At 37.1% G+C, this 144,179-nt stretch overlaps 3 protein-coding genes across 4 annotated transcripts; 1 reads left to right on the forward strand and 2 right to left on the reverse strand.

Annotated features, from left to right (window-relative positions):
- The first annotated feature begins 1,127 nt into the window (after nucleotides 1-1,127).
- Nucleotides 1,128-44,687, forward strand: glt1d1 (glycosyltransferase 1 domain containing 1). Of its 2 annotated transcripts, none has more exons than XM_048210509.1 (12): nucleotides 1,128-1,236; nucleotides 3,159-3,310; nucleotides 5,368-5,473; nucleotides 8,990-9,041; nucleotides 13,054-13,087; nucleotides 13,177-13,233; nucleotides 26,261-26,359; nucleotides 26,481-26,530; nucleotides 36,043-36,086; nucleotides 36,388-36,508; nucleotides 37,765-37,863; nucleotides 43,439-44,687. In XM_048210509.1, the coding sequence occupies exons 2-12, from the start codon at nucleotides 3,169-3,171 to the stop codon at nucleotides 43,583-43,585; spliced, it is 951 nt and encodes a 316-aa protein (XP_048066466.1). In that variant the 5' UTR covers nucleotides 1,128-1,236; nucleotides 3,159-3,168; the 3' UTR covers nucleotides 43,586-44,687. The 2 variants fall into 2 exon arrangements, with proteins under 2 accessions (XP_048066466.1, XP_048066465.1); XM_048210508.1 differs by having other exon boundaries at nucleotides 1,140-1,394.
- A 1,012-nt stretch (nucleotides 44,688-45,699) lies between these two features.
- LOC125280523 (transmembrane protein 132C) lies at nucleotides 45,700-109,085 on the reverse strand. The gene is given in 13 exon segments (XM_048211097.1): nucleotides 45,700-47,215; nucleotides 47,217-48,044; nucleotides 49,971-50,162; nucleotides 50,285-50,549; nucleotides 53,064-53,092; nucleotides 53,094-53,270; nucleotides 66,307-66,450; nucleotides 74,100-74,289; nucleotides 78,796-78,933; nucleotides 91,899-91,924; nucleotides 91,926-92,012; nucleotides 92,014-92,813; nucleotides 108,454-109,085. Coding segments are annotated over 13 exon segments (3,504 nt in total). The 5' UTR covers nucleotides 108,527-109,085; the 3' UTR covers nucleotides 45,700-46,660.
- Nucleotides 109,086-134,646: 25,561 nt separating this feature from the next.
- Nucleotides 134,647-137,324, reverse strand: LOC125280180 (rano class II histocompatibility antigen, A beta chain-like). Its single transcript, XM_048210524.1, has 5 exons — nucleotides 137,216-137,324; nucleotides 136,729-136,995; nucleotides 136,164-136,445; nucleotides 135,963-136,076; nucleotides 134,647-135,864 (listed from the first exon to the last, which is right to left on the reverse strand). Exons 1-5 carry the CDS (start codon nucleotides 137,283-137,285, stop codon nucleotides 135,842-135,844), a joined length of 756 nt encoding a protein of 251 aa, XP_048066481.1. The 5' UTR covers nucleotides 137,286-137,324; the 3' UTR covers nucleotides 134,647-135,841.
- Between the last annotated feature and the right edge of the window lie 6,855 nt (nucleotides 137,325-144,179).

Below are 144,179 nucleotides of genomic sequence, written 5' to 3' on the forward strand. Positions count from 1 at the left end.
AAACAGGGAACTGGTGAGGACTAATCATAAACCAACTAATAACACAGACAAAACAGTGACAAAGAAAACCATGACTAGAAACTAAATGCAATAAAATGAAACTAAACACAGATTGACTGAGAAAATTCTTCTCTTTTTACTGTATTTTTGATCAAATTTGATATTATTGATGCAGCCTTTTTAGGCATATAGACTTTTTTTTTTTTTTTTAATTATTCCTATCTTTTGACCGGTATAATGTGTTTGTGTTTATGTGTGTGTATGCCATTTATTACTCACCCTCATGTCGTTCTACACTTGTAAGACCTTCGTTCGCGACGAGAATACTTTTCAACAATCTCTATCTAATCTTTTGGTTTGAATCAGTGATTCGGATCGTGTGCCAAACTGCCAAACTGATGAAATATCGTGACTTTAGCACGCCGAACCAATGATTCGAAACAAAAGATTCGAAGCAGTGTTTTGAAATCGCCCCTCAGATATTGTTGAAATTTCTTTATTTTGTTTTTCTTTGCTCACAAAAAGTATTCTCGTTGCTTTATAATATCAAGGTAGAACCACTGAACTCACAGGAACTGTTTTAAATATGTTTAATAGCTTTCTGGGTGTTTGAAAGTGTAACTTGCTGTCTATGGAGGCCTCACTGAGCCATTGGATTTCATCAAAAATATCTTAATTTGTGTTCCAAAGATGAATGAAGGTCTTGCGGGTGTGGAATGCCATGAGGGTGAGTAATTAATGACATTATTTTCATTTTTGGGTGAACTTACCCTTTAAGTAATGTTATACTGTTTCAGGGAAAGGAAGTTTTTACAGAAAAGAATGTATCAGAAGGTGATATTGTTGTGATAAATAACATGACATTTTATTTTTACCATTGCACTTATTTACTTATTTTACATTACATTACATTAATTTATTAATATTTTTTATTTTTTATTATTTAAAAAAAATTAAGGGACATGATACAGCATTTTAGACTATATTTTTATAACTAACATTTCCAAGGCTTGGTCCACAATCCACACGGATCATGTACACTCGAAATTATTAGTACATATATTAATATATATTTTTAGATATGATTTGGTGCCTCATTTTATCTTTTTACCGTTGCACCCACTATAGTTCCGTGTTTCCGGAGGGTCTTCATTTCAAACGGACCCGTGCTAAAATAAACTCCACGCGTGTCGGTCAGGAAGGCTGGTCTCTGACGTGACAGCATGAGATTAACAGGTCAGGTCAAGAGAGGAGCACATTGTCCGTCTGCTGGCAGGCGCTCTCGCTTTATTTATTAGCGTCAGCATTTTCTCACCACACGCTGAAATGCGCGTGCTCTTCCTAGCCTGCTTAAGTCCTAAAACAGGGAACTGTACCACTGCCGAAAGAATAAGGTACAGTAACATCGCTGTTTGATTAGCGAAACCAGGAAGTATCACAGTCCTCCATTGATCCTCAGCTCTCACAACACAGCTTATCCTGGTACTATTAATCCTGTAAGGCGATCATTTTTCAAGTGAAGCGAAATTTTACGTCTTAAATCAACCTGTAGTACATTATATATCATTATGTCACGTATTGCCCTGCATAATACGTGTTCAACGCCATTGTGAAGCTATTTTCCGTTTACGCTGTTGTACAAATAAGTACATGTAACCTACTGTACAATGGTAATATCATGGTATTCTTTGAAATAGGCTACTATGCAAATGCCATGGTTTATATGAAAGTACCATGGTATGTTGTTTTGACTTTTAATCATTCCCAGGATATGAATTGTTGATATCAGGAATGGAATTTCCACTAGTAAAAGAAGTATGGCAGGCTGTTTTGACCTTTATTCATTTATTGGATATGAATTATTGATATCAACAATTCAATTTTAACTAGTTAGGAATTACATTTCCTCTAGTAAAAAGAATTCTTGATATCTTTAATTGTATTTTCACTAGTGAAATGTCACCATAGACTGCCATTCATATTCATTTGTTGATATCGAGAATTGATTTCTTAATAGTTGAAATTCCAATTTCACACATCAGAAATACAATGCTTACTAGTAAAAATAATAATTGTTGATATCATTATCACTTGTTACTAGTGCAAATATCTATTCTTGATATCAACAATTGAATTGCTACTAGTAACAATGTTAATTTTTGATATCAATAATTTGATTGTCACTAGTGACAATGCTAGTTTCTCATATCATGAATGTGATTGTTGCTATGAAAGCCATTTTAGATATCTCAAATTATATTGATATCAGAAATACATTTTCAGATATCAATATATTTTCACTAGTAGCAATTCAATTGTTGATATCAAGAATTGATGTTTCAACTGATATCAATATTCTTGATATCAAAAATTCACTTTTTACTAGTAACAAGGTAATTATTGATATCAAAAATTATGATTTTTACTAGTAAGAATTGTATTTCTGATATGTGAAATTGGAATTTCAACTAGTAAGAAATCAATTCTTGATATCAACAATTGAATTTGAATGGCAGTCTATGGTGACATTTCAATAGTAAAATACAATTACAGATATCAAGAATTATAGTTTTTGCCAGTCTAAATAGTCTTATAGTTCTTACTAGTCTTTTTGATATCAAAAATGAGCATTTTAACTAGTGAAAATTGAATTGTTGATATCAGGAATTAACATTGTTACTAGTGTAAATGTAATTCCTGATATTAATTGAATTGTTGATATTAAGAATTCTTATCCTGAGAATGAATAAAAGTCAAAACGGCTTGCCATAAAAAATGTGAATTCTTGATATCAATAATGACGCAGTCGCTTGCAGAAATATGACATCTTGATATAAAAAATACAATTTTAACTTGTAAAAACTTTTTTTTTTTGCTAGTGGAAATGTAATTCCTGATATCAAAAATCCTGATATAAAAATTCACTCCCAATCAAGAATTATCATTTTAACTAGTAAAACTTGAATTCTTGATATCAGCAATTCATATCTTGGGAATGACTAAAAGTCAAAACAGCTTGCCATTGTACCATGGTATTACCATCATTGTATCATGATACTGCCATAGTAAGTTTTGTAGAGAGTGTTATTAAAGAACAGAACCACATTATTACAGAGAATGAAATGCTGATATATACTGTGTGTGTGTTTGGATTGCAGAAATCACATCATGGCTGCAGGACATACTTGTGTACTGTATGATACAAGAGAGTTCAATTCTGCCTCTGATGTATCATCCCTGATGACGCAAGAGCCACGGTTCGAGGCTGCGCTGGCCATTCATCTTTTCAAAGGAGGCAGGCTTCTTTTAGGTGACAAGTCCCCCGGCCTCTCTCTTTGGTTTCACTATTAGTGAGAACAACTTGCACATACAATTGATTTTATGCAGAGGTTGTGCACCACAGCCTAACCTACACACACTGTACACACATCTTTCTTGTCTCATTAGTGTTACTATCCACATCTATCACACAATTTTTGGTTTTACTGGTGACTTACATTGGAAATACCTTCTTTCACATGATTATGGTTTAGAATAGTATTTTGTTTAGGGGCATTATTAGATTTTTTTATGTGAGTGACTATTGATTGATATTTAATTGTTCATGCTCATTTCTGCTGATATTAACAATCAGATTACCTTTGTAGTCATCTAGCGCACAACAAATGTAATATTTAATAACACTAATAACTTAATAACTTTATATGTAATATGTAGCAAATCTTAAAATTTCCTTCTTTCAATTATAAGCACGCAGTGCCTAAATGTGTGTGTGTGTATATATATATATATATATATATATATATATATATATATATATATATATATATATATATATATATATATATATATATATATATATATATTATAGTACAGTTCAAAAGTTTGGAACCACTAAGATTTTTAATGTTTTTAAAAGAAGTTTCGTCTGCTCACCAAGGCTACATTTATTTAATTAAAAATACAGTAAAAAACAGTAATATTGTGAAATATTATTACAATTAAAATAACTGTGTACTATTTAAATATATTTGACAAAGTAATTTGTTCCTGTGATGCAAAGCTGAATTTTCAGCATCGTTACTCCAGTCTTCAGTGTCACATGATCCTTCAGAAGTCATTCTAATATGCTGATTTGCAGCTCAATAAACATTTATGATTATTTTCAATGTTGAAAATGGTTGTGAACTTTTTTTTTCAGGATTCCTTGATGAATAGAAAGTTCAAAAGAACAGCATTTATCTGAAATACAAAGCTTCTGTAGCATTATACACTACCGTTCAAAAGTTTGGGGTCAGTAAGAATTTTTATTTTTATTTTTTTGAAAAGAAATTAAAGAAATGAATACTTGTATTCAGCAAGGATGCATTAAATCAATCAAAAGTGGCAGTAAAGACATTTATAATGTTACAAAAGATTAGATTTCAGATAAACACTGTTCTTTTGAACTTTCTATTCATCAAATAATCCTGAAAAAAAATATTGTACACAAATATTTTGTACAATTGTACACATTAAATGTTTCTTGAGCAGCAGATCAGCATATTCGAATGATTTCTGAAGGATCATGTGACACTGAAGACTGGAGTAATGATGCTAAAAATTCAGCTTTGCCATCACAGGGATAAATTACTTTGTGAAATATATTCAAATAGAAAACAGTTATTTTAAATTTTAATAATATTTCACAATATTACTGTTTTTACTGTATTTTTAATTAAATAAATGTAGCCTTGGTGAGCAGACGAAACTTCTTTTAAAAACATTAAAAATCTTAGTGGTTCCAAACTTTTGAACTGTACTGTATATATATATATATATATATATATATATATATATATATATATATATATATATATATATATATATATATATATAGCTATAATGTAAAAAAAACATTGGTTTATCACTAATATATGGTATATATCTCATACGAAGAAGATAATCATTTTATTACCATAGTATATATCAGAGTACTGTGGTATTACCATCTGATATCATCACTGTACCATAGTAGCCATTCATATAATTCATGTTATCCACTTCTGTTATCAATTTATGGCATTAATTAAAAAAACAAAACTGTAGTATGTTGACTGTTATATTGTGCAAGCTTACTCACAGAATGTCTTATTCAGACTGAAGGCTACTTTTCCCTCACCTCCCTAAGATATGGCCAGTTTTTTGAGTCATTGCTTAAGTGTCCACTCTATGGATGACTACTCTCCCCTCTGGCAAGATAAACACACTGTTTCATGCCTCAAAGACTTTCCGCACTCTAAGGATTTAAAAAGTTGAACTTCAGAGGAGGTGAATAAATAAACTAAGGGATTTACGTCTTTGTTGTGAATTTTCATTTCTCTGCAGATCTTGGAGTGCCGTTTGGAGTGGTGTTTGGAGGGACGGATGTCAACGAGGATGTAAAGGATGAGCACAAGCGAGCTGTGATGGAGGAAGTTTTGCACAAGGCCAGGTCAAAATTTACTCTGTCCCTGATGAAAGCTGCCATTTTATCCTGCTTCCCTGCTCTAGTCAGCTATAATTAATAATTGAAATTCTGTCATAATTTATGATCCATTTCAAACCTCTATAGCTTCCTTTATGTGGAACATAAAGAAGAGTTTTTAAAGAATGTACTGGTTGTTCTTCACATAAATACAATGTATTATATAGTATGTGACTATAGTCCACAAGTCAAATGGTGCATTTGCATCTTGTTTGATACTTGAAATCTCTAGTACATTCTTCAAAAGTTTTTTTTTTTTTTTATAAATGCAACAAGATAAAGAAGGTCATACAGGTTTGGAGCGAGGGGTGAGTAAATTATTTTTAACTGGTGGTGAACTATATAAAAAGGATTATGTAAGATTACAAGTGTATTATTAATCTCTGCATCTGAAATTAGTCTTTAATTAGTAGTCTAATGGTCTTTTAAATATTGGAGACAAACATCCATGATGTACTTAAGAGGGTTTTGATCTAAACTAGGTTGTAGTCCTGATTGATCTATATTGTGTGTGTGTATACACTGATCAGGTATAACATTATGACAACTGGCAGGTGAAGTGAATAACACTGATTATCTCTTTATCACGGCACCTGTTAGTGGGTGGGATATATTAGGCAGCAAGTGAACATTTTGTCCTCAAAGTTGATGTGTTAGAAGTAGGAAAATGGGCAAGTGTAAGGATTTGAGCGAGTTTAACCAGGCCCAAATTGTGATGGCTAGATGACTGGATCTGAGCATCTCCAAATCTGGAGCTCTTGTGGGGTGTTCCCAGTCTGGAGTGGTAAGGATCTATCAAAGGTGGTCCAAGGAAGGAACAGTGGTGAACCAGCAACAGGGTAATGGGCGGCCAAGGCTCATTGATGCACATGGGGAGCGAAGGCTGGCCTGTGTGTTCCGATCCAACAGATACTGTAGCTCAAATTGCTCAAGAAGTTATTGCTGGTTCTGATAGAAAGGTGTCAGAATACACAGTGCATCACAGTTTGTTGCGTATGGGGCTGCATAGCCGCAGACCAGTCAGGGTGCCCATGCTGACCCCTGTCCACCGCCGAAAGTGCCAACAGTGGGCACGTGAGCATCAGAACTGGACCACGGAGCAATGGAAGAAGGTGGCCTGTTCTCATGAATCATGTTTTCTTTTACATCACGTGGATGGCCGGGTGCGTGTGCATTCCTTACCTGGGGAATACATGGCACCAGGATGCACTATGGGAAGAAGGCAAGCGGGTGGAGGCAGTGTGATGCTTTGGGCAATGTTCTGCTGGGAAACCTTGGGTCCTGCCATCCATGTGGATGTTACTTTGACACATACCACCTACCTAAGCATTGTTTCAGACCATGTACAGCCATGGAAACAGTATTCCCTGGTGGCTTTGGCCTCTTTCAGCAGGATAATGCACCCTGCCACAAAGCAAAAATGGTTCTGGAATAGTTTGAGGGGCACAACAACGAGTTTGAAGTGTTGTCTTGGCCTCAATCCCCCAGATCTCAATCCAATTGAGCATCTGTGGGATGTACTGAGCAAACAAGTCTGATCCATGAGGCTCCACCTCGCAACTTACAGGACTTAAGTGATCTGCTGCTAACATCTGTGTGTCAGATACCACAGCACACCTTCAGGGGTCTAGTGGAGTCCATGCCTCGATGGGTCAGGGCTGTTTTGGCAGCAAAATGGGGACACAATATTAGGAAGGTGGTCATAATGTTATGCCTGATCGGTGTATATGTATGTCTGAATGTCTGGACTCCTCCATGAGCTTTGTGTTTTTGTCAGAATAGATCAAGGCTCTTTAAGAGGAGGTTGCTGATTAGTATTTAATCTCAAATAATTATTTTTGTCCAAAACTACACTGCTGTTCAAAAGTTTGGGGTCTGTATGATTTTTAAAATGTTTCTTATACTCACCAAGACTTATTTATTTATGTATTTATTTTTATCAAAAATACAGTAAAAACATAAATATTTTGTAATATTTTTACAATTTAAATGAACTGCTCTGTTTCAATATATTTTCAAATTTAATATAATTCTGTGTTGGTAAAGCTGGATTTTCAGCATCATTACTCCAGTCTTCAGTGTCACATGATCCTTCAGAAATCATTCTAATATGCTGTTTTGCTGCTCAAGAAACATTTCTTCTTATTATCGATGTTCAAAACAGTTGTGCTGCTTAATTGATATTTTTTCAGGATTCTTTGATTAATAGAAAGCTTAAAAGAACATTATTTATTTATTATATGTATTATAATATTATACAGGTAATTGGTTTTTATTCTCAGAAAAAAAAGAAAGAAAGAGAAAACTTTTTTACCAAACTTTTGAACGGTAGTATTTTTATGCTCTCTTTATGCTCTCTCTATTTAATGCTCTCTTTTCATCCTCTAGTGGGCCTTTGGCCTAAAAGTTTGATAGGATCAGGTATCATTATGTGGCATTCTCCTCCTTTTTATCAATAATACATCTGTACCCAAAACCTGCCAGCTATAGTTTCAATTCATTAGCCAGGTGTTATAGATTCTTGTGGTCTGTTTGATTAGTACAGACGGATTCACACCCTTTTGACTTGAGGGAATAATTGTCACTAGGGAGCATAAGAGCCCTGCCACTTCAAACACATCTCTCAGAGAAGACCCCCTGCTGCTGCCGCCGTTACTGACTAACCTTCACATCTCCTGAAAGGGAGAGATGAGGGACAAGAGATGATGAAGAGGAGATGTAGGGAAACCCATGGGGTTTAGTTGCAGTCATTTGGCAAAAAAAAACAACAACACAACGCTCTGTCTGCTTTTTCTTTATTCAACCCATGAAAAATAAAAAAGGGACCTTATGTCTTATGTATGTGTGTGTGTATTTGTTTGTTGTGAGTTTGAATAAAGGAAGCTTTAGGATGAGGCTTGACAGCAAGACGGAGGCATAAGACCAAACCTTATGAATTTTTGTTTCTCGAATATATACTAATACAGGGAGCTTCAAAAGACCTCATTGAAAATCGGGGATATAAAATGCTATTTAAAATGGAAATAAACAATGTTTTGAGAAATGTAAAACAAAAATGGAATACATTGTCATTTTCTAGGTCACTTTTAAAATAAAAAGTATTTTCTGAAATTCAGATTTTTTTTTGCAAAAATGTCTTATAGTATAATTTTTATACTGACAACATAATTGGTTATGAAAATAGGTTTTTGATTTAAAAAAAAATCTTCCTCCTCCTCATCATCCTGACTTTAAGCAATTCTCAGGGATTGCGTTGCGGTGCTTTTATTTGCGTGGCTTGACTTGTTTGATTTCCAGATTTTTGGCGAGCGCTGACAGCTTTGATGTCTGGGAAAGTGTGGAATTGCGGCGAAATGAAAGCGGTTGAACACAGTCACTGGGGTGTACATCACTATCACAACCCTGTGAAGAAATCTGACTTTTCATGTTTCTTTACATGTTAAACGTGTCAACTCACTTGCTTCATCTCTGTCTCGCATACAGGTTTGCTGTAGCGTTCACTGATGCACTGAAAGAACAGGCTGAGGCGCTCCTGGTAAGAAATGTTGGGTTTACAGCTCCAGGTTCATAAGAATGCTGTTGTTAACATGCCAGAAAAAACTCTCTGCTAGTGTCAGGAACCCTATCATTTCACTTAATGTATATGAACTGCAGTTCTGAGTGCAGTGAAAAGTGCTTGAACACTTGGAAGTCAATATGAAATCATAATTGATAGTATTTTACCTTTTAATGTACAAGGTAGACTGTCCTGGTCTTACAACAAGGAATGGTGTGGTACTTTTTAGTACTTTTTTGTAAATGTTGTTATAAGAAAGATGTACACTACTGTTCAAAAGTTTTAGAAATTGATACTTTCAGCAAGGATGAATTAGATTGATCAAAAGTGACAAACATTTAAAAATAAATTAATTTTTCAAATAGATCCTGAAAAATGTATTGACATTAGTGCCAAATAGGGGTGTAATGGTTCTCTTTAAAAAAAACTGTTCTCCATAATGTTCGGCACGCACTTGCACCGCAGTTCATGTCATATCTGACGAAGCATACGCATCTATAATATGATTTGTTGAAAATAAGTAAAACAGACAGACAGAGTTAGGCAAATGTATGTTTCTGTCGATGGACATGCATTATGGCTTACTAAACTTCAATGCGAGTGCCGTATTCTCTGTATGAGCAGTCATTTAAAGGTGCTACAGAGGATGTTTTGTTTTATACGTTTTTGCAATATTACTTGAATCTGTCTTTACTAACTGATAAAAGACTATTTATTAGATGCACTGAAAGGAATAATATTAATATACATCATCTGTGCACGAGGTAGGGCCTTAAAAACATCAGCCAATCGATTACGCGATCATCGCGTAAACGATTGGCCCTCTGGCTTGTCAATCACTGCCATTACGTTCCTTTTGAGAGAAGTGCGCGCTCCAGTAACTTTCCACAGGCGCCGCATGCAATGTTTTTGTCAGGAGTAACAACTGCAGATTATGAGTTACCTGCGGTGAGTCCGACATAATGAATCCACTAACACGACACAGCGAATGCCGGTGGTAAACACTCGTGTTCCAATACTCGTGCACGAGTTTTGGGAGGCGTTCCCTCGAAATGAGCTGTGAAGGAGGGGGGTTGTTCTTACGCATGCGCTCATTTCAAAAACTCACTAACAGTCTTTGGTTTCTCAGTCGTTGAAAACATCCTCTGTAGCACCTTTAAGCTGTCATAACCCTGGTGTTGATAGCGAGCGTGCGCAGGTGAGACCTGAACAGCACGTTGCTATCTGTTTAAACTAAACTCATTTAAGCTTTGCCAGTTTAGACATCCGAGCACAAGACGCGAAAGAGAACTCGTGCTCATGCTGTGAGAAGATTTGTGCGCTCATCTGAAGCGCACGTGGAAGCGCGTGTACAGCATGCAAATACTGAGTTCTCTTTCAAGTCTTGCACTTGAACAAATTCACAAAAAAAAAAAAAAACTGTCAAAATGCCCGTTTTTGCAAGTGTCCTAGCAAACATAATGGGTTATGAGGTGAACTTAAACACTTGTTCAGTTCATTGTACTGATCTGTTCATTGTCTTAAAGGTCCCGTTCTCCGTGATCCCATGTTTCAAACTTTAGTTAGTGTGTAATGTTGTTGTTAGAGTATAAATAAAATCTGTAAAATTTTAAAGCTCAAAGTTCAATGCCAAGCGAGATATTTTATTTTTTATATAGATATTTTATTATTATATATAACAGAAATAGCCTACATCGAACGGCCAGTTTGGACTACATCCCTCTACTTCCTTCTTTAATGACGTCACTAAAACAGTTTTTTGACTAACCTTCGCCCACAGGAATACACAATAGTTGCGTTTGTAGAGTGTGTTTGTCGCCATGTCGTCGAAACGCTGTTATTTTCATCCCGCAGTCCAATCACCGGGTCTGATTCCGGCTCAAATTGATAGGGTAAAATTAAAGACATATTTACATTAACACTGAGCGCATGCATCTCCACGTTATGGTAAGAGGCGTGACCTTTCCGGGCAAGAGCGCTAAACTGCTGTCGAATCACAACACAGGAACCGCTGGCACAATCAGAACTCGTTACGTATTTCTGAAGGAGGGACTTCATAGAACAAGGAAGTCATCAGCCCGTTTTTATGACAGTGGAAACAGCGGTATACAGATAAGTAAATTATGTGAAAAATACTGTTTTTTTTACACGCGAAACATGAACACATGTTATATTGCACACTATAAACACAATCAAAGCTTCAAAAAAACACGAAAAACGGGACCTTTAAAGTGACAGCAGCCTAATATTCCTTCTGTCTGCATGTTTTTATTGTTAATCAAACAACAAAAGACAAGGAAATCACTCACTGCTCTTGACTTGATAGCTTTTGTAACTTAATTAATAATGATTAATCTTTATTTAATTTATACAGTGAAGATTATATGCAATGTTGTTTTACATTTGATTGCTTGACCTGAAAACTACCGTTAGATACCTGAAAAACCTAAAAGGTTTGCATTGTTGCTTGTACAGTAGTTTGATTATTTGTTCTAATTTTCTTTATTTTTATTTAACAGTAGTCCTTTTCCCTGAACATAGCAAATACAGAACCATACCGAAACCATGACCCTAAAACCGTGATTAAAAACCGAACCATGAGTAATTTGAACCGTTACACCCCTAGTGCCAAATCAACATATTAAAATGATTTCTGAAGGATCACGTGACAATAAAGACTGGCGTAATTGCTGAAAATTCAGCTTTGACATCACAGGAATAAATTAAATTTTGAAATGAAATAAAGTTATTTTAAATTGTAATAATTATAATACTGTTTTTACTGTTTTCCAAGACCCCAATCTTTTGAACAGTAGTAGTAGGGAAATGCCCTAATTAAGTTTGCCCATTGAAAGGATATTGAGTAAATGTAGAAACAAATATGTTAAATATGTGCTAGTGTTCATTTCTAATGGGATTCTAGAGGAGGGAAAAAATAAGAGAGACAACTACTGCGCTAGCTGATGCTATAAATACAACAGAAGGATTTAACGGCTACAAATGCAATATCCTGCTTTGCATCCTATAATAGCACAGCATTAAAATCACTATTTTCATCATGTTTTATCCTCAAATGAAACCCCAGACACACATGTGAAATGTCAAGGCAGACAGGATGTCTCTGTCTCTGTCACACACACACACACCAGGGGTCTCCCTCTCCCAGGAATGATAACATCCAGCCAATTTCCCCTCTGTCTGTGAAATTATCCAGCCATTTACATATTATTATTTTATTACCTTCCTTCTGCTATATTGTTTTTTTTTTTTTTTTTTTCCTCCATTTGTTTTGATTTGGGCGAATCATGGAGATGGATATTTTCTGCTATTACATTAGCCAAGGACATGTTTCGGGCATGAACTTTGAACACGAATAACTCTATTAGCATAAAAAGAGAAATTCGAATGGTTGACATTTAGTTTTATTGTCATCTGCAAGGCTTCCAGGGTCACAAAACCCTATAAAATATCAGGACATGTAAAAATTGTGTAGAAAAAAATGCTAATCTAATATAGTGAAAATAGAAAAAAAAAAATATTGTAATTGTTTACATTACTATTAACAATGAGCAATACATTCTTACTGCATTTATTAACTTTTTTTATTGATAGTTAAAATGTTCATGTCAGTTCACACTGCATTAACTAATGTTAACAGATACAACTTGCAAAATGTATTAGTACATTTTGAAATTAACATTTATTAAGATTAATAAATGCTGTAGAAGTATCATTCATCATTAGTTCATGTTAACTAATGTTAATAAATGAAACCTTATTGTAAAGTGTAATCATTTTTCTCTAAAATTTTTACACTTTATTTTGGTTTTATAGAAAATAATGTTATTATTATTATTATTATTATTATTATTATTTTTAGAAATCAGTAGTTAATGGAAATTAATTTGTCAGAAGGTTGGGAACCCTTATCGTACACTAATAATAATCTCCAGTAGGGGGCTAACATTTCTTTCTTGACCATTTTTTCCAGGTATGTGAGAGCAAGATCTATGTTCAGCCTCAAGGTAGAGTTTATTAATACTGCATGTTTTCTGATGGCATTACATTAAAGGTGTATGATATAATTTTTTTAAATGTCTGCATATGTTTTCAGGGATTGAGACCAAAGTGGCATTAAATTTCAGCTGGAGCGACTTCTTACACTGCACAGGTGCAACACCTTCACCAGTACTCCTCTCCCCTCCACTTAATAGCCTACATCATTAAATATACAATATACATATAGATAGAACAGTATTTAGATACATTTTCAGACACTGTTTGATTAATACCTTGACATGTGCATTCATCATCATCCCTCTCAAACGATCTGTGATAATTTTGAGAAGCAACAGACGTCACCCTATTACATATACATGTGGTGTTCAGGCCTCAACACACTTGAACTCAAATAGGCTCAAGAGCACTCAAACTTGTTTAGAGGCAACCTGAGTGCCTGCCAGGAGTGAAGAGGTTGTGCATTTGAGTGAGTCTATACATGCATAACATGCATAATTATTTGGAGATGTGACAACATGGTAAAGAAAGACAACTTTAGAAAGAACAAAGATGTATTTGTATTTATATTTTTGATATCTCTTACATTGTTTGCCTGTTTTGTGATTTAAACGATAGGTTCACCTTCAAATTAAAATAACCACAAGCCATCCTAGGTGCAATAATAACTAAATTCATGATATTTTTTAGTGATATTTGTGAATTGTCTTTTATGTTTCGTTACATGTTTAGCTGTTAAATGTGCTAAATCTGTTTATTACTTATCACAGAGACAAGAGAGGGCTATTTTCATTTTTAAACACTTGACTGTATAAGCATAAACACAACTTCATTCTTTATAAATCTCTCCAGTGTGTAATTATTTAGCCACGGAGCAAGCGTCAAACTTTAGAATCAAATGTAAACATCTAAATAAATACATATTCAAATGCAGCATGCAGAACATCTTTAGCATTTTGAGGGTTATAACTGTGTAAACTGTGTTTATCAAGGCAAGCGTTCGAGAATTAAAGGGGCGCATGCAAGTTACAGTTAAAAAAAGAATTAAAAAAAAAAAAAGTGTAAATCAGACACATTCAGGGGACACCTTATTTTTCACTTTTAAAAAAATTAGGGCACCTTTAACTTTTTTTTTTTTTTTTTTGTCCTCTTTTGACATTTTTATCCTTATTTCAAAATTATTGTCCTTATTTTTGTCCATTTTTTTCTTATTTCTTCCAGAGGTGGGGTAGGTTAGGCGGTTAAATGTATGGGCTTTTTCAGATCTTTCAATCTAGTGAAATAAGCTTGTGCTATTTACATACAGTATGAACGTGACCGGAGACAACAGAAATACGGAGAGCAGCAGCTTTCTGCTCTGATAGTCGTAAGACCACGATGAAGGCGGTGAGTGTGTGTGTGTGTGTGTGTTAGAAATCAGGAATGGTGAGAGAAAATTGTGCTTGGTACATTTTTCGTCTTCAGCCAGCAAACTACGTTTACACTATGAAAGCAATCCAATCAAATGCGTTTTCGACTACCTCTGGAAGTGGCCAAAAGTGGACAAGCTCAAATCGATTTAGGAAAATCAATTTAGGATTGATGAAAACGGTTCTCAATGTCCGGCTTGAACAAGGCCATAGATAGGATATACCTTTTAAAAATTTGTGTCTCTCCAAATTTTTTTGAAAAAAGTCTCTTATGCTTACCAAGGCAGCGTAATACAATAAAACAGTAATGTTGTGAAATATTATTACAATTTGAAGTAACTGTTTTCTATTTTAATATATTTAAAATGTGTTATGGCAAAACTCAATATTCAGCACCATCACTCCAGTCTTAAGTGTCACATGATCCTTCAGAAATCATTCTAATATGCTGATTTGCTGCTCAAGAAACATTTATTTTTTTTCAGGATTCTTTGATGAATAAAAAAGAACAGCATTTATTTTAAATAGAAATCTTTTGTAACATTATAAATATCTTTAGTGTCGCCTTTGATCAATTTATTGCATCCATGCTGAATAATTTAATTTCTTAAAAAACAAAAACAAAAAAAAAAACACTCCACTTACTGACTCCAAACTTTTGAACAGTAGTGCGTTCAATCAAATCAAACCAAATGGCTTTTTGTTTATTTATTAGACTGTGCAACCAAACAACCATGATATTCCACAAAAATATTTCACAAAAAAAGTGAAAAAGAAAAAAGTTGTTGTCAAAGTGGGTAGTTCTCAGAAAAACTGCTGTCTCATTTGTCTCAAATGCAACTTGATTTAATATTTTGTATGTAATGCAGTGACATTCAAGTGTGACTTAAAGTGTCCAAAAGTGTCCAAATACCTTTGGGGCTGCTGTATATCGGCCCATCACTAATGAAAAGACCCAATTCCTAGGAACATGCTGCTTTACGCTATAAAAAGCTAAATGTGCAAAGACTGGTTCTAGGCCCAGAATATCTAATCCATTCTCCTGAGCTCATTTGCTGGCATGTCGGAGTAATCTGCTCCAGTGCGCCTGCTGCTCCGCATTGAAGATTGATCTCTACATAAGCCCATGCTTGTTTGTGGAGACCCCTGGGGCTGGTGCCACCACTCTGAGATCAGTCGACACAAGCCTCAGCAGCTCTATCAAAGCAGGTGCTCTGACCTCCTACCACGTTGAGTGCATGCTGAAGTGGATGATGGGATAGCTGAGATGTCATCCCTGCATCACAACCAGGTTGGAGGTCTAGTTGTGTAGGAGTTTTTTTAGGTGGAGCGAGTTTTCACATGACAGAGAAGATCTGGGTGGTCCTCTGGGATTGTGCAGTATAGACCCCCTCATTGCACTGGTGATGATGAGAGTCACGCCTGCAGGGGCTCATGGGAAATGAGGTCCTGATGCAGAGATGATTTAGTGTTCTCAGGGATGTGAGTGGCAAGAGTGAAGTTTTGTTTCTTTTATTCTTCTGAGGCTTTGAGCTGTCTGGAGGTGTAAGTATTGCTGGAGGGATTGACGGTAGTGGGAAAACAGAATTCAGAGGAACTTCTCACTAGGTCATTGAGCTCCTCATGAGTCTCTGTGTTTTCTGCTACAAATCACATTTTCGCTGTGACATTTAATTTGAAATAGGTTAAAGTGCCTCTATTATGCTATTTTAAAGTTTCCTAATTTTGTGGAGATCTTCTACAGTAGATTTACCTGTATCCAAGGTAAAACAAAAAATAATAATAGGCTCCTTTCCCAGAGCCTACTTTGCTCTGATTGGACAGATGGCCCAGTCAGTTGTGATTGGTCGACCACTTACATTGCGTGTCAGAAATGAAACGCTGATCACCAGATCTGAATTTCAGCTCAGCAGGCTTCCTCAGTTCTTGTATACACAGTGATATTAACCGTAAGGATGGCATCAGTTTTACTGTATCAATTTGAGCCCTTGTCCTCATCCTTTGGAAGTGCATGCAAAGTGGATTTGCTTTTGCAGCACTGAAAACAGCGTCTTCTCGACATGTCGACAACATAAACCAAACTCTTTCAGACCTCAGCTACAGCTACAGTGTTTCAAGGTGGGTCAGAGTAGTTGTTTGTGAGCAGCCAGTGAAGACCATAGGATGGCATTATGCAGATTTGTTACAAACGTACATAGATTCGTGAAGGAAGTAAGCATTACTCACGACTCGTTTCAGGCTCTTCAGAATCATTATTTCTTTTGAAGAGATAACTCCATTTATCGGGCACTTTGATCTTTGAAATTTACATTCACAAACAGCTATATTATACACTACATGAAAAATAATATCCTACAAAGCATAATAGGGACACTGTAGTTGTTATTGGAAGCACTTTTTGAAGATGTTATGAAAGTATTAAGTTGCAGCCTTTGACTAATTATATACGTAGTTCACATTAAGGCTGTGCGATTAATTGAAATAAAATGAAATCTAAAATTGGTTGTTTAAATATATCCGCTGTGTGTTTCGGTGTGAAACATGGCACTGTGTTCTTTTACACGTGTACAGCTCATGAGCTGGTGTTTTCAGTGTTTTGGAGCAGTTCTCAGTAAATGCTGCTCCACATGAACTCTTTATATCTGCTCTGAGTTTGAGTTGTTTATAACGTGCATTTGGGAACGCAATGTGCCTTTCCATACTTGTAATGAGAAGAGCTTATAAAACTGATGTTACAAACAAAAAAGAGGCTTTAAGGCATCCCTGATGTTTTCCTTCAAAATAAAAGTTTGATTGTTTAAGATTTGAAGAAAAGATAAATTTTAGTACTGTAATTTTAGAGATGTACTATAAAATTAAATAATTATATAGGCCTATAGGCCTTGATCTTATTAAAACTGTAAGAGAAGTTTGTTAAAGTACGACACCTGGAAATGGCAAAAACTGCACAAAAATTGTAAAGGAAATTAAAAATGGCTGACTTTCTGTCGGGTTTAGGGTTTGGCTGTAGGGTATGAACTTATGTAGGTATTGGGATGTTACATGTGCCTACCAAGATTCATAGATGTACATGAAACTTAGTGCAAGGAGCACTTCTTTGAAACTTTGTAGGTGGCACTATCGAGCCATTTTGGCACTTAATTCTGAAATCCATATCAGAAAGGTAAGACTGTAAAAATGCTATGGTCAAAAACAGTTAATTTGTTTACAGAGTTTCCGTACTATATATGGTGAATGACTAATAGATCAAGCGGTACATTTAATGTAATTTTACGATAAAATAACATTAAATTTACAGTTTTTGTCATTGTATAAATTACAGTGAAAAACTGTAAATTGACATTCCCACAATTCCTTGCGTGACACTTCACATTTTATCTATTTTCGTTGAAATAACATTTCTTTTTAGTTTTTTTTTTTTCTAATCAGTTATGTATATTAGGGTTTTATGTTGCATCTAATGTTGTTAAATTGATGTTTACATGTACGTTTTTAAAATTTCATGTGTGTTACCATGATGGTGTTTAGTGTTTGTGTGAATGACACGGTGTGCACCTTTTATACATTAGTATTGTCCTTCTCAGCTTGTGGAAAAGCTGCTTGTGATGAGCTTTAATTCATCATGTGACTCTCATCACCACTGTGTTTGGTAGTTGTCAGTGCATTAAAAAGGTACAGTACAAAACAGATATTAGTACTTCAATAGGTTGGTAAATTAACATATCAGTTAATGGAATACAGGTTTATTTATTTTATTTTAGTTTAGTTATTATAGTTTATTTTACAGGTTTACTGTAAATATAATGTAATTGTTTTTACAGTGTGTAAGTTCAACAGAACTGTAATTATTAAAATATAACCCTTTAAATTATAGTTTTGTACTGTAAAATAGGCAGTAAACCAAGTGCTGTCTTGTAAGACCTAAAACGGCGCTACCATATATGTATGTATATATATATATATATATATATATATATATATATATATATATATATATATATATATATATATATATATATATATATATATATATATATTTATTTATTTATTTTTTTTTTTTTTTTTTACAAAGTTTCAAAAGTTTCATTTTGTAGTTGTTTTTAAGCCTTCAAAAATGTGATTTCATTTCAAAGAAGAAATGGAGCAATTTCAATAGAGTCCTCGCACCATCTGTGCTCAGGCCCTAAACATTATTGTTTTATAATCATATTGATATATAATAACAAATTCTTTGGCCACATTGTGTAACCCTGCAAACAAGCACAGCAAACCTTATTCTGGCCACTTAAAAAAGAATAATCATTTGCATTTCATTTCATTTGGCTTAATGTTTTCCATATACATATTTCCATAAACAAAATAAACTGATTAGTCAGATTACATTTTTGTAAGACTGTCTCTTTCTTTTTAAGTGGACTGATTAAGTGAACTACACTTTAACTATTAGTCTTATGCCATTATTCAAAAGTTGCTGCATACAGCTTTAAAAATGTTTCTGATTCCATTCTTGGATCAGTTTAGAATCTCTCCTCTTCAACTAGAGGCAGTGCATCTCACAAAAATCTTGAAATGCCATTAGCACTGCTTTTAACTCTAGGTTATGAAGCTGTTCTCCAGCACTGCTTTTAGGAGATGAACTCCAAATTGTGATGCCAAAGGTTTATGTCAAGTCAGTTTGAAACAGTCTGAAACAATGTGGTGCTAAAATGTTTAGCAATAATCAGCCAATTGTAACTGCCTTGATGCTTGCCTCATTAAATATACATGTGCTAGACATTCATGTTGTGTTTTGTCTCTATATCTGAGTGAAACTTGATGACATTTCTACAGATTTACAATCATTGTTATTAACCTCACAATTAGACTGTTAACCCAGGGTTCCCAAATGCTTAAATTTTATTTGATCATTTTAAGGCAGATAATTTTAAATGATGGCTTTTTTTAGAGGAAGAAAAAAACTCATTCAAACTCAACTTTTTTTTTTTTTTTTTTTTTTTAAGTGGTATGAATCACCCACTAAAAACATACACACCAACATTCATGTTAAAGTTGCTCTTTCTGATCAAAGGCAGGCTAGAAAAAAGAAAAAAAAAGACCTTTCTAAGACATGTACTGGGAAAAACATGTTGAGCACAACTATTGGTTTGTCCAAATCTGTTTCGGTGCAATGTGAAGATGAATATTCTCCTCCCTCTGGAGAGATGTGCTGCTTTTGCCTTTATTTGCCTTTAGTTTCCCCCCCCCCAACTTCAGTGACAGGCCTGTTTGTTTATATCCTCCTCTTTTTCTTTCATGTGAATGCTTAGATCTAAAACTGTAGAAAAGACACTTGTCTACCACTGCACTCACAGATATGGGCAAACCCACTAGGTTGTCTTTATTTTTTTAAGCCTTTGAGGTGTAATTCATCCTATACAGTAATTATATTTCCTTCTCAAGTTGTCAAAGCATTCTTAACTGATCCTACAGAGACACGGCAAAAAAATTGGCAATCTTGTCTATGGCTCAGCCTCTGCTTGAAGGCAGAAGAATGATAAAAGAATAGATAGACAGACCTTCCATATATCAGTCCATCCATCCATCAAGAGTCTACAAAATTGGACAGGAGTGATATGGATGGTGGCTCTTTAAAGTGAAGTGGAGGACATATTTCCCCTGCTTTCTTGTTTAAGGATGGCTGTAATCCGCCGTAAACCACTCCCGTGCACAAATCCTCTAACACTAGATTAGAGTACACGACCAAAGGCATTCGTGGACGCACTTCAAAGTTACTGTGGGAAAGAGTTTGCAAATTCACAGCTTGTTTGGAAATCTTTTAGACATCAGACATGTTGTTATATACAAAGAATCAATAAAAAGGACAGATTTAATACAATTATAGCTGTCATATGCAGTGTCCAAATTGGTATATGGGTAGTTAACATTAAACACAGAGACACTGATTTATAATAATGTTTTTATGACCACATATTAAGGGACAAATTAAATATTTATACAAATTAAATATTTAGGCAAAAACCTTTTAAAAATATAAATAATAATGATGATAAAATAATACATTTTTATATTTATTTTGAGATTCGTAGATATTAAGATATGTAGGTATTAAATATTAAGTCAAAGGAATTAATAAACCTGACAGCTTTATATTTAGGTCTTAATCAGTGTATCATTACTAGTTCATTTGAATTTGTCATCGCCAATGTAAGCCCTTTAAATATTTCATTTTCTTGTGTATTTAGAGTTTCTGGAATGTAGTGAAGCCTATTTTCCCTGCAGCCACATGGTGGAGTGAAGTATTTGCAGTCTCTGGCAGTGAAGGCTAATCTCACTGCTGAACTACTTTTAGAGTGGTTTTTAGTCATGCCGTTACTTTCTTTAGGTAAACATTTAAACTGTAGCAGAGCCTTTGAAATCAGACATCACACTTTATCTTCAGCTGTATGTGTTTGATCATCTGTTCACATTCAAATACTGTTGCAGTGACAGTGCCCTGTTTCAGGCTGACATGCATGCTCTTTTAGATCCATAATAAAGCATGTCGGTGCCTCTTGCGGATAAATGAATACACTTCAAAGCAGAAAAGATTAATTGATTCCAGGATTTCAGGATTCCAGTTTATTCTTCTCACTCATCTGCCCCTCATATGTCTGATCAGAATAGCAGTAATGGTGAGCTGTGCCGTACCTCGGCAGCCACTTACATGATGTTGGATGTGCCTCCGAACTCTCAGATGACACAAGATTATATGTTGTAATCAAGAACTAACCAACTTGAGAATAACTGCAGATTTACTTCAGATAAACTTCATTTATTATGTTGCATTTATGATTTATGCTGTTTATTTTGGCTTGCGTTTGTGTGTTTGTTTTGATGAACCTTTGATGAACCCTCTTTTTTTGAATGATTTATATCCGTTAGTTTAGATTTGGATTTGGATATTTGGAAATGTTTTACCCATGACGCATTATGAACTGACCCAAATCTTTAGTAGAGGTTCTCTGTTCATGATATACCCATCAACAGGATGAGATATCAAGTGCACTTTCATTTTTGAAAACCTTAAAACTACTTTAAGTCTGTTTTTGTCTTAAGTAACTTCTCCAAGAGTGAGATTAAACCCACAGCGAAGAGCTAAAACAGACATTGTGAAGTTTTTTGTGTCTTGTGAATAAGGAGATGTTTAAATGGAACAGCTCTACGGTGTTACATAGTGCTGCATTGCAGAGAACCACTTTGCAAAATATGAATGTTTGTTCTAAACTGTTGCCTCGTATTCAAAACTGAATAAACGTACTAACTTTTATACTATGTAATCAGTTATAAGCAGTGTTGGAGGTAATGCATTACTAGTAACACAAGGTATATAGCTAGATTACTTTTTCCAAGTAATGCATTACTTTTAAATTTACAAAGTTACTTTTTCAAATAAGTAATGCAAGTTACTTTGTTGTCCCATTTATTGACTGACAGCTGTCCCCATAATGAGAAACAAATTCCTTAAAGGGTTAGTTCCCCCAAAAATGAACCACAGACTGACGTACAGTGGTTCAGAGCATGTATCAAACTGCTAAAGTCACATGATTTTAATAAACAAGGCTTCATTACGTCATAAGTGTTTCGTAATGTTTGGAAATTTCAATGGTCCACGTGACTTTGGCAGTTTGATACACGCTCCGAACCACTTAACGTGTTAATTTTGTCATCATTTGCTATATACAGCAAACCATCAGATTGAATGCCGATACTCTCAACTGTATTTGGTATAAGGTAAATTTAGGTGTCTTTCCAAAAAAATGAAACCAAATACCAAATGATATAAGTATATATAATTCATAAATTATGCACACCACAGTACCCATGGAAAGAAAAATACAGAGAAAAAAAATAAAAATAAAACACAGTGTATAGTATGTGTACAGTGCAACAGCAAAGAGCTTTTTTACATTTTAGACAAGTTGCGAAACCGAACAGGACCACATGGAAATGCCAATAAACCCCTAAACCACCAACCTTCTTGACCTGACTGCATATAACTACTACAGTTCACTGATCAATTAAGAATTACTAAACACAGCAACATACATGACAAATCAAAACAATATCCTGAATGTGTGTGGAAATTACGTAAATGTACTGAAATGTGTCTTTGCATAAATACAGTGTGCGATCAGGGCACAGAGAGTGCACATACACGGTTTGTTTGCGCATCAATATAATAGACTCAAGTGTGCTTACTGTACAACTTCTGTATGTCACTGCAAACGTCTTTGCCTTGGTTGCAATCATCATCCATCAAAACTTTACTAGCGAGACGCTGGTTTGCTTTATCTGCCTGAGAGTTATAGTTTGCATATCATCTGGCCATACAGTGGTGGGATGTTTTGATGTTCTGTTCAGTCTGTATTTCACACAGTGTGGTTGAGAGCTTGCGTGTTACTGAAACAATCATAGATTATGACAGAGTTTGTGTCTTAAAGGGAAACACACTGCAATGATTAATGTGAGTAATATATTCTCTCTGCCATCTCTGATTAACCTGGTCTTTACAGTAACGCTGTTTTGGAGTGATTGTTTGAAAAAATTTGCTTATTGGATCATTGGACTGAAATCTTTTAGCGGCTTAAAATGAATTGGTCGCAAACAGTGAACTGTTGTATTCTGGTGCAGCTAATTTATTACAAAATAAGTAAAAATACAAAGTAACTTCTTGGAATCTTGGGAAACGGGGAAAAAAAAAAAAAAAAAAAAAACACTGATACATCCAACAAACTGAAAACACAAAAGTCCAAATAAAACAAGGACACAAAATACACAGAATCAGTATTCATATGAATTTCTTTGAATTTCAATTTAATTCTACTTCCTTGCATTTAAATTTGAAATGCAATTCTGCTTCCTGATTTCAAATTAAATTCAAATTTTCAAAATTCAATTCAGAAACAGGAAATAATCAGGCCCTAATAAAACATCTACTATAATATAATGAAATATTAACATTTTTATTTGGTGCTTGCCAAAAATGTATTACTATATTTAGTATACATGCTAAAATGAAGAGGGTCTGAAAGCTGAATTTTTCAAAATAAAAAAACAAATTAGAGAAACCATAGGTGTGAATGTTGACTACCCTTTTTTGAAAAAGCTTTATATACAGTAGGGTTATTGTGAGTCCACGTATAGCAGCTTATCCAGCTATGGGGTATATGAGGTGAAACCATCAATGTCTTTCACTTTCCAGGTAAAAATTCACTCAAAGCCCCTGTCCATGAGTTAAACCATTGTAAGCATGTACCCTTAGATCAGTCATCTAATCCCAGAGCTTTACCTCACATCACGTACCTTAATGACCTTCCCTTACTATGTTTAAGAGTAGAAACTGTCCTCGTACTGACCTCTGACCAGCTTTAGCCTTGCCGTAACTAACACCATTGATGAAAACTAAAGCTAAACTGATTCCAGATCAGAAATAGGGAGCAATTTCTGCTAAAAGCAACAATGCTCAACTTTAAGCTGCTTGTGTGTGGATTGTTTGTAGCCAAAAGCATAACACAGTTCATTTCATTTATCACTCTTGTCCTCAGGCAAACTGTGCTCTAGTGCTCAAAACAGACTACATAAAGCACTGTATGTATAAAGATATGGTTTCCAAAAGTTAGGTAGTGCTATAACCTAGAGGTTACAGCTAAAGAGCCTCAAATATGATGATCCCATTTTTTGAGGGAGAGACTGCTTAAAATTTCAGTATACAGTATTTTCATGTATAGAAACCTATTTATACTGTGTATGAAAAATAGTATGTGTAACTTTTGTTTGGTGACAGAAATTACAATTTGTTTTTTCTAAATTAAAGTATTTCTGCACTGTTAGTATTTGAAGAATTAGAAGAAAGTTTATAAGAAATGTTATTGTTCAAGCCTGCACTGAGTAAACGTCACACGTATGCACTCATGCATACACTAGCGCTCATATTTTTGTGGATAATCTGGAATTGTTGGGATTTAAACAAGGGATGATCTGGGGTAAAGCACAGATTTAGACTGAACATTCCCACAGATACCAGCTACTGACAAAACAGAGAGGACTGTGTCACATGTACATGGAGCATCATCATGAACATATAGGTGCCTTTGTGTTTTTTCAAGACTGTTAATCAATTTAAAAAAAAATAATAATTTAAATTAAATGAATAATTAATCAAATCATTCTGTTGCACTCCATGTATTTGAATTCAAAAACATTTCTTGTGTGAATGGTAGTTTTGCGAGGATAATTTGCTCCAATAGTAGGGAACTTCTGTAGCACATTTACATAATAATCAGGGGAATATATATATATAATTAAAAGAAGTTAATGTGTCAAATTGACGGCCTTAGTTTTTCCTAATCCTTCTCAAGAATTCTCAAGAATCAAGTGATTGTTCTATGGTCCAGATTTTCTGCATTCAACTAAATAATATACATAAAGATGGTTGTTATTCTTTGTGTATGCTGTGATCCATGCCATATATACATGACATACTTACTATTTATGTATGCCATATTGATAAAGTGCTCACATACTCTACTTTGAGCATGCAATCAGTTTTGCACTCATTGCTTCTCTGACATGTCTGTGACCTTGTTTGATGGATTAGCCTCATTATGGAGGTACAGCATGTATGCATTGATTTATGTCACATTACATTTCAGTGCTCAAAAATGCTTAAACATCTGATTCAGGATCAGCAGTTTCTCTCCACATGTAGTTAGGTGTTTCTCAAACTACGAGCACTTTTAACACTGTGGACTAGCATTCAGAGGTGGAAATGACATTTTAGGAATAAATTGCCAGACTCATTTATTCAGCCAAGGCTAGTTTCGTAGCATATGATTTTATGCATCTTAAACACACACAACTAAATAATAATTTCTGCATAATTTGACCAAATATAACTTAATTGGAAATGTATTTTTTGTTTATAAATCACTATTATAACTTTACACTTGGCGTAAGGCTTGGATGCAGCTGCTCGGCCATGGAAACCCGTTCCATGAACCTCTCTATGGACTGTTCTTGAGCTAATCTGAAGGCCACACGAAGTTTGGAGGTCTGTAGCTATTGACTCTGCAGAAAGTTGGCGACTTCTGCGCACTGTGCGCCTCAGCATGCGCTGACCCCGCTCTGTGATTTTACATAGCCTACCACTTCATGGCTGAGTTGCTGTTGTTCCCAATTGCTTATGATACCACTAACAGTTGACCGTGGAATATTTAGTAGTGAGGAAATTTCACGAATGGACTTATTGCACAGGTGGCAACCTATCACGGTACCACGCTTGAATTCACTGAGCTCCTGAGAGCGACCCATCCTTTCACAAATGTTTGTAGAAGCAGTCTGCACTCCTAGGTGCTTGATTTTATACACCTGTGGCCATGGAAGTGATTGGAACACCTGAATTCATTGATTTGTAGGGGTGACCCAATACTTTTGGCAATATAGTGTATATTTGCTCTTGTTACAACACAGATCCTGCAATATTAAAACAAGCCATTTTTGGAGCTTGATTTAAATAAATGCTGTTTATAATGAGGAGGACATTTCAAGCTGTGAAACTTGCAGGATGTTTTAATGGTACAAAGACCTCTAATATGTCAAAAGACCAATTTCATTTCTCATGGCATGACCCCTTTAATATTGAAAGTCATGTAACTCATGGGTAAAACAGTAAAATCTATACATAAGGCATTTGAAAAGTACCAAAAAAGTACCATTCTTTTTCTTGTGTTTTAGGTGTGCGTACCAAGCAAGTGGAAAATCTACATGTGTTTCTGCTGGTATGTGGACTCAGACGAGTTAAGGATCCTCTGTATCTTTTAGAAGCTTTTGAAGGTATTGCTTTTCTATAAAATCAGTACTCATTCTTCATGAAATATAAACTGTATCATTAGGATTCTTGTATTGTTTATAGACATGTGTGTTCAATCAAATTTGTTGATCTTCTCTCTTACAGAATGGCACAGTCAGAACCCTCTAGTGGTCCTCATCATCATTGGTCCAGTGGTAAGAAAGAAAGTGACTTTATTAAAACAAGTGTTTAGTTCAGGGTGATAACTAGTGGTCCACAGGCCAGATCCAGCTTGACAATTTGTTTTATATTATTTATTTTTTTTAACAACCCTTTGATTTTCATAAAATCCCTGCTCTTCAGCCACACATATTTGATGGCATCTTATGAAATCAAATGCACACTAATGTTCAAAAGTTTGGGGTCCGTAAGATTTTGTTTGTTTGTTTGTTTGTTTTTTGAAAACATGAATACTTAAAAAAAGAAAACTTCTATACCACAAGGATGCATTAAATTGATCAAAAGTGACATTTATAATGTTTCCAATGATTTCTATTTTTATTTTTTTTTTAAATGTCTTATTTTGAACTTTTGAAAATATTAAAGGGTTAGTTCACCCAAAAATTCTGTCATTTATTACTTACCCCCGCCGTTCCACACCCGTAATACCTTCGTTAATCTTCGGAAGACAAATTAAGACATTTTAGTTGAAATCCGATGGCTCCGTGAGGCCTACTTAGGGAGCAATGACACTTCCTCTCTCAAGATCCATTAATGTACTACAACACATCTAAATCAGTTCATGTGAGTACAGTGGTTCAATATTAATATTATAAAGCGACGAGAATATTTTTGGTGCGCCAAAAAACTAACGAATAAATGAATCACGTGACTTTGGCGTTCTGAACAGCAGATTCGACACACTGATTCATTTATGCACCGAAGCTTCCTGAAGCATTGGTTTGAAATTTGCCATCACTAAATAAGTTGTTATTTTGTTTTTTTGGCGCACCAAAAATATTCTTGTCACTTTATAATATTAATATTGAGCCACTGTACTCACATGAAACGATTTAAATATGTTTTTAGTACCTTTATGGATCTTGAGAGAGGAAATGTCATTGCTCCCTATGCAGGCCTCACGGAGCAATCGGATTTCAACTAAAATATCTTAATTTGTGTTCCAAAGATTAACGAAGGTCTTACGGGTGTGGAACGGCATGAGGGTAAGTAATAAATGACAGGATTTTCATTTTTGGGTGAACTAACCCTTTAAGCAGCACAACTGTTTTCATCATTGATTATAATAGGAAATGTTAATTAAGCACCAAATCAACATATTAGAATGATTTCTGAAATATCATGTGACACTGAAGACTGGAGTAATGGCTGCTGAAAATTCAGCTTTACCATCACTGGAAAAAATTACATTTTAAAATATATTAAAATAGAAAACGGTTATTTTAAAGCTGCTGTCCGCGTTTTTTGGCCCTCTAGCGGTTAATAAACAGAACTGCACGCGTCTTGCGGAGGAACATTCTAGCCGGAGCTACTTTTCTCTGTCTATGTCTATGGCGAGTCACGCAGTTACTGTGATACTCTGCGGCGAGACCTACCAGTCCGGTCTGAAATATTCAGAATATAAACACTTATTATAAGTGTACCATAATGATTCAGGATAAGACAAAAACACGGTTTGGAAAATGTATTCATGTTGTATATTCTCATTATATAATTTTTGTAAATTTTTAACACAAAAAAAGTTGCGGACTTGTAAAAATATTTCACAATATTCACAAGTTCACACTTACAAATAATTAGATAGGGTAAAAAGGTATGCATATTCGGCATGCTGTCCGGGGGAGAGCTCTGAGCTGTGAATTTGGCCCGAACCCAGAGTACTACCCCCATATCCCTGGCTGGGATAGGAACTAAGCAAAAATTAGGAGTCGGGTGGCAGATGTATGCAGAAAACTGATGAGGAACTGAGTTGGCAATGTGTATATAAAGGCCTCCCCTCCATGCTGATTGCATAGATCATTTGAACGTACTCCTCCTGAACTTTATTAATAAAACATAATTTACTGTTTAATTGCATTTTTTTATTAAATACATACAGCCTTCTTTTAAAAACCTTACCATTAAACATACCTTATATCCTTATATACCATTAACAACATATCTTACCGACCCAAAACTTTCGAACGGAAGTTTAGTTATGTCTTGTAGTACAAATGACCTATTACAAAAACGTTTTATTATGTAGCCTATGTTTGTTTGTTTTATTATTTTAGTATGTTTGATTATCGTGTTTACTCACCTGTTCAGTGACGTGTAGAGCTACTCTTCTTTGAAAACCTGTGGTTACTGAAAAATGTGTTTTAGTAACATTGCTACCTTTTTGTTTGCCCTTCACTAAATACATTGTGTACATTGTAGTAAATTCCCTAGATAATCTATTCCTCGAAAGAAACTAGCTGACAAGCCCTGGTCTAATTATTCCAGTTAACACCCATTCCTGCTGCCATCACCACAGGTAAAACTGTGAAACGGATCCACACGTGTTGTATATCCTCTCGTGACTACTTAACATCATCTTATACATCCTAACATCCTTTTCACAGAAGCTGTATCAGTTTTTGCGCATGTGAGCAACATGTTTCGGTAGATTCCAAGGTAGTGCTAATTGGATGTAGCAAAGATAACAACATTAGCGTGCATTAAGCTGGAATTATCAGAGGCATTTAGAGGCTCACTCGAGCTAGAGCAGTGGAATCATGGAAAGGATTGGGACTGTGGGGGACTAGCATAAGCTGTGGACTATTAGTAGGCCTGCAGTGCTATATGGTGCTAGGGGAGGCTTGTTAGCTGCTAGCAGCTAATGGCTAGCCTGTGGCAGGCCATCTGCCACTCCAGATTATGTGCCAAGCCTAGGTGCTGCCATTCCGCCAACCCCGTAGAGAGGTCACCCTCCCCCTCTGGGCAGAATCAAACTAGTCACAAACATGGTCAAATATTTTTAGAAATAAAGAGATTTTAAAAGATTGAAAAAAGGGAGGAGGAAACAAACAAGCCCAAGGCAAAAAAAAAAAAAAAATGTTTGCTTCCCTAAGTATGTCTGGGGAAAAGGTTAGAAGAGAAACAGGAACAGAGCAAGTCAACACAAGACCTTAAGCCCAAATTACTTCCTGTCTCAACCATGAAAGTTTTAATATAGAAATCTGACTGCATATGTTCTGCTTCATTTGGGATCAAGCACCAACAGTGTTTTCGCTCCACCATATTTGTATTCTTTTCTGGCTGTGTCTATGATGGCCCATGGAACCATATGGTAAAAAGTTGTGAAATTTGGCACACTGATTGGGCGGGGTCTAATGGTGTGTTCAAGGTGTTCTGTGAAGTTTGTATTTAAAAGTTGGGAAGTCATAATTACGATGTCAGGTGCATTCAGATAATTTTGGCCAGAGCAAGATGGCCATGTTCCAGCAAAAAATATAGCAGGCATGAAATGAAAAACTTCTCTAACAGTGAGTACAATTGAGTTCTCATGTTTTCTTGTGCTTGAATATTTAAATTTGCAAGGCTTAAATACACGTGTAAAGGATAAACTTTTGTGAAGATGCAACACTGGCTTCATCAGGACAGTTCCATCAATTGTCGTTCGAGCGCCATTTGTGCTGACAGTTCGTATTTGAGCCTTGCTGTATTTTGTAGAGATTTCAATTTGTGTTAGCAAGTATTTAATTATTTTACCCAGAGAAAAAGATTTACATTATGCAACTCCATGCCTTAGTTAATTAAAAAAACATTGGTTTGTTATATCTGCCTTTTTCTTGCTATAGCCGTTGGTTTTAAATTTATTAAAAAATCGGACGATAAATATTGGTATCTCTGCATCTCTATTTTTTATGTCAAAATGTCAATTGGACCTTCCACTGAAAATGTCAGCCTTCTTTCTGGTGATGTATAAAGGACTCCGATCCTTTAGTCTGCCCTATCTTTGCATGCTCACATTCATCAGCCTCCATTTTTTAATGGAACGCCACATCTCAAAGCCCAATAAATAACCGATATATAGAACCAATTTCCCGTCCTACATTTCTTCTCATTTTATTATTGGTTTCACTCAGATGTACTTCACACAATACAAAATAAAAAATCTATCACTACTTCCATTTCATCACGACTTTAACTCTACTTCGTCAAAACAAGAAAAAGAATGTGCATCATGTGTTTTTGCTTTTTGATGTGTTGTAAACTGAGTTGTTCATACTACACACATTCATACTATATTGAACATACTTTTCAATGGTCACAAAGTTCGTTCTTCTTCAAATGTATTGTCTTCTCAGACACTATGTGATTTCAAATGCAAACTCTGAAGTGTAGCTTGAAGTGTATTTTTATCAGAGTTATTGAAGTGACTTTTCTAGGGCTGACCCCTAATAGTCCACTAAATCGTAGTCGACATGAAGAGACTTAATTGACCAAATTTTAATTAGCTGGGTAGTCATAGAAAAAAAAACCAAAGGAAGTGGCAAAGTCCGGGTGTGCCTCATACGTCCTAAAAAGTGAAGCTGCGGGCTCTTTGATCGCCCCCCTGGAGGCTGGATGCAGTACAGGTCATAAACCCCGCCCGCTCAATGCAGACGAATGAGACTTAAGTCAAAACATAAAAATAAATTATGCTTCAAATAAAATTTTCCGAATGATGGTTTTGGTCATTTAAGGTAGTTGTTATCACGCTGATTTATATTCAATTGTTCGTTTTTGTGATAAGTTTGATTTTAGCTAGCAATTTGGTGCTATAGAAACGGGGCGTGTCGTTGTGACTCACAGTTGATTGACAGCTTCTCTGAGGACTGTCGGAGCTTCGAGGGGAGATTGAAGATAAATAAATAACTATTAATTTTCAATTCCTGTGTTATTTCACACCGACAAAATGAGCTGTTCAGCAGTAAACTGTCCTAAATGACCTACAGGAGCTGACGGATATCTGAGCTTTTCTCGGTAACGTTAAATGTGGGCTTCATAAGCTAATTAATAAACGTTATTAGTTAAGATAACACGCCTAACGTTAGCCATGACGGGAAAAAAAGCAGGTGATCGTTATCTGGCATTTATAATTATTTTTATGGGTATAAAATAATAATTAGCAGGATAAAACTAATGATAGCCTACTCTAATTAATTATAGAGCACTATACAATCAATCTCCTGTAACATTAGTTTAAACATTTTATTTAAAATGGCAGGACCATTTCTGACATTTTAGAGTTTCTAGAGGCATATTATATTGAGTTCATCTACTGAATTTGCTGTTTCAAAAATATCATTGCTCTAGAAACAGAATAGCCTATTATTTTATAGGTAGAATTTTAAATTACGTATAATTTATATAGCCTATTTAAAATACAGTACATCAATGATGACGCAGCTGTCTGGGCAGAAGTTTGATACCGCGACTCCGTCTCCGGGCTCCACTGATGAGTCTTTCTGCGCATGTCCTGGTTCCAAACTTTTTTATTTATTTTTTTTGACGTTTTTGCGTAACGTGTCAGCGCCCATAGGCGTCCGTTTTGGCTTCAGTTCAATACAATGGAAGGAAGCGGCGTCGCGTCGTCCATTTTTTTTTACAGTCTATGGCAAAGTCACGCAGTCCGCGATAGACAGAACATTAACATGGCTGGTCCATGTGGTAATTACAGTATGTCGAGTAGGAAATCCAAACCTTTGCCTACATTCACTTCAAATATGGCTTATCATTTGTAACATGTAAGTAGTAGTCTGCGTTATCCAATTTACATGCCCGCTTGCTCTAATGTTAACCTGGAAACCTGGATAAATGTGCCCTATTACTTGCCGCATATCCAAGTGTTCATGCAGAGATCACTTAAATTTTTTCCTGATAACAGCAAAAATAACATAAAATAGTCCAGCATTTTTGGTCAAACAAATAAGAGTAATTATATCATTCGTAACTGTAAAGGGTCTACTTTTTTATTTGGGTGCACTCACAATAACAACAAAACTCATTCTTTTATAAAATAAAGGAAACAATCAGGATACGCTTTCTGTGTCTCCGTGAACTACTGTCTGGAGCGTGTCACAAAAGTGAATTGAAACTCATACTCATTCAAGCATATATTTGCCTCACAGCCATATTCTATATGTCTATAGTCAGCTTGAAATGTCTATAATTAAATGAACCAATTTAATTATTCTCTGAATATGTTCTCCGTATGAAACATGCATGTCTCTCTATAGGCTAGATGGCGAGTCAGCATCATCAACTTCATCTTTGCAGTTGACACTGACTGAGAAAGCACTAGTTTAACAATAAATTATTAAAATGTTCAGTAAATCTCCTTGCTGTTTTTGCAGACACATTTATAATCATTGCTTTTGCCTGCGCGCAAGCTTTATGCACTTTAGTATCTCATTATTATGGTTTAGTATTTCTTTGTAAAGTAGAAGTTAGCAATGTTACATACCCTCTAGTCTTTAAGTAATTAAATTAATAAACGTGTGACTAGTCGACTATTCTCTTAAATGTGCGACTACTAGTCGACTAGAAAAATCTTAAGTCAAGAGCAACTCTTTTTTTTTTTCTATATCAAATGCCCTAGTTTTTTTATATATAAAATCATAAACTATAAAAGGAAATAAATGTTGTCAGAGGATCATACAATGACAATATTTGTCACTGCAGCTTTGTTCTTCCCATCTATAAATATTTTCTCTTTCCATCCATTGGAAAGACTTCACATAAAATTCTTGTCTGAAATTCTCTAAACAGCCAAACTTTTTGCACAATATGATCACCAAAATAAGTAAATAAATAAAACATTAACCAATTCCCACACGATTTGCTTGCATTCATATCCAGCGCCTGCCAACAGATCCTGTCTACTAAATCACGGTGGCTTCACTGCTCCTTCATTTCTTCCTGAACTTCAGTACCTTGAGTGTTTGAATGTGGCCTATTTCTGCAGCCACCCATCCTCGAGCCCCAGCGATTTCACCACAACAACGCGTTGCTTCCTTCTGCCACAAAGTGACTTTTGTTTTTGTGCTGTGATGTTTCTTTGAGATTCGCACATCAGGTGGAGACACATTTTCCTTTTTCTTGTCTATTTGCGTCTCCAGTGATGTTCAAAGGCTTTCTTGTTTGAGTGTGGTTGGCTCCGGGCAAACCGATGACACTGCCAGTTCTTTACATGTTCTTGTAAGCTGTGGTGTGTTTTTGTTTGATAAGAATATCTGGAGAGTGGTAAGACTCATTGTTTCTTTGGGGAGGCGGGGTTCATGTTGATGACATCAAATGGATCCCAGATGTCTTGTGTCTTTTCCACCTTCTTTTCGTTTGATGTGAAAATAATATTTAAAGCTGCATTCCTAAAACATGCTGAAACATGCCTCTTTAATTACTGTACCTGTTTGTAGCTGCTTCTCATTAACCACAACTAATACGTTTCATTCAAATTAGGTTTTATTGGTGCTATTTTATTGGTGGTTTCTCATTTCCAGTGAGTTTATTATTTTAAATGCGTGATTCAAAATGTTAACAAATATGCTAACTTTTTAATATATTATAGGCTCCCAATACTGATTTTCAGAGTCAGTGTTAGTGTAAGATAACCAATATTGAGAATATTTTTTATTTGTGATTTTTAAATCTTTTTAAACAAGTACAACAATGAAAAAATAATATGCATTAAGAGTATACAGTTCTGCCCTTAAGACTTTTGTTCATCATTGAAACAAATAAGCATAATTTTAATTTAAATTAGAGATTTCTGTTCCTCCATTGACAGTCACTGCAACTACAATTTTGTCGCTTCAAAAAGTGATCGTAAAACTAATCCATATGAAATAGAAACATTGCAAACATATTTTTCATATATCTTTAAGGATCTTTGATAGGGATTTGTTCTTGTGTCATCTAAAATCTAATATAAAGATCATTTAATAGCTTGATTCTTTGCTTGACCTTATATACTGTGCTCCTTTGGGGAACGATTAAACAGCATCTCCTGTGGGAAGGACTGATCACACGGTTTGCTCTTAGCGAGGAGCTTTAGTTGAAGCAATAATCTCTAATTTTGCTATCACTATTGGATTCAAATGTGCATCAAATATCACATTTCACTTAGAAATAATGAATAGGCAGATAGTGGAATCAAAACAAACAGGATTTGTAGAGAGGCTGTGCCACGCTCACACGCACATTTCATCTTTGACCCAAATTGCATGTGCTTCGGCTGCTGCAGCCTCCCTGGCCAGCTAATACACGCAAAGCCTTCATCATAATGAATCAGATTGAACAACAACCCCGCCCTGACCCTAATCTCTGGAAATCTTTGGGATTTTCAAATGCGTTTTTTTTTTTTTTTCTCCCCAGGACAACTGGCCATGTAGGAAATTATGATCAGTATGAAGCGTTGTCTTGTCCACAGGCCATGATTTGGTATTATTGACAGGATTTTACAGACAGGAAAAGAGAGCAAGAGGGAAAAAACAGCAACATGGGATTTGTGCTCTTTATTGCTTATAAGCAAAGATAAGCCATAGGAACTTCTGCATAATAACGAAAAGACATTCATCCCATTTCTCATCACAATGTGACCTTAAGTCACTTTTTATGTTGCTTCTACGCACATGTATCTTGTGTGAAAAAAATGTGAACTAAAACTTAGTCACAATGTTGCTACAATTTTAGGACCGCTTTCGGTTTTATGACCAATAGGCTACCGATACATATTGGGTTTTTTTGGTTGTTTTTTGTTGTGTTTTTAGGTATTTTAATTTTTAACAGTAATAAAAACGAATAATAAAATAATATTATTCTAGATCTTGAGCAAAAATTGATGCACCTCATAATATTTATTTCCATCGAGAGATGCATCATTTTTTGCTCAAGATCTTGTATTGACAATGCAAGAGGTGAACACTCTGTAAAGTCTCCTCCAGCACGTCCCAAAGACTTACACTGAGGTTAAGGTCAGTGCCAATTTATGTGTAAAAATGATTCTTCATGCTCCCTCCCAACAATTCTTCCACAGTTTGAGCCTGATGAATCTTGACATTGTCATCCTGGAATATGGCCATGATACATCTTAATAAAACATATAACATATAACATGCTAGAAAAATAATAATCCCTGTAATAATGATCCATCCATATATTTTATTTTATTTTATTTTATTTTATTTTATTTTATTTTATTTTATTTTATTTTATTTTATTTTATTTTATTGTTTTCTGATGTATCATGTGACAGTGACACCAAAGACTGGAGTAATGGCTGCTGAAAATTTAGCTTTGACATCACAAAAATCAATATTACCATTTTTACTGTATTTCACATTTTTTATGTTTTTACTGTATTTTTTACCAAATAAATGCAGCTTTGGTGAGCATAAGATACTTCTTAAAAAAAAAAAAAAAAAAAAAAAAAAAAATCCAAACTTTTTACTTAACTTTTGATTATTTCTAGTCTATTTTTATTCAAAACCAAATATTCATGAAGAACTATTCTTTTGTGTGATATTGCTTGGAGACCTTTTTGTTTTCTATTTTGTTTTATTTAAAGTTGAATGACATTTCAAATAATTTCTTTGTAAATATTCCGTAAACCTTGCCAAATAAACTAGTATTTAGTGCATTAGGGTGAATATTTTTCTGTGTAAATGTATTTTATTAAATATGTGATATTTCATTTTAGATAGATCCAGTGTTTACCGCAGAGGTTGAGGAGAGTGTCAAGAGGTAAATATCATCTCACATCTTCATCCTCTTTCCTTGATCTGCTCTTTTTTTTTACTTTCGTCTCCCTCCTTCAGTCTTTGGTACTTGATCTTTAAAGTCTCAGTTTCTTATTATTGGCACTAAAGACCCACACATATGCACATTCATCTGCTTTTTTCAATGTATCATTAATCTTTCCAGTATGTTTGTGTTTAAATTCCCTTTTTTTATAAGGAATAATTTTTCAAAAATAATGAAATGCCCTCATTGTAAACTGTTCCTGGATGTTTTGAAATATATTCATGATGTTGTGTGTGTGTAGATCTGTTGGAGTGTTTCTGGCGGCTGACTTGAGTCAGGAGGAGCTGCATGCTGCCATGCAGAAATCATTTGCCCTGGTCAACTCGTCTCTTTCAGAGGGAATGTCTGCTGCCATCTTAGAGGTTTGTCAGGGAGAGCTAATTTAATAAAATTTGTTATATAACAAATTATGGAAATCTGAGTGAAATGTCAATATTAACTATAATAACTTTAATATGAATGTTGATATTAATATTAATAGTAATCTGAAGATTGTACAAAGTAACATGTATCTTGAGCAACACTGTGACAGTGAATTGTACATAGCAGTACATACTACACACCGGTATAAACATAAGCCGAGTGGTTTTAAGAGCGAATGGTTTCTACTGGAGCTTGGTTCAACACAACACAATTACAAACCGTTCTTGGCCTGAAATTCTCAGCACCATTAGCTAACCGCGCTGAACCGTGCTGGTAGAATGAGTGTAGTGCCGGCAGCACTTAGGATTGGTCATATGTCTATTACCTGGCTACCTCTCCACAGTGGAAAATGAAACCATTTCTGTAAAGGCTGGGCCGGATCGACATGGAATAGAATGGTTAAGCAACAAGAATGGTTTAGCTTTGTAATGATTTGGCTATAGGTATCCATGGATACAGTATGCATCAATATATGTCACATAACGCACAATGTGTCATCGTTTTCGCAGGACCGCTTTTTGTAGTCTCAGTGTGGACAGAAGGCCAAAATGTATAGAAAAATGTATCCAGATTAGTGTAGATGTATCCTTTGTTCAAGTGAAACATGTCTGAAACAATCATTATTTTTGCTATTCATTTTATCTGATTGCTAGTGCAGGAATCATTTCTAGCGGCTTTGAAACTGTGTTTGTTTTGCCCGTTATTAGATAGGATATTATGACCACAATATCATTATGGGGATCTAGTTAATCTGTGTTCAAACTGACAGATTAGTTCAGCCCACAGTGGGATTAATGTGTTAAGTAGCTGTTATCATATTTTCCTCAATAGTTCCATATCTTTTCAGTATCCCATATGTGAACAAGCCTAGTTTGAAATGGCCAATGTGTCTACAGAGAATTGAAGTGAAAAAGGTTGTTGCCATTTACAAAAATGCATTCACAATGCTTTTCCTTTTAAATTGTTACAATCAGCTAGCCCATAATGCTTGATTGCTATCTTACAGTGAATGTTCCTGGAGCTGAAATGACACTCACAATGTCACAGTAATATTTTCAGTGAGCACATATACTGATGGACTACCTTGAATGCTCTTAAGTCACTTCGGATAAAAGCACCTGGAAAATGAATAAATGTAAATGCATTGTGCACAAGGCCAAACAGAGTTAATGTATTGCAATCTGTTGTATTTTAGGCAATGGATTTAGGTTTGCCTGTTTTAGCGAGGGATATTCCTGGAAATGCTGCCATAGTTGAGCATAAGGTCACAGGACTGCTGTACTCAAGCCCTCAGGTAAGATTTACAAAGGTTTGGATTATTATGCAGAGTTTATTTTTAATCAAATGAAATCATATCACAGTGTTTTTCATCCACATGTCTTTACTCCATGTTAGGAGTTAATCGCAAATAGCAAAAAATAATGAAAAAAGAATGCGATTGTGCAAGATCACAGTGAAATCCGATGCATTTAAGGTTTCTCTTTTGGGTTAGTTCATGATAAAAAGAACATTCTGTTATCATTTACTCACCCTCTTGTTGTTACAAATACTTTCTGTCGTAGACCATAAAAGGAGTTATCAAAATGTTCACACTACTCTTTTCCATAGAATGAAAGTGATTGTGATAAAAGTATTCATAAGTAATCTATATGACATATTCCAAGTCTTCTGAAGACATATGATAGGTTAAAGGGATAGTTCACCCTAAAATAAGAATGGTTACTTTGGTGTTGTTCTAATGCCATATGTCCTCCTTTCTTTTATGGTTCACAAAAGATGTTCCAGACATTTAAATACACATAAGTACTAGCAGAAAATACATTTAAAGTTTGTTTAATACACATTGTTGTCTATGGAAACGGCAATAATAGTCCTTTTTTAATTATAATTTGACTACGTGTTTTATTCATATCAGATACAATATTGTATAGGTAACTATATAATTTACTCTATTGTTCTCCATCTTCATCCGTCACTTACTTACATGTATTTCAGAGAAGTGGGTGAATTTACTTGATGTAAATCTGACTGATCCGATTCTCTGAATTGCGGCACAAACTAACATGGCGGTGCCCTGTTGTGTATATTGATCAAATAACATGATCATTTTAAAGGTTTTTAAACAATAAAACACATTCACTTACACATATTTGAGAATAGAAATGTCAGATAGTTCATGAGATAGTTTGCGAATATTTTAAATAAAAAAAGGAAAAGCGAATTCAAAGCGATACATCTGTCATACAGCACCATTGTGGCTATAGTGTGTCACGTGAGAAGCTTGACGCATTGCCATGTAAATAATAAGGCTATACATTCTAAAATAATAGTCACCTGAAAAACTCACACAGCTAGAATATTTTAAACTTGCGTGTGAAAGGGTTAAATAAAACATTACGTTTCGGTTTGTTTTCACTAAACCCTATGGTATGGTATGGTACGGTGAAAAACAAACTAAATTTCAGTCTGTTAGTCACATACAGCTTTTATATGACTTGGAATATATGAAAAGAAAGTTGTATAGGTTTGGAATGATATGAGGGCGAGTGAATGTTTGTAATTATTAATGAATTTTCATCTTGTAATGCTATGACTTTATAGTCTTTATTCATGTTTTTCAAAATATTAATACTTTAATCTTGTAATGTTACTTTATTCTTGGAATCTTTTTTGTCACTAAAACGCTGCTGTAAAAGAGTCATATTGACTTCCTCTTGTTAGCGCCGTGTCTATCTGCTGGTGACTAAGCTTAAACCTGTTTTGGGTCTTTAGGGGGAACAGACAGACTTAGCGTTCATTGTACCGCCGTGCTAAACGGCTGAGAGGAGCCCAAGGCAGCTTAAAAGTTCAAAGGGCAAAACTTCTATCCCTAAACCAATCTGCTCCTCTGAGCAATTTCCAACCATCCATTTATCATGCTTATCTCAAATGTATTAAAAGCAATAGCGGATCTGAAAATCTCATGCCTCTGGAGAAGCACACTAAATTGTATATACACAAAGCATTGATGTTTGTTTGCAAGTCAGCTTGATTGTGACCATGTGCCCCTCTTTACATTTGTGACCTATGCTAAGCTTTATCGCCTAGATCAAAGAGCTGTTCCATGACAAAGTGCAAGCTTCTCTTCTTCTCATTAGACTCTTAATGACTAGGTCAGTGTGCTACAGTTCAAACCACCTGCTTTGTGATTTGCATGATGCCATTTGGAGGATTAAATGCATTACTATAGTGGTGAAATGCACTTACTGTTGTCCCACAGTGATAGAAACCAGAGAACGCCTGGCTCGCAGTCTCCACTGGACTCTAGAGCAGTGGCGTGTTCTCTGTAGTGACGAATCACGCTTCTCTGTCTGGCAGTCCAATGGACGAGTCTTGGTTTGGCGGTTGTCAGGAGAACGGTACTTGCCTGACTGCATTGTGCCAAGTGTAAAGTTAGGTGGAGGGGGATTATAGTGTGGGGTTGTTTTTCAGGGGTTGGGCTTGGCCCCTTAGTTCCAGTGAAAGGAACTCTTAATGCTTCAGTATACCAAGACATTTTGAACAATTTAATGCTCCCAACGTGGGAACTGTTCCAACATGACTGCACACCAGTGCACAAAGCAAGGTCCATAAAGACATGGATGAGTGAGTTTGGTGTGGAGGAATTTGACTGGCCTGCACAGAGTCCTGACTTCAACACATTAGATCACCTTTGGGATGAATTAGAGCGGAGACTGTGAGCCAGGCCTTCTCGCCAACATCACTGCCTGACCTCACAAATGCACTTCTAAGAATGGTCAAAAATTGCCAGAAACACACTCCTAAACCTTGTGGAAAGCCTTCCCAGAAGAGTTGAAGCCGTTATAGCTGCAAAGGGTGGGCCAACTCCATATTAAACCCTACGGATTAGGAATGGGATGTCATTAAAGTTCAGGCAGGCATCCCAAAACTTTTGGCAATATAGTGTATTTAAAAAATAATAATAATTTATTCCTGTGATGGCAAAGCGGAATTTTCAGCACGATTACTCCAGTCTTCAGTGTCTCATGATCCTTCAGAAATCATTCTAATATGCTGATTTGCTTTTTATGAAATATTTCTTTTTATTATCAGTGTTGAAAACTCTGAGTTGTGATGCTTAATATTTTTGTCCATTTTTTTGTCCATGCCCATTTTTTCAGGATACTTTGAATATAAAGTTCTAAAGAACAGCATTTATTTGAAATAGACATTTTTGGTGATATTGTTGGTAATATGTCTTTACTGTAACTTTTGATCAGTTTAACACAACCCTTGCTGAATAAAAGTTTTAATTTCTTTAAACAAAAAATACTTACTCTGATAATGCATATTTAAACTGTTATATACTCTCTTAGGGCTTGTTTGGATTTTATTTTTTATTTTTTTTTAAACCTGTCTGACTTTTTGTCCAAAGAGGGGAAAAAAACACATATGCAGAACACACATTTTCCAACAAAGATATAATGTATTTGGAGTTATATGATGTCTCCTCCCACTCTACAAGTCAATGCACTAACTGCAAAAATTAAAGTAATAATTAAATTTTTGGTGACTAGAAAAATGCAGCACCAGTGATGACTTGGGCCCTTCAGTCCACAGTAAGCAGGGTCATGCTGCTGTGACTTCACCCTTGCAGGCTCACTATTGGCTGATTCGGAGGTTGAAGGTGGCTATTTTGGGTTGACATCATTGTAGTCCTTAGTTCACAAAACTAAAGTGACAATTCAGTTAGTCGGTCTTAGATTTTGCTGAAAGTTACTTTTAGATTTTTTATAAAAGTCTCCTGCTCTTTGACAAGTGCTGCTTTTTACTTTTTTTTTTTTTTTTTTTTTTTTGACACTTAAGTCAAAGATTAATACTAAGATTATTCTTAAGAGCATTAGAGAAGTTTAATACATATGGGCCCAGGTTACAAAATCTGCCAAAATTTCTTGTCACTTTAAATAAGCCTAGAAGCATTCTTCCGCTGTGATTTCTTAGTGCCAAAGATTTGTTTAACCATGTGCAGCAAGAGTCACATCTGTCCGCTGTGCTAAGCCTTGACCTCTGCCTTAGTAAGTAGATAAATGAGAGGTTCAACACTGGACTATATATTGTGGAAGTCTCGTTGAGTCTTAAAAGATTTCTGATGATTAGTTAGGTGCTTCCCTACACCAACAATGTCAGAAAAGATCTAGTTCTCTGCATGCATTAAATTAATCAAAAGTGACCGTAAAGACATTTAGAATGTTACAAATGATTTCAATTTGAAATAAATGCTGTTTTTTAACTTTCTATTCATCAAAGAATCCAAAAAAACAAACGAACCAAAAAAGTATAACAAATCTACAAAAATATTGAGCAGCACAACTGTTATCAACATAATAATGTTACTTGAAATCAGTATATTGGAATGTTTTCTGAAGGATCATGTGACACTGAAGACTGGAGTAATGATGCTGAAAATTTGCCTGCTTTACCATTATAGCAATATATTAAAAAATTTAATTTAAACTATTTTTTAAGTATTTTTGATCAAATACATGCAGCCTTGGTGAGCATAAAAGACTTCTTTCAAAAAAGAAAGGTAACAATGATCAACTGACTCCAATATCCTATATAGTACATGTTTATACGAAATAACTTGACTCGATATACACCCAAACTTAAGTTGCCCTTCTAAAGAGCCCAGGCACTTCCCACCAGGCCATATCTCTGTCAAATGCACTGATTTACACTCTGGTTTCATCATGGTGTTGTGTCAAAGGCAGAGGCCTCATGTTGTGGCCGACTCTTTTATATGACACAAAAAAAATGTTTCCCTTTTCCTCGTGGCTTCTGTTACCCAGCTGAGCTGAAAGAGAGGTTTATAAGCTGCCTATCCTTTCAGAGTAAAGCCAACATGAGTCTCCCATGATACCCATGGATAAGAGTAAATAGCAGGGGTCACTGGAAGCTGAAGGTGTTTTAAGTCAGGTTGAAAGGCAAAGTTGCAACATGGGCAGTTGACAATGAGTAATTTCAATGTTCTCAAAGAATAAGACTTATATTTTTATAATTTGGACAGACAACAGTTTTGTCCATAAATATATATAAATATGTTCCTCATTTATTGCTTTTTTTGCTAAGCAAGGCTGCATTTATTTTATTAAAAATACATTAAAATCTGTAATATTATGAAATATTATTTCAACTTAAAAGGTTTCTGTTTTACCTATAATGCCAGAGTTGAATTTTCAGCATCATTACTCCAGTCTTCAGTGTCACATGATTCATCAGAAATCACTCTAATATGCTGATTTGGTGCACAAAAACAATATTTTCTTATAATAACTTATTATTAATTTGTGATTTTTGTTGTTGTTGTTGTTGTTGTCAGAATTCTTTAATGACTAAACATAAGAACAGCATTCATTTGAAATATTTTCAAAACACTTTACTGTCACTTTTGATCAATTTAATGCATCCATGCTGAATAAAAGTATTGATGTCAAAAAAAAAAAAAAATCTTGCTGAACCCAAACGTCCTCATAATACAAATCACTATAAACATACTAAACATTTTTATTATTTTTTTATTTTATTTTATTTATTTATTTTTTACTAAAAATGTAAAAATATAGAAAGTTTTCTGTGATGGGTAGGTTTAGGGGTTGGGGCTAGAAAATGACATTAGCTCAGTATAAAACAATTATGCCTATGGAATGTCATCATAATGATAGCTGTAGCAATGTGTGTGTGTGTATGTATCATCAAATAAACTTAATTTTATGGATTTTCATGGATGACAAAAGTTTTAAATTCTTTGTTTAAGTCCAGTGTAAATCCCCAAAAAAACAGCCATGGCATCTGAACCCTTCACAAGAATTTTAATGTTCTTGTTTTCGCAGGAATTTGTAAGCATGTCCAGAAAACTTCTGAATGACCGTGAGCTCCAGGAAAGACTGGTGAGAAATGGAAAGAATTACATTACAACATGCCACAACTCAATGAAGGAGAGAATAACCTATCAGAAGCTAGTGGAGACTCTTCATTGACAGTATGATGGGATTGTCTCAGGTCTTTAAGAACTTTTAAAAAGGTGAGGGCTTTGTGCCATATCTAGAGCTTTGGAGTCTGTATTTTTATATTTCAGTTGAAATGGAAGCCTCTCCCATGACTGTAGGATATTTTTTTCTGGAATAGGATAAACCAGAAAATATTGTATGTATATTTATAGGAAATGTCGACTTCTTATGTTTCATTAAGTATTAAAAGGACACACATTTTAATATACTTGGGGCATAAATTGAAATTTATGAGGTCTTGGAACAAGGACTGGTGATGGATCTGGCAGTTTTTTTATTTTTAAATCATGCACTCTTGCTGTGCGCACAGACAGCTATGTTTGCAGGGTGTTTGCGTTCTTCTTTTGTTGTATCGTGATGCAGTGCCAGTGTTTCTACAGTTTCTACAGTTTTCAGTGCTTGTTACTACAGTTTTCTGGGCTAAAAGATCTGCTGACATTATTTTGCTAGCAAGAAAGAGTCCTTCTCTTAAGAGGATCTCAGCTTAAATTAAACAGACAGCTTGCATTCATGTGCGCATATGTGATAGGAAGGGACAGACTAGACATATGACAAACTAAACATGGCTAAAATTTACTATACTTGATTTCTCTAAACAAAAGTAAAGGGAATATAATTTTCCAGAGGCTTGTGGGAGATCCACTAAAATAGATCCATCCAGCTTGTTCTGGCACAAATTATGCACTGCTTTTAACTGTAGTAAACATTGAAACTTTTAAATTGTCAAGGCCTAAGATTTGCAGGCTAAAGAAACTCCAGAGACAGTTTTCTGTCAGTCATAAACTGCCAAACTGATACATCTCTAAAGCTCGAATGAATAACAGTGATGTTTTATTTACAATAAATAAAACAATTGTTCTGATGGGCACATTTTACTCTTGGTAGGATTTTTAATTTATTCATGAAAGTATCTTACGGTTTGTGTTTGAAGGGTTTGCTAAACATAAAATATTTATTGTGTAACTAAGACTGTATGTTTCATATCTTAATCCATGACATTGTATGATTGTATCTACATTTACAAATTTCATATATAGCACAATAAAATGAAATAAAAAAAATTTTATACAAATATCTGTTGATTTTCTGTTCAGCTATAGGAATAACTTACAGAACTGGTCAAATGTTTGGACACATTACTATTTTTTTTTTATGTTTTTGAAAGAAGTCTCTTTTGCTCATCGAGGCTGCATTTATTTGATCAAAAATACAGAAATAAAACAGTAAAAGTGTGAAATATTATTACTATTTAAAATAATGTTTTCCTGTTTTAATGTACTTTAAAATAAAATTTATTTTTTGTGATGCAAAGATGAATTTTCATCAGCCATTACTCCAGTCTTCAGTGTCACATGATCCTTCAGAAATCATTCTAATATGCTGATTTAATATCAATGTTGGAGTTGTGCTGCTTAATATAATATATATATATATATATATATATATATATATATATATATATATTATATTCTAACCTGTGATATCTTTTAGGAGAAGTTAAAAAAGAACAGCCTTTATAGAAATCCTTTAATATAAATATTAAATAATGTTTATATTTTAATATTGTTAAAATCTAACAATATAGTAGGCTACACTACCATTCAAAAGTTTGGGGTCAGGTTTTTTTTTTTTTTTTTTCGTTGAAAGAAATTAATACTTTTATTCACCAAGGATTTGATGATTAAGTGACAGTAAAGACTTTGAAGACTATTGTTAGTAAAGATTTCTATTTTGAATAAATGCTGTTCTTTTTAACTATTTATTCATCAACGGATCCTGAAAAAAAGTAACACAAGTTCCAAAAAAATATTAAGGACCACAACTGTTTCCAATATTGATAATAACCGAGTATCAAATCAGCATATTAGAATGATTTCTGAAGAATGAAGACTGGAGTAATGGCTGATGAAAATTCAGCAAATAAATTATATTTTAAAGTATATTAAAATAGAAAACCATTATTTTAAATTGTAATATTTCACAATATTTCTGTTTTTTATTACTGCAGGCTTGATGAGCATAAGAGACTTCTTTCAAAAACATTAAAAATAGTAATGTGTCCAAACTATTGACAAGTATTGTACATTAGTGGTGCTCTGGACATGTTTGGCCTGTGTGGGGTCAAATCAAACTTTGTGGTGGTGTGGAGTTTTTATTATGACCACAATTTTCATTTAGCTTCACATCTGGATTTATCACAAATGTTTTTACCAGTATTAAAGCCTACAAACGCTACCATATATTTAAGTATCAAAAGATCATGGATTACAAAAGATAAAAACTACCATTCATTTATAATGAAATGAAATTGTTTCTATTTCTTATCATAGCAGCAAGCACTGAACACGTGGCTTTATCATGTGGCTTTTTAATGGAAAATGAAACAATTGACTGTACATACAAATGCAGGGTGGTAAAATATCTTCAAACAAAGTGAACTTTTATCTATACAATAATCACATGCAATTTTGTATAAAAAATGGATGCAGAGTAACAAACAAAGAGAAAATAGTGACTCAGTGTTTGGCTCTAGACAAAGATCAACAACTTATCTTAAATCTTTAAATTTTCCAGTGAAAACCCATTAAAGAATTAAAAAAAAAACTAATAAATAAATAATAATGAATAATAATAGCAAGAGTGTGTTTTCTCCCTTTTACAATGATCAGTCACTGAGGCAGAAGTCTTTTAAGTCACACCTTGGCCATATGAAAGCCGTGAAACTGTACTGGTTATCTTGACCATAATCCAGTGTAGCCAGACCAACAGAACAACTTTCCCAAAGAAAGAAGGCATTTGGGTGATTGTATAGAGCAGGGATGGGCAACTTTGGACCATGAGGTCCATTATCCTGCAGAGTTTAGCTCCAACCCTAATCAAACACACTTGAAAAGTCTAACCGAAAGCTTTAGAAAAACTTTAAAATTACAGGCAGGTGGGTTTTATTAGAGTTAGGACAGTGGACCTTGAGGGCCAGAGTTGCCAACCCCTGTAATAGAGATATGCACTGTGGGTGCATAAATCAGGCTGCATGTGAGCCCACGATCATATTTGTTGCAAAGACTCAGCAGCTGACACCTCAGGTGTCATACAATTGTCCTCCTTTCCCACCCAGTTAATGCCATGTCCATTCTCTTGTGGTAGAGTTTGGGGAGAAGTTTGTCGATCCAAGGATGTGAAGGTGGTGAACTGTACCCTTTTCCTCTTACTAGTGGGTGAGTGTAGGGACTCACTTCGGACTGGTTTAAGGGATCCTACACACCCAACATTGGAGTCATTTGACACAGAAGACACCTGGCAAGAGGTCCTTCGAGTGAGAGTGCCACAGGGCTCTGTATTGGGTCCTATGTCGATTACAGACGTGTTGTGAGCATCTTGCTGTAACGGATTTCCAGTGACGTTCATAACCAGCTCAGCATCTGTTCCCAGCCATACCCAGTCATGCCGGTGACCAGTCTGCTCAGAAACTTGAGCAGGTGTCTGCTTGTGGCGAAATTTAACCAAGTATGATACACAGTTTACCAAAAATACTATAATAGCCAAGCAGAAGACTCCCAGCAATGCATACATCCCGATCTCCAGGTCTGTAAGTGGACGGCTTTGATAGTGGACCCTCAATGTCGTCATCATCATCATCATCATCTCCATAGTCATTTTTTGGCTCCTGATTGGGGGTTTCAACTTGGGGAGGGTAGTTATTGTAGTTCACCAAGTTCCCAGAAGCCTTCCCAGTGCTTAACATTGAACCCTCAGGAACTTCATTACTACTCCAGGAAATTCCTGGGCGATCATCGCTGCCTGCTTTTCCCGTACTAAAGAAATTTCCACTGTTCAAAATATTCCCAGGTTTACTGACTCCAGCCGAGGCATCATTAGCCCGTCCCATTCCCAAATCATTTGCGATGCTCCCAATGGTCGAGTCTTGTGCTGTCGACTTGGCTGTGGTGGTGATTTTCATCAAGGCACTTTCCTCTCGCTCTGACTCTGAATTTCTGCTCGAAACCTGTTCTGGCTGCTGCAGCTTATTCTCAGTGCCTGCTTCTTCTCCTTCATCACCTCGCTCACTGCTATTATCTTTCTCTGTGACACCAGCAAATAGTCCTGTGCTGTTTCCCGTGTCATTATTATTGATGCTGCTGTTATCAGGACGTCTGCTGTTTGTCAGGAACTTTACAGTTAAGCTCCCACTGCCTACAGCTAAAGTGCTTTTACGCTTTGATTTCTGACAGACCTCGCAAATGGTCATCTCGGCTCTCACCAGCGTTCCTTGGCCTTCACCTTCTGCCAGAATAGTCATAGACGACTCCTGCACAGAGATCACACTCACATCCAACGATGTCAAAGCCAGGCGATAGTGAGTAGGGTCATAGATGTCCAGAGGAGTTAGGGAGCCATCGCTAAATTGTAGCCAGGAGCTCAACACTGCCTCCTGCAATCAGAATAAAATTGAATTTTGCATACTAAGTAGTAGGTCAGTGTGATTCCTGATGATAGGTGCTGCTTTCAAACCTTTTTTTTTTTACAAATTGATTTAAAGTGTTATTTTCCGTGCTGTTAAAGGATTAGTTCACTTTCAAATGAAAATTAGCACAAGCTTTACTCACCCTCAAGCCATTCTAGGTGTATATGACTTTCTTCTTTCTGATGAACACAATTGGAGAAAGATTAATAAATATCCTGACACATCCATGCTTTATAATTGCAGTAAGCATTACCAAATGAGTATGAGCTGAAGAAAGTGTCTCCATCCACATCCATCCATCATAAACATATTCCACACTGCTCCGTAGGGTTAATGAAGGCCTTCTGAAGCGAAGCGATGCGTTTGTTTTAAAAAAAACACACATTTAACAAGTTATGAAGTCAAATATCTAACTTCCGCCAGACCACCTTCCGTATTCTACTGATGAAGAAAGTGTAAATTTCTAGCAGTTCAGAAAGCTTACGCTACATCCTACACCTTCTACTATTCTGCTTATGGAACTGACCTTTTTTTGTTTTTGTTTTTGTTTTTTCCCTAATTTGAATACGGAAGGCGGTCTGGCAGAAGCCAGATATTTTACTTAATAACTTGTTAAATATGTATATATTTTTTTCACAAATGCATCGCTTCACTTCAGAAGGCCTTTATTAACCCCCCTTAGCTGTGTGGAATATATTTACGATGTATGGATGTGGATGGAGACACTTTCTTCAGCTCATACTCGTTTGGTAACACTTACTGCCATTATAAATCTTGGATGTGTCAGGATATTTATTAATATTCCTCCGATTGTGTTCATCAGAAAAAAGAAAGTTATATACACTTAGGCCGTGTGTTCACCAAAGCGTTTTTTCCAGCTCCGAGCGTACTTTTTCAATTGTTTTCAATGGGAACGCCGCGTTTTTTAAACGGCAGGAGCGTAACGAGGCGCTGAGCGTCTTTTTCACGCTCAAGCGCTGAGAGCTCGGCGTTTTTTACTGGTCACCTCGAGTTGAAGAAAGTTCAACTTTGAGTAAAACGCTGCGATCATCACTGTCACTTTTTAGCCAGCCGTCCAATCAGAGTGGAGGAGGGGCGGGACAAATACTACACCGGCCAACCGTCACAACATTCTTGCTGTACAACAACATCAACAAACAGTGAACGGAACATAACGGAACAAATGGATGAGAATTTAATATTACTGCTCTCCGAAAATACATAGCAAAGTAATTTCACATTGTGTGAACATTTTAAGTCTGAAACAAATTACCTGCAAAATCAGTTATAAGTAACAGTGCCGCGGATATTCCGTATCATAGCAACAAAGCGTCTCAACGGAAAAAAACGCTGCGATAGGCTCACAGATAGGCGTTTTAAGCAGAGCGCCTAGCGTTTTCAGCTGGCTAAAAACGCTTTGGTGGACACACGGCCTTAGCATGGCTTGAGGGTGAGTAAAGCTTGGGCTAATTTTCATTTGAAAGTGAACTAATCCTATAAGTACACACTGCAAAGTTTCAGGATTGGCAAACGTATTTAAATGCAGGATTGAATTGGAAATGGTGATGATTACTGGTATTTGTACCGACTACTGAAATTATGGTATTGTGACAACAATAATGTATATGCAAAATATAAATGTATTATTTACAAAATTGCTAGCCCCAAAAGTAAAGTATCATTTTGGATAAAACTGCAATCCTTTTACTTCAAACTGGTTACTAATTCTAATTCTAGTGTAGTTTTTAAATGTAAATAAAACAAATTTATCAATTTAAATTTTATTAAATGTTTATTGCTTGAAAGTTATAAAATCAGACAAATCAGCATTTTTTAACTGCATTTCCACCCAAATTTTGGTTAAGGTTGCAAACGAAAGTGATGTTGAATGACCTGTTTAGGATTGCTGAGCACTTCCTGTGTGGTTGCTGTGGCGCTGATGACTCGGTTACTTCCTGTGCTGAGCTGCAGGCTGAGTGTGAGACCACTGACCAACTGCAGCCCCAGTTCAGTGATGGTCACTCGATCATCCACAACCCTCACCGTCTTCTCTGCCAGGATAGAGTCTGACAGCGGGGAAAGGACCTGAACAAAGGGAGACACCTGGATAATAAGGCCTGCATGAGATCAATACCAATTTCTGTGTAGCTTGGTCCATTACTCTTGTCACATGTAGACCAAACTCAACAGATCCAGTTGAATTTTACCTTTATAGATGTGGTGCCCACATCTTGTCCTGACAGCACCCTGCCTGCCTGCAGATGGGCAATATTAGGATCCTCGACCTTCAGAAAGTACCGCACCAGCCTGGTCACATCCACCTGCCAGTCAGAGCCCAGGAAGAAGGCTTGTGGCTCCCGGGGGTCTGATTGCTCTGCCACAAAGTAGGTGAATACTCGAACCAAAGCATGCTGGTACTGCAGCATACAGCCCCGGCCCTTACGCTCTTCCTCACTGTTCCAGCCTGGTTTGCTGTCATGGACATACAGAAGTTACTGATAACACACTTATTCATAGTCATGTAACTCCATCTGTCACCTTTCATTGTTTTCATAACAGCTTAGATAAGGCCTCATTTGGAAAAGAAACCACATGCACACATTTATGTAATTCAAATAATGTTCAAAATGCCTTCAGAAAAACAGTGGTGAGCATGTATCAGACAATCACTTGATTGGATCAAACTGTGAATTAATGAGGGGATGTTTCTGCCCAAATGTAATCCATTATGCAATAGTATTTAACCTACTCATAACCTTACACAATATTATTCACAATTTTTCCACAACTCATAATCCACTTGACCCGGTCTGAAAATGGATTTACAGTTTGAAAGCATTTTCTGACTATAATGTTCTAACTCTCACAATTAGATTGTATTAATGCTATTTTCACTCTTCAGAGGTCTTTACAATCATTACAACCACTTTTATATTACATAATCATTGCGAGAAAGGCTGACATGGAGCATGTTAAAACGCTAATCTCAAGGGAATCATCTGTAAAAAAAAAAAAAAAAAAGCCAAACGGGAGAGTCTGCTAGCAAAAAGAGAACGGACAGGGCTCGTAATAAAACATGAATCAACATTGGCTTGTCTTGTCTGTGGTGATTACAGGTGAGTAATGTATTTTATTGAATAGATAAATTGCCATATGTAGCTTTCTATGTGGCACATTGTAAAGCATTATCTATTGTGAAGGGTCATTTTATTGTAGCATTGAAAAATCCCATTGTCTTTCATTGACGGAATGTTCAACCGCATAGCTATTAACATAGCGATTTTTTTTTTTTTTTTAGCAACTGCATAGCAACACCCTAGCGATCACCCCGAGTACCTTCTGCAACCGCGTAGCAACACCCTAGCAACCACCCATGATCGCAATCAATACACCTTAGTGACCACCCTGAGTACCCTAGCAACCGCATAGTAAAACCATAGCGACCACCCCGATGTATCTTCTAGCAACCGCATAGCAACACCATAGTTTAGCAACCACATAGCAACACCATAGCGACCATTCCTACAGGGTGTCCTACCTGCCTGTCAACATATTTATCCTCTACATTTCCTCCTAGTAACCACCCAGAATACCTTAGCAACCATCCCGAGTACCCTAGCATTCACGCCATAGTCTTACACCCTAGCAACCACCCAGAGTACCCTAGTCAACCACATAGCAACATCTTAGCAAACCACACAGAGCACCCTAGTTCACATCTATCAAAATTACTAAACTATAACTTAACACTTATCAACACTGAAAACTTTTAAAACTGCTTCAAACCTTCTGGACCGGCTTTTTCAAGCCAACTTAAAGTTTGTCTCAACAAACTTTTTTACGTTCTAGTTATTATTGTAATGTTATATGCTTTGAGACATGAGGTAAATTAACTTCATCTCTTGTGACGTTTTGCAGACTCTGCTATGGCTGTGCGTGTTCATGTGTTTTGAAGGAGGTGTGGCTTTGGAGAGAGTGTAATGCTTTCAAAGCTAGCTTGCTATTGCTACAATGTTCTCATAAAATGCATGTAGTTTAGTTTTTTACTGCTAGAGGGCCAAAGGTTACATAGTAGGGGTGTAACGATACATGTATTCATCCCAAACCCTCACGGTACGGACATCACGATTAAGTGCATAGTCAGTCACAGACGAACCACACTCCAATCCAGAATGGGATGTGTGCGGTAATACAACGCTGTTTGCTAACTGCAGGGCAGGGAGAGCCATGAGAGAATACTCACAGAGTATTTTAAGTTGTTTCCGATGTTATAATGAGACAAAATCATTTGGCATCGTGCAGATTTGTGTTGAAGTCTCACCACTACAGTCCTGTGATTAAATATGCGTGTCTATGAAGCCTCAGGTGCTGTTTCACTCGCTGTCTCCTTGTGGAAAGGTGAAGTAGGCTTACTAGATGGCACTTTTCTTCTTTTTGCTAATCTTTCTGTAATTTCTCGATAAAGCATAATATTGAACTTAATATTGTCACCGCATGTTAATGAACTCTCACACGCAAAGAAAATGAATAACCAATAAGTTTGAAACAGCCGTTGCATTTTACCACACAGCATTGGTCAATCTATCCTTTAGAGTAGCAAATCAAAAATTCCTTGTTCTATGTTTTATTTTAAGGAATCTGGGGGGCCGGACATGTAAATGTACCAAACTCGTATCGGACCATGACCACTAAACTGAGGTACATACATACTGTATTTTACATACTGTATCCTTAATTATGACATTTTATATTATTATTTATATGAACAGATTCTGGAAGTGTAGAAATTGTATTAACCATGACTTATTTTCTGTTTCCAGAATATTCAAGGATGTACTTCCAGAAAAAAAAAAAAAAAAAAAAACATTGGAAGTTTACTGAGAACAATTGTTCTAAAATATTGCCATAATGCACAAAAAGTTGTTTCATTTTTAAAGATGTTAATTAGAAAATATGCATGCTATTGATATCATTGTGTGTTTGTACCTCTTGGTGGACATGATAGGGATCCTCCAAGTTCTTGATCTGACTCAGCTCTGTATCAGACACCTCTATATCCAGCGGCAGACGAGGGAACCAAACCTTCATCTCCAGCTGGGCGCTCAGGTAACTGTAGGTGAAGTTCACCAGCATCCGCAGTCGCCCCTGGGTTTCTTTTCCATTCACATACACAAAGTCGCATCTGTCAGACACCTGAGGGCATCCAAAAATGTTTTATGTTATTTATAACTCATAGTGCGCAGGCTGTTCACACTGTAGTTTTCATGTTTTGCTGGATTTGAATGAACTTTTGACTATGTAAGAGGAGTTGTTGGTGCTTAGCCCAAGTACAAATAAGCATTTTTGGGACCAAATATAACTTATTTCAGATCAGCATTTATAGTTTTTTAACTACTTGAGATTGAATTGCTATAGTAGTTATTTATTTCCTCTATTAATGAACTTGAAAGTTAGAAATTTATAGCAAAATAAAGAATTAGTGGCTTGGCTAACTCCATGGCCCTTGCGCTGCATTTTTGATGTCACATTTAGATGTTTACTGTCATTTTTTGAAATATAACGCATGGCATTTGGAGTCTCAAAGACACTTAACCCTTCAACATGGGATTACCAAATGCATGCCGCCACATGATTAAATCAAATGTATAATTTATGATGCAATTAAATTTTAACAAGGTTCAGGAAGGCATACAGGGGTGACTTTGACCAACATCCTGGTGTGGAAAAGCAAGTTAGCCTATCATAAACAGGTTAGAGTATGTACTGTATTTATGAGTTAATGTGTATAATATTTGTGTCACTATGGCTTGTGTTGATTGGCAGTTTTACACATGCACAGCTATAAACACCATGATTACTTACATATACAGGGTTTACATGGATATCAAATGACATGTTTATGGATACATAAGAGGTCATAATCCATAATACTGTATTTATGGTTTTTATCCTATTAGTCGGGTCACATGGAATCTAATGCCTCAGATTTCAGAATATGAATGTCCGTTATTTAAGTCCTTCAATGTGTAGCATGTTCATTTTGGGTTTTTTCCCTAATTTGATTGTACGATCATTTACAAATAATGTACTAGTTTCAGCTCTGTATAAACAAGATGTTTAGATCCATCCAACAGAATATATTTTCCCTCAAAATAAATGTAGAAAATTCTAAAAATATAAGTAGATTCCATCTGGGCATTTGTAGTTGCAATGAAAGGGAACAACATGATTTACACCTATTAAGTCATGTTTCGCTCAATCGGTTTCGCTCAATACGCGTTTCCACCTGGTGTTTTAATCCGTCTCTTGTCCAGTTTCAACCACTTTTGTCCTGATTTCTTTGAGGGGAGGGGTCTTTGTGTGGGTAAATGTATGCTTTTTCAGGTCTTTTGATCTAATGGATGAAATAAGCTTGTGCAAGTTGCATATAAATGTGAAAGGAGATGATGAAACACAGAGAGCAGCAGCTTTTGTTTCTGCTCAAGACCACACTATACGTGGTGAGTACATGTTAGAAATCAGTTCTCACCTATACAGTGGGGATCGAAAGTTTGGGAACCCCTTTCAGAATTTGTGAAAATGTGAAAATTTTTAACAAAACAAGAGAGATCATACAAAATGCATGTTATTTTTGGTTTAGATATTTTACATAAAAGATGTTTACATATAGTCCACAAGACAAAAAAAGTAGCTGAATTTATTAAAATAACCCAGTTCAAAAGTTTGGGAACCCTTGGATCTTAATACTTTGTGTGGATTACCTGATGATCCATGACTTTTTTTGATGTTTTGTGATGGTTGTTCATGAGTCTCTTGTTTGTTCTGAACAGTTAAACTGAGCTCTGTTCTTCAGAAAAATCCTCCAGGTCCTGCAAATTCTTCAGTTTTCCAGCATCTTTTGCATATTTGAACCCTTTCCAGCAGTGACTGTATGATTTTGAGATCCGCCTTTTCACACTGAGGACAACTGAGGGACTCAAACACAACTGTTAAAAAAGCTGCAAACATTCACTGATGCTCCAGAAGGAAACACGATGCATTAAGAGCCGAGGGGTAAAAACTTTTTGAAGATCTTGAATTTGAAGATCAAGGTAAATTGTACTTAATTTTTCTTCTGGGAAACATGCATGTATCTTCTGTTGCTTCCGATGGGTAGTACTAAATGAAAAAAATATATATTTCAACAAAATAAGAAAAATGTGGACATCTTCATCCTGTTCAAAAGTTTTCACCCCCCAGATCTTATTGCATCGTGTTTCCTTCTGGAGCATCAGTGAATGTTTAAACCTTTTTTAACAGTTGTGTTTGAGTCCCTCAATTGTCCTCAGCATGAAAAGATGAATCTCAAAATCATACAGTCACTGTTGGAAAGCGTTCAAATATGCAAAAGATGCTGGGAAACTGAAGAATTTGCAGGACCTGGAGGATTTTTCTGAAGAACAGAGTTCAGTTTAACTGTTCAGAACAAACAAGCGACTCATGAACAACCATCACAAAACATAAAAACAGTCATGGATCATCCAGGTAACCACACACAGTATTAAGATCCAAGGGTTCCCAAACTTTTGAACAGGGTTATTTTAATAAATTCAGCTATTTTTTTGTCTTGTGGACTATATGTATACATCTTTTATGTAAAATATCTTACTCAGGACAGTACTTAAACAAAAAATAACATGCATTTTGTATGATCTCTCTTGTTTTGTTAAAAATTTTCACATTTTCACAGATTCTGAAAGGGGTTCCTGATTCCCACTGTATTTAGCGTCGTCCACTTATTATCGGTTTGACACAAATGTAAACAGGGCCTAAGTTAGTAAACAAATGAATAATTGGCAGTATTTCTAGCAATCATATTTATGCTGAATTGTAATATAAATATTGAATGTAATATACTTTAAGAATTGTTTGTGTCATTTTTTTTTTTATGAGAGTATTTTGCTTTAAAAATAAAATGAACAGTTGGATGCTGTCTAGAACGTAAGTGTGTGCTAGACAGCAAGTGAAGCCTTTGTTTATGCCTGATACATTCACTCTGGTGTGAAGCACAGTATAGCTCATACACCTCAGAAGCTCTCTATAAACTAGTATTTCAAAATGACAGGCAGCAGCATGAAACAGCAGGGAGAGGAAGTAGTTTGCAGAAAAACCACAGTATGTGGTTTTGCATTGTCCTGCTGAAATACACAAGGACCTTCCCTGAAATAGGCATCATCTGGAGGGGAGCATATGTTGCTCTAAAACCTTTATATACCATTCATCATTCATAGTGCCTTCCTAAACATGCAAGCTGTCCATACTGTATACACTTACGCACTCCCATACCATCAAGCCATGCTGGCTTTTGAACTGAAAGTTGATAACAAGCTGGAAGGTCTCCCTCCTCTTTAGCCCAAAGGACACGGTGTCCTGTGATTTCCAACAAGAATGTCAAATTTTGACTCGTCTGAGCGTAGAACATTTTTCCACTTTGAAAGAGTTTATTTTAAATGAGCCTTGGTCCACAGGACATGACGGCGCTTCTGGATCATGTTCACATATGGCTTCCTTTATCCATGATAGAAGCTTTAGTTGGCATCTGCAGATGGCACGGTGGATTGTGTTTACCGACAGTGGTTTTTGGAAGTGTTCCTGGGCCCATTAAGTAATGCACTGTAGATGATGAGATTTGCAAAGTCTTTGCAATTTGACATTGAGGAACATTGTTTTTAAAGTATTCCAAGATCTTTATTTCATCTTTATTTCTGAAAGACTCTGCCTCTCTAAGGCTACGTCCACACGAAGCCGGAGCTTACCCTATCCAATCTTTTTTTTCCCCCTCGTCTCAAGAAATATCTGCGTCCACACGAAACCACTGAAACGATGTAGTATACTTGCCAGTCCATTATGTGGCGCTTTAATTCTGCCACAGAGATGCACTTAAAGCAGCAAATAAGACTTGGAGCATGAGCATAAACCTTGCGCGCTGTATACAAACTATAGTAAAGCTTAGAAATAATGCTTTATTTTGGCTCAGTAGCTTCTGCAACACTAACACAAGCATCTAGAGTCTGTTATTGTTGTTGTTGTTGCTGTTTTGTGCTGTTTTGTGCGTATTCACAAAAACGCATCTCCGTGTGGACGGGGCCTAAGACATCCCTTTTATAGCTAATCTTGTTACAGACCTGATATCAATTAACTTGAATTAGTTGCTGGATGTTCTCCCAGCTGAATATTTTCGAAATATCTTGCATTTCAGCCATTTTTTCCCCTCTGTGCCAAATTTTTTAAGACCTGTAGCAGGCATCAAACTTGAAATGAGCTCATTTAGTAGATAAAGGTATAAAATTTGTTATGTTATCTATGTTCTATTGTGGATAAAATATTGGCTCATGTGATCTGGAAGTCTTTTAGTTTTCATTTTATTCAAATTTAAAAAACGTCCCAACATTTCTGGAATTCGGATTGTAGCTCCTGAGCAATGCGATAAAGCTGCTGATAATGCTGAATGGACCATATATACATATTCCTGTAGGTCAGTGTGAAACAGCTGAGTGTCAGCTGATGCGAGCTTGACTAACGTGACCTGCCAGAACTAACGCTATACGCTTGATTTCTGTTGTTGATGATTCAAAAGAAGGATGTCATTCAAAGTTACTAGGATTTTGTGAAACAGTTGTGACTAGCTAGTTAATTTCTCCAACAATGCATCATACTATGGTAGGAGTGAGTTATGTCGCTGTAGAGAAAAACACCTGCCAGAGTAGGTTTCTCTTGTCATCAGTGAGGTAAAGCAAAACCCACAGTGGATCTGGAGTGGAGTGATTATAGAACACATTGCGTAGAAGTGGTCAGCCTGCTCCACTTGTATATGCTTTTCCAGAAAGGTTTTTGGTTTGTGTGCTGCTTGGTAACACGCAGAGCTTGATGGTTTTTTTATGTTTGTTTATTTTTTGGAACTATTTGCATTGTTGGAGAAGAAATATATTTACTGGGACTTCCGGTTATGTCAGGTTGCTGAGCAGTCAGGCTTCTGAACGCTCTCTGATTATCCATTTTTAAAATATTTTATTTAGACCTGATAACCCAAAGCTACGCTTTCCTTTCTGTTCTTCGCTCTGCAAAGCATTCAACATGTCTTCGTGACCACAGAGAAAAAGCGATTAAAAAGATAATATGGATACTGCTGTTGACGAAGGTTCCACTTCTGAAGATGTCCCACAGTTTGGCGCCAATGCTAACTCTGAGGCGTAAACTCAACCAGATAACAGTGTAATACTTTCAGCTATAAACTGTCTGAAAAGTTAGTTTTTGTCGCAATACAAGGTGGTTTTGGCAGTGGTGAAAGAAGTTAGAGAGGGTTTCTCAACCTTTACTGAGAGACTTACCGAAGCTGAGAGCCGAATCAGCCAAGCCGAAGATGACATTAACTACATTAGCTATTTTTTTTGTCTTGTGGATTTTATATATATATATATATATATATATATATATATATATGACTTTATGACTTTAATTGTACTTTAGAGCCTAACTTGGACCACTCCACAGGAATTGATACCTCACAGTCTCAAAGCAGGAACATAATTAATCAATACATCAAAGACCTTAATTTAAGTGATATCTGGAGGTTTCAAAATCCAACAAAAAAAAAAGAATTTTCTTGCTATTCCGCATCCTTTCATACTTATTCCAGAATAGACTATTTTCTTATTTCAAATAGCATGACTGACTGTATATCTGATTGTAAATATAGTAGTATTTTTTTTTTTTTTTTATCTGATCATGCATCATTATCGCTGAATCATACTCTTAAAACGATAATTAAAAACCCACCTAGATGGCGTCTGAACACAAAATGGTTACATAACCCTGAGTTTCTTGATTTTGTAGGTAAACATATTGACATTTTTTGAATGTAACACAAACCAGATGTCTGCCTCAATAAGATGGGAGGCATTCAAGGCCTACATCAGGGGACAAATGATCAGCTTCACTAGTTCTAAAACGAACAGATCTACCCTTAAAATGATTAGAACAGAATATTAAGGACTTAGAAGAAGAAATTTTCAAACAAGATACTCCTGATCTGAGACATAAAATTTTACTACTTAAAGGTCCCGTTCTTCGTGATCCCATGTTTCAAACTTTAGTTAGTGTGTAATGTTGTTGTTAGAGTATAAATAAAATCTGTAAAATTTTAAAGCTCAAAGTTCAATGCCAAGCGAGATATTTTATTTAACAGAAGTCGCCTACATCGAACGGCCAGTTTGGACTACATCCCTCTACTTCCTTCTTTAATGACGTCACTAAAACAGTTTTTTGACTAACCTCCGCCCACAGGAATACACAAGAGTTGCGTTTGTAGAGTGTGTTTGTCGCCATGTCGTCGAAACGCTGTTATTTTCATCCCGCAGTCCAATCACCGGGTCTGATTCCGGCTCAAATTGATAGGGTAAAATTAAAGACATGTTTACAATAACACTGAGCGCGTGCATCTCCACATTATGGTAAGAGGCGTGACCTTTCCGGGCAAGATGAGATAAACGAATCACAACACAGGAACCGCTGGCACAATCAGAACTCGTTACGTATTTCTGAAGGAGGGACTTCATAGAACAAGGAAGTCATCAGCCCGTTTTTATGACAGTGGAAACAGCAGTATACAGATAAGTAAATTATGTGAAAAATACTGTTTTTTTTTACACGCGAAACATGAACACATGTTATATTGCACACTATAAACACAATCAAAGCTTCAAAAAAACACGAAAAACGGGACCTTTAAAGCAGAATTGAATGAGCTCTCTACCAATACAGCTGTGGCTAATATAACTAGGCTTAAACAAATCGTATTATGACCTAGGAAAAAAGGCTGGTAGGCTATTGGCATGGAGAATTAAGGCTCAACAAAATGAAAAAGTGATTAATGAAATAGAAACTATAGATGGACAAAAGACCATGATTCCAACTGAAATGAATAATGCTTTTAGAAACTATTATCAAGATCTTTATAAATTCGACACCTCCTGTGAATACCTATCTCTATCTATATAAAACATTATATGGATGAAATTCAGTTATTTCTGCTATCTGAGGAAGATTCCAAAACACTGGATCAACCAATTGAAGAGGCAGACTTGAGTGCAGCCATTAATTGTATGAATAGTGGGAAAGCTCCAGGCCCCGATGGCCTGCCTATAGACATCTACAAGATTTTTCATAACAAATTAATAATCCCAATTATTGATATGATTAATTAATCTTTCAACAATGAAGAACTTCCCTTTTCCTTGCGTTCAGCCCTTATAACTTTAATTCTTAAGCTAGGGAAAGATCCTACAAAATGTGCCTCCTACAGATCTATTAGCCAAAAGTTTTAACCAGCAGACTTTATACGTTTTTACCATTATTGATTGATCCTGATCAAAATGGCTTTGTAAAAGGTAGACAAGCCTTTCATAATATATGTTGTGTGTTATAAAAGGAGCCTCGGATACAGCCTTACTTTCCCTAGATGCCGAGAAGGCTTTTGATAGGGTGGAGTGGGCCTATCTTTTTGACACCCTTTGGTATTGGTCCTTACTTTAGAAAATGGATTAAAATTCTATATTCAAATCCCACAGCAGAGGTATTGACTAATAATACAATCTCTAAAGCATTTCTGCTTTATCGAGGTACACGTCAAGGTTGCCTCTCTTTCGACGCTCCTTTTTACATTGGCTATTGAACCTTTAGCTATTGCAAGTACGAAGAAATAATGATATATCAGGGATTACAATTGGCAGTCTTGAAAATAAACCTGGCATTATATGCTGACGATATTATATTATTTTTATCTAACTTAAGGCACTTCTGTCCCTTCTTTACTGAGCCTAATTAAAACTTTTGGAATTTTTTTCAGGTTATAAAGTGAAGGAGTTCCAAAATCCATGATCTTATTTCTTAAAGAATCAGAGCGTCTTTACACCTCCTCATCCAGTCCCCCTTTAAAAATGCTCAGGAAAGTTTTAGATATCTTGGTATTAATATTACCCCAGACCTAAACAATTTGGTTTCCTGTAATTATAATTATATAACTAAATTAATCATTGAATCAATCAATAAATGGTCATCTTTACCAATTTCTCAGATTGGACATATCAGTATATTAAAAATGAATGTTCTCCCGAAATTTTTATACTTATTTCAAATCAATTCCCCTACCCCCTTCACATAATTTTTTCAGTAATATGAGGAAGATTTTCATCAAATTTCATCTGGGCGAATCAGCATCCTAGGCTGAGGCTCTCTATTTTGTATTTACCATATGAAAGGGAAGGGTTGCAGTTGCCTAATCTTAAGTGGTATTACTGGGCAGCTCAACTTAGAGCAGCAATGTTTTGATTTACAAATGAAAATACTACCCCTTGGTTGCGGATTGAGGCGAATACAACTGCTCCTTTACCACTAATATTTGTATTTGTACTCCGCTCCCCTGCCCAAATTGAAAAAAGCCACTTCTAATCCTTTTGTTAAAAATACTATTCGCGGTATGGTATGAAGTGTTTAAGCATCTTGGAGAGATTCCACAATTATTACAGTTTACCCCTATTTGGGGAAACACTTCTTTTACACTTAGAGCGCATGATGCTGGTTTTAAAATTATGGGCATTAAAAGGATTGCATAAAGGTGGTAGATTTATTCAACAATAAAGCTATGCTTAGTTTTCAGGATTTAAGACAAAAGTATGATTTACCTAAAACTTGTTTTTTTAAATATCTTCAAATTAGGAATTTTATTTAAAAAAAAAAAAAAAAAAAAAAGCACAGAATCACTCTTCCTGCCTTACCAGATCTGTCCCCTTTAGAAAAAAATACTTTAAACCACCTTAAGTGTGGTAAACAAATTTCCATGTTTTATAGACTAATGTCCATTAACTGCAGACAACAAGCATTTGGCTTGGTGCCAAGACAAATGAGAATATAACTGAGGATGAATGGCAGAGTATCTGTCTAAAGGCCCAGACCCAGACAGTTAATACAAGGTTTAAACCTATACAATACAAATGGATTGAGAGTGTATGAGAGTGTACATAACTCCAGAATTACTACATAAATTTAATCTAAATATTCCAAATCAATGTATAAAATGCAACCTAGAGATAGGAACATTATACCATTGCTTATGGAAGTGTCCTCAAGTTCAAAATATTTGGGAAAAGGGTTTTAGACTTTTTATCACTGGTTTTGAAACAAAAATGTTCCTAAATGTCCTAAAATTTGTATACTAAATATTGTCCCAGTAACTTGCATTTTATCCAGTTCTGGTAAGAAAATGTTGATTTTCTGTTTATTACAAGCAAAACTCACAGTAGCACGTCACTGGAAAAATATAGAAAGCCTTAGTTTTAAGCAATGGTTACAGGAATTGTCTAACTGTTTGGCTTTGGAAAAACTTACATATATTGTCAAAGTATAGAATCCTTTTATGGAATTTTTGAAGGAAATCGATCCTAATAGTCTGTTTCCTGTGTAACCTGGCTTAACATGCATTATGTGTTATGATATTAATGTACCATTATATTGAATTTTTTTGTTATTTATTTATTTATTTTTTATTTTTTTTGTGTGTGTGTGTCAATAAAGACAGTGTTGAAAAGAAAGAAATATATTTACTAACCTGTCTTGATATAAATTAAATAAAAATGTAAAGCAATATTAAATGTTATTAAAAAAAATTCCCCATTGAAATTCACAAAAGTAGAAAAATACAGTTTTAAAGATTCTGCACACAAATCTTTTTTCATACAATTCCTACTGTCATTGCTTTGTGAAGAAAAGAAAATGATAAAATAAAAGCGATCCATACAATCTGTGTGACAAAATCTTCTGAAGCCATATGTTAGCTTTCAGCGGGTGTTTCTCTGGACAAATAACAGCACATTGGTTTGGAACAACATGAATATGAGTATATTATGGCAGAATTTTCATTTTTGGGGAACTATTCCAAACATGAGTGGCATCATGTTTGTTGCTCATGTATAATCTATTAATCTTGTTTTAAGTTTGAATATATATATTTTTTTATTGAGGACATCAAAGTAAATGCATTTCTGTGTAATTCTAAGAAATGAGGCCAGAAAGTGGTGTTGTCCTTGAATGAGACAGCTGAAGTTCTTTTAAGTCTCTCATCTTGGCTGTAGTCACATTATGGTGCTGAGCTGTCCTTTCAGATTAAATCCTCAACAAAGAGGATACAGCCCTCCTGAGTGAGGTCACAGCGCGGCTTAATGACTTTGAGAGGACTGTCACAAGAACACTCTGAAAGTGGCAGAAGTTGCATACACAAGAGAAGACTTTGAGATGTTCTTTTGAGACCTATCACTGCATGTCTGACAGAAACCCCTTTCACACATACAGTCTTTACTGTTAAATCACTAGTTGTGTGGTTGTGTTCAAAAATACCTGTAAATCAGTTGTGGCAATTTTCTGGTATGAGATGTTGTAATTTACCATTAACTTACCACTTTGATGCTATGTGTGATCAAAGCATAAGATTATGAGTATGAGCATGTATTAGTTCAGAACAAGCTGCCATGAGAAATTATAAAGCTCTGTCGGAGGTGTTTACAGTAAGCTCCGGTGCGTTTAATTGTTTTTCTGTAAACATGCACTAGACAAACTCAGACCGTTGTGACGTCTGACCACACTCAAGACTGTGCCTTCTATTCATCAACACTGTGGCTCTGTGGTTACTACTACTGCATATTATGATAACTGCATATTATTGCAGCATTATAGCAACTATTAACTCTTCCTTTCCTTGCTACCATTTACCAGTGGCAGCATTTTTAATTATATTCACAAAACTTTCATGGACCCCAGAATATTTTGTTGAATTAATATGTAAACAGTCAATTTATCAAAAGAAAGAACAGAATGTCTGATTTTAAAAAAAAAAAAAAATGTGGGTAAGTTTCATAGAAAACAAAAAAAAAACAATTTTGAACAAAAAGCTGAGCTATTTGTATATTTGTCAGACTTTATCTGGATCAGATTCAGAATGATGATCAAAAATTCTGTAACATTAGGAAGGTTTTATTTATATGCTGTTTCATGCCTGATGGTCGTGTTAGCATACATGTGTGCCATAGATATATACACTAGATGTCGCCTTGGGGTTCTAAGCATGCGTCAAAACCGCCGCCATCTTGGAACAGGGGTCTTGTCATAGGAAGTAGCTAGGTAACGCTGCTATCTCCGCCTATACTTTGAATTCATGGACGATGCTGGACTTTTGTGCTGCGTATGGATGTTCAAACGAAAGAAATCTAAAAAAACAGACAGCAAAGGATTACATTTCACAAGTGAGAATGTGTTTTATGATATTGAATGTTACGAAATTATATTTCTGGTTACAATGGTTTGTTTCAGTCCTTGGCTAACGACCGCAACTAATCCATGCTAGTTACCCATTCGTTCTTGACAGTTAAGAGAACCGCAGTAGGGGTAAGATCTTTGCGTGGCAGGGGCAGCTGCCACGGAGACCTGCCACTCGATATACGCGCCTGTCCTGACTTGCCACGGATAAACGCACCTATACCTGCCCGCCTGCCGCCGCCCCATGACCTGTATGCGGTCACGCCATCTATGCTTAAAATGTATTGCGCGTCTACATGAGGTTGCGTGGTAGGTGTTAAGTGTCGGTAGAAATATTTTTAAAATTCATAAAAAATAAATAAAATGAAACTGTTTACTGCAAACTTCACCTGATTCTTGTTATACATGTTCCCAATTAAGTACAACTGTGGTGACTATCATGTTGTTTTACTGTTTTATTCTTTAATAATTATATGTCAAAGTCATAGACTACCTCGCTATACAGACATATTTTAAAAATTCATAAAAATATTAAATCGAATTGTTTTCTACAAACTCCACCTGATTCTTGTTCTAGATCTCCCCAAGTACCACTGTGGTGATTTTCATGTTGTTTATCTGTTTTATTCTTTAATAATTATATGTAAGTAGCAATTCGAAGTTTACTCAAGTGGAAGAATGTGACTAATAAACTTAGGCCTACTAGCACTATGCATTATATTTTTAAAAAGTAGATTATCTTAATATCAAAACCTTACATTTTCTCTGGACTCAATGATAAATACATGTCTGACCGTTGGAACGAACCAAAAAAAACAACAACTAGAAAATCGTATTCATGACGATTTATGGTGATTTTATTTCCGTTAGACCTTTGTCTACATTGACGCTGATGCATTAAAGAGGAGGGGCTCCCCTGTTCCAAGATGGCGGCTCTGTTGACGCATTCGTTCCAATGAACTGCCGTAGCCAAGGCGACATCTAGTGTATATATCTATGCATGTTTGCAAGCAAAGATTCTATTGATTGTTTCTGCTTCTTCTTTGCTTGTTTTTGAATCCAGCGTTTCTGTACTATTTCAGAAGATGCATAATAATGCCCCCTACAGTATAATTTTGAAAACATGGCTTGCCAGAAAAATTCTATCAAAGGGTGGAAAAAGTTAAGATCAAAAATACGTTTTATGTGATCATCCCCTTATGCCTGTTACTTTATATATATATATATATATATATATATATATACATATACATATATAGGACAAATTGTTTCAGTGAACAGCAAATTTGTGTATATACCAAAACCAATATGGCAATTTTAAAATAATTTACCGGGTTTAATGTGTGAAAGGGGTTCATTACATGCATACACTTCTTTTTTTGGTAATAATACTAATGTGTCTAAGACTTTGTCACAGTACTGTAGGTTCCATGTGATTTTGGAAAAAAAAACAACTCAAGATATAGCATTCAAGAAAATTGCAAATTTATTGCCAAAAATATCATGAGGTGTAGCCTTCAAGTAACAGATAAAAACATACTTTGAATACATTTTAATGTACAGATCTTAATCATTATTTTCACTATTAAATATACTTTCCAAGGTAAATTCATTATTATTTATTCATAAACCATTAAAAATTTAGAAAGTTGCACCACATGATGTTTTCAGTCTGAACTAAACTTGCCTTGTCATAAAAACATGGAAACCCAACATGTGTGTGTGTGTGTGTGTGTGTGTGTGTGGAGCCCGATCACACGAAAATGCGTATCAATAATACGTGTGCAATTCGTGGAATGTATATGCCAAAATGAATTTTGGCATGCATATGGTACGCAGTTTTTCGCATGCATATGATACGCACTTTGTGACTGTATAGTGACTGTACCTTAAGAACATCTTCATCTGTGGAGCTGCAGTCAGCTAAGTCAGAGACATCCGTTACAGAACCATCCTGTTCCACAGCAATGGTTCGTACAGCCACCGTAACCCTCTTACCAGTCAGCACGGCAGTGTTCAACAGCTCGGTGTCCTACACGGGACAGAGATCAAAGTTAAATTTTGGATCTTGATACTGAGCTAAGCTTCAACTTTAGCAGTGGAGGTCAGAGATTTAAAAGGTTTGTCAGAGATTTAACAACTACAAATGAAGGTCAGAGATTTAACAAGATACAATAACACCGCAATCTAGTGATGAATTTAATGCCATAATATCAGCGCCTTTTTAAACACATTTTATACATAAAAATAGTATGTTCAGGGACACAAAAGCGGATTTTAGGTTGGAATGGACTGTGTCAATCTATTTAGATAATCTAGGCCAGAGATGCACTACCTGGACTGATATAACTTTATGTAATCAATGTCATTTGTGAAAAGCAAAGACGGATTATTTTATGGGACAAAACCCCATTTTCTAATATTTTCTATACAGTGAATGGGAAGCAACAGCTTAGTGGGGCAAACCTCTGAACTTTAAAGATCCTGACAGATGCAAAATGCCTGCTCACATAAATGAAACAAGTTTTCAGGAAACAAAGGTCACTTAGCTTTACACAATGCAATAAAAATCAATTTTGTTTTACTAAAAATTAAATAAGGATTTGCCATTACCATTAGTTTGATCAAACAGTACTGTTTTTTCATGAATTAAAGTATCATTTTAAAAAAAGCAAATTACATTTACATTCTATTTGAATAAGCATTTCATGCGTTCTTTAGTTGCAAGGGCCTTAGTGAGAATGTCCTCTTAGCTTCTCCATGTGCTATTGCTAAAAAAAACAAAAAACAAGATCCCTTACAAAAAAAGAAGTGCAGTATACTTTAAATGGTTAGTTCACCCAAAAATTAATTCTCATCATTAAGTACTCACCCTCATGTCGTTCCAAACCCCTAAGACCTTTGTTTGTCTTTGGAACACAAATTAAGATATTTTTGATGAAATCCAGAGGGTATCTGATCCACACATAGGCACCAACGTTATTGCACCTTTTGAGGACCAGAAAGATACTACAGACATTGTTAAAAAACTGTCGACGTGACTGCAGTGGTTTAACCTTAATATTATGAAGCAATGTTGTTGCTGCCTATGTGTGGATCAGATACCCTTGGATTTCATCAAAAATATCTTAAAGGGATAGTTCACCCAAAAATGAAAATTTGATGTTTATCTGCTTACCCCCAGCGCATCCAAGATGTAGATGTGACTTACACAAATGATGATTTTTAACTGCAACCGTTGCCGTCTGTCAGTCAAATAATGCGAGTGAATGGGAACACAATCAATAAGAGTCGAAAAACTTGCATAGACAAATCCAAATTAAACCCTGCGGCTCGTGACAACACACTGATGTCCTAAGACAAGAAACGATCGGTTTGTGCGAGAAACCGAACAGTATTTATATAATTTTTTACCTCTAATACACCACTATGTCCAACTGCGTTCAGCACTCGGTTAGTGAGGTCTGATCGCGCTCTGACAACAGAAGTAATGTCTAGCACTGAAGTATAAGCGCGAGACATCACTGCCGTTGTCAGAGCACGTTCAGACCTCACTAACCGAGTGCTGAACGCAGTTGGACATAGTGGTGTATTAGAGGTATATAATGATATAAATACTGTTCGGTTTCTCGCACAAACCGATCGTTTCGTGTCTTAGGACATCAATGTGTCGTCACGAGCCACAGGGTTTGATTTAGATTTGTCTAAGCAAGTTTTTTTTACTCTTATTGATTTTGTTCCCATTCACTCGCATTATAAGACTGACAGACCGCAACGGTTGGAGTTAAAAATCATCATTTGTGTTCTACTGAAGAAACAAAGTCACCTACATACTGGATGCGCTGGGGGTAAGCAAATAAACATCAAATTTTCATTTTTGGGTCAACTATCCCTTTAATGTGTGTTCCGAAGACAAATGAATGTCTTACGGGTTTAGGACGACATGAAGGTGAGTACTTAATGACAGAAATCTATTTTTTGATTGAACTAACCCTTTAAGTTCTTTTTAAGCAGTATAATTGTCACAGTTATGTTCAGTTCATTTTAGTTTTTATGGACATTCAGTTTGTTTTCATATGTCACATGTCTTCCTTTGCTCATTTTTCCCGCCACCTTTTAAGTCATGGAGATTCATTTGATCATCACAGGTGATCCTTATTAGTTCCCTCATTCACCCTGTATTTAAGTTGCTTCATTTGCACTCTTCATTTGTCTGGTATTGCTTGTGTTAAGTCACTCTGTTATGCTTTTGGACTATCTTTGAGTGTTCTAAATAAACCTTGTTTGATTTTTGTATTCATCTTCATTGGACCTACCCGTGACAATAATATGTCGTATACTAATATCACTGTAGTAGTATTTGTAAGTTTACCATTTCGGTACTTCTCAGGACTAAACTGACCATTCGCAAAGACCCATCCCCTTTAGTTACTGTTGCTACGTCCGACAAGCCAAACTCCTGGCGAAGGGTCAACTGGCCCACATAGTCTATAAAAATACAAATTTTAGCGTAAATGTAGAGTACACAACAAGTTTATATTTACGTTTTTCTTCTGTATTGCAACTATCTGTGAACTATACTACAAGTAAAATTATAGGTATAATGTTACTGTTTACTAGTGCGACGTATTCTGATTGGGCTGCTCAAACTGGCGACAGCCGAGATGGGAGGTGGTAAGTGAGGTTTACCAGCACAACTCTTGCCAGCTGTGCTCCGTTACACTACCTATATACTTCTAGCACATGTCTGAGTTTTTTGAAAGTACTATAAATTGACCTTTTAAAAGACTTCTATTTAAGTAGTCATTTTTAATTAAAATATACCTTTATTCTTTAAGTAGACTTGAATTTTACTCCTCTCTACACTACCAGATTTATATCTTTTCCTATTTGACTTTAAGTTTTGTGATGACATTTAAAACTATATCTTCTGGTAATGGCTTATAATAAAATCCCATTCAATCAAGTCCGTTGTTGTTCTTCCATTTATATCAGCCAAATTAATTATTTGTTTAATTCACCAACAATTTACTATTTAATCTATTCCAACTCAAAGCAGACTTGTTACCATAAACTTGAACATATAACATTTATCACCTGAACACAGTATGTAAATCATGCTGGAGTACTATCTCAAAGCAGCCAAAATGTGTGAAAAAGTACAGGCTACTCTACAGGCTACTCTACGCTACTCTATAGGTGTAATGAGGCGGGACTCAGGATTGGATTCTTGTGCAAGCTTTATTAAAGCAGAGTTCGTAGTAACAGGCAAGGGTCAAACAGTAGCAAACAGGTATAGCAGAAAGCAGGCAATGAGGTAGTGTGTGAGTGAGAAGAATCATGATCGTGGAACTGAAAAGACATACATTGAGTTTCAAACCCCAGGGAATCGGGACACTCTGATCTCAACATAACACCGCAGATATCATTAATATTACGACCCCACAAAACCAGGAAACGATAAACAGTCCAAAAGGTAAGCAAGCAAGAACAACAGTGAAAAATGGCATGGAGCAATAATAACTGACATGATCCATGATATCATGATATTTTTAGTGATATTTGTAAAGTTTTTCTAAATGTTTCATTAGCAGGCTAATGTCTGTTAAATGTGGATAAATACACGGGGAACGAGAGAGCCGTCGCTATTTTCATTTTAAAACAGGATCTGTATAAGCATAAACACAACTTCATTCTTTATAAATCTCTCCAACAGTGTGTAACAGCTTTAGCCACAGCATAGCCTCAAACTCACACAGACAGTAACCATCTAAATAAATACTTATATACTCACAGGGTAATGCATGACGAACACTTGATCCATTTGAGGGTTAATGCTGTGTACTTTGATTAGAGTATATATAGTCGAAGCTCGTGGGGCAAGCCTCTCTTAAAGGGGCGGCGCCTGAAAAATCAGTGCATAGTTAATGATGCCCCAAAATAGGCAGTATGGGGTATTTTGAGCTGAAACTTCACAGACACATTCAGACACCTAGGACTTATATTACATCTTGAAAAAAACAATCTAGGGCACCTTAAATAGTCCAGAGAATGTGCTTAGCTGTATGGGTGATTGGTGTGGAGTGTGCATGTGACTGGCAGGGAGGATTATGGGAATTGGAGTCCGGAATGAACGGGAACGTGACAATAGGCTACTCTACAAGTACAGATAACTGCAATCCAAGTATACTTAGAAGATTAAGTACAAATTTAGAGCAAATACACTTTTTTTTGGATAATTGCTGTATAAGCAAAGTTTAATTTTGTCCATATCTTAAGTACATAAAATGTAGACTGAATGTATATGCTTCTATTTTATTTTTTATTTTTTAAAGTATACTAATAGCACAATAAACTTTTTTTTTTTTTTTTTTTCCCGTAAAGGATCAGTCTACATATTATGGACTTTTTGGCCATTCTACGTCCTGTGCTGTTTTCAGATTTCTGGGACCTTGTCCAGCTGTATATTACAGCTGCTACAGAAAATCTGATTGATTATGCCTAAATCTGCTCATGTTTGGACACAATCCAAAGGTCAACATGATTGGACTTGCAGATGAAGCTTGTCACATTTACAAGCTCTGTCACAGCACCGACCCCTGGAACCCTGCTGGATCAATTCTGTCTTTCAAAATGCCAGTGAATAAGACATGAAGATACTTTACTGTCTCAGATAGAAATGCTGATTTTGTTAAACAGTTGTCTGCCATGCCTTTTGACACACTGCAAATATTTGAACATTTAATAATTTGGTAAGTAAACAGGTAAACTGGATGCTCTTCATCTTTAAATGGTGTTGTGTTTTATTTCAATGTAAAAGGCCAATCAGATATTTCACCCCTTGTGAAAAAGAAGTGTGCTTCGTTGTATTGAATACGCACTTGTAGTGTACTTCAAATCTTACAAGTATATTTAAAAAAAAAAACTGTAGCTGCTGATAGTATAATATTAATGAAATAAAAAGCCACTTAAGTGAACTTAAAGGGATAGTTTACCCAATAACGAAAACTCTGTTGTCATTTACTCATGGTCAGGTTGTTCTAAACCTCTAAATCTATATGAATTTCTTTCTCCTGCTGAGCACAAAAGGAGATATTTTGAAGAATATTGGCAACCAAACAGTAGATAGGACTCAATGACTTCTATGGTATAGGAAAAACATACTATGGAAGTCAGTGGGGCCCATCAACTGTTTGGTTTACTGACATTCTGAGTAAATGATGACAGAATTTTCATTTTTGGGAGAAAAATATCCCTTTAAAGAGAATAAACTTTCATAACTTTCATAATATGTTTATACTTAAGTACAGTTATAAAAAGGGCATTTTGTATATTTGTAATCTCAAATTAAAAGTTTTACTTTAAACTACATTTTAAATCATTGTTTTAATCATTAGGTGCTATAAAGAAGTTAATTACAAATATATTATTAAATGACAAACAAGTTTCAATAGAAATGATACTGAAGTATATTTTAGTTTACCATAGATGCTTGTCTGTACATTCAGCAGAACACAATAAACATAATTATGAAATTACATATAAATATTTAAGTCCAACTTGAGTGTACTTAAATACATATTTATATGTAAAAAAAAAAAAAAAAAAAAAACTGTAAATGCCTCTAAAGCTATTTGCATTTAATATAAACTATAAAACATTTTCAGTAGAATTAATGATGCAAATTTCATCAACTATTAAAGAGAAAGAGAGATAATAGTGTGATTATTCAGCTCAATTCAGTGCAGCCTTGATTCAGTTCTGTTCAATAACTGTTCATTCATTATGAATGAGTTCAATTCAGTTATAAGCAGCTCTACTGAAGACAGTAATGTATAAACTGTATTCCCGAAATGTTGGGATGTTTTTTTTTTTTTTTTTTTTTTTTTTTAATTTGAATAAAATAAAAACTAAAAGACTTTCAAATCACACAAGCCATTTTTTTATTCACAATAGAACATAGATAACATAAATGTTTAAATTAAGAAATTTTACAATTTTATGCACAAAATGAGCTAATTTCAAATTTGATGCCTGCTACAAGCCTCAAAATAATCGGGACAGTGGCATGTTTACCATTGTGTAGCATCTCCTCTTCTTTTCAAAACAAGAAGATGTCTGGGCATCCAGGTTTTGAGTTTCTGGAGTTTTGGTGTTGGAATTTGGTTCCATTCTTGCCTGATATGGGCTGCTGAAGAGTTTGTGGTCATCTTTCTTTTAATGATGTGCCAAATGTTCTCTATAGGTGAAAGATCTGGACTGCAGGCAGGCCAATTCATCACCCGGACTCTTCTACGACAAAGCCATGCTGTTGTAATAGCTGCCCATACCGTATGCACTAATGCACCTCCATACCATCAGAGATGCTGGCTTTTGAACTGAATGCTGATAACACACTGGAAGGTCTCCCTCCTCTTTAGCCCGGAGGACACGGTGTCCATGATTTCCAACAAGAATGTCAAATTTGGACTCGTCTGACCATAGAACACTTTTTCACTTTAAAACAGTCCATGAGCCTTGGCTCACAGGACACGACGGCGCTTCTGGACCATGTTCACGTATGTCTTCCTTTTTGCATGATAGAGCTTTAGTTGGCATCTGCAGATGGTATGCCGGATTGTGTTTACCGACAGTGGTTTTTGGAAGTATTCCTGGGCACATTTAGTAATGTCATTGACACAATCATGCCGATGACTGACTGAGGGCCCAAAGACCATAGGCATCCAATAAAGGTCTTTGGCCTTTTTCCCTTAAACACAGAGATTTCTCCAGTTTCTCTGAATCTCTTGATGATGTTATGCACTGTAGATGATGAGATTTGCGAAGCCTTTGCAATTTGACATTGAAAAACATTGTTTTTAAAGTATTTCACAATCTTTTTATGCACTCTTTTACAGATTGGAGAACCTCTGCCCATGTTTACTTCTGAGAGACTCTGCCTCTCTAAAACATCCCTTTTATAGCTAATCATGTTACAGATCTGATATCAATTAACTAATTAGTAGTTAGATGTTCTCTCAGCTGAATCTTTTCAAAATGTCTTGCTTTTTCAGCCATTTGTTGCCCCATGCATGCCAACTTTTTTGAAACCTGTAGCAGGCATCAAATTTAAAATTAGCTCATTTAGTGAATAAAATTGTAAAATTTCTCCCTTTAAACATTTGTTAAGTTATTTATGTTCTATTGTGAATAAAATATTGGCTCGTGTAATTTGAAAGTCTTTTAGTTTTCATTTTATTTAAATTTAATAAAAGTCCCAACATTTCCGGAATTCGGGTTGTTGTTCAGCTCGAATTAGTTCAGTGATTCAATTCAGTTTAATAACTGGATCAGCTAAAATGGCTAGATAATTGTGGCTTAGTTAAGTGTCCTCAACTAAGCAATCCAAAGGCAATAGTGGAAAGGAGTACAGTAATAGTGGAAAAAATAAACTCCTATTTTACTGCTTATTAATAGTAAGAAAGTTAGTTGTTAAGTTTAGGTATTGGGAAGGATTAAGAATGTAGAATAAAGTCATGTAGAATAAGGCATTAATATGTGCATAATAAGTAGTAATAAACAGCCAATATTCTAGTAATATGCATGCTAATAAGCAACTAGTTAAAATACCCTAAAATAAAGTGTTACCAGTATTTAAAAAAAACAAAAACATATTAGTGAAGACTTTAATGAATTACCAACCATAACTAGAGGAGCCAGGCCTACAAAGTCCCTCTGAGTGGTGTAGATCCTCATGGTGCCTTCAGATGCCCCCATCATTTTGACTTCATCAGGAAGAGTCAACTCCCACTTAATCACCTGAATCTCTGATTGGCTGCTGACATCTTCCACTTCAAAATCCATCTGAAGAACTGCTTGGAGTTTGCTTAATCTGAAAGAAAAAATGCCATTAAACACCTCAAGCCATAATACCTCTTAATCTTTTGTGATGAAATTGTCAAATGAACTGCATTTGCAAGTTGCTCTGTTTGATTCTAAAAAACTGAGTGCAACTATTGACTTTAAGTCAATAATTGTACATTGATTATATCGTCATTGCCACTAACAACCCATTTCATTGAATAATGTGACATTTACGAGTGAAACAGGATATTCAACATAAAAAATATAGGGCAGCATGTGAATTTGTTCATTGGGAATTGATTAGATGGTGAAAAGTAAATGGGGTCAATTTGATTTCATGTTGAATTTAAAAGATACATGGCTTGTGGTACCAACCTTTCAGCAATCAGCAAGCCATATCATTTTAACCTCTTAGTAGTGCAATCCCATCAATGCCCTGCATAATGCTTTCAATAGAACATGGGATCACCCCTAATCTGATGCATCTGTCTCAAATCTTAGCTTTAAAATGCACAGCTTTCAAGCTCTGGGGATGAACCAAAGAGTTTAGATGGCTATTTTGAGTGAACAGCATATGTTTATAGATGCATGCATGGATCTGTTTGTACAACCAAGAAGGCAATTATTTCAAAAACCAGGATTGACATAGAAATGACTTTTGAAGAAATCCCTGATATAATAATCCAGTGGCAAGTGGGACCTACATTTATTTCACAGGACCATAATTTATCACACATGAAACAGAGTAAAACAAACAACATGTACATTGGATATCAATTAGTGAATGACTCCAAATGTCATTCCACAAATATTTAAAAATGTCTTAATATCATAGAAACATAAGTATCATCTGATACTATCCGCTTGTTAAGTCGTGACGTAAGGAACGCCATTTCTGGGTCCAAGCCTCGACTCGTTTCTCTAGAGAATGCCATCGATGGCCGTTTATGAGCGCTATTTATTCATATTAAACATCAATCATTTAAAAAAGTTAAACATTTTAAATACTTACAGTCTACACAACAGTCTCCGTGCTCACAGCATCACAGACATTAATGTTTTAACGATTTATAAAAGATGAATCATTGTCTGGCCATCTGGAATTTTGGTATGGAGATAAAGGTTATGATTATAATTTTTTTGTAGTATTACACCACATTGTGTGTGTATATTAGCACCATTTGTTGTTTTCTTATAGTATGAAATAGAGCGTTAGGACCCGGAAGCGCTGCCGCGTGACGTCAGACTTAACAACCAAATTCTTCATACTTATTACTTCAATATGTTTAAATCACTTTTTAAGACAGGATATTGTAATAATAATCCGTTGGGCTTGAATATGGATGCCTACCATAAGATGTTTTTGTTAGGCATCACATACTTTATCTAAAATAATAATAATAATAATAAAAACAGATTACTGACAGATACACTTCTTTGCCTTCCATATAACACTTCCATATAACCAAGTTGATTAACACAGACCCAGGGCACACGTAACAAGAAATCTCTTGCTTATTGGAATACAATCCCTGTAAGGGATATAAAAATCTCTGTATTGTTCTAACATTAGGTGATTGCTGTAGGGTCGCTTGAGCATATTATGGATTAGTTCTAAGATAAGATTCGTTCTAAGATGTGAATTTGATCCCAATCCTTAGGGGAAGAAAATACAAAATTAGGATAAATTACATTCTCTCTAAAAGAAGTAGATAATAAAGGCTTTTACTGAGCTGTGTTAAAAGCATTCTTTAAAATATCTGGTTTTGTATCATACAGGCCATACAGGTTTGGAACGACATAAGGGTGAGTAAAAAAGCAATTTTTTAGTTTTAGGTGCACTGTCCCTTTAAGGATTATGTTGCATCCAGGTGTACTTTTCTTTTTGTCCACTGAGTTCCCAACATCAACATCACAACATTGCACATGAGCTTCATTGGAAGGTAAAACCAGTTCACATCATCACTAGATCCCACACACTCCACAGAGAACCCAAGTCTGTATTGATGAGTGAAAGTACTTAACATAACCCACAGGAAGCCCTTGACTGTTAATCGTTTATAAATGTTTATTCACTAATGGTTTGTTCATTGTTTGTTCATGATTTACCATTGTTTATTGAGATAATGGTACAACAGTTTTACAAAATGTTTATGAACATATAGTTATGTTTTGTAATGCTTAGTTCATCATTAACTAATAACTTATAAATTACTTAAAGGGGTGGTTCATTGCAATTTCACTTTTTTAACTTTAGTGTGTAATGTTGCTGCTTGAGCATAAACTGTATTTGCAAAGTTACAGCTCTAAAAGCTGTAACTTTGCAGATGCAAACAGAGATATTGTCTTTTAAAGTTATGGCAGTTTAATGCCTACAAAAACGACTGGTTTGGACTACAACGAGCTTCTTCATGGGTTGGTGACATCATAAACCCTGAAATTCACATAAACACTGCCATGGAGAGTTGTCTACACGGGATGCACGCGATCAAAGATAGTAGAACATATTTTAATCAGTGATATTGTCTACACTGGATGCGGCGCTGAAGACAGCTTCCAGAATCTACACGAGTTCAATGCTGGATTTGCACAAAGGCTATTACTGAAAGATGAAGCAGTTCCCACTTTAAAAGCAGAAGCTGCTGTTTATGGGTCCCAAACTGTAAGTACGTTTTATTGTTTGTACATGTCTTTTAAATGTATAGTTCTGTTGCTATTTTTTGGTTGCATCAAGGACGTAAACAAAGACCAAAGTGGTTTGGCTTCGCTGGCCAGTTAGCTCAATTCTATTGCATACTTCTCCAGCAAACGCCAACAAACTTCTATGTTCATAGACAAACAGTTGTTCATGCTATAAATTAAACGATACCTTTACAAAAATGCTACTACTCAGTCATGTATTTGGCTACAGTAAAGCCTTAATCAGGATAAAACCATATATTAAAAGCTAATTTAAACAGCAGTAACATTTATAAGTGACAGCATATCTAAACACTTTTGACACAAGTACAAACGGAAATACTTAACATTTATAAACGTCCTTTAAAAAAACGTGCTTGCAGAGGTTCTGCTTGACCCTCTTCATCATTACTGCTATCTGGGTCTGATTCGGGCTCAATTTGATACAGCAATATAGACGCCATTTCCACAGAAGCACATGCAACAACTAATGGTAAGGGGCGTGGTGTTTCTGGACGTTTCAGGGAATCACAATACACAGGTCCAGCAAACCAATCTGAGCACATTGCGAATTTCAGAAGGAGTGGTATCACAGAAGCAGGAAGTCAACCTGCAGTTCGAATGACAATTTAAACAGTGGTGTAGAATAAAGGTAAAATATATGAAAAATATGGCGTTTTTTTTTAAAAACTAAGCATTAAGACATGTTAAACTGCGCCCCATAAACACAATCAAGCTTAGAAAAAAACAGTGAACCAAAGTGTTACCGACTAAAGGCATTAAATGCCACATCATCTAATGCTCAAATCAAAGGCTGAAATCCTAAAATCGTTCCTGCCGTCAACCATAAATAGTGAGGAGACTTCAGGTCAGGCTTTCACTAATAGGATTCTGACACACACCGCGGTACAACCCTGACCTTTGTGCTCCCATCTAATGCATGCATAGTAAATCATACATGCGTATGTGTGTAGTGAGGTCTGATAGCCATTCTCAGGTTTTTCTGTGGTTAATTCACTTGAAATTGAAAGCATACAAGCAGAGAAAGCTCTTTTATTAAACAGATAAGGACTAATGAACCAATTATGGGAATAATAATAATTCCTAATAATAATTCCTTACATTTATATAGCGCTTTTCTGGGCACTCAAAGCGCTTTACATATTGAAGGGGGAATCTCCTCAACCACCACCAATGTGCAGCATCCACCTGGATGATGCGACGGCAGCCATATTGCGCCAGTACGCCCACCACACACCAGCTTATTGGTAGAGAGGAGACAGAGTGATGAAGCCAATCAGTGTATAGGGATGATTAGGAGGCCATGCTGGACAGAGGGCAATGGGCAAGTTTGGCCAGGATGTCGGGGTTACACCCCTACTCTTTTCGAAGGACATCCTGGGATTTTTTTAATGACCACAGAGAGTCAGGACCTCGGTTTAACGTCTCATCCGAAGGACGGTGCTTTTTTTTTGTCAGTATAGTGTCCCCATCACTATACTGGGGTGTTAGGACCCACACAGACCACAGGGTGAGCACCCCCTGCTGGCCTCACTAACACCTCTTCCAGCAGCAACCTAGTTTTCCCAGGAGGTCTCCCATCCAGGTACTAACCAGGCTCAGCCCTGCTTAGCTTCAGTGGGCAACCAGTCTTGGGCTACAGGGTGATATGGCTGCATAATAACAGAAATCCACTTTGACCGATCTGATTTAGCATGTAGACTTAATGTTTCCATGGACAATATTTCCAGCCTGGCAATGTCTAATCAGAGGCACCGGTGAGAGTTGGTTAAAAACCATCTAATCATCTGATTAAAAAGTAATTAATTAAATTTTCCTTAACAGACACACTCACCTTTTCACATTTGCAGTTGTCTTTCTCTGACAGATCACTCCAACACTTCCATCTGGACCTGTGTCTAGGGTAATGTCCCATAGTAGCGTGTTGGTTGGTGTGGCTGTACGGAAGGACACACCCTTTTTTACCATGGCTCTGTTAAGTGTAAAAAAGAAAAATGCAAAAGCATTAATTATGAATAGATTGCAGAGTCTTTATTAGTAAGCAGAATAATACTAGTTAAACTAGTAACACAACAGGACATTCAGCTCATCTCATAGACTGTTATGACAAATAAATTCAAACAATATACTGGTATACTGTGATAATGTGGTGTCCCCCAAGGCTTGATTCTGGGTCCTTTATTGTTTAACTTATATAGGTTTCCACTGGTGTAATTAATCAATGTCCTTTTTTTGCAATTAGACGTATGCCCACAAATCAATTTACAAATGATTTACCTATCTTCTTGCCTATCATGTTCCTCAAACCATTCCTGAACAATGTGTACAGTGTGACTGGGTGCATTATCCTGCTGAAAGAGGCCACTTCCACCAGGGAACACCATTGTCATGAAGGGGTGTATCTGGTCTGCGACGTTTAGGTACTTGGCATGTGTCAAATTTACGTCCACATGAAAGGTATGACCACTGGTCATAATGTTTTGGCTCATCAGTGTACATTCCCAAGAAATCAAACCCTTGACTTTAGTGTTGCTAGAACCATGATCTGTTGTTTGAGGTACAGAAACACCTGTCAGACAGTTTGCATGGTAAAATCATCTTGGAAAAGGTAAGTCTTTACATTTATCCCTTTTAAAGTACCAGAGATTTTAAATGCAGATTTGCTTATCCTTATGTATGTTTTAAAATGTTTATCACTGTTTTGTAGATAACTCTATTATACTTTTCTTTTTTCATTTATTACTGGTTCCATGCGCATTGGAAGTAATGCTCATGTTTCTATACATAGCAGGTTTGCATGTGTGGATGCACGTGTATCGCAGGGGAAGATAAGGCCAATGATGCTCTGTTCAAGGAGTGTAAAGCTGAGGCTGACAGTGTGGTTTCCAATACAGGGGTGAAGAAAAGTATGGTAGTCTCCGTTCTCTTACAGAGGACAGGAAATCAATGACATCCACATCAGACCCAGTTAGCCAAGCCTAAACGGTCATGACAACCCCGACCTACACACAGTCACACACACACGCACACAAAACCCTAACAACCTTCATTTGAAACATTCATTGTTTAAAAGCTCTGTCAAAGAAACAAAGAACTGTAATGAGACACATATATTGCATGGTGCAGATGCTCCACTGGTCACCTGAAGCTGCTCTCTTAAGTTCCTGTGAGTCAAATGACTACAACTAGAGTTCCTGTTCCTCCTTTTACAAACTGTCACACTGACCCTATATCACACTATTATCAGAATAATATATCAATATAATTGAACATTCAACTGCAACATTATGTACCCACAGGAGAGAGGAAGTTCAGCAGCTCAATAGTGTCAAAACCCTGTTTAGCCCAAGGGACCATTAGAGCTCTTGGAACAGAATATAAAAGCTTCCCAAGAACCAATATAGCCAAACAAAGTGGCATACAGGATATCAATATGAGCATAATGATAAAGGATTGTTAAAAATATGCACCTTACAGATTCCAGGACCCTCTAAATCTTTTGTAATCTCAAAGCTATATTTGTGTTTTCATTGTTGCTGAAGGGTCTTTTTTCGCCATATTTGTGTTTTCATTGTTGCTGAAGGGTCTTTTTTCTCCATGAGTGTCTGTCATAAATATTAGGGTTATAAAAAGACATAGGGCATGCCATCAGTCTCACAGGGGCTGTATTGTAAGACCCTAGCTGCTTGACTGCTTGATAATCGGGCCAGATTTGTTAAAGGACAGTTGAACATACACACATAATCATGTTTGCAAACATATAAGCACAGGGAAGATTGCATTATGTTGATTTTTTAATGAAAACAGTAAGATTTGTGTGTTTTGTGCATGTAATACAGGGTTAAGATCATGTTTCAAAAGATGTGATCCTTTTGTGTTTAACGTGTTTAACGTGTGTGTGTGTGTGTGTGTGGGGGGCCATCTGTGCTCTATGTAATCACTGTCTTGAATGAAGGGCTCATGGGAGCACTAATCTTGGCATTGACAGAGATGATTCTGGGACTGTTCAGACATAAGATCACAATCGGCCCTCCTTTTCTTGAAAATGTTAAAACTTTTTGTCTTTTGTCATCTTTCTGCTGCAAGTTTCTGAATGTGCATTTTCACTTTCAGTACCAGAAGCATCAAGTGAGCCAAGCAAATTTTGAATGCAGTGTATTTCATAATGTTATTTGCAATTAGAATGGTGTAGCTATAAACTGCTTTCTCTAATTCCTATTTTGAAACACTATGCTTTCATTATATTTGTGTTTGTGCATTAAAATGTATTTGTAAACACACAATTTCATGATATCAATTCCATGTAAGATGCAGATTGTGTGACCCTACCCCTAAAAGTGAAACTTTGCCTATGTTATCATTAATTTTTTTATTATTTTTTTAAAGGCTGCAAAAAAAAAAAAAAAAAAAATGATGAAAGATGTCCCTTCCCAGTACGTTAAGTCCACACTTACCCTTCTCTGACATTGACAATCCTGGGAAACGTCTGTCCAAGACATTTAACACTGCTAACCAAATCAATCTACTTGACCCATGGAGACCAAACAACTTGTGAAACATCCATCCCAAATCATCTTCTCTCTGTCACTGTTGACAACCTCACAGTATTACAGTAGAAGGTATAAGAGCGAGCTCGACATCTGATATCACGAATTTGTGAGCCCTTTTTCAATTATCCGTCAAACATCACTGACATTTCACATAATGAATGTAGGCTTTGAAATGTCATGCACATACTCAAACAGGTACAGAAAATGCCAAAGCACCATATTGAGAATATTAAATGACCAAGTGGTTAGGAAAACACCCAGGGCCAAAAATTAACACTCACCAACTGCCAAATGTGAGGAACAATGGGATAAACAAAATGGGATTGGCTTATTATCAGATAATGGTGCCATTCGTGGTCCATTTGTATTTGCATTTCAGAGAAAATGCTGATTTTGCTTACCTCTTGCCTGCTTGGAAATAATGGTTTGATCTTTCTGCATCATAATTGAGAGAGTGGCTTTCTATAACAGTGTTAAAATATGCTTTAGGGTTTGAATATTGACTCGTGACTAGTCAATGTGGGAATGATAGTGTGAATCAAAGATTCAAAAGGTCTACTAAAAAAAGATCAGGTTTCATGACTGTAAGAAATATTTATGCCTGAAAATGTTCTTGATTGATTGTGCACATGCTCAGAACTTCTCAATTCAAAGGAATCCAGGTTTGAACCCAAACTGGTTCCTTTTCTGCATTTTCTAACAAACTCTTCCTGAATTTAAAAGCCCTACCATTGCATTTAGTGAGACAATCAGATGAGAAACCCATGATGATTATGAAAATTTACTCATTTAAAGTCCCCCGTAGTATGTTTTTCCCCCTTAAAACTCATCATTGATCATAAAATGACATATTAAAAAAAATAATAATAATAAAGTGAAAAAAATTTCTTCATGGCTTAAAATAGGTTGTACACCCTTGACGCATTTAATATACACAGATCTATGAATATGCGAATTAGCCCCGCCTCCACTCGCTCAGCCGTTTTCCTCTGGAAATGGATGTTTGACAATTTCAGATTTAAAAAAACATTCAGATGAAATCCTGCAGGCACCCGTGCCTTCTCCGTACATGATACAAATCCTTGAATAAGCGCAGACTTCCATCGTATTTACTTGAACTTATCAGGTAGGCTAAAATTTATAATGGACTGAATAGCTCTCTCAAAACTTGATGTGCGAGGACACACTGACTGAATATGCACATGAATCACGGTCGCATATTGTTTTAGCTATGTTTTATAGTATTAAAATATTTCGAAGGACAAAAACATGAACTTTATTGGCTTTAGCCCACTTCAAGTCAGCTGACACTTTACTTAGCGCAAGCCCCATATGCGCTCATACACTTGGCACAGCCCTTGCAACGGTTCTGTCATTAATTAGCTAATATGAATTAATATAATTAACCATTTGCTTGACTATGTTATCAAACAGCTAATAATGTGTTGCTAATGTTACACACACCGTTCCTGTTCTTCATCTCAGAGTCAGACAGCTTCTAACAGTATCCTGACAAGCTGCCTTCTAACAATCAGTATCCTTACAAATGCTTTGAACAACTCAGAACATGGAGAAAGGCATATAGTTCATCATAACATCGTAATAGACTCTATATTGATAAATCTACACAATTTTTCATATCAACAGAAAATTTACTGGGATAACCTGGCTTCTCTCGAGACTTTCCTGCTTCAGAGCGGTCATAGTTAATGATATGCTAAAGCCCGCTGGCACGTTATTGTGATTGGTTACAAGGTAGTCTGTGACATCACAAACACCCACGATTTTAAACCACAGGTTTTTGGTTTACTGCAGATTTAAACATAAAATACTCAGCAATGGTGCTGACTTATGAATTTGCACATGGTTTGTCTTAAAGCATAAACACTACATAGACATATAAACAACATTAAAACTTGATTTTCACCACAAGGGGTCTTTAAGCAAAACAGTCACTTAGCAACAGTTTATATTTCCTGCCTCACAACCTCCTAATTTATGACCACTGTGACACGTCACTTTCTGTTATAAAACATGAGTGTGACTACAGGTTAAATTTATCATGGTGATTCCTAACGGGCCTTCTGACAGATTTATATGTGATGAAATTCAGATGAGCAGGAGATATTTTTTACAAGGCTTGATTGGGTGAAGCGTTGATTGATCCCTGTGTGATTTAGTGGTTAAAATGAACTACTGAATATACTGACAAGCATTTATGGCAACTAAATTATACTTTAATGCCATTTATTTTGAAACTCGCATGTTATGTATTTAAATATTTGTAATTACACATTCTGTAATGAAGTTGCAAGTTGTACATTTAAAATTCACTGATGAACCGAACATTCAGTAAGAATTGAAGCGACTATCATTGATAATCTCCTAACAAGGCCATATACTAATGTTTGGGTAGATAAGATGGTAAACTAACAATCAGTGTATTTGATACAGGAGAAAGGGGCAGGAATAAAGATCTGAGCGACTTTGACAAGGGCCAGACTGTTATGGCAAGGCGACTGTGTCAGAGTATATCTGTAATGGCAAGGCTTGTGGGTTGCTCACAGTCAGTAGTGGAGAGAATTTACCAACATTAGTCTGAGGAGGGACAAAACACAAACCTGCAACAGAGTGTTGGGCAACCAACATTCATCAATACATCTGTCTGGTCCGAGCCAACAGAAGGTCTACTGCAGTACAAGTCACACAAAATTTTAATGATGGTTTTGGGAGGAATGTGTGACAACACAGTGAATCACACTCTGCTGAGTATGGGGCTGTGTATGACCCCTGTCCACCATCAAAAATGTCTAGATTGGGTATGAGAGTATATGAACTGGACCTTGGAGCAGTGGAAGAAAGTTTTCTTTTAGACCATTTTACCTGGGAAAGTGATGGTGCCAGGACTAGGGCTGTATATTGCCAAGAATCTGGCAATACAATACGTATCTCGATTCAGGGGTTACGATACGATATATTGTGATATACTGTGATATTGTAAGAAAGACGATATATTGCAGTTTTTTTTTTTTTTTTTGAAAGATCTGATTTTAAAAAAGTCATAAGAACACACAACCATATGCATAAAACCTGACAAGCAACTTTATTTCATTTAATCAATACAGTATCATTTGCATTTTTATCCACTAATCCACTATTTTGTGCAATCTAATTAAAGGGGTAAGTAGTAAAGTAACTGCAGGATTATTTAGGTGCATGTTTTAAAGGTTCACAGTATAGCAGTTTTTAATTTCTAAACTATTTAACAACAGAAAGTGCAAGTTCATTCCATGACTGAATGATTGTTTGTTTTATATTTAATACTGTAAGGCTGTTTGCTTTAAAGCAGTCTATCGTATAAAGTGCTATTTAAAGTACTGAACTGCAGACCATATCCACATCGCTATGATAGATGCTTTCTTTCTGCTGCCACCGCTGTCAATTTTGTTGTGTTTATTTTGTTACTGAGAAGAAAGTGTGCAGATATCACATATTCTATCAAAATGTTTCTCAGCAGTGCAGATGGAGTCGGGATGTTAAGCGAAGCTCTCAGATTCAATGCGTTTTCCCGAGTACTGGATTTTAACATGGCCTATTTTGCAAACAAAATGACTCTTGTCAATTTCCTTAGTGGCTTCTTTATAGCTGAAGCCAAAATGAGTCCACACTTCAGCTCTGTATACCGTGGGAGCGGAATAATTCTATTGTCTTGTGAGCTGGGTTTGCTAATGCTAACACTAGCGATGCACGCACCCAAAGTCCCTTTAAGACAAGTCATTTCACTCGGCGGCCATCTTTGAAACGCCTCTCGGGCATCCTGGGCATCATGCAGCTCCTATCTCTTTGAATGGGGAAACATCAGATTCTCCAAAACTATTCGCCAACCTTACGATTAAATTTCATATTTGAAATCACCAATGAAATCTAACAACAACCGGCTCATAAATTTAGTTTCTAAACGCTCGAATCATGACAAAAAAAATGTATTTTTTCAGGCTGGATCAAGCTAATGCACATGCGCAGACCTAAATGCGCATCTCTTCGGAGGCGTGCGTCTGACTGTTTCTATAGAAACCGGTGATTCTAACGGCCGCTGAAGTGACGCGATGACTTTACCAGTCGGCGATGGGTTTTGGCTTTAGAAGGCGGGACTTATTCCGCCATATTGCGCGTTACACTTTCTCCCATTCAAAACAATACGAGTGACATGTCTTGTGTTATTCTATAGTCTTTGACGCACCTTCACCTCGCGCTTCTCCAGCTCCGCGTCAGTTTACGCTCTGAGATAACACTGCCATCTAGCGGTTGGGATTTTATACAGTCTGTGGTTTAAACCGAACACAAAGCCACAAATCTTGGTATGTAAATATCGATACAGTGTTTTTGAGAATCGATACAGTATCGCCAAACATAATATCGCGATATTCACGTGTATTGATATTTTCTTACACCCCTAGCCAGGACGAACTGTGTTGAAAACATTAGCCGGTGGAGGGAGTGTGATGTTCTGGGGAATGTTCTGCTTGGAAACCCTGGTGTCCTGGCCATTCATGTGGACAGAACTTTGACACATGCCACCTACCTAAACATTGTTGCAGACCAGATACACCCCTTCATGACAATGGTGTTCCTCTGGAGGAAGTGGCCTCTTTCAGCAGGATAATGCACACAGCACACATTGTTCAAGGATGGATTTGAGGAACATGATGAAGAGTTCAAGGTGTTGCCCTTGGCTTCCAAATTCCCCAGATCTCAATCCAGTTGAGCATCTGTGGGATGTGCTGGACCTACAAGTTCAATCCACAGTGGCTTCACCTCACAACGTTCAGGACTTGAAGGAGCTGCTGCTAAAGTCTTGGTACCAGATACACCTTACAGGGGACTTGTAGAGTCCATGACTATACGGGTCAGTGCTGTTTTGGCAGCATGCGGAGGACCAACCGCATATTAGGCAGATTTTTGAGTAGAAAGCAACAAAGCATATACATGTATACTTTAAAATAAATACACCACTAATAACAGTAATAAACCACACTATAACACAATCTGTATGCATGCATAATGTTTATGTTTTATGTGTCCTTTCAATAACAATCCTCTATAATGCCCTAACAATTGCTCTACTGCTATTGCACCAGTCAGTGGTCCAGTCTTTAACAACAACATTAAACAACAGTCCACCAGTGGTCATGTCTTTAACAACAACATTAAAACAAATTCATTAAGCCCAATACGAATGGTATATTTCCCATTTCTGCTATAGTTTCATCACCATTTGAAGCCACCAAAGTGATATCACAGCATGGCATATCAAACCTCACTAAAGCTCACATCTGTTAACAGCTCAATGCTTCAAGGGCAACTGAGCAATTGTTCATTATAGTATCAAGTTAATGAAAAGTATCTATTGGCCATCTGGAACCATTTTCAAATTGATTAATGTATTTCATTCAGAAGTGTAATTATGTTTGCGTGCAGTTTAAAGGTGCCATAGAATGCTTTTTCACAAGATGCAATATAAGTCTAAGGTGTCCCCTGAATGTTTCTGTGAAGTTTCAGCTCAAAATACCCCATAGATATTTTTTTAATTCATTTTTTAACTGCCTATTTTGGGGCATCATTAAATATGCGCCGATTCAGCATGCTTCCCCTTTAAATCCTCGCGCTTCCCACCCCAAGCTCGTGACTCTACAATACATTGCATAAACAAAGTTCACACAGCTAATATAACCCTCAAAATGGATCTTTACAAAAGTGTTCGTCATGCAGCATACCCGATTATGTAAGTATGGTATTTATTTGGAATGTTTACATTTGATTCTGAATGAGTTTGAAGCTATGCTCCGTGGCTAACGGGCTAAAGCTAACATTACACACTGTTGGAGAGATTTATAAAGAATTGAAGTTGTGTTTATGAATTATACAGACTGCAAGTGTTTAATAATGAAAATAATGACAGCTCTTGTCTCCATGAATACAGTAAGAAACAATGGTAAGCTTTAACCACATTTAACAGTACATTAACAACATGCTAACAGAAACATTTAGAAAGACAATTTACAAATATCACTAAAAATATCATGTTATCATGGAATCATGTCAGTTATTATTGCTCCATCTGCTATTATTGCACCTTTTTCGCTGTTGTTCTTGCTTGCTTACCTAGTCACATGATTCAGCTGTGCACAGATCCATATGTTAATACGTCCTGCCCTTGTCTAATGCCATGAACATGGAGCTGGCATATGCAAAAGTTGGGGGCGTACATATTAATGATCCCTGACTGTTGCGTCACAGTCAGTGTTATGTTGAGATTTGGCCTGTTCTTCGGAGGTCTTTTGCACAAATCATATTTACATAAGAAGGAGGAAACAATGGTGTTTGAGATTTCACTATAATGTCATTTCCATGTACTGAACTCTTGTTATTCAACTATGCCAAGATAAATTCAATTTTCAATTCTATGGCACCTTTAAATGTTTTTGAGATCACATATTAAATTAGAGAAGAGAAGAGAAGAGAAGAGAAGAGAAGAGAAGAGAAGAGAAGAGAAGAGAAGAGAAGAGAAGAGAAGAGAAGAGAAGAGAAGAGAAGAGAAGAGAAGTCTCTTGGGACAGTCCTCACAGTGAACTGATGTGAGCTGTATAGAAGAGAGCTGGCCGTGGACTGATGGAGATTTAAGGTGGACAGTGATTAAGTGGCAAGAGCAACAGGCCTTAGAGAAAGAGAGAGATGGTATATCAGCGGCAAAAGCTTAACACACAGGGGTAGATGAAGAAACGTGCTTCAGAGAGGAACGAACTTCACCAGGGAAGCCTGAGACAGCAGAGATGGATGTTAAGAATGAAGGGGATTAGGGGGAGGAGTAGGCAAGGACAACAGGTCCAGCTGTCCTCTTAAGACCCCAATAACACAGAAACAACCTGGCATGTGAATATAAAATGGTCCACACATGACAAAAGTCAACATATATACTCATAAAAATCAGAGCAGCTTTACATGTAGACCATGCTTTCAGAAAGCATAGGAAATGGGTGTTTTTCTCCATCATGATGGACACACAAGCTATGTCTACAACTGGCATCTCAAATCTCCTCAGTCTTATAAGCTTCTTAATTTAATTTTCTGAGATTTTTCTATTTTCCTCAGTGCTGAAATCCACTGCATCACAAGGATCATCCACATCTCAGTTATATTCTTTGAAGAGAATGAATTGATGTTTAGGCATCAGTGATCATCAATGATAAGTGACATTCATTTTTGTGTACTTTTCTATAAGCAGGGTTGGGCAAAAATACATCAAAATGTGTTTTAAAATAAAATACCAAATACCTTAATTTTAAGTGTATCAAAATAAACTACAAAATACAGCATCCACACCATGTATCAAAATAAACTACTGTATTTTTGTATTTTAAAAATACTAAAAAATACTTTTACAAGGGAGCATGAAATTTCTTCACAAACCTTCCATCAATTGGCCTATTTGATCTATCCCTTTACCATTACACTGACTCAGTTGATTAAGTAAACAATGTTTGATAGCAACAGCTTTTCTCTGCCTGAGTCATGCAATAAATCGGACATATGGCAACCAGTTAAAAGGCACAATATGTAGGATTTTTAGATTAAAATATCCAAAAACCACTAGAACAGTGTTATATATTTTGTTGACTTACATGTTGTACTTACATTATCCCAAATGTTTCCAAGTATGTTTAAATCCAGAGAAATAAGCAATTTTAACCAGGACACGGGCTGTGTCCTTCCATCGCCTATCAATGACATCATACCCTCAATTTCCGTTTTCTTGTAGAAACCATGGAAACACCAAAGATGCATTATATCTCTCATCTGTCAAAAAAAACTTGTTTTATTAGACAGATGAGGAACTATTTGGATTCATTCATCGACTGAAAACTAATCATGTAATATACCTTTTTGTTTTTAATTTTGTTTTCTTTATTTACCGCGAGTACCATTTTTTACCATGCCTAATATCGATCTAGCTTACTGTAGTGTGCAACAAGTGTCTAATAGCAGCTGCCAAGCGAATGCAGAGTAGCACTATAACATCTTTTAAAACACAAATGTATCTAATATGATAAACAGCGCCGCATTACCCCACATACACTAGACCAAAAAAAGCAGAAGCGGCGACGAGGCATAATAAAAGTTCCGCTGCTCTCAAGACATGTCGTGCTCGTCTCTCATTAGCAATCTCTCCAGCAGTCTCGTTCAGCTCTAACATCACTCACTTTGCTCTGCTTCATACTACAGTAACGTTAATAATCTCATCTATGAACATGATTTCTGCCCGAGTCCCATCCTGATTCTTTTCCACTGGTGGTAGACATGAAAACAACACATCCCATGATTCCACAAAATTAAGGATAAGCGACTGAATAAGCGACCTCAATCTCCCAGATGAAGGTTAGTTTTAAAGTAACCAACAGTTTAATTTTTAACAGTTTGCCAATTACTTATAATTGTATCTTAATTTAGTTACTTGGTGTCTGGTAATGAAGGGCCTACTTTGCATCAGCAACACTGACTCAATGACAAACAATGACAAACAAGTCATTCATAAGAAGACAACTGATGGATCCTGTATTCATAGCAACTAGTATCTAACTAATTAATCAATTAATTGTTAATAATAAATATAGGGGGCTGCTGCTTCGGTATTAATAGTTGTCAAGAACATTATGTAAATTGGTAAACTATATAGCCTATAGTAGCCTACGTTATTAAAAGGAACACCAAAACTTAACATCTGTTCTGAACTCAAACAAGTCTGGGCAAACTACTGAGTAAGCACCAATCAGAGGCCACATTTTTATGATGTCATCATGTAGACTTCTTACAAAGTATTTTACAGTATTTTAAAACTATAAAAATACAAAACACTAAAGTATTTTGATACAAAATACAAAGCCATTTTCATCAACCCAATCAAATACAAATTACAAAATACTATTTTGAATTTTGTATTTGAAATACATATTTGAAATACATGTATCATAAATACTGCCCATCCTTGTCTATAAGGAACACATTTTAGAATTTTTGAATTAAAATAAAACTTTAAAATAAGGGCAAAAAGTCAGAATATCAAAGATATAATATATAATAAATTGTTTAAAGGCTTCATTAAAAAGACAAAGTCTTAAAAATACTATAATACTATTGTTTTAAGACACTAATATTTGAAAAATATTTGTCTGACAAATTGAAGTCAAGGTAATCAGAGCAATATGTTTCTAGAAAATATCAGATTATTTTGTTTTTACTAGATGGCAAATTTAGTTCAGGTTGTCAAAAGGTGCTTACAAAAAAGTGTTAAATCAACCACCAAATTTTACTTTCACACCCAAAAGAACATTTGAGAAATGTTAACATAGGGAAAGCAAGACATGGCTGGTAAACAGATTCATGAAGCTTCAAAACATTTACAAATCTTCAAACTCACCAAAGGCATGTGATTTTCAACAAAGCTTTGTTACCACATAATGTTTTGAACCTTTGTTTTATTTTATTTTTTTATAGAATGGCATAGGGGTTTCTGGTCTAAACTCTGTCAGACAGAACATGCCTGCAAAAAATGGGTAATGGGTGGAGCTACTTTTTTTAATTGGTGCTTATACCTACTTCACATTGTAGTGTTTATTTATGTTTAGAATCATTAAATCAAACATTTTGTTGAAAATATTCTAAAAATACTATAAAGCACAATAAAAAATATATTCTATATACTGCATATGCATATTTATTTTAAACTAGTCATTTCTCCTTGAATAAAGGTTATGGCTAAACCCTTCCTGGCTCCTAAATGATGCTCACCTTCTCTAACCAAGCACAGACTCTTTATTTAGACATGCTTTTTAAAGAACAGCATGACAACGAATGAGCAGCCAAAGCATTCAGAGAGCGAGAGAAGCAAAAAGAATGTGTTTGTGGCACAGCATATAATCTGAGAGATTAAACGTGCATGTCTTTTTTCAGCCATATAGCTAGATGATCAAATCTGCACAATGAGCTTTCCAGACTAAGTTCCCAGACTTGACCCCAGAGTTCTGCAGTCAGAATAACAGCTCAAAATATCATTATGTGTTATCATCATTACATGTATTTCTCCTCTCTGCCATGATAATCTGCACTACTTCCAGAAAGAATGCTAAAATTACTGGTATTTTCAGGAAAAAGGCATAATCCATTAAAATCTTCTTCCAAATGTATTGGTATATTTTTCATAATGCATTAGGTACTGTGGTAAGGCATTTCTGTTTAGTAGTTTAAAGAGCATGGCATCAGCAATGGCAAAGTTGTTGGGTTTGATTCCCAGGAAAAGTTACTAAATGCATAAATGTCTTTTTTCAGAACTTACCTTAAGGAGAAGGTGTCCAGGTTGGACTGAGCTCCTCACGTAGACATAAAAGGAAGCAATATCAGTCTTCTTAAGGGGTTTAGAGGAGGTCTGGATGACCACAGACTCTCTCAGTTCTGAGCACAGACACTGGCATGGAACCTTGTTTGACCTGCTGGAGCCGAACACTTCCGATTCTCTGCATGGGGGTCACGGGCATGTACTCAGCCTGAGGCTGCCCAGCATTTCCACCACCCAAATCCCATCTCTTGCCCTCCTCCCCACTGGCTGTGCATGGGCCATAAGCACTGGGTCGGGCCTGGTAATACAGTTCCACAGGGTTCCCCTGGGTTGGCCTTTGTCTTTCACGACTGGAACTGTCCTCAACTGGGCTGAACCAGCTCGCAGGAGGGTCAACTTCTGCCATGCAGGTCCCATGTTCATTTTGAATGACACAGGAGCCACGGACCTCCTGAGTCTGCCAGAAGGCATACACAGTTACGCATGGCAGCTCATCTTTTATTTCTTTTTCCTTTTCTCCTCTGTCCCAGTCTCTCCCAGCCACGTAGAACAGGACTCGCACTTTGGGAGAAGATGAATAGACCCACCGGGTCAGGATAAAGGACTGGACTCTCCAATTGAGGGTGAAAACTGGTGGTGAGGGCCGGAATAACTGCACCGACTGCACTAAGTCCAGAGGGATCTCCTGTTTGGTTGAGAGTGGGCCGTAGCTGGCATTGATAACTGGGAGACGTCCTGCTTGGAGCATGACAAATGGCTGTGTGTGGCTCTGCATGCTGGAATTATGCATGATGTCCTGTCCTGCTTCTTTTAGTAGGAAGTATTCAGCATCCCATACCTGATAAGTTACGGGAAGGAACAATGGATATGGGGTGGAGGATTTGGTGGCATCGGAGATCTCCTGACTGTCCAGCTCTGCAAAAAAGGAAAAAGGAAAGAATTTAGTTTAAAGCTGCCATTCGAATGAAAAATTGAATTTACCTTGGTATAGTTGAATAACAAGAGTTCAGTACATGGAAATGACATACAGTGAGTCTCAAACACCATTGCTTCCTCCTTCTTATATAAATCTCATTTGTTTAAAAAACCTCCGAAGAACAGGCGAATCTCAACATAACACCGACTGTTATGTAACAGTCGGGATCATTAATATGTATGACCCCAATATTTGCATATGCCAGCCCATGTTCAAGGCAGGACGTCTGGATGTGCACAGCTGAATCATCAGACTAGGTAAGCAAGCAAGGACAATAGCGAAAAATGGCAGATGGAGCAATAATAACTGACATGATCCATGATATCATGATATTTTTAGTGATATTTGTAAATTGTCTTTCTAAAATGTTTCGTTAGCATGTTGCTAATGTACTGTTAAATGTGGTTAAAGTTACCATCGTTTCTTACTGTATTCACGGAGACAAGACTGTTGTTATTTTCATTTTTTAAACACTTGCAGTCTGTATAATGCACAAACACAACTTCATTCTTTATAAATCTCTCCAACAGTGTAGCATTAGCCGTTAGCCACGGAGCACAGCCTCAAACTCATTCAGAATTCAAATGTAAACATCCAAATAAATACAATACTCACATGATCCAATGCATGCATGCAGTATGCATGACGAACATTTGGTAAAGATCCATTTGAGGGTTATATTAGCTGTGCGAACTTTGTAAAGGCACTGTATAATAGTCGAGAGCTCGAGGGGCAGGGAGTGAGAGGATTTAAAGGGGCCACACTCGCTTAATCTGTGCATAGTTAATGATGCTTCAAAATAGGCAGTTAAAAAAATTAATTTAAAAAAAATCTATGGGGTATTTTGAGCTGAAACTTCACAGACACATTCAGGGAACACCTTAGACTTATATTACATCTTGTAAAAACTGGTTTTAGGGCACCTTTAAGAGAGATGTGTAATGTTGTCTTCATTCCATATAGTGTGTCTACATAGTCCTGTGTGTGCACCACCAAAATGTCTCTCAGTAGCTTTATTTGATTTTTTTGGTCTAATTGTTTTGGATGTTGCTTACAACCATATAACCATAGAAACTGATCTCGGAAGCTAAGCAATTTTCAGTCAAGTCAAGTCCATTTTATTTGTATATCGCTTTTCATAATACACATTGCACAAAGCAGCTTTACAGAAAATCGTGACATTAATGTTTGCAATGTGGTTGGATATGCTCTCTCTCCTATAAATAGTGAATATACCTTATATATAATAGTGACTATATCTCTTTACACAAGTGTACTGTGTGCATGCGAATAAAGTTGGATGGGATATATATCCATCTTTATAAATAAAGCTGTGCTAATATAGTTTACGATTTTGTGACAGCAGCTGAGATTTTCTGTATAGTATATACAGTAACTGCTTTACATGAGTACACTAACAGGTAAAGTAGGATCTATTATATTTTTTGACTGTATAACATTCAAGCTGTTTAGATTTGTTATATAGTACATATATTAACGTGAGTATACTGTATGTATCTCTGTAAGGTTGGACATACGTACAGTAGTATAATTACTTATAGTAATTTATAATTATGAAATGTGATGTTTTGTTCAATTTATAACAATTTGTTGCAATGACAAGCCTAATAAATTTGGTGATGTGTATCACTAACATAGTTAAAGGGATAGTTCACCCAAAAATTAAAATTTACCCCATGATTTACTCACCTTCAACCATCCTTTCAGATGAATACAATTCTGAGTTATATTAAATAATGTCAAGACTAATCCATGCTTTATAATGGGAGTGGATGGTGGCCCAAATTCTAAAGACAGAAAACCTCAAGACTATATCTTTGTTGAAGCAACCCAGGTATTCACAAGAAATCAGCATTTTAACACTAATAAAACGTAGAGTATAGCTCAAACAATACGCTTTTTCACATTGATTTCCTTTGCTGTACACAACTTGGTTCTCGTGAGACTAGCATATTCTCATCGGAGCTCACACTGCGCCTGCATCCTACATTATAAGCTGGGACGCAACTCTCTCGTGTCTAGGACAGTTAGCAGAAGCTAGAGATTACACTTTTTAAAAGTTTTAAATATGGATATTTTTCTTACAAAAATGCATTGCCTCACTTTAGAAGGCCTTTATTAATGTAAAGACCTACTTTTTTTTTTTTTTTTGCAGCCAATTAATGCTAGCTTGCCTCAGTAATTCATAAAGTGATTTCATTAAAAACATCTTATCATATGTTCACAAGAAAACTATTAGTAGAGTGACATTTCCATTGCAAGATTGGGCTTCAAACATAGAACAGCTAAAATAAAAAGCATTGTGGAGATTTTCTTGAACTTTCATATTTTTGCAATAGAGATATGGTTAAATAAAATAAAATAACTGTATGCACTGTATGAAGACCAGTTGTATGATGATGATTTTGAAAGTCAATATGATTTCTTTATGATTTCTGATTCATTAACCAACTAGACTCAACTTGAGAATGAAAGGCATTTTTGTCAAATATAACATAAAGAGAGCTCTATCAATGCCCTGGTCTGCTACCAGATATGGAAATATGAATATTATATTTACTACTTACTTTGAAACCAAATACCAAATGTAAATCTGCAATATTGCATCCAATGCAACCTATTTTAATCCACCAAAGCTTCAGCCACTTTCATCTTATAGGCACAATATCAATTCAATATTCTAGTATATCCATGAAAAACTCCTGCGGATTGATAAACTCATTGTGTATTATATGCCAGTAAAAAGAAAAAAGAAAAAAAACAACAACTCCAATAACATGGATAAGCTCAAAAGAGACAGTCCAAAATTCCTGGAAATATTTTTCAAAAAGCAGATTGTGGGGTCATGCAGTCATTTACAGCTGAAGCAGTGACAGAACATGCAAAGAGAAAAGATTAATCAGAATTGGATAAAATTCTGCCTGACTGACGTCATTAAAATTATTATTTTTCTGAGGGGGTAATTTCTACACAAATGGTGTATGATCTTACAAACATAGTTCCAAACAAACAAAAACATTCATAGCATTCAACATTCAAAACATTCATAGTGCCGGTAAAAGTATGGGAACACTTTTTTTCCTGCAGAACACACACATACACACAGGTTCAGGGCTCTGAACCGTTTCAAGGAACGTAAAACGAAAAACAGAAACGAACGAAATTTTGACCGGAACTTAACCAGAAACGGAAACGAAATCAAATTTAATCGTTCTGAACAGAAACGCTAATTTGAAATGGCCATTAACCGATTAATAACGTTATTTTATCGTTCCGTTTAATATTTTGATTTGGCAGTCAACCAATCACGAATTCAAATAGTACAGCCTATGCAAATGTGAAGCTGACGCATTTAAAGTGTGTGAAATGCCCGCGCTCACGCTCTACACTGAGATGCCCGCGCTGACGTGCTCAGGCTCAGCTGTCAGGTCATCATAGGTTAGGTAAGTCACAATGGCAATGCCCTGGCATTAGTTTTTTCCGATGATATGTGTCACCAACCATCAAGTATTAGGCCTACATTCAAGTGAAAATGAATGTCAAGTAATATGCAGCTTGTTGTGCGTTCTGAAACCAGCGAGTACAATTTTCAACGTCACATCACACATCTGCAGCGCTTCTGTGAACAGAGAAAACTAGGCCTACCTACATAACCCATAAAATAAAAGGGAATATTTAAGCTTATAGGCTACACGAAATATTTCACTTGGGTCTACAGATGAACAAAACTAAAGTGGCGCACTTAAAAGATCTAGAAAAGGAAACAGACATTCTGCTTGTTTTCGTTATTTGAGTGTCTTTATGTATAAATTATATCTTTCTTTTACCTGTATGACCATAAATTATGGAGACAGTTTACTGTCTTATAGAAGGAAAACAAATCCAGTGGTCGCGCCGGCGCCTCACGCGCATGCACACAAATTCTTGCATTGCTTACTTGATATCGCACCCTGTTGAATATTAAAAAAAAATAAAATACAATCAACCAAACGTTACACTGCTCAATTCAATTCTGTAATACAATCTGCCGTTGACCACCCGTGACCATCGCCTCACTGTGCTGTTATATGTGAAGGATGATGTTTTACGTCAATAATGAGTGAAGTAGGCTACAAAGCTCATGTAAATAAATAAGAGTTTAGCATTCGTCTCAAAATTGAAAACAGTTGGATTCGTGCCGAATGAGAAAGGTAGGCTATAAATTCACTTTAAATGAATTCGTTTTACATCTTATTTAGTTTTATTTACAATAAATAAACCTGTTTCTCACCTTGAATATAGCAATAGAAGCTGGAATGGCATTAAAAAAGTAAATATCATTTTTTTAAATTCGTTTTTGCTTGACGTTTATATAGCCTGAATAGTCCAACTGTTAATTTTAGAGATTTTGTTGTGGAGTACATAAATAATATAGGGCAGTTTTGTTCATAATTTAGGTTTACAAACATTATAAACAAAGATATGTAATAATGTAATATAATAAAATGCGACATATAGGCCTATGCGACTTTTTTCCTCTCAGGAATAGCGTCAGTATTTTTAACCAGCAAACATTAAAATATCTTGAAAAATTACTTTAATTTATAAACCGTTGTTTTTCCTTTCGTTTAATAGGTCAAAAATATTATAAATACTATACCTTTTGGCCTGCTCTACATGAGACCCTTGCAGTGTTGGCTCAAAACCAAGGGGTTCTCCTCGAGGGGAAACCCATTTTGCATGATCAAGGTCATGCGGTGATTCCTTCATGCTTGTATCATATGGAATAAACCTTGGTTTCTTTCCCAAGGGCCAGTGTTGGGAGCTCCTTGTCTTCGTGTAATTCTTACAATGGATGCAAAACTTTTGGATGCGTGTTCCTGGCACTGAAACACTTCCTCCCAGACATGATGTGTGGTCCACACAAACAACACAGCGGTGGTATCAAGGGGGTCTGCGCTCACGCCCATTATGCAGATAGGCACACCAGATCCTCTTGTGGGCCCAAGGGAAACTGCTGTCACTAAAAGCAGTCTACATCCCAAGGCGCTTGAATCAGTGGGAGTTCTAGAGAGAGTGCGCCGGGATGGGGTCCGTTTGTTGTTTGTAGCCCCGTTCTGGCCGGGCTGAGTGTGGTTCTCAGACCTAGTGTCTCTCCTTGATGGCTCTCCTTGGGAGATTCCGGTCAGGAGAGACCTTCTCTCTCAGGAATTATGGAGACTGTGGGCTTGGCCTCTGAGGGGTCTAGCCCATAGATTAATGTCTCTTTGTAGAGACCATACTCTATTCTAGAGCTCTCTCCAAAAGGAGGATGTATGCCCTGAAGTGGAAAGTGTTCACCTCATGGTACAGGGGTCACATACTAGACCCAGCTAACTGCCCAGTTGGTTCAGTACAAGATTTTGCAGGATCAGTTCTCTGCTAGGTTATCCCTAGCCACCTTAAAGGTGTATGTGGTGGCCATTGCTGCTTACCACACTCCTTTAGATGGTATGTCTGTTGGGAGACACCCATGGGTAACTCACTTCCTTCGTGGCACTCTGAGGCTGAGGTCTGTGGCAAACTCTGGGGTGCCGACTTGGGATTTGAAGTATAGTTTTGAAAGGTCCTTGTCCTTGGCTCCTTTTGAGCCTATTGAGGAGGTTCCCGAAAAAATCCTTATTCTCAAGACTGTGTTCCTTATTGCAAGGACTGTGACGGTAGGCATGACAACCATGCCACCGCGGTCGTGGAGTGTCACCGGTGGTAGTGTGACATTTTTTATATATATAAGAGGTCGCGTTAACTGGAAATTTTCCGTTATTGATGGATTTTTTTAGCAGTGACGGAAAAAAATCTGCAGGCCGTCCGTCATTTTGACATATATTGCAGCTTGTAACTGTAATTCCCACCCCTGTCCGGTAGGTGGTGAGTGTGCTCTAGTGTGGCAGCAGAGCGCGAGATCAGTCTCCAGAACAAAATGAAAACGATGCGCTTGATTACACACAGAAGAGCACCCAGATTAAGTCTTTAATTTTATAAGAATAAAGTTAATTATGCTTACTCACATAATTGTTTTGTTATTTTTCTTGCTGACTATAAGTTCATGGTCAACGAATGGCTTTTCTTAGGTATAATGTTACGTGATATTGTTTACAACACTGATTGAACTGACGTGATGCAGATTTCGGTAAGATAGTATCCTTCAACTTATTTTTTGATTTTCATTCATTTTTATTTCGTTATGTACAGTAGTAAAGAGGAAAGAACTTGACGCAGTCTTTGATCAACTTTATTTTCATAATATAAATAAATGTATAACTAGGCCCATTTGCTTATCATGTAAGTTTGTGAATAAAAATGAAAATGTGGACGAAATCAGAAGCTATTAAATGACTTTTTAATATTTTTTTACGATCCTGTCCATCAAAATGATGGCGAAACACAAGTCTAACGCAACCTCTGATATATATATATATATATATATATATATATATATATATATATATATATATATATATAAAATATAAAAATACAACCAAACCCCGCCCCCACTTTGGACCCCACCACCGCAACACCGGCGGTTGTTGGTGATTTGCCACTGCGGTAGTAAAAATTTGCCACCGTCACAGCTCTACTCATTGCTAATTCATCTCTCAAAAGAATTGGAGACTTATAAACACTGTTAGTATATCCCTCCTGCCTTGAGTTTGCACCTGGCATGGTGAAAGCCTTTTTGTTTCCTGAGCAAGGTTATGTTCCTAAGGTTCACACTAATGTGGCAAGCCCTAAGATGCTGCAGGCCTTTTGTCCGTGTCCTTTTAAAACCCCAGACCAGGAAAAGCTAAATCTACTCTGCCCAGTTAGGGCGTTAGATGCTTACATCCACAGAGCTGTCCTGTGGCGTAAACCAGATCAACTCCGTGTTTGTTTCTGGTCACCTCAGAAAGGGTACCCTGCATCTAAGCAGACGATGAGCAAGTGGATAATTGAAGCTATATCAGTTGCTTATGAGTCGGCTGGGCCAACCTTCACCTCTTATGTTCGGGGACCACTCAACTCTGAGTATGGCCGCTAAAGCTTTTTTGTTCTCAGGAGTTTCCCTGCAAGAAGTGTGTGATGCAACATTATGGCCCTTGCCGCACACATTTGTGAGGCTTCACAACCTGAATCTGGCCTCAACCCCGAGGTCAGGGGTGCTCTCGTCTTAGTGTGCGCTGACATTTCACACAGACAGGCACTTGTGTTACTACGGCGGTGAGGGTATTGAAGTCTTCGACGCAGTGTGAGCTCCCTTGAAAGGGAACGTCTCAGATTACGTATGTAACCATGGTTCTCTGAGAGGGAATGCCAGTGACTGACTTGCTTCATCCTATCAGAAGCTAGCGCAAATTGGTTCAGGTGTGCTTAAAGTTTCCTGTACATGACATCACCTGCCTATGACGTTTCTTCATGCCCTTGGACTGATTTCAAATGCGCTTCATTGCGCAATCATGCGGAGGCGTTCCCACAGCTTCTTTGACGCAGCGTCTCAGTCCCTCTCAGGGAACCATGGTTGCATACATAACCTGAGATGGTTTCTGTAGTGTTTTAAGTTAAATGCTTAGTTCATGTCAAAATATCTGAGCAGATAATGTGTATATTTATTAGAGAATTTGTTAGAGAATTTATGAGTGGAGAGTTGTTTGTTTCAGATGTTTTAAATTTGTGTGAGGTTCTTTAGTTCTGAGCATTTGGCTTTGAGTTAATATAAAGTTCTCTCTGCTACTCATCAGCAGGACTGGATGCATCAGCATTAGCAGTTCATTAGGTCAACATCCATTCTATATACCCTCCATTTCAGCAAATGACATAGATAACATCTGTCTGGATTTAGCTCTAAATCTGTAAGTATGATGGGCTAATAAGCGTGGTAGCCACACTATGGGGAAAACAGTAAGGTTGCGTGCTATCTAAACACTGAGATAAATGCTTAGTACATTTGTTGTGCATGTTTAAACACTGAGATAAATGCTCAGTACATTTAAAAAACCTGTTTTTAAAGTGCCCATAGGTTCTTAATATTGTTTTGGGAGTCTCCTATAACAGGTTTACATGCATGCAAGGTCAAAAAACACTTTCGTTTTCTCATAATATATATTTAATTTCACCTTAGTTCATAAACAATTTGTTAGGGTGTTTTCACACCTATGGATCGCTTGTTTTGTTCCGAAACAGGGACTAAATTTGTTACAATGTTGCATTTTGTCCTTGGTTAGGTTCGCTTTCACGTGGCAACATTTCAAAGCGTACCAAAATGCGTTTAGGCAAGTCACATGCGAGTACAACTGTCCTCTTATTGGTCAGAGTTTTCTCTGCGTCATCCATCAAAATAATGATTGACAAGTTCGCTCCATGAGCTTTTTGTGGCTTTATTTGTAACTGTCGAGACACACGCAAACACTTTATAAATGTAGCCGTCTTTCCCGCTGTTAAATTATACTACATTCATATTAATGCTGCGGCAAATTCAAACGCGCAATCTTTCTCTCTCTCCATCTCTGGTTTCCCAGCGCTGTCTAGTAGTCGAACTGTTGTCAGTGTGTCGAGAGAGACCATATGAATTTTATAATGAAGCAGAGCTGGGAAGAGGCTTCGTCGGGACAGCATTCTCGCATGGTGAAGTGCAATTACACAACAGAGGCGTTCGTTGGTTTTCGGCTATGGTAAATAATGTGCTTACTCACAGAATTATATCACATTTCATGTTATGAATTATGATATCATTTGGTTCGTTGGTCTGTTAACTGGGTCGGATTGCTTCCACAAGCGAACCGCTCCAGAGTTCGTTTGAAAGCGTACCGAGACCACCTCTTCAAGCAGGTCTCGGGACGCTTGTTTGGTCCACTTTTGGTGCGCACCCGAGTGCGATTGCTGCTTTCACACCTGCCCAAAAGATCCACACCAAAGGTGGAAATGAACTCTGGTACGATTCAACCGAACTAAATGAGGCAGGTGTGAAAGCACCCTTAGAAACAGTTCAAAGAATCAGTCTCTCTAAGACCCTCCTTTCCGTGAGCCTACACTGCTCTGGTTGGTCAGATGGCCCAGTCTTTTGTGATTCGTCTACTGTGCGCACTGTGCGCCCATTGCCGTAACTGAATGACAGCTATCAATTCGCAAGACATAGACCCCTTAAAAGTTTGTAAACATTGCAACGTTTCCTGGTGGGCGGGGCTTAGCTGGAGGCAAAAAGAGACACTGGACTCAATGTTGACAAGCGTAAGCTAGCACGTTTTAGGAGGGATTTATTAAACATAGATGCAGAAGAAGGTTCAGAACTGTCCGAATATGTACAGTCACTGACTCTGCGGGACCGTGACAGCTATTTTTGTAAATTAACTTAAGTTTTGGATATTTCCTAGACAACATATGAATTACTTTTGGGTGGTCCGGGGAATTTTGTCAAGGCTTATTGTCTAATGTAACCTAACGCTGGGCTAACTATGATTATGGCTAGCAATGTGGATTATTTTAAGAGACCATTCAAAGGATGGCACACACATCTATTGCTGTATGTTTGTTTAACATTTAAGCTAGCTAGTGCGCTGAAAGTTGGCGACTTTTCACCAATAAAACAGAAACTTGCTGATTTGTACTAGATAAAACCAACACACCATTACATATGCATCGATTATTTTACCTGATATGAAGTGTGCACTGCAAACACGAGCATTATTTATGATTGTCTCAGTCCAGTCTGTACGCCGTATTGCTTTCAACCACAATTATCTTTTTGATTTCTGTGAAGGAATGTCTGCCAGGATCTGGTAAAACTTTAGTTTTGAACCAAAAGTCCTGTTCCTTCTATTCTGGCAGCCAAAAACACAACAAGACAACATTTTAAAGTCAAAACCTCAAACTTTTAGTGCGCCCGCTATTAGTTCTTATTTATGTTTTGCCTCCAGCTAGAGCGGTGACGTCACAGTGACTCAGGCGATTAAGGGGTCTATTGTATACAATCTATGGACAGAAAAGATAGGGTCGACTTTACCATTTCAATTCGAGCATGAGTCCGATGATGAAATGTCTGAAGTTGTCAATCAACCAGAAACTGATTCGCAATCACGACTGGAGCAGGACGTTTCTCTATGGTAAGTGTTACCTTAGTTTGCGTTATTTATAAGACGTGATAGCAGCGTCACTGTTATACTTTATGTAGGTGCACCTGTGGGAACTGTATCAGAATGCCAAGTGAAGCTGAAAACCTCTAACATAAGATAAACATTTAAGCCAGATGTGTACACAGACATTTTCGTCATAAAAATTAACAAAGTATAAAATGGCTATATCATTGTTTGACATTAAAAAGTCAAACAAGCTGCATTAATCAGCACATTTTTAGACAATATTGGACCCAAAATTAGCCGGTTAGCAGGAGACATACAGACCATTGGGTGTACATTACAACATAACATACAAAACTACGAATTTTGAATGAACGCTAGAAAATATAAACATCAATTATTAATCATACTTAGAGATTGAGATTCAGAGGAGCAAGCTGGTACAAATAAACTGGGCACAGATCCATATTTTAAGACCAAGCATTTTGTGAATCCTGCGTTAAACTCCCCGAGGTTTGAGAAGCAGTTGTCAGTAAAATGACGGGAACACAACAAAAGATTCTTCTGCTGTGGTATTGTTGAAAAAATGAGTCGGCGGGCAATATGCTAATGTTTTGTTGTGACATCACACCTGGGATTTGTTTTACAAACGACTTGTTTTATTGACTCTTACTTTTGAGAGACAATAACTTTAAATGCTCTTTAAAGTTGTAACCAAGCAGATCTCGCTCCCCATTGACTACCATAGTATTTTTGTCCTACTATGGTAGTCAGTGGGGTGTGTGATCTGCTTGGTTACAAGCATTCTTCCAAATATCTTCCTTTGTGTGCAGCAGAACAAAGAAATGTATACAGGTTTGGAACAACTTGAGGGTGAGTACAGATCCCCCCAGATCTTATTGCATCGTGTTTCCTTCTGGAGCATCAGTGAACATTTAAACCTTTTTTAATAGTTGAGTTTGAGCCCCTCAATTGTCCTCAGCATGAAAAGATGAATCACAAAATCATACAGTAACTGCTGGAAAGGGTTCAAATATGCAAAAGATGCTGGAAAACTGAAGAATTTGCAGGACCTGGAGGATTTTTCTGAAGAACAGAGCTCAGTTTAACTGCTCAGGACAAACAAGAGACTCATGAACAACCATCACAAAACATAAAAACAGTCATGGATCATCAGGTAACCACACACAGTATTAAGATCCAAGGGTTCCCAAACTTTTGAAGGGGGTTATTTTAATAAATTCAGCTATTGTTTTGTCTTGTGGACTATATGTAAACATCTTGTATGTAAAATATCTTACTCAGGACAGTACTAAACAAAAAATAACATGCATTTTGTATGGTCTCTCTTGTTTTGTAAAAAATTTTTCACATTTTCACAGATTCTGAAAGGGGTTCCCAAACTTTCGATCCACACTGTAAATGGTGACAGAATTTTCATTTTTAGATTAACTATCCCTTTAAATTATAACTATCCCTTTTAGCAAAATAGGGGCACTTTATTATTATTTAATGGACCAGGGATAATTTAATCTAACAATTTACAGCTGTATTTTTATTAACTAAGGTTAACAAAGATATTATGTACTTTAACAAACTGCTCATTGTTAATCAATGTTAGTTCAATGGGACCTTATTGTAGTACTAATGAAACATCGATAGCAGGTTTGAGAGCAGATATAAATAAAACTATTTTGATTTCATCCTCCACAAATATTCTTGAAAATATATAGTAAAATCACTCAGATTCTATCCATCCATGCATCATCCATCAGTCCACCCTAAGAAGCATCAGTCCACCCTTAGAAAGCATTCTGCTGTCTGTATGTGCTCAGCAGCGTATATTTGCAATCAATTGGTGACCCGTAGCAACACCAAAATTGCAACAATAATGTCCTTAAATTGTCCTTTAAATATATTATATTTAATATAAGATTATAATATTAATAAATCTGCAAGCAGCGATGAAAGGGCCCTCACACCCGTGTTCACCGCCACCCATTGGCCTTAGGAAAACAGTGGGCGACATGCGTTTGAGCGGCTAAATGTAGGAGAAAGTCATTTTGATGTGCTACACTTCCTGCTGCCAGCAGGTGACGCTTTGACTATAGCTGAATATTGCCATGTAGATGTGTTCAGGCCAGGACTATTATCACACATGTGAATTTTGGGGCAGATCGGACATTGAATGCCTGAGTTGCAACAATTTCCTGTTTCATGGTGTCTATCGCATACATTAGTGCTTAGCCAAGTGTTACATGATTTAACATGTTTCTAGCTTGTATGGTACTTCATGGCATATTTGAATATGTTTCTGGGAGTGAATTACAGTGTAAAGCATGCCATTTCCTGTTACCCGTGGCGCTATGAAGTCAAACACCGATGATGTTGATTTGGTTAAATCTTTAGGAGGAGTTCGTTAAAATACAACATCTGGAAATGGCAAAAACTGGAAAAATTTTGCAGAGAAAATTCAAAATATCTGATTTCCTGTTGGGTTTACAGATTTTGCACCCAGGGACGGTTTGTAGGTATTGGGCTGTTACACATGTCTACCAAATTTCATACCTGTACGTGAAACATAACGCGAAGGGCGCTTAATTAAAATTTTGTAGATGGCGCTATCAAGCCATTTTGCCACACCTAATTCTGAAACCCATATCAGACATAAATTTTCACCACGTGTGCAAAGTTTCTGAGTTTTCACGTGCCCTCAAAAATGCGAGAAAAAGTTTCAGAGAAGAAGAAGAATGACTGAGCAATTACAATTTCAAGTGCTCATGTTGGACCAACCTAGGAAAACATTTTTTTAAAACAAGAAGACTCTTAAGTAAAAATCCAAAACGCAATAACTCCATTTTGATTAATTTGAGTAAAAAGGTGTTTTCTTTACCAAGAAAGTGGCAAGATGAAAAACTATTTTCTGTTTCAAATTTCATCTTTTGGTTATAAAAACATAAAAAATTCAAATCTACATTTTGATTTTAAAAAGTTTATTATAAAAAGAAGCAATAAATCCGTGACTTTTTTTCAAAATGCAATTAATCCATCAATATAAAAGTTATTTTTCAAATTGAAAATACACAACAAAGTAAGTTGATTCAATACATGACAGGTCTCAACTTTGCCAATATTTATCTTATATCATTTTACTAAAAATCACACCATCAGTGCTGGCGCCACCGCACGGTTAAAGGCCCTAATTATAGACAGTGGGTTTGGACCAACCTGAAATGGAAAGAAAGGGAGTGAAAACATTTTTTTTAAAACAAGAAGACTCTTAATGGCGTATCGCGTTTTGGAACCAAACTCTTCATTTGATAACACTGAAAAAGCAGTGGGTTTCACCACCATGCAGTGAAAGTACAGTAAAAAGACTACAAACAGTAGCTGACAGCACAGATGTGTTTCCCCTTGAGACACATCAACAGTTGTCTCTCTTCTTACAAATACCTCAAATTTCTTCGAATAAAACTGGAGATGACACTCTGTCTTGCTATGACGCCTTAACACCTCACTTTAAGTCTAAAAAAGGATTAAAACAATGTAACTTATAATTTTTTATTAAAAGTTTGACATTCACTTACTGTATAAGGGAAAAAAAATTGTAAGTTTAGTAAATTGGCATTACATTTCTGTTAAATTACCTTTCTCTTACAAGTGATAAAAACTGCTCATCAGCTGAAAAAAAGAAAATGTTCTGAAAGTGATTCCAACCATATAGTTTCTCTGTGCTGTTGTCTTTATAGTTGTGGTGTAGACTCTGCTATTCTTTTATATTTAGAACAATTTTTAGAACCATCTCTTGTACATTAAGGCAATTCTCACCTGTCCTTGGTCCATATTTACATTTTCCAAAGTTTAGAGTTCTTTGAAAGATTTTTAATATATAATGTTTTGTTTATCTTTTGATTAAGCAAATGCAATTAATTACAAAATAATTCAATGCAGCAGTTATAGCGTCATTTACGCTCCAGGATTTGCAAGGACAGATGGCAGAGCAGAGACCATTCACACTGACCAATTGGGGCCTTAATGCTGAAAGATTTGGTACTGTCTGATGACATAAATATAATGTTATGACAGCTGTTAGTATATAGCAGATACTTTCTGTGATTATACTACATTATCACATTGTCAACAAGCAAGCTTGCATGCTACTTTTTTTTTTCAAGTCAGCACCAACCTTTATAATACACCCTTAATGCAAAGCTGTTACACTGCACCTCACCATTGTAGATACTGAGTTGAACAAATGCACTGTAACACTGAAATTTTTATTGGCCAAGTGCTTTTCTGAAAGGGCTTGATTATTTTGCTTCTTTTGGAACAAGTTTTGTTGGTAGAGAAATAAAACTTATAAACTAGCTCGACAAATTTTGTCAGAAAAGTTACTCAATATTAACTTTGTTAAAGTTGTTGTATAAAAGCATATATATATTTAACTAGTACAATAATAGCACAATTTCTTGCGTGATACTGTTTCCATTTATATCTTTTCATGTGCAACAACATAGAAGTGATCCTAAAATGTCTTAAAACACCATTAAAGAGAGAGAACACACACAGCACAGATGTCTCAGCCCCTGCGAATGAGTGAAGCTGTAGAAACACTGTTTCTGGGACAGGATGAGCACTAATCCTATGCAGACCATGCCTTGAGAAACAAGCACTCACTACAAAAAAAAAGTACAGAAAGGATTGAGACAGATGAGAGAAATGGGAATCTAAAGAATGAGAAGTGAGCAAAGACCTTTGAGGAAAGGTTGGATATGGTTCTGTATCCAATAATGCCCTTAAAACTTGTTTGAAAAATCAGTTTTATAGGGATGTAAACTTTATCATGAATGTTTAAGGTTTTAAAAATAGTTCCTGCAGATAAGTAGGCCTACCTTACAGATACAGATAGATTCATGTATGTCAGAAGGATCATGCCCATTCATAAGATAGTGCGTGCCAGCATATAATAATGCATGGGAAATAGTTTTTACTCAGGTAATTTAATATAATTTTGACCAATCTACTACAATGTTGTACAATTTTAATCAAACAAACTTTATACTGTACTGTTAGAATCTGTATACTAATACTGTAAGAAGGTTTTAAAGTGCTTGGGCCAAACATTTGATTTTACATTCGATTTGTTTTAACCATCAACTTTTCATGCTACATTAATTTTATGAAATATAACTATACAGTAATAAGTCTCACACAAAAAAAGGGAAAAAGGTGGAATGGAACACAATTAACTCTTAAAGTATAGGCTACAATTCCTTTTCTGGAATCTGGCCATTAATAGAGTGATTAGATTTAAATAGCATGTCTAAAACGAAACTCGAGTCACCCATTTGTTCTTCTATGTAAAGATTCTGAATGCTCCTAAATTCATTTTCAAGAATTACAAACCCCTTTCACTTCCTAAATACAGTATAATACTATTTACAATGACAAAAACATGATTGAGCTCTTCCAACTTGACTAGAAATCTACATACCTTGAGTGACAGCCGTGATTATCGTTGCCAATAATATCTGCAGAATCCGCCATAGGTGAGAATAGACGCTCATTTTGGCCACAGGGGTTATCTATGATATGTCCCATTAACGTTTCTGACATTTATGAACCCTACACAGGAGAGACAGAGGAGCGCGTTTGGTCCGTCGGCATCATGATGCTGTTTTACCTGTGGAATCTTCACCTGTGCACGCGCTCCACAGACTATGAAGAGCTTCACACTTCTGAAAGATTCATTCCAGTTGGAAGGGCGGCACGTGTGTCAAAACCTAACTGGGTATCTTTAGCGAGATGTATTAGTTTAGAACACATTTTGTTGATCTTCTCTAAATTAATGCACAGCTTTCCGTTATAATCCAATGAAAGAAAGGTAACATTTCAGTTTTCTCTTGTTTGAAAACTGTCGCTGACTTCATACGTCCTGTTGTGGTCTCGTCCGTGTAGAAACTAGTGTCCTGACAGCGCGAAACACTCCGATAATCTGTCCACCAGTCACCCATTGCGAGCTCTAGATCCTCAGCAGTTCAGAGCACGAGCGACAGGATTTACCGCTAACAGTGAATTAAACACGAGACAGGCAGTGACAGTCATGCGATTAACTGCTCAACACAGTGAGTCTACAACCAGAATGAGGTTAAATATGTTTTTGTTATTCATATCATATTACATGACAAAATGTGTAGTGTAACAGTGTGAAATTGTACACGTAAAAACACCAAAAGTTTCTCTTAAATCACCAAATCTCTCATTAAGTCAGCCTGTGCTGTGGTTGTAGAATGACAGTGACATCCAGTGGTCATGTTTGAGACTACATTTTGTTCAGGTTTTTTTTGTTTGTTTGTTTCACGAGTTCACACTTACAAATAAGTCAGGTAAATTAATTGGTAAACGTATTTGGCGTGCTGTCCGGGGAGAGGGCTCCGAGCTCGGTAATCGGCCCGAACACAGAGTACCCCCCCCCCTCCTTTTAGATTATATGAAGTAATCCAGAGAGTGTGAGGAGACGGGGTGGTGGAGGGATTCTGGAAACTGTCGAGGATCCTTGGGTGAGTTTGACTGTGATTATATACATGCCTGAACTCATGCTGATTGGGTAGATATGTTGATTACAGATTGTTGACAGCTGGTTGAGATGACGTAATGATTAAGATGTTGTAATGATTGGGTATCTTATTTGACTTGTTCCTCCTGAACTACGTTTATAAAACATCATTTGTTTGGTTTTTTTGTTTAGTTTAGTTTTTTTTTTTTTTTTTTTTTTTTTTACAGAAGACCTCCTAAATTAGGTTAACAAAAACATTTTGCAGCCCTGCGCTGGCAATTTGAAATCAATCCTAATAGTCCGATAAAGTTGACATTGAATTACAGAACCAGCACCACATGCAAATTTCTGGACAGATCTTTTCTGTGTGAAATTGTATCTTGGAATTGTGTTTTGTTCAATTTTGTCCTCTTTACCTACCTACTGTATATCTAATTTAATTGACAGTTTATGAGATATTCATTGATAATGTTAGACAAGGTGCTATAATGTGGTGATTTTCAGAAATAAGGGTTAAGATCTAAATGAGCTTTAAGCGGCTCTTGTTCACTCATCAAAAGTGAATGTGGATGGAAGCCATATACTTACTATATAGATTTTTAGAAGCAATACAACAGTATCGTGATGAACAGAGAAAAATTAAATGTTATTCCATGAAAATCCTTCTCCTGCTGCAGCTCTCAAATGTCAAATTTACGTTATTGTCAAGTGATTCCTCAATATTTTGCAAGATTCTCAGTGTGCAGAACTCAACCTTAGAAAAGATGGCCCACTATGAGAAGAAATCAACTGGACTTCACTCACTGATCACACTTTCGCCTTTTTTCCTTTTTTTATTTAGAAAGTGTGATGCAGCGTTCATTCAGTCAGTCAGGTGAAAACCATTAAACAAATACAAACATCACTTTAAGAGCACAAGTAGATGCAGTCAAGTACAAAGTGAAGTTCACAACGTAATTTCGGGAGGAGTGAACCCATCTAATCTTTCAATTAGTGAAATTCAAACATAATTTCAAGAGGAGGGAACCCTAATCTTTCAATTACGACCAGAGCATATAAGCAGCTACTCACCCTGCTCTGGCATCAGTTGTTTCGATATCCCTCCACTTCCCCAACTCCACCACATTTTGGTGGAGTACCAAGACATTTTGGACAATTTCATGCTCCCAACTTTGTAGGAACAGTTTGGGGATGGCCCCTTCCTGTTCCAACATGACTGCGCGCCAGTGCACAAAGCAAGGTCCATAAAGACATGGATGAGCAGGTTTGGTCTGACCTTAACCTGATAGAACACCCTTGGGATGAATTAGAGCGGAGACTGTGAGCCAGGCCTTCTCGCCAACATCACTGCCTGACCTCACAAATGTGCTTCTAAACCCTGTGACTAAACCCTCCACATAGCCACATAGACTAAACCCTCTACTACCAACAATTCAGCCCATTAATGTCCAAATAAAATAAAATAAACCAATAATGTCTAAATAACATTCTTTAGAATGATATAATTTGAAATAAACAAAAATTCAGTTTCTTGAAATAAACAAAAATCCAGTTTCATACAAGAAAAAAGTATGAAAGCTCACCGGCTATTTCTTCATTGATTGCAGTAGGCCTAATCGGTTGTTTGCACATGACGCACGGGGGTGGTGCGAAATGCAGGTGGAGGGCAGGAAGTGGTTTTCTACATAGGGAAGCCCTATGAAATGCCTAGGTTTTGCTTTGTTTATGGTTGCTCTAATGGTTGATCAAACCGAGAAACCACAAGGAAATCAGGAAAAAGTGCCTTGTAATCCTGCGTCTGCAGTTGGGAGGAGCTGAGTCGGATAATGTTTGTGTGTGCAGTGACCACTTTGTCAAAAATTAAGGAGTACATAACACACAAAGTTTCTGCCAATCTCAAGGTAATCTTGAGTACCTATAGAGTAGTATTGCATCCTTCATATTACCAAAGAGTCTTTAGTTTTATCATATTTATAAACAGATACGCTGTACCGAATCTTTCCAAAAACAGCCAAGCTCCTGGAGACATGCCATGGGCAGAGCGAAATAGTCACATGCATCTTTTGGGTAGTAATCGTCTGCAAGCCAACAACATCACATTATCCCTGGATAACTTTTGATTCACTGGATGTTCGTTTTGTTTACATTATATGCACTTATGTACCAATTGCGAACAAAACACAGACATTTGATGCAGTTTTACTTACCAGCTGTGGTTCCAACTCATGATCAGGATCTTTTATCGCTGGGACCTCTCCATCTTTCAGTTTCAAACAATCTGCAAATCTAGTGTCAAACTGGGCCTTGATTATAAAACCACAGGTACCAATTGAGCTATTGCTTGAGCACCCACAGAAATGTTCAAGCAACCACAGAAAAACATTCTCCATTCAACATATTCTCCATTCATTTTAACCAAAAAAAAAATTTATAGCAGCTTTCAGACAAAAATTTATTCTTATTTTAATAGTTAACTTGAGACGTTTTCTATGGTAATTTTAATGACAAATGTCGAGAGTGCATCAATGTAATGCAAGCACAAATAATCTCTGGTTACTGTTGTAACCTTGGTTCCCTGAGAGAGGGGAACAAGACATTGCATATCCTACTACGCAGTGGGAACTCTTCCCCTTCATAGAAATTCCTGAAACCTTATAGGATAATGCCAGTGAAAAAACTGGACAATTGTCGTGAATATGCAAATACTGACAAGCCTTCGGACATGTATAAAATGCAGAGGAGTGACAATTATATGACTTTTAAAATCGTATCACATATTACAAAGAATAAATATCTGGATTTATGAATTGTAAAAATGTGTTTAACTATTATTTTTAAGACTGCCCCTCCCCGCTCCTGTGGGGCACTTGTCATTATACATTTATAACAATAACATCTTAGTCTAAACCTAAAGTAATCTTGACAAACTATAGCATTTGAAAGCTTTCAGACTCTAGTTTTCAAGTTCGGTGACTGATTTTCAAAAGAAATGATAGATCAATAGATAAATAGCAATAGATTCTTCATTTCTGATCAGAGTTGGGCAAGATCCAAAATGTAATACATTAGGCTACATATTATTAGTTACTGTCATTTAAAAGTAATTTTACATTACAGTATTACCGTCTCTGAAATGTAATGTGTTACACTACTTTTGCGTTAATAGCCAAAGAAGTATTAAGGCCTGGACCATGGGGCATAGGCGGACGTTGCATGGCAGAGGCGGGTCAGGGCTGTGGAGCGTTGGCAGACCTAGGCAGTGAAGTGTGGGCAGACTTGGCAGACTAGGACAACTCCAGAGCAGCACCAGCAGTCCAGGGGCCCATGGAGGGGCAGGCAGTTCAGGGGACCATGGTGGTGCAGGCAGTTCAGGGTACCATGGCAATGCAGGCAGTTCAGGGGACCATGGCAGTCCAAGCATTTCAGGGGGCCAGGGGGGCCAGAGTGGCGGTTCATGGTCTGAGGCAGTCGCTGGACCCTGGTCATTGGTTGGAGCCATCTCTGGACACTGGTCAGGGGCAGGAGTCCCCTCTGGACGCTGGTCAGGGGCTGGAGCTGATGTGTGTGCAGCCCACACACATAAAAGGCCGTGGCATAATGGTCAGCTGATTCTCTGTGAATCTAGCGTGGCAGCCATCTTGGCTGAGGGCCAGGCATGGCACATTTTTGCTAGGGCTCAAGCGTGGCAGCCATCTTTGCTGGCCGCTCTGTGCCCGGTTGCATAAAGCATCTTAAGTTTTTCCCTTAAGTATGACACTTAAGGCGTGATTTCCCCTTAACTAAGGGAATGATTTAAGGGTGTTGCATATAATCTCTTAAACTGTTCACTTAGGTAAGGGAAACTGTTAAGTGTTTAACGACAGCATCCCAGGATTTGCCGTTGAAAAATTCTACTGTTGCCATGGACACGTTATTTGTTAATACCGATCGCGACATGTTTTCACAGAAAACAACTTACGATGGATAAAGAAAGCAATAAATAAAACCAAATATGAAAGAGAAAGACCAGACGAGAAACTCAAATTGATAGTTTACTCAAAATTGAGAATTCTGCCGTCATTCACTCACCCTCATGTCGTTCCAAACCCATAACACGTTCATTCATCTTTGGATAACAAATAAATATATTTTTAATATTCTTTCATCATTTATTTCCATTTATTGAAAGACATCCATATGATTACGGCTGTGTCGGGAGCTCAAACGAGCGTGCAAGAACCAATCAGGTTTGTTTTTGCGTGTGATGCACGCACGTTTGCGCTTCCGTTGACTATATAAGATATGTGCTACATATGTGATTTCATTAACGTTTATGTGAATAAACTGCTAAAGTACAATTTGTTTATCATATAAAGCGGTCGATCGTGTCTCGTTAGAAGACTTGGATTGAACCTGCTCACTCCGTGTAACACTTAAGGTGAAGTTTTACGAACCTTACGTTATACTTAGGGAAATGACGGTTAAGGGGCTTTATGCAACACTTACGGTTTTTTAAGGGATTACTTAAGTGAAAAATATATACTTAAGGGAAATTCTTAGGGTTTATGACGTTTCACCTAAAGAAACCCTTAAGTAACACTTAACGGTTATTTTCTGCAACACCCTTAAGTTTAAGGGAAACATAAGGGCGAACTTAAGGGAAAATTACACTTAAGGTGCTTTATGCAACCGGGCACTGGAATGGCAGGGCTGGCTGGCATGGAGTGAACAGGCCTTGGCATGGCAAGTTGTGGCGTGAACAGTCTGTGGCTAGGCAGGCATGATGAGAACAGTCTGTGGCTGGGCAGGTGTGGCGTGGAGACTCTCTGGTGTGGTGGCGTGAAGACTCTCTGGTGTCGTGGCTGTGGTGTGCGCTGAGGGAGTGTGGAGCCCCTCATCCACAATTCCCACAATAAAAGATGAGCTGCTCAACAAAAGGGCATTGTCAATATATTGAGCCAAGGAAAGATAAGCTTTTTCACCCTGGCATCAAAGAACAGATTGGTTCATTGAGGCCCACTCTAAAAATGTTCTTGAGGGCAACCTCATTAAATACACAAGGGCAATGACATAACAAGGGACACCTGTGAACAATCAACCAATAAACCAATGACAACATAGGACACATGACCAGGGAGCACATGGCAGGATCACATGACAAGGGAATCACAAGACATGAGAGCCTTGGCAAAACATAAGGCTTGTTCGACTTGATGCAGCGCCGCAAAGACCGATCGGCGGCTGACTTGAAGCAGTGCATGCCGGTAAGAAATGTTGTCCGACTTGAGACAGCGCTGACGTCATGTGACTGTAACGTATGGCTTTAAAGTACCGCGAGAGTGATTCGAGATCAGCCCCCTGAGTTAGCCAGCGCGGTTTCTCAAGAGGAGCTGCACGAGTGCTGATGACGACACAGCTGTTTCATGATTGGCCGGATTCACCGCATGACAACGATCACGTGTGTTTCGTGTTTATTGTCACGCCTTCAGCTCCACTAATGCTCAAAAATCTGTGTTTTTATAACAGTTAAAGCTCTTTTCATGTAGTCGCGATGTTGTATTGTGTCATGTTTATCAAAATAAAACGGATAAAAAACAAAGACCCCACTACATTGTTATTTAAATAACATATGCTTATGTTGAACTTTATTCTTGTAAAAACAGACGCTGTAAGCAGTACATAAAGTTTTGAATGAAAAGGTCTCTGAAACATCAGTGTATTAGTCAAATATTGCATTTATTTCACTTCAGCTGTGATAAAGTATGCAAACCGATGCAAACGCAGCACGAGCGTCACTACGGGAAGCAGAAAGTGTCCGACTTCACGTCTCCGTTTTCAGCTCCTCCCCGCCTGCACGCGGCTAATCTCGCCGATCGGTTACATCCAGCCGCAGCCGATGTCGAACACACCTATTAACAAGAAACAAGAAGCATAAACATAGTAAAACATGAACACAACCAAAACTAGACATGACAATTAAACAACATTTAATTGTCTTTCAGATAGATTGAAAAAATAATTGATAGCTAATTTTTACCATATGTGGCTAACAAAATATTTTTATCAGGGTATCTGCAGGTTTCTGAGAGTTAGATTTAAGACTTTTTAAGACCTTTTTAATACCATGCAGAATGACATTTAAGACCAATTTCATAGCAACAAATTTGTGAACAGCAAACAATACCACCAATTACGATCCTTAACAAACATTGTTTATTGACATACTGAAAGAGTGAAAGAACAATAAATTGCAAAACAGTCTTTGCACTGACTTATTAGGTTTATTAGAACATTGACAATCTAATAAAATTTCAAACAAACACTGCACAGCAGTAACAAGAAGAATGTACACTGCACGCCAATAACCTGAACATTGGGTTTTTACTGTATAGATCTCAGTTCTTTGCCCTTTGTATCCAACTCTGTCTCAATTTGCTGTAATTCATTTGTTTTCTCTTTATATCGCTTCCTCCGTGTGTTGGATTTTGTAATGAGATGTGCCATCAAGGTACCAGCTTTTCCCTCAGCTTCTTCTGCAAGCTGGTCTGCATCCTTCTGCAGGCTCGTAGATACCTGGACCAGAATTCTCTTCTTTTTTTTTCCAGGTCCTCGATGTCATCTTCCAAAGCTTTGCGCTTCTGTGCCTGGTCATCAGTGATTTTCATTTTCTTCTACTGATCAAGGTGCATTCTGTATCTTGATCTAGCAGATGCAGCAGAGGCCAGTAACTCTTTAGTGATAGGGACATTGAGGAGCCCCCCACAGATGCTGACATAATCACAAATTAGTCGATGGCTGACCATTGTCTCCTCCTGCATATTGCAGGTCTCCACTTCTTTGTTAATGTAGAATCCTCTCTCCACTATTGCCTGCCCATGGGACAGGAGAAGCAGTTTCTTGCAAAAACTCCATAACTCACTATTGCATTGCCCAAGAACTCATGCAGGAATATGTCTAGACTGGTTTCTGTTGGTCGGTATGAGAGAAAGCTCTCATTTTCAACAGATAAAAAGTCATTAAACTGCTGAATTATAACATCACCTGCAGAAAAAAATATTAATTTAATTATAAAAAAATATGCATATAAACTAATACAACACTTTACAGGTGAATGAGTCAGTGAGTCACAAGAGACTTTAAAACTGAAAGGAACATTTGCAAAGGAAGTTGTTTTAGCGCTTTTGTGTTATGGATGTAACACAATTCCCAGAGCTGTAAAAAGGACAAATACAAGATCGCTTTCCTCAGCAGACATTCAAACTGACTTTTATAATGGATATAATATTATGGACATCGACTTGAAGAATGAATGTAATGCAATATATCAGACACAGGTAATAGCCTACTCTCTCAGGTGATCTCTCTCTCTCTCTCTCTCTCTCTCTCTCTAATACTGTACAAAATTCAATGAGTTTCAATGGAGGGTCTCAACGTTCCTTCGTTACTAGTTCTAAAGTGACGTTTTAGAATTAGTAACGGAGACTTGGTCCAACTGTCAACTTGAGATTTGAATCCGTGGCGGAAGGAAGTAGTGCTGCACAAAAGAGGGTTTTAAAGAAACTCTGTTGTTGTTTTTATTTGTTTACTTACTTGTGCCATCAAACTGTTGTATAAACGCAATATCACACTCGTAGCCATGCGATATGGCTGTATATCAGCACGGCTGTGATTCGTCCGTAGGTAATCACAGTGTGCTGGTATACAGCCATATTGCACGGCTACGAGTGTGATATTGCTCATATATACAACAGTTCTGTCTGGTTCTCGAATCTGATTGGCTGATAGCCGTGCAATACTCTGCTAGAAGTAATTTTTGCTAATACTACTTCTTGTACCACAAACTGTTGTTTTAATTTAACGAGAATGTAGTTGTTTAGACCTGAAATATGTGACTCATATTTAATCATAGCGCCTATTTTACAATTTGTTTTGACGTTTTCGGAGATGCGAGCTCCAGGGCGTCAAGGGCCATTCAGTGCTCGTGTAAGCACCGAGAACAGCTTCATCTCAGCCAGTGCTTTGGGGATTTGCCGCTGGCTCTTACAGTGGTTAAACATGAGACATAATTCATTTTGAGTACATTAAACGGGCAATCTTTGGTCTTATTAATCTATTATTTTTTCCAGAGCAAGTCGAATTGTGCTATGTTTAATTTGATAATAATTACCTTATCCTTTATATAGCATAGCATATTGGCTACAACTAGATGGGAAATATCAGATGAAGACTCTTCTTGCTCCCTTTAAATACATAACCTTTATATACATAGTGTTTTTTGAGTAAAGAAAACGCTCTACAATTTTTTTTTTTTCAAACATCAGGGGCCGTATTCACAAAACATCTTAAGGCTAAAAGTAGCTCCTAAATTGACGATTTAGGAGAAACTCTTAAAAATAATGGGCGTGTCAGTTTTAGGAGTCTTAAATTTTTGCTCTAAGAGTATTTCACAAAGCATTTTAGCGCTAAAACTAGCTCCTAAACCTGTGAAACGTTAGGAGTAGTTAAGAGGACTCCTAAGTCACTAAGACCAAATCACAAACAGTCCTAATCCACCCAAAGACACTGTACACCATTGAGGCAATAGTGATAGAGCCTTGGGTTATGAACCTTTTCTTCATAAATACAATACATTTTGATTTATAGATTTGAATCTACGATGAGACGCAAAAAAAAAAAAAATCTTTAACAAATAAATAAATATTGTCTGATTACCTGTGGCAGTGTTTTTTTTTTTTTATGAGTTCACACTTACAAATGAATAGAGTAAAAAATGTATATATTAAATTTCCATAGCTGTGAAAAGGACAAATGCAAGATCGCTTTCCTCAGCGGACATTCAAACGGACTTTTATAATGGATTATGGACATTGACTTGAAGAATGAATGTAATGCAATATATCAGACACAGGTAATACTCTCTCAGACGATCACTCTCTCTCTCTCTCTCTCTCTCTCTCTCTCTCTGTCTCTCAAAACTGTACTGTACTGTACAAAATTCAATGAGTTTCAATGGAGGGACTCAAAGCTCCTTTGTTACTTGTTCTAAAGTGACGTTTTAGAATTAGTAACGGAGGCTTGGTCCAACTGTCAACTTGAGATTTGAATCCGTGGCGGAAGGAAGTAGTGCTGCACAAAAGAGGGTTTTAAAAAAACTCTGTTGTTGTTTTTATTTGTTTACATACTCGTGCCATCGAACTGTTGTATAAACGCAATATCACACTCGTAGCCGTGCTGTATATCAGCACGGCTGTGATTCATAACAAATTATGCTGTATTTTGTATTTTTTTGTGTGTGTGGTAGATGCTGTGGGCTGTATATGTTGTTCTATTGTCTTTTTTTCGCTCTTCCTTTTTTCTTTTTAAATTTGGACCTTGAGTCTGTAATAAAAGATTGATTGATTGATTGATTGATATATTAAAATCTTAAGAAGTACTAAATAAGAATTTTTAGTATATTAAGTACACAATCAGTGCATGAAAATAGAGCACTTTAAGTACATTACAGCAATGTACTTTTTTTTAAAACCTGGGATATGGAGTGGAGACCATCTATCCATATCACTGGAAATCTTTTTCATTAAGGATGAAAAGTTGTGACAGGACAAAATGCAGTTAGTGCAAGAGCTTCTGAGACCAATTCAACCTATAATCTGAAAATTTAGAGAAAGTGTCAGTTGTTGTAAGGAGGCAAATACATAAAAACCTACCAGGGTCAGAAACAAATACTAAAATGTAATCTGCATAAAGCAAGCTTTTTTTTTTTTTTTTCCTTTATTTAAAGAAACAGGGACAGCGTACAATAAACATTAACCTCAAAGGGAGAGATGCATAGTACCGGGTTTTAGCTCAGCAGCTAATTTTCACCCGTAGTCCCTGGGCAGGCTGATGTTTAGCTACAATATATAAAACATACATAAATAATAAAATTTACAAAAAAAAAAAAAAAAAAAAAAAATGTACGTACAAACATTCATGTTCACACCTTTCATATACTTAAACCTTAAAACACACACTTACACACACACATACATATCTGGTCACATGTGGAGACAAATTTGATTTGATAGAAGCCAATTCTTTGTTTGGTGTGCGAATGTGTAAAAATTTGTGTTTTTTTTTTTTTAGCTCTGCAGGTAACAAATTCCACTGACGAGCGGCCATACAAGAAAAAGCAGAGTTTCCAAATACTGTCCTGCGTTTAGGGATCCTGCATTCACCTCGCACTGTAGATCTTGTGGCTCGAGCTATTGTTTCAGAGCCTAAAGATATACATTTTTTTAGTGGAGGAGCAGCGTTGTCATAAAGGATCTTATACATCAAACACAGATTAGTGTGAATTATCAGGTTTTCAAAGCTAAGAAATTGGTATTTTACAAGAATATGACAGTGATGGAATCGTCTGCTTTTCTTATCGTGAATCTTTAGAGAGCTTTTATATAATGACTCAAGTGGCTTGAGGACAGTTTTAGTAGCCTGCGACCAACTTATCGAAAATGAGAAATCATTGCATTGACAATCATTGCATTTAGATAGGCCCCTGAGGCCTCGATTGTAAAGGAATTTCGAATGTATCTGAACTGTGCCATATTCAATTTTATTGTATTTGTTAACTTTTTTATATGCTTTTTAAAGCCTAAATTTGGTTCCAATATGACACCTAAATATTTTACCTGTTTTTGATTTGAGATGATTTGTTCATCAATTAAAATATTAGGATAAAATTGTATTTTAAAACGATTTGTGAAAAACATTGAGACAGTCTTATCTAAATTTAGACTGAGGCATGAATTTTTCAGCCACAAAGAGACTTTCTTCATCTCTTTGGTCAGTTTAAGTGGTTTAAGTGTTTCAGACTTAAGTGGTTCTCTTTTCTTGTGCTGAATGTACTTGTCTTGTCCTGAATAGCAAAAATTAAATCTTTTGAGACTGAATGGTGCTATATGTATTTTAGATTAGTTAATTCTCTAAGACCACTAGATGTCACTAGACGTTTCATCTTTGTTTCAGCTCTCTTAATGCTATTTTCCAACTTCAAAAGTTCTTATGCTTTAAAGGGATATAGTTCACCCAAAAATGAAAATTATCCCATGATTTACTCACCCTCAAGCCAGGTTTATATGAAAATCTTCTTTCAGACGAACACAATCCAAGATATATTTAAAAATATCCTTAGTCCTCCAAGTTTTATTATGGTTGTGAATGGTAACCCACATTATGAAGACAGAAAAAATGCATCCATCCATAAAAAAGTAATCCATATGGCTCCAGGGGGTTAATAAAGGCCATTTTGTAGCGAAAAGATGTGTTTTTGTAAGAAAAATATCCATATATAAAACATATACATTCTGTCTTTCAGAATGTGGGTTACCATTCACATCCATTATAAAACTGGTCTATTTTTAAATATTTCTCGGATTGTGCTCATCTGAAAGAAGATGGTCATATAAACCTAGGATGGCTTGAGGGTTAGGAAATCATGGGATAATTTTCATTTTTTTGGGTGAACTATCCCTTTTAAAGGTGCTGTAGAACGTCCCCTGAATGTGTCTGTGAAGTTTCAGCTCAAAATACCCCATCGGTTTTTTTTTTATTCATTTTTTTAACTGCCTATTTTGGGGCATCATTAAATATGCGCTGATTCAGGCTGCGCAGCCCCTTTAAATCTAGTGCTCCCCTCCCCGGAGCTCGCGCTTGCCTTAAACAGCATAAACAAAGTTTACACAGCTAATATAACCCTCAAAATGGATCTTTACAAAGTGTTCGTCATGCAGCATGTCTAATCGCTTAAGTACAATATTTATTTGGATGTTTACATTTGATTCTAAATGAGTTTGATGGTGCTCCGTGGCTAAAGCTAACATTACACACTGTTGGAGAGATTTATAAAGAATGAATTTGTGTTTATGCATTATACAGACTGCAAGTGTTTAAAAATGAAAATAAGGACAGTCTTGTCTCCGTGAATACAGTAAGGAACGATTGTAACTTTAACCACATTTAACAGTACATTAGCAACATGCTAACGAAACATTTAGAAAGACAATTTACAAATATCAGTAAAAATATCATGATATCATGGATCATGTCAGTTAGTATCGCTCCATCTGCCATTTTTCGCTATTGTGCTTGCTTGCTTACCTAGTCTGATGATTCAGCTGTGCACAGATCCAGACGTTAATACTGGCTGTCTTTGTGCAATACCTTGAATATGAGCTGGCATATGCAAATATTGGGGGCGTACATATTAATGATCCCGACTGTTATGTAACAGTCGGTGTTATGTTGATATTCGCCTGTTCTTCGGAGGTCTTTTAAAAAAATGAGATTTATATAAGAAGGAGGAAACAATGTTGTGTGTTTGAAACTCACTGTATGTAATTTCCATGTACTGAACTCTTGTTATTTAACAATGCCAATGTAAATTCAATTTTTAATTCTAGGGCCCCTTTAAGTTTTTTGGAATGTGAAGCAATTTAAATGATACAAACCTTAATAAAACACACTGAGAATACCATTCAGTTGGTTTCTATGTAAACATTAATTTCTGTTTTTAAACATTAAAAGAATGCTGGATTTTGTAAGAGGGATGTATTAAACTAAACTAAGTTTTAACTAAGATGAAACTAAGATGTTCCCAATACTGCATTCATTAACAGAAAGGGTTAATTGATTTTAATAAAAAGGAAAAGTTGGTTCTAGAGAAAATTCAAGGGTTTCAGGGATCAAATGTCTTTGAGGCCGAGATATTGAAATATGTAATGTCACTGCATGTAATTTTGATTATAACAGTCAGAAGAGAGAGTTATATCCTATTTACCATCCCTGCCTCAGCTGTTATTGTCACGGTACACACAGAAAGAAGAAGGTTTGGGATCCAAGTGCAGGAGATATTTATTGGGGAAATCCAAGGTCGTAATCCAAAAGCAGGCAAGGGTCGAAATCCAGTAAAGCAGTCCATACAAAACAGGCACAAGAAAAACAAGAAAACCAGAGAAACAGAAGTACACGCAACATTAACAACGAACCACAACCAAAGACAGAAACAACTCAGTATAAATAGACAGACACTAATAACATAATACAATCCAGCTGGGTGCAATGAAGTGATGACGAGTCCAGGCAGTGTGTTATGGGATATGTAGTGTATGTAATGGGTGGAAATACGAGTCCGGGATGGAGTGCCCTCTAGTGGCTGATAGGGCACTCTCACTGGTGATCATGACATTACCCCCCCTCAAAGGAGCGGCTACCAGACACTCCACCAGACAAAACAAAAACACAAAAACTCAGGAGGGAGGTGGACAGGAGGAGCGGGCTCTGGAGCGGACTCACTGGCTGGAGCGGACTCACTGGCTGGAGCGGACTCACTGGCTGGAGCGGACTCACTGGCTGGAGCGGACTCACTGGCTGGAGCGGAACTCAGAACTGGCTGGAGACTCACTGGTGGAGCGGACTCACTGGCTGGAGCGGGCTCTGGGCCTTGAAGCATGAAGGAAGCCTTCTTCCTGCTCCTCCTCCTTTTACCGGGGTGAAGCAGAGGCTCAGTGCCCACCTCCCCTGTGGCGACTGGAAAGTCTCTACGGTAGGGTACAGGGTGACCAGGTATAGCCCACTGGCTTCTAAAACCGAGATATTTGATGAAGCCCCAGAAATCCAGGATCTGAAGACCCTCCAACTCCCACTGAGGCAGAGGGTCATCCAGGCATATATTAAAAATTTCCTTCAGAGCGACATCACTATATCCCAGCCCTACCGCCAGGGTCCAAAACAATTGTGCCAAATCACCCACCTCTCTGCCCTGTTGCCTCAGGGTGGTTAAGTTCTCCAGGCGAGCCATCCGTTCCTCCGCAGTGGTTGGAGGAGTGATAAAGATTCCCATCCTGCTGGATCCTTAGGTGATGGAGTTTTCTGTCACGGTACACACAGAAACAAGAAGGTTTGGGATCCAAATGCAGGAGATATTTATTGGGGAAATCCAAGGTCGTAATCCAAAAGCAGGCAAGGGTCGAAATCCAGTAAAGCAGTCCATACAAAACAGGCACAAGAGAAACAAGAGAAACAAGAGAAACAAGAGAAACAAGAGAAACAAGAGAAACAAGAGAAACAAGAGAAACAAGAGAAACAGAAGTACACGCAACATTAACAACGAACCACAACCAAAGACAGAAACAACTCAGTATAAATAGACAGACACTAATAACATAATACAATCCAGCTGGGTGCAATGAAGTGATGACGAGTCCAGGGAGTGTGTTATGGGATATGTAGTGTATGTATGGGTGGAAATACGAGTCCGGGATGGAGTGCCCTCTAGTGGCTGATAGGGCACCTCAGCTGACAGTTATATTAGAAATATATGGCATTATGGCATTATAAATGTGTATTAAATAAATCAAAATAAATAAATATAATAAATAAATAAATAATTAAACGTCACTAGATTTGCGATGATGATACCCATGGAAAGTCATCACAGTCTGTGAAAAAGTCCATTGTGTCTGCAGTTCCACTTTGCCAATGCTGTTGTAGAAAATAACATATGATTAAAACAAATATAAAGAAATTATGCTAGTCACATCCTAAAATGTGACAAAAGTAAACAGAAGTAAAAATGTACTTTGAAGTAATAAATAAAAAAAAATGATATTGATACATGATATTTGTAGAAATAGTTCAGTACACTTAGTATACTTGCATATTGTATTTAAAGTGCTCTATTTTCCATGCACTAATTTTGTACATAATATTCTAAAAATTCTTCTTTAGTACTTAAGATAATCTTAAAAACATCTAAGTGTACTCAACTGACAGCCCCTTCAACCCACCCGCCCCTGAAAAGGACCTGGCAGTGAATATGGACGGGATTAAGAAGGCCGAGACGGTGGCAGCAATACAGCTATTAAAGAACAACAAGGCGGCGGGACTGGACATGGTGGCGGCGGAGATGCTGAAGCACGGCGACCACCTCATCGTCTAACAGCTGACGGCCATCCTAAACTCGTGCTGGGAAATTGGCCCGGGTTCTGGAGAATTGGCGAAGAGGGGTCATCGTCAAGCTCCTCGGGAAAGGAAATCTCACGATTGTAACATTTGGAGAGGAATTACGCTCCTATCCATCCCTGGAAAGATCTTCTGTATCGTCCTTCTATGACACCTATGACAGGCAGTGGATGAGAAAATGTGAGAAGAACAAGCCTGATTCCGTCACGAACGATCATGCAATGAACAAATCTTCATCCTACGAAACATCATCGAGCAAAGCTTGGAATTCCAGCAGCGACTATTGATTGCCTTTATCAATTTCATCAAGGCATTTGATAGTGTGCACCACTGTGGTGCATTGCCCACGAATTCGGCATTCCTGAACTATTCATTTGACGTCTTTTGGAACCTCTATCATGAATCCAGCTTCTGTGTTCGAACAGAGGCGGTATCGAGAAGGCCTCGACAGTCTTCCAAAGACTCAAGCCCATCTGGGCAGCCACGACGATCTCCATCAAGACCAAGGTGCGCCTATTCAACAGCAACAATTCCTGCAGCGAATCCTGTGGGCATCGTACCAGGATCGCATTACCAACGACGAGGTCCATCGCTGAACTGACACCCGCCCACTACAAGACGTTGTCACTTAGTGCCGACTATGATTCGCTGGCCATGTCCTTTGACTACCAGCAACTTGGCACGTGAAAAATGAAATGCCATCCTGTGGAAGCCAATTCGCAGCAAGAGAAAACAAGGGTGACCGCGAGCCACTTGGCATCGCACTTTCACTGAGGACCTCCGAGCCATCGGCATCTCATAGGATGAAGCCGAAACCACCGCGGCCAATCGAGCCTGTTGGAGAAGCCTTGCCGACCAAATGTGCCTTATGGTGCAGGAGGAACTAAGCAAGTACTCAACTGTTCTATTTTGAGACACTGTGAATATGAACTAAAATGAGCTTTTAACATACTCTCTCTGTATTAAAAAATGTATTTAGTTACCACTTGTAGTACACTTGAACCCATCTTTCATACACTTTTAAATATACTCATCAGATATAGAAAATAGACTTATGAATTACTTAAAATATAAGAATATATGATACATATATACAAAATGTATTTATAATGTGTTTCTCACATATTTTTATACATTAAAGGTGCAATATGTAATATTTTTGCACTAAAATATCCGAGAACAACTAGGACATTGTTATATATTTTGTTCACTTGAGTACTTACAATATCCCAAATGTTTCCAACAATTTGTAAACTATTTGTAAATATTTGGTTAACACTTTACAATTGTTACAACAGAGACGGCTCGGAGGCAGATGTAAAAGCAAGTAAAGTATATTTATTGATATCAGCAGAGAAATGGGTGAGTATATGGCAATTACTGAAGCTGTAGTGATGGTAGAATAATGATACTGTCCTTTTCATTGATTGTAGGAAGAATCAGGATGAACACGCTGGAGACTGAAGACAGGGAACACTCACACACAGTTGGAGAAGCACACAAGGAACACTGGAGACACTGGAGACACTGGAGACACTGGAGACACTGGAGACACTGGAGACACTGGAGACACTGGAGACACTGGAGACACTGGAGACACTGGAGACACTGGAGACACTGGAGACACTGGAGACACTGGAGACACTGGAGACAGGTAAGTAGCAAGTAGGAGTCCTTGAGGTAAGTACACATGTGGTTGTAGTACAAATGAGACCGGACAGTGACTGTGTGTGAGTGTGGGGTTTTTGAAGTGGTGGTGATTGCAGTGCTGATGATGTGCAGGTGGCGGTGATTAGTATTCCGGTGATTGAGTGCGTGGGTATTGGAGGAGAGGTGGAACCTGATGTGTCTGTGACAGTAATAAGGTTCATTAGTTAAACATTAGTTAATGTATTAACTAACATGAACTAACCATGAGTACAATACAAACAATACATTTGTTACTGTATTTACCAATCTTCGTTAACGTTAGTCAATGAAAATACAGTTGTTCAATGTTTGTTCATGTTAGTTCACAGAGCATTAACTAATGTTAACAAGATTTTAATAATTTATTATTAAATGTTGAAATTAACATGAACAAAGATTAAGAATTGCTGTATAAGTGGTTCATTATTTGTCCATGTTAACTAATACAGTTAACTAATGTTAACTAATGAACCTTATTGTAAAGTGTTACCCTTTATTACAACGCGCTTAAATTAGATTTAAGTATAAGTGGTATTTAGTATACTTTTTAAATGCACTGAAGTAGAAATATACTTCAATTAGTGTATTTATAGTGTATAACTTTTACAATTTTATTTAGCACAAAAAACAAGAATGCACTACAAATGTACTTGTGTACATACTTGTGTACTTGATCACCAGTGAGAGTGTCCGTCATTGCCACCAGAGGGCACTCCATCCTGGATTACACAAATCATTTGGACTCCATTTCCCATCTACCCTCATACCGTGGACTGATCACCCTGCACCTGCTACCCATTATACAATCGCTCACTCACACATAAAAGACACTTGCACCAAAGAGCATGTGACGTCACCGTCGACCGTTATGACTGCGGTCACACCCACTAAGTGGCAAAAGACTGAGCGGCAGCGAAAAACACACAAAACACATCCAAAACGGAAAAGAGCTTTTTGATTGACTGTACAAATAGCTTAGACACAAAACCTGAGGTATATATTTAAAAACTGCCGAAAACTACATAAAAAAGAAGCAAATGGATCACTGAATTTCACAGAAACAGCTGGACTCCAGGCAGATAAACATGGATTTGCAGTATTTTGTGTCAAATTGTTAGATTTTGAGGTAAAATCATACCGTATATATTGTATTGTTATATATTATGTTGACATTGACAACTCATCAATTAAATATTTTCCATCTTCTGCATAATTGGTTTGTTTTTAAATAAACACTTACAAAACTATACTATAAAACTATATATGTTTTAGGGCTGGACAATATGACGATATGTATAACATTGATGTAAGTGATTACGCTGATTTAAACCTACCTATGTTGTAGTTATATAAAATATTCACAGGCAGTTCCCTTTTGAGGGAACTCGTGCTGTGTCGCCATGGCAACGCTTTGGGGATTCCCTTCAGCGTAAGCGCTCCTGAAGACGTGTACAACTAGTCCAATTGTGATAGGTGCAACGTCATCCCGTGACGTATGCCTGGTGGAACGCGGAAGCTATAAAAGGGCTGTCAAACACAGCTGTTTCAGCTTTCTGATCTTCAGCAAGCGTTCTGTGTCTCTGTCCATCTTATTTGGTGTTGTTTGTCCCGTAGGAAAACAAAAAAAAATTATATATCTTAGAAATGGCGAGTGAAGGCAGTCAGCAAAAATTTCAGACCGTGCATTCCTCCCTGCCAGTGTTTCATTACGGAGGGAGATGCACATGAATTTTGTGTGTACTGCATGGGAGCGGAGCATGCATGATCAGCCTTTGAGAATGCTGATTGCCCATCATGTGAAGCATTCCCTCTAAAAACGCTCCGCTCCCGGCTGGCCTTGTTCTCTGAAAGCGGCCAGTTTGGCGTTCCCTGCGGCTCAGGTCCCGCGGCTGCTGAGGCAGCTCGGTGTCTGCAGTCGTGGGGTTCGCAGATGGACCTGGCGGCGGGGGTTGAGACGGCTGCGGCCCTTTCTCAGCGGAGGTGGATGTTCTCGGTATTGACTGTGATATGAGTGATTTGGGTGACTCTCCAGCCCAATCACCACAGTATGAGGAGCTTGTGCTCCTTGGGACCTGAGCCGCAGGGAACACCAAACTGGCCACTTTCAGAGAACAAGGCCAGCCGGGAGTGGAGCGTTTTTAGAGGGAATAAAAAGGCTTTCTCAGCCCTCAACTGCTGGGCCCAGTGCTCAACACCAGGATCCGGAAGCCCGCTCCGTGGCTTCTTCCGCCCTGTGTGAGCCGTTAATGCTGATTTCATCTGCCTCTGAGGAGGTGGATGTTCTCAGTATTGACTGTGATATGAGTGATTTGGGTGACTCTCCAGCCCAATCACCACAGTATGAGGAGCTTGTGGAGGTTGTTTCTTGGGCCGTGGTGAAATTAAACATCAATTGGCCGGCCAAGAGACAGGAAGGAGTGTAGTAAAAGCAAGCTTGATGAACGCTTCCTCCAGTCAGCACAGCAACCTCCACGTTGGGGCTTGCCGTTCTTCCAGGATCTCTACACTGAAGTGGTGAGATCCTGGAATAAGCCGTATTCATCTAGGCTTTTCGAGCCCCACCTGTACATCATTATTCATCTCTGGACGGGGCTCAGACAGAACGGTTATGGGACGATGCCCAGGGTTGAGGAAACCCTGGCGGCGTATTTGTCACCTTACGCTGCGTTCATCCCTCAAAGCCCCGACACTGCCCATCAAACCATGACGAACTACATCATCATTGGTGGGCAAGGTGTATATGGCAGAAGGTCAGGCCGGTGCCTGTTTACACACAATGGCACTTTTACAAGCTTATCAGGCCGACCTGCTGAGGGAAATGGATGAGGCGGAGGAGGTGCAGACCGACGATATTAAAGAGCTCCATCGGGCCACTGATTTATCTCTCCGTGCCACAAAGGAGACGGCTCGTGCCATTGGCCGCTCCATGGCAGCTTCAGTGGCAACGGAGAGGCACCTCTGGCTGAACCTCTCAGGCATTAAGGAGAGGGATAGAACTTTCCTCCTTGATGCCCCGCTGTCGCCATCTGGTCTCTTCAGCAACGCCGTCTCTACGGTTTTCGAGAGATTTCAGGAGTCGGAAAAACAGGTGGCAGCATTTCAGCGGTTCATCCACGCTGAAAATTTAGCCAATGTGTCAAGCTGGATCACTCGCACCATTTGCAAGGGCTACAGACTTCAGGTTCCTCCCAGGTTCAACAGAGTTTTGAACATGGTAGTGGACCCCGTGCTGACACAAGTGATGGAGGAGAAAGTTCAGTCTCTACTGCCCCCCCCCCCCCCCCCCCCCCCCAAGAAAGATAAACACCGGGTTCTACAGCCGGTATTTTATAGTTCTGAAGAAAGATGGAGGTTTACGTCCTATTATGGATCTGCGTTAGATCAACCGCTCTCTGAGGAGATTTCGGTTCAAGATGCTGACATTGCCTCTCATCGTGAGTCAAATCAGACTGATCACTGGTTTGTCACGATAGACTTAAAGGATGCGTATTTCCACATTTCCATCCTACCGGAACACAGGAAGTTCCTGAGGTTCACTTTCGGGGGCATAGCGTACCAATATCGGGTCCTTTCGTTTGGCCTAGCTCTTTCTCCTTGCACGTTCAGGAAGTGCATGGATGCTGCCCTAGCACCCCTCAGACTTCAGGGAATTCGAGTTCTCAACTATATAGACGACTGGCTGGTATTAGCTCAGTCTCAAGAATTGGCGGCACAACATTGAGATGTTGTGCTCGACCATATGAAATGACTGGGGTTGAGGCTGAATGCGAAGAAGAGCATGCTAACTCCCTGTCCAGGAAGGCTGCTCTACCCAAGGTCTGTGGAGCGAAAAGCATCTTTCATGGCACATAAATTGCCAGGAGATGTTAGCCGTTTGGCTAGCCTTGCGGCATTTTCTCTCAGACCTCAGAGGCAGCCATGTCCTAGTCAGAACAGACAATACGGCAGTAGTTACCTATATAAATCATCAGGGGGTCACTGAAATAAAGCCAAAAAAATAAATTAAATCTGTGTTCACAAGACTTCTGGGTATTGGAGGTTGTAGACTAGAGTTTTTGCTTTAGAATGATGTAAAAATTATGCTGCCTACTAGTTCATGTAAAACAATATAGAGATTTAAATTTTGTAAGACACTTTTGTCAAGAAAACACAGTATGCATGGAGGCGTGAATCATCATGAATAATGGGTCATTTACACCTGAGAAGACAAAAGAATCGCATAATGAGTTGTAATGACCTGCATAAATAATGAGCTCTTTCAGTCAGGTAGGCTGTGAAAAAAACCCTCTGTGATCATGTCTCAAGCTCATCATGGTGTATATCAAACATGCAGAAAAAACAGCAATACTGTGAAATATTATTACAAATTTCAATTTAAAATAATGGTATTCTATTATATACGTTAAAATATATTGTATTTCTGTGATGCAAAGTGTCTGAACAATTATGCTAACTCTATGGCATTTCATATAGGCTTTTAGCTTAAAAGCATGCACATTTGGAGAAATATTGATGGATTCTCATATGTTTATATCAATTTTCTATACAGAGGAGTAATATTTATTCAATATTTATTGTCATCACTATGAACGCTGGATACTGTGTTTTCAATTCATACTTGCAGCCAGAGGGCGCTCTGTACACCTTTAGTCCACAAATTAATCTAAAGAAGAACAACCATGTGACTCTCCAGGAACTAACAGAGGCCAGATATCGCTATAACATCCAGATAAACACTTTTCAAGACAATAAATACACGATTAGAGATGATGTATGCATGTATTGCCTCAGAATTTGCCTCTGAATAGCGCTCGCTCCGTGGGCGTGGCCACATTAGTGGATAATGAGCTGAATCACGGGCGGCTGACTTGTGTCTCTTTTCATACAGATTACAAAAACAGAGATTTTTAGTTTTTGATTTGACTTGCACGATTTAAAACCTGACATTTCAACGTTTCTTTAGACACAAGTCTAATTTTTTTGTGATTAGTATTCACTAAGTTATAGTTCATTTTCTGAGAACTATCAGATTGGACTACGTTCAGAGGGAGACGTTTTGAAATGCCACTGCATCATGTTAGTTTTCTTTATTTTGCAAAAAGCACACAAATAAAAGAAGATATTCCACAGATTAAAATGGTGTATAGCTCTTAATTGTATGTGCAACATTGACGGAGTATTTTGAGTCTCTTTTCACACTGGTAAGAAAAAAACCTAGGTGGTATCGCCGGCGTGACCGCCGATCCGAGGGACTTAACTCTAGAGCTCCCTCCATGAGGAAACTATACACTCTCAAGTGGAGAGTGTTTTCTATATGGTGTAGGAGAAGTCAAATTGACCCAGTTAACTGCCCGCTGGCTTCAGTGCTGGAATTTCTCCAGGACCGCTTTTCAGCTGGTCTGACACCATCTACCCTGAAGGTGTATGTGGCGGCTATATCTGCCTTCCACGCACCTTTAGATGGTACATTCTTAGGGAGACACCATCTAATAACCTGTTTCCTCCTTGGAGCTTTGAGGATGAGGCCTACGGCTCAAGTCAGAATTCCCTCCTGGGACCTGACTATTGTTTAAGAAGGGTTATCTTTGGCACCCTTTGAGCCTTTGGACACAGCATCTGATAAAATTGTCACATTGAAGCTGATGTTTTTGTTGGCTATTACGTCCCTCAAAAGAGTTGGGGACTTACAAGCTCTTTCTGTGGCTTCATCATGCTTGGAGTTTGCCCCTGGTGGCGTCAAGGCTATTCTGCACCCTAGACCGGGGTATGTACCTAAGGTACCCACCAACATGGCCAGGTCCACAGTCCTCCAGGCCTTTCATCCTCCTCCTTCGTTGGCTGAAGGCGAGAGGCTGCAATTACTCAGAGCCAGTCAGAGCCCTCCAGTGTTATGTCAGGAAGACTGCTAACTGGAGACAATCAGATCAGTTATTAGTATGCTTCGGGCCCCCAAAGAAGGGTCGCCCGGCTACTAAACCTACCATCAGCAGGTGGATTGTAGAGGCCATATCTAAGGCATACGAGGTGCGTGAGTTGCCTTCACCTCTGCCACTTAAGGCCCATTCCACTCAAAGTATGGCATCGTCCTGTGCTTTATGGTCGGGGACCTCCCTCCAAGATATTTGTGATGCGGCGGGTTGGTCTTCCCCACACACCTTTATTAGATTCTATAGTTTGGATCTACCAGTCACGCCTGGTGACTCCTGGCTGCATGTCAATATCCATGGATTTGCCAAGTTGTAACGAACACTTTCGAGCCCAATTTTTAGTGTAATTCGTTTGTTTTACTCGCGTTTTCACAGTTTCCCCTATTAAATCCATGCAGCAGGTTCTTTTGCCACTCAGTCCAGCTGAGGGAGCGCGTTCCGGCAGGAAAGTAACGTCTATGCATACTCTATAGAACCCAAGAGGCGACACTTTGATAATTTTTGGGTAACAGCCACTAGATGGCAGTCTGGTAGCACGGCCGCCATTATGGGGTGAAAATACCAACTGGACCATTGAATCCTTAACATCTTCTGCACCCAAAATCGGCAAAATCAGAAGTTCAATAGAACAGTTTTTTAAATTAAGTCACCAGTAAATTGTATGGCTCCTACAGTAAATGTTGTTTTGTCTTATATATGTTTTATTTTAACAGTTGTGGAAATCCAACCATTCATCCATCTGTAACGTTGTTAGCCTATTTATTGAATATTTCCATTTTATGCAACTTTACACATTTATTAATAGTAAATTAATAATTAATAAATTTGAAGATCATCATGTTTGCAGTGAACAGTATATTTCAGACCTAGTGGAGTAATAGTAATAGTATAGGTCTGAATTGAAATATTGCTATATTGTACATTTTAATAAATCACGCTACAAACATAATGATCTTGAAAATACATGTTGCATTGCTGTGTCCGTTATCGCATAATTCACACTTTTGGACACTTTTGCTAACAGACATTAGACAACACTGCAAAATCAAGCTGTTATATTCATATATTTATTGTCCAACATTCCCAATTTTTCTGATGCATGTCCTTAATTTAATTTCATATGTTGGTTTTAATTTCAGTATTTATAATGCTAATACTTGAACTTCAAATAATTTTAACCCAAATTGACTGGGTTTCTAGAGAGCAAATGTTCCGTGAAAAAAGTGGAAGACTTAAACACAAAGTCTGTAAAATAAACTGTTAAAAGGAATTGATGATGATAGTATTTTATTCTGTGTTGTCATCATTCAGGTTGGATTTCAGCTTTAATGTATTTTTTTTTTTTTTTTTTTTTTTTAACAAAGCAGCTGATATTGCCATAGAAACTAGTGGATTGCCGACTCGCTTTCACCACAAAATGGTGGAAACGCAGGGCCGCTGCTGCAATGGAACGTTCTATTGAGTGTCGCTTCTTGTTTGTGTATATTCTTTGCTTGCACCCACACGTCCATGTCTTGATTTGCCCTTGTGATCATTTCTGAGCGTTTATTGTGGATTGTTATACCTGTGTTTAATTGGACTGTTCCTCGTATTTGATTCTCTGTTGCCTGCCCTGACCTTTGCCTGTTCCTGGACTTTGTACATTTGCTGCCTGCCCTGATCTCTGCCTGTCTTTGGACTGTGTTTGTTTGCCGCCTGCCCTGATCCCTGCCTGTCCCTGTTACCACCTCTGCCTTGTCCTTGCCATTGTTGTGTTTGTACTTTTTTTTCAACTGGGAGATCATGCTGGAATGTAAAACTGTCAATCATGTCACCTTCAGTTCCTATTACATAAGGCAAACTGGATGGCTACATAGTTTAATTTTAAATTAAATAATGACTTTTAAAAGAAAAACAAACAATATACTGTATAAGCTGATTTCCTGACAAAATTTTGAAGTGTAAGAAGTGTTTGTGCTTCATTAGAGACAAAGGCCTGTCAGTTGTATTTACAACCTCTAGGTAACAGTATTACACCAGCTGTATCGCAAGTCTTACAAAATGCATATAGACGGGGAATCTTTAAAGTTTGGATAAATGAAAATTGGTAATTATATTGGTCCCACTTTATATTAAGTGGCCTTAACTACTATGTACTTACATCAAAAAAATAAGTACAATGTACTTATTGGGTTCATATTGAATTGCAAAACACATTTGCAGCTATTGAGGTGGATACGGGTTAAGGTTAGGGACAGGTTTGGTGGTATGGGTAGGTTTAAGGGTAGGGGTAAGGTGTAAGGGATGGGTCAACAGTGTAATTATAAATGTAATTACAGAAATTAATTACAGATGTAATTACATGCAGGTGTTTTTAAAATATAAGTACAATGTAAAAACATGTATGTACACAATAAGTGCATTGTATCAAATGATTAATTTAACATGTAAGTACATAGTAGTTAAGGCCACTTAATATAAAGTGGGTCCATTATATTTTTGTAGTTAGATGGTATTTGATTTGGGTTTCCACATTTACAAAAATCTCAGAATAAAATATCCGGTAGCACACCGGTAGCACCGGTAGTTACCTTATATTAACTTAATTTCTTAGGTAAGTATGCATAAGTGCATGTAGTGCAACCAAACCTTTGGTTCACAATTGCTCATCAAAACAGCATAACTATGGACCTTTTTTTTTACATTTTCATGGTTCTCAGAAGCAGAAGTCATGCTAGATGGGCAAGTCTCTATAGTGGTGTAATGTGCCTACAGCAAATATGATTTTTATTTATTTATTTATTTTTTGCATTTCCTTTTACTTCAATTGCTAAAATAAAATAAAATAAAATAAATAAAAGTCAGAGGAGAATAAGTTGTCAAATTTACCATTGTTCCTTCAGACTGTTAATAACTAGTTTTTTGTTCATTAGTGCCACTTTACCACAAAGTAGTCTGTATAAAGGGGCCATTGTTGTGATTATGGGGAAGTTGTAATTATGGGGAACTTCCTCATAGTTCGCATAAAAAAACTTTTGTATGTTTTGCATGTTTACAACAATCATGTTAAACCAGTTTTGAAACCCCAGAGACACCAATCATGCACTGTATTTTTTAAAGTTTAACTCATGTAAATGTCCTATAACTTTCAACAGTTTTTTTTCCAGCAAATGTCATGTGTAAACATTTAAACAAAAACAAAAAGATTCAACAACTGAGACATAAACTAAACAAATTTCACAGATCTCACAGAGTTTGAGATGTTACTTCACTCTTCCACGAAGACACTTTTAAGTTCTTAAACAAGTATACCTGGTAGTATTATTGACCACTATTTACACTAAGTATAATAACACTATTTGCAAGAAGACAATTTCATGTTTTTTAAACATAGTATAAACGGCTTATGACAATTTGCACTTAGTGCAAGTACTAATAAGGCACCGTCCCTTATAATAATTTCACTCTCCCCCCATTTTTACTACATCCATTGTCATGTAAATATACCCTAAGTGTGTCAGATAAGAGAGTCATAGAAAAAGTGCAGAGTGGTGGGACCCCAGGATCACAGCACATTGAAAACATAAATAACCGTATACTAGTATGTCGTGATCATGTCACAAAGATATTGTCACACATAGTCCATTATTCATTATTAGTCCCTTTAGTCATAATGGATATGTATAATTATTTATCAAGTGACTGAGTTTGACAAGTGAGCTATCAAAGTTTAGTGAAGAAATCTATCATCATTAATGAGGTACTAGGATCCTTCCTGTCAAAGAAAAAAAAAAAGAATAACAAGTTGCATGCATGTACAAGGATGATGTACACCGATTAATAATATTCTGAATTATTCTAATATCCACTGACCTGTTATTTTCTTCTTGTAGTAAATGAGTACAGCAGCTGCTATGATCATTCCCAGCACCAGACAAGAAGCTCCAATAGCAATTTTATTCCTCTCAGACTCAGGGAGAGATGGATCTGTGGAGTACAATCACGTGTCATGGGGAAATTTTGCTGACCACAAACACAATTATAATATGACAGTGGGTGAGTATCTCCTCTTACCCCAGTCATAAATCATGGGTTTATTGAAGCTAGCATGCTCCACCATACACGAGATCTTCTCTCCAGATTTGGGGGTGTACTCCAGCTCAGAGTGAATCTGGTAGTACCAGTCACCATCAGCCAGCTCCATAGTGGAGGTCACATCTGAGGTCATCAGTTTACCATCTCTCAGCCAGGACACTTTGATGTGTGGAGGATAAAATTCATATGCGCTGCACATCAACACTGCTAGATGTTTGCCACCAGCCCGTGTCACTGAACTGAGCTTAACCTTCGGTTTCACTGAATCAAAGAAAGCAACATCCTACATACTCATTTTCCAAAAATTTGAAGAAATCAGAGATATATAGATTATTTTTATCCAATAGGCTTTTATAATTTAATTCTTAGTTGCTAGATTTGATCATTAATGGCAACATTAAAACATTTTTCCATTCATAAGTTAGTAGCATATGCTCATGTAGAAATAACAAATTAAAAAAATAAATAAAAAGAAGAAGAAGAAGAAGAAGAAGATGTCCATGAGAAACAGTAAAGATCAGAGAAGAGTTTTTGACCCACTTACCTACTTTAACACGGGCTGGTGTGTCTTCAGACTTAATAATAAATTTGCATAAATTAACCCCATTTCTCTCTGTTAGAACAAATGGGCTATTGTTCCATTGCTCAGCAATTCCCATTCCAATTTCAGTAAACCCCACAAACTTACTCAAAGTACTGTTGAACTGTGTGAACAGAAATTTATTTAAGTAAAAGCTGTCAATATATGCCATGTCACTGTAATCAGGAGAGCTGTAGATGCATCTTGACCGTCTCATGTAATAGTCATCAGCTGAAAAAGAATGTAGAGGCAGTACAATCACAGTTATTTTTCAGATAAACATGTCAACCATAAAAGAAAAAAAGAGAAGAACTTTAATGTAATATATTGAATATTCATCCTCAGAGGACTGTCAAACAAGTCACCCTTCTTAAAAAATGCTGCAGTATTTAATTTAAATAATTATACATCTACTACTACTAGTGATAATGCAATTATTGTTGATACTTACCACAATCTGCTCCAGTCAATACAAACAATATCAAAATGAGATGACAACTCAAGTGATTTAGCAATGACATTTTCACTTACACTGAATCCCAGCTGATTGCTGCCAGTGATTTATGTTCATGTCAGGTGGATTTTTAAGATGACTGTCCAACCAGTTACTCCACGTATAAATATCAGATGTTACTAGGTAGTATCCTGCTTTCAGTTATCAACACAAACACTGTTTTGTTTGTTTGTTTGCTTGTTTTTACAGAAACTTCCCTAAGAAACAACCTTCAGTAACTGCACACTGTATGACATTAGTAACTATAATAGCATACTAAGGTAGTATACAGTGACTTTTCAACTAGTGGTTATTAACAAATCAGGTTTCCAAAAATGAATCAAATTTCTTTCTTTTTTATTTTCATTATGACTACAAATTGTAAGGAGCTGTAATATGCCAATGGCAAGGAGACAATAACTTTTTTTTTTTAAATTATGAATGTCAGTGGAGCATATGTTTCAGTATGCTGAATAAATTGCTTTTGTGGGGAAAATGACTGCATGACATTCAGTTTAGACTGGATTCTGCATCAAATAAATCACTGTCACAATAAATCACTGTGTATAAAGAAAGTCATACAGTTTTGCATCAGGTTTCATTTTACAGCACTACACATTCATTTAAATAGTATCCGCAAACAGTGATTGACTGTTGTAACTGACTTTTTAAAGCATTTCAGTGAATTCAAGGCTATTATGTGATTGGTTTGAGGTACATGAGATCCACGTTATGGCACATGGTAGAGTATGGAAGTAAATTAATGCCAAATGTTTTTGAAATAAAAAGCTTGTTGAATTGCACTAATTGAAAAAAAAAAAAATGCATTACATTAGCTGTGCTTGCATTTAGATGCATTGTATTTTTAAAGCTTGCATTTTTATGGGCTGAAATTCAACATGGTCGTATATTTAAGCTGTGAATATTTCAATTAAAAATATTTCACACACATTTTCATTATTAAAAATTCAATCATTTATATTCACCTTTCAGATTTCACTTCCAAAATATTTATATCTATAACCTATCAAATTCGACTAAACGGATTTACAGAAATGGAGCATGAGTAAGTGAATGTGTGATGATTATCAGGGCCAGTATAAATGCAGAAAAGCTGATAAAGGCACAAAAGCTGCATTTATGTTTAATTCAGTGTCTTTATGGTTACTTTCCCTGTGTAGGCTACAGCTTTCTCTCCAGTGAACAAGATTATAACGTTATTGCCCGATGCTGGTGTACAGATCAAATGTTAAATCTGAGGTAGACATATATTTCTCTCTGTTGTTTAGTTTCCTTAACTTTATATCGCGGCGCTGTGTTGTAATAGGGTTTCCCTCATACGTCATAAGATTCCCCTGCCATCAGGACATATAAAACGCTTAACACAGCATGGACTCGTACAGTGATATAAAAGACCAAACTCGCATCTTATTGGTGATGTAGGTTATACTATATAGGCTCTATATAGACTATTTTTGACTTGTGTCACATTAGCAATATGAACACACACAAAACAAATCAAGGACATGATTCGGACATGTTAAAGGTTCGTAAAAATGGTCGCCATGCTTAAGCTGAATGCATGCCAAAAGATGGCAAGACAAACGTCAAACAGTTTCGAATGAAATGCCAGATAGCAACTCACCCTCGGGTAACACAAAGGCTGTCAGTGACAGCATTCCTTACGGCCAACTGCCCAAGCTGAGCATCAAAGAGGCCTACCATAGAAAGCCAACCAAGGCCGCTAAAGGCTTCTGGGACCAACTTTTCTGAGGAAAAGTGGTCCCTTAAAGGGTATGTGGCCAGGGAACCGAAAGGAGCCCTGGCCAGTCACTAGAGGGGAACGATGTCACCCCCAATGCTACCAGGGAGGCCAACCTGGTCTGATGTAGGACAAACTTAGTCTTGGCCAACCCTGTCTGAATACAGAATCTCCATAATGCATTCTTCAGAGAAGAGAGCAGGTAAGACTGACTGCAAGACCGCAGTAATCAGTAATCAACTCAAACCCACGCGTAGAGACGGGCATCCTGGAGAGCAGAACTCAGCTGAGTGCAATGAACCCTCGTATTGAGGGGAGTATAATCCGCTCATCCTAGGATCTACTCGGCGCCTGATTATTTGCACTGAGGAGACTGTGCACTAGAAACATTGATACAGGGGAGCACAAACCAGCCTGAGGCTGATCCTAAATGGGAGGCCTCATGGAAGCCTTCACCTAATGATCAGCTTAGGTAGCTAAGCACTATTACACAGACAACCCTAGCAGGGAAGTACAAAACTCGACCTAACAGGTAGACCATACAGTGGGCACATAACCATGGAGGCCAGAAAAGGCCTACATCATGATAGTAGTTCTATGTGGAGTAAGACTCACATAAGCTAGAGTACTTTGTCAGAACAGTAGGACATCCAATGGTGGCTTGCGAGGCCACCTTGAACACCTGTCTTGCTGGTAGCAAGATACATGACTTCAGTATACAGCAAAATAAGAAGTGCCCACATTACAGTCCACCTAACACAATCCAACAAGCAGTGCACTCAGTAAAAAGGAACCCTTTTTACTCTTTAAAGCAAGAGGAGTACAACATACGCCATCACGCACTAAGGAAGGCCCCAAAGAATGGGCCTATGACCTCAGCAGACATGTGGCGTCAGCTCGTGGCAGTGTTTCAAGCACTAGGAAGGACAAATAACCAAACCATAAGGAGGTTAAATTATCACCTGGGGCCCTGGCCAACTCGAAGTGTACTCAATGAAACACTTGAAACTCTCTCAGTGAGAGTACACTATTACATATACCAGTATGTTCAAAAGAGGGCCTTATACCTGTAAAACATACGGCGTCAGTCTAGTGGCCACATAGAGATGGGCATCCTGGAGAGCAGAACTCAGTTGAGTGCTATAAACCCTTGTATTGGGGGGAGTATAATCCGCTCATCCTAGGATCTAGTCAGCACTTGATTATTTGCATTGAGGAGGCTGTGCGCTAGAAACCTTGATACAGGGGAGCACAAACCAGCCTAAGGCTGAACCACAGGAGGAGGCCTCATGAAGGCTTACAACCCATGATCAGCTTAGGGAGCTAAGCACTATTACACAGACAACACTAGCAGGGAAGTACAAAGCTCATCCTAACAGGTAGACCATACTGTGGGCACATAATCATGGAGTCCAGAAAGGGGCCTACATCATGATAATAGCTTTATATGGAGCGTGACTCACATATGAAAAGCATTTCGCCATATTAGAAGGATATTCAGTGGTGGCTTGTGAGGGCCACCTTGAACCCCTGTCTTGCTGGGAGCAGGACATATGACTTAGTAACAGTAGTTAAACTGTAAAGTGCCCACATGACAATCCACCTAACACAATCCAACAAGCAGTGTACTCGGTAAAAGAACCTTTTTACTCTTTAAAGCAAGGAGTACAACGTACACCAACACGCACTAAGGAAGGCCTTTGATGGGCCTGTGACCTCAGCAGACACATGGCATCAGCTTGTGGCAGTGTTTAAAGCACCAGGAAGGATAAATAACCAAATCATAAGGAGGTTAAATTATCATCTGTGGCCTTGGCCAACCCGAAGTGAATTCAGTAGGGTACTGATAGTTCTCAGGCCTAAAAACCTTTAAGACCACTGGCCAATAGGGTTTTAGGAGCAAAAATAGACAACCTAGATACTAGGTAGCTATTTAGCTCAACTAGAGTAGAAACCCAGACTCAGGGAGGCTGATGTAGTTAAAAACAAACACCACAGTACGGTTTTACCACAAAAACTCACCCTTGAGAGGTCAGCCACTCAGAAGAGTACTCAGTAAACACCTTTTTACTTTCAAAGTGAGAGGAGTACATAACTGAACTCCAACATGCTGCACAGGAGACCCATAGAGCCTACCCTAGTAAACACATGGCATCAGCTAGTGGCAACCATAAGGCCTTATGGGGCCTTCAAGTTCAGCAACAAGTGGCGTTCAGCCCGTTTGTCCATATAAACAGAAACTGTGCCAACATGTAAACTAAAAGGAGGTCTTATTAGGGCCTACCCTAGTAAACACGTCATATCAGCCAGTCCAGGACCATACCAACCATCAGGCCATGCATAAAGGCCATGCATTCAGCCTACTCAACAGAGGTGGGGCATGGCCGATGGTGGTATGGGTTATTGGATTCCCAGGCATCCTGCCAACAAGTCAGCTAAAAAGGAAGCCTTGTGGGGCCTAGAATCTCAGCAACAAGTGGCGTTCAGCCTGTTTGCAGAATAAAACACAAACTGTGCCAACATGTGAACTAGAAAGGAGGCCTGTTGGGGCCTACCGTTCCAATGACACGTGGCTTCAGCTTGTGAAATAAAGGGAACCAAGCTACAGGGGACCAGCTCTATCCCAACAATAGCTGTGTGAAGCTAACTGCAACCTGAGCTAGGCTACACATTCAAACAGGCAATGTACCCTAAATCATATGTGACTAAAGGGAACCAAACAATGCCAACATGGTCTAAGGGAGGCCTGTATGGCCTACTACCTCAAACGGACATGGTAGCAAAAGTCTGTGGCAGTGTAAACTATGTGAGCAAACTATGATAAACTAACAGCACTTGTTAGAAATACAATTGCTAACTAGAAGGAGGCTAATTAACCATAAGAGCCTACAATCAAAGTTATATGCAATATAGCTGTTAACAAAATCACAAAAGGGAGCTAATAGAAACCAGCTTTTTTCAAAAAGTGGTTCTATACTACCCTGAGTGATGCACTCAGTGACACAAAAAAACCTCAACCGGGGAATATAATAGTCACCAAACTCTCCAATAGAGGCTAACATCAAAGAGCCTGCTATTATGAGAACAGGTGCTAACCTGTGGCAGCATAAGTAAGCTCACATACAAATGAGCAAAAGTCTAGAACTCAAAGCAAAGGTAATGCTTTTACATGCTGTTTCCAACAAGGATAAAGATTTTTTCCATACATATTCTCAAATCTGTACTAAGCCCTAGAGGACGAAGGCTAAAAGCTAGCACCATCAACTTTGTTTCTCCAGGTGCTCCTTTTAAACTTCTGGGTCGCGCCATATTACGTCCAGAGATTGTATATAATTGGGAGATAAGAGGGTCTGTATCTCTTGCCATTGGAGAAAGCATAATGGCTAACTAATCACGTGTGGCACCTCTCAGCCTATCATGTAATGGCAGTGACGTCAGTCGCAACATTCCCTAGTCTGCCTTCTCTTAAAAAAGTACATTTTTATCAAGCTAAAATCTACATATAGTTCCCAACGAAAGTATTGTTTAGTGTTAAACATTCTGAAGATTGGCAAACAGGCTGTCCATTAATTAAATATTTTGCTATTTCCCCACAAAAGCTGTTGAATCAGCATAGTGAAGCCTCTCATCCATTGATTTTCATTCAAAAACCAGCCTCTGGTCTCCTTCCCTGTGTATCGCAGGGGGCAGAGCGTTAGCTTTAGCCGTTACGCTTTTTTGGCTAAAGGTTGCAGGCTTGCCTTACAGTAGCTTTGTTACGTCTGTAACGAGGCGGGACTCAGGGTAGGATCCATGTGCAGTGGTAGAACAACAGCAAACAGGTATGGCAGAGAGCAGGCAGAATCGTAGTAGAGGAACAGGCAATAGGTCAGGGCGGGCAGATGTCACTCACAAGTCCAATAAACAATACACAGTCCAAGGGCAGGCAGCAGAGAATCGTAAACGAAGATCAAACTAGGGATGGCTGACGCAAAACTGACGTTTCGACGCAGTGTCGAGATCCCGAAGCGTAGATGCTTCGAAACACTGCTCCGAACTGTGATTCAAAACACCCATGTCACGTGACTATGGCTAAACGAAGCCTCGGCGCGTTTCACAAGTGTTTTGACAGGTGGCGTGCTTGCCGAGTCTGCGTTTGATTGATGGGCGGGAACAAACCACACAATCGCACATCTGTTGTGCAACAAGTTTAAAAGAGAAGTTCATGCACCTTCACCTCGTGGGTTTTTGTGAGAGGAGAGAGATTTTGAGATATAGTGACATTTATAGTGCGATTTGGTTAGTTATAATTAGGCTAGATTTAAATTTATATATTGAGTGATTTGACTAGAGACAGTGACAGATAGTTAGGATAGATATAGTGACACATTCATATAGGCTAAGTTAGATATTGACAGATAGCATAGTAGTTAAAGATATAGAATTTCATAGGAGATAGATAGATAGATTCATAGATAGATTGATTCATAAAAATACAGATTACTGTATTTTTAATTAAATAAATGTAGCCTTGGTGAGCAGACGAAACTTCTTTTAAAAACATTAAAAATCTTAGTGGTTCCAAACTTTTGGACTGTACTGTATATATATATATATATATATATATATATATATATATATATATATATATATATATATATATATATATATGATAGGCAGCTAGCCTACTTCAACAATACATCATCCATGATGCTCCATTTGAGGAGCACTCATCCTGCCATTTTGGAAGGTTCAGAGGATGGTAACATTCCCCCTGTACCTAGGCCTGCTACTGACACTGCTGGGCCATCTAAGCAAGGTATACATTGTTTGATATAATATATACTTCAGATAACACTGTTTAGAAAGTCCATAGTTTTAAATAGGCTTAGGCTTGTGTCAACCAGCCTTACAACCTATGTCCAATTCACAACTCCCAATCATTAAAAACAGCTTCACTCTGAATATGTAAATATAACATCTCACAAAGTTAGCCACTGTATTACATATACATTTTTTATACACCTGAAGACACCATTTTGGTTTTCCTAATTGTTGTAGTTCTATATTCAGTTTGATCTGTCTTTGCACACTGAGCATAAACTTTTCCAAACTTGTTTGTTTAGAAATAATGAACCAGTAGTCTAGTCTTAATAGCTGTGCAATTTTTCAAGCTATATT

This window comes from Megalobrama amblycephala, linkage group LG12 (genome assembly GCF_018812025.1).
Source record: "Megalobrama amblycephala isolate DHTTF-2021 linkage group LG12, ASM1881202v1, whole genome shotgun sequence".
Classification (NCBI taxonomy): Eukaryota; Metazoa; Chordata; class Actinopteri; order Cypriniformes; family Xenocyprididae; genus Megalobrama; species Megalobrama amblycephala.

Coding starts and splice junctions, on each gene's coding strand:
- glt1d1 (XM_048210508.1), top strand. CDS start 1,327: ATGCGCGTGCTCTTCCTAGCCTGCTTAAGTCCTAAAACAGGGAACTGT. Junction 5,474..8,989: donor GAAGTTTTGCACAAGGCCAG/GTCAAAATTTAC, acceptor TCTCGCATACAG/GTTTGCTGTAGCGTTCACTG. Junction 36,087..36,387: donor GTTGAGGAGAGTGTCAAGAG/GTAAATATCATC, acceptor GTGTGTGTGTAG/ATCTGTTGGAGTGTTTCTGG.
- LOC125280180 (XM_048210524.1), bottom strand. CDS start 137,285: ATGTCATTGCTAAATCACTTGAGTTGTCATCTCATTTTGATATTGTTT. Junction 136,996..137,215: donor ATTGACTGGAGCAGATTGTG/GTAAGTATCAAC, acceptor ATTCTTTTTCAG/CTGATGACTATTACATGAGA. Junction 135,865..135,962: donor CTACAAGAAGAAAATAACAG/GTCAGTGGATAT, acceptor TTTCTTTGACAG/GAAGGATCCTAGTACCTCAT.